Source organism: Theropithecus gelada, chromosome 8, assembly GCF_003255815.1.
Source record: "Theropithecus gelada isolate Dixy chromosome 8, Tgel_1.0, whole genome shotgun sequence".
Lineage (NCBI taxonomy): Eukaryota > Metazoa > Chordata > Mammalia > Primates > Cercopithecidae > Theropithecus > Theropithecus gelada.
This window is the reverse complement of record NC_037676.1, coordinates 125,933,819-126,038,751: the sequence shown is the minus strand read 5'-3', so window position 1 is coordinate 126,038,751 and position 104,933 is coordinate 125,933,819. Positions and strand designations below refer to the sequence as shown.

The window sequence follows — 104,933 nt, the reverse complement described above, 5'->3', positions numbered from 1 at the left end:
ACCCATGACCATTATTCCTGGTAGCAACCAGAGACAAGTTCAGTGTTTCTGCAACTGTTTTTCAGTTTTTAACAATGGTTTTAAATAATGTTTTATTATACACTAGGAGATGTATACTTAGAACTTTTTGTAAGATACCTAGCTCACACCTCAACAGCTAGCAAGTCTGATGCTTAGCAGAAACCCCATTATGTCTGATGCAACAAAGGTGACAAGTACACACTAACGTTGTTTAGATGTTTTGGTCTCCTGTTATCCAACTATAATAGCCCAAAGATAAGTGCTTTGAATCTCATGTTTACAGACCCTCATCAGCATAGCTAAAGTTAACTGAACTCTAACCGCGAGACATTTATTCAACAAATATTGATTACCTGCCCGCCAGGTATTAAGCCCTTGACTTGGCAATGGATTGTTATTCCTCACAACCCTGATATTCCTACAACAGTAACCACTGTTACTATCCCAGTTTGATAGAGGAGGAGACTGAGGCTTGGCAGGGCTTCGTGACTTGCTCGCAAGATCACACAGGTAGTACTGACAGAGCCAAACTGGAGCCCAAGGCTATCCTTACTCCAGAGCCATCCTTTCAGTTCCCCAACTCAGGCTCTCACTCCCTGAACTCTTCTACCTCCTGTTCCAATTTAGACAATGTTCATTCAAAGTCAACAACATAAACGTCCTCTAAAATAACGCTTTACAGTTCTAAGTGTGGAAGAACCCATATTCTTCCGAAGTCTAACTTAGATCTAATGCAATATAAGTAACAATGAAAATTAAAGTCAACTTAGTTTAAAAAATCCCTGTAAACTATTATTTTAGCTAATGATAGCAGTTCAGCAGGTGAATGCCTGATAAACTCACTATATTGAGTTTAATGGATGCATTAAAAACTATAAAAGTGGACACGGGATAAGCAGAGGTGAACCTACACCCATTAAATTAATAAGGCAAACAGACCTTTGAAAATGCGACCCTGTAACTAGAAAAGGTTCTCACTCAGCAAGTAGCTGAGAAAAGCAGACACATGAAGGAGGAAATGGGAATGAGTCAAAGCTATGTGGATGGGAAGAATTCAAATAACAAGCCTTTATGAGTAGGAACCAATAATGGACTTTGGCTTAATACACAGTCTTATTAAAATACTGATCTGCCTCATTTCCCACCAAGGAACAGTCTTTGAGAGGATAGCAGTTCAAAGACGGTAAGTTAACCCACAGGGCTCCATGACCCGCTCTGCTGGGAAGTTCAGAAACAAGACTGCTTCCCCAAGCACCAGAAAGCTGAAAACAGCAGCTCACTGGACTGACTCTACGTGTAACACTCATCACAGCACCTCATCTTTTCATTTAGCAATAATGTCCTTCCCTTACGTCCCTGACTGAGGCTCCTACTAATGTTTACTTTACTAGACCTTTGGCTTTTCAAATTCTGCGGAGTTCAGAAACTGCAGAGTGTTAGAAGCTCCATTCCAGAAGCTGCCATTCGAATTAACACTGTGGGTTAAAGGAAAAAAAAAGTGTTCAAAAGCACAAACAAGTACAATGAAATTCAGTGGTATCTGGCTTTACCAGGTCAGATTGAGGAAAACTGTCCAACTAACTTAGGCAATTGGCCCTTTAGAAAGACTATAAAACTATTTCATTCCCCAAATTCCAACAGAAATAATGAGCAGAAACTACCTGAAAATAGAGAGCCATCTAGTAACCCCACTCATAGACTCAAGAATGTGTGGTAGGAATAATAATAGCCCCCAAAGATGTTCACATCCTAATTCCTAGAACTTGTGAATTTGCCCCTTATATGATAAAAAGGACTTTGCAGATGCAGTTAAGGATCGTGACATGGGAAGATAATCCTGAATTATCCAAGTGGGTTCAAGGTAATCACGAGGTCCTTATTAGGGGGAGGTAGGGGGTCAGAGTTAGAGAAGGTGATGTGACAGCAGAAGCAGAAATCAGAGTGATGCAGGGCCACAGGCCAAGGAATGTGAACAGCTTCTAGGAGCTGGAAGAAGAAATGGATTCTCCAAAAGGAGCACAGCCCTGCTGAGCCATTTTGAGCTTCTGATCTCCTGAAATGTAAGATAATAACTGTGTGTGATTTTAAGGCACTAAATTTGTAGTAATTTGTTACATCAGCAATAGGAAATTAATATACTCCCCAACAATAAAATATTCCAACACTCAAATAGCTGGTGCATCAAATGTTATAATTAAAGTCATTGTGATTCAAATGTAAATGCCCTTACGAGGAATAATTCCTTTTAAGCCTTATTACTTTTTAAGTATACATGAGCTGTCACATCCTTTTCTGAGAGCAAGTTTGAAAGAGATAGAGCTCAGGGATGAAATGAGGCTAGGGAAGCACCTGTAGGGGAGGAAATGGTGTCCAGAAAAAAGAAAGGAAAGGGAGTCACTGTAACATTTTTCTATTTCACAATTTTGCCTGAGTCCAACCTTAGTCGTGGGTTTCCATACCATATATGCTTTGCTCTGTTCCATGAACCATTTTATCTCCATGCCAGATGCCTTAGCCTCGCTTGTTCCCACCTCCCAGTTTTTACCCTTTTAATCCCCTTCACCTTGAATGCCTTTCCCCAGACCTTTGCACAGCACGTTCCTTTCAGTCCACCCGCTGTCACTTAGAGTGGCCTTCTCCAACTACCTTGTCCACCCTAGCCACTTCTCCCCCCAACCTCCCTCTAACCTCATTACCGCTGTCATTACCTTGTTAATGTCCTTCATTGCAAGGAATTACTGTCCAACATTATCCTGTTTGGTTCCTTGCCTGTTGTCTGTCTCTGCATGAAAGGAAGGACTTTTTCTTGTTCATCAGTATATCTCTAGGACCTAGAATCATGCATCGTATATAATAAGTGCTCAATAAATACCATTGATTGTATAGAATGAATGAACTAGTTATGTGATATCTGAGCTCCGAAGTGCTACTTCTCAGTTAAGCCTTTCCTGACCACCTTATTCAAAATCGTAACATATCTCCAACCCTTTGCATCCTCCTCCCCTGCGTTATTTTTCTCCATAAAATGGAGATGGCACTTATTACCATCTAATATAATCACTAAATGACTTAATCTTTAAAATTGTCTCTCCCATCAGACAGGAAGCTTCCAAACGATAGGGGCTTTTGCCTGTTTTGTTCTCTGCTGTGTCCTCAGGCTTAGGTCAGCACATAGTAGGCACTCAGTAATATCAAATAAACTATAAATGTTGCATAGGAGCAGATTTTCATAAAAGTCCAGATTTGGGAATTCTCTTGAAACTTTAGAAAGTCCTGCAGCATCGCCCTCCTTCATACCAGACAGTGAAGCTGAGAAGAGGCTGCCTTGCTTAGGACCCAGGCTTTCCCAAGGGCCATATTCCCCACTACTCCCTACTGCCTCCCTTTCATGGAAGCTGTCAGTTATGCTTTCTTTATTTTGGAGTGAAAAATAATTTTGTAGCCTTGTCTTCGTGGAAAGTAAAGAAAGCTTTTTAGCTAGGCTGGAAAGTTCAGGTATCCATTGTCTCTTGACTCACACACTTCAGAAAGACTAAGACATTTGCAATCGCCCTAAACATGCCCTACAGTTTAATCCCTTTGAATCTCTGCATATAGAATACCAGTTTCTGGAATGCTTACCCCTCCTTCTTTACCTGGAAAACTTTTCATCTGGACACTGAGTAGAATTCTGAAGAGTCGAGATGTGAGGACGCAGAGATTGGAAGGGGCAAGAAAATGCAGGGACATTTTTCTTTACACTAAAGAGTTTCTAGGACTTTATTTTGCAATTGATGGAAAACAACTGAAAAACTACAAGCTTGGTTTAGGGAGTCAGAGAGATGCCCTGCCACAGAGCCTTTTGAAAGATTAACATTCTGTATCCATGTATACTATAGAGAACGTTGTATTTCTGCCATTTGAAATCAGTTTGTGTTTAGGACATTTGTGCTCTGAGTTGGTGGAAATGAACATTCCAGTATCAAGCCCCACCACCTCTACACAAACGCCGAACAATTGTAATAGTTAAGGTGACCACCAGGGGTTGATCTCACACAACAATTCTATATTTAAAACCTGCAAATTCCACTGTCCCGTATCTAACTGTTGACTTTAACCCAAGCCATTCCCTCAGGCTTTAAAGTCCATGAAATTCATTTTCTAATTTGTCTACAGTATCTAATAATCCTTGTTGTACTTAGGCCCGCCCACTGTGAAGTGGTCCAATTGAGGTTTGTACAATCTCAAGGTCACCATTTGTGCCCCTTCGTAGCTCAGGTAGACGGGATAAGTTGGTCAACTACAAAGCATGATTTATCCTTAATTGAAAATATTGTCACAGTATCCATGACAAGGAGTAAAATCACATTTTTAGTGAATAGGGAGGTATTCCACATTGGTACTCTGTTTTATTTTATTTTTATTATCAATTTATTTATTTTTGAAACGGAGCCTCACCCCGTAGCCCACGCTGGAGTGCAATGGCGCGATCTTGGCTCACTGCAACCTCCGCCTCCCAGGTTCAAGTGATTCTCCTGCCTCAGCCTCCCAAGTAGCTGGGATTACAGGCGCCTGCCACCACGCCTGACTAATATTTTGTATTTTTAGTAGATACAGGGTTTCACCATGTTGGCCAGGCTAGTCTCAAACTCCTGACCTCGTGATCTGCCCGCAGCAGCCTCCCAAAGTGCTGGAATTACAGGAGTGAGCCCCCGCACCCGGCTCACGTCATTTTTTAGAAAAGGTTGGACTAGCTGGAAAAACAGAGGCAAAAGGCATAAGATGATGAAGCCCAGTGGAAGTGAATGCCTTCTGGAGAGTTCTCATATTTTTTTACATTTCTTCCTCAAATTAGTTAATGTAAGTATATGGGTAATCTTGAAGGGATAAGATACAGAATGAATAACTTGAATGCCAGTTTTTTTAAAGGGTGAAGGTAGTACTAGGAGCGTAAGAATTGCCTGAAAAGTTGTTTAAACTACAAATGTCTAGGTCTCAGAGAAGATCAACTATGTCAGAGTTTCTGGGGTTAAAGTCTAGGTGCTGCATTTTTTTGCTGGGGGGGATTGCAGAAATTTATTAAAATTGGAAGACATTGTTTAATTAGTCTTCTCTGCCATGAGACTCCATCAGGCTGTCTACAAAGACCACTGGGAGGCTGAGGTTCACTTGCGCTCAGGAGTTTGAGACTGTAATGAGCCTCAAAGGGCTCCAGTTCGGGTGACAGAGCGAAACCTTTCCAAGGGATGAGCTGGGTGCTGCATTTTAAAAAAATATCCCCAGGTAATTCCAATGTACAACAAAAGTTGACCAGCATTTATCAGGCCTCTTTGGGCCTCAGGTACTCAATAAGCATTTGCTAAAATGAATTTGTAAAATGAGGAGACTGAACAAGGATAACTTCTAATGTCTAATCCTAACTCTATGACTCAGTAATTCCATGATCGTATATAATAAGTTTTGCATATGCAAAACAATTACCCAGTCTAAGCTTTTAGTGTAAGAAATAAGCAGCCATCTATTCAACATTTATGTAGACCAAGGACATAATTTCTCTACCCCTTGATAACAATCAGGAAAACTGGGAGATAAATAAAGAATTACACACTATTGGACCAATATGGAAATTATCTGAGTATGTGTTACACAGATGGCACTGGGCCACCTTGGATCTTTTTAGCTTATTTGGGTATATTGTTACAATGCCTTGGAACTTGGCTAAAATGAAATTGTTTTTGTTTCCTTCTACATTACACCATTCAAACTTTACACCTTTAGTAACACGTAATCTCTTAACTGTCTAACAAGAAATACAAATTTGTCTACTAGCTTAAACTGTGATTAGGGATTAAGTTCAAGTAGAGTAGGATTGTTTCGTGGCCTCTATAAACAAGATGTGAGTGAGAGATAGGACACTTTCTTGGCTACAACTACAACTAATCCTGGAAAAATATAAATTGGCTATTTCTTGGCCAGGTCTACGTAAGCATTTGTTCTCTCTGAAGAACAGAAATGTTGACTTCTCTTTCTTTTAGATTTAACAAAGTTATTAATTACCACATGTTTTTAGAAATGATATAGCCTTAATGGACAATATTTTATTTCTCTTTTCTTTTTTTTTTTAGGGATATAGAAAGCTAGCTGAATTGTGTACCTGGTAAAAGTAGGCCCAGGAAAACAAAAGTCAGAAAAAGATTAATGAAGAAGCCAGAGACATCTATTTGCCTTTGAGAAAATAAGGCTTATTACAAAGAAAGCCCAAGAGAAAGTCAAAGTTCAGCTTTTGAAATACAACCTAGGATTTTTGAGTCTGAGCAAGACAGTAGTCTTAAAAACCAGGCTTTGTTGAGAAAGGGTTTTCTGAATTCTTTTAGCTCCCATTGGCATATCTTGGGGAGAAACAGGGTAGGAAGTTGAAATCTTCGAGAGAGCATCTCCCAGTAGAAACCATAGTCCCAGTGAGATGACTATATTTAAAAAGAAAGAGGCCAAATACGAGTCTTTCAATTGATAGATTTAAGCTTCCCCCAACTCCCACCACTAGCCAGTGGAGTGGGAGTGTAAGAATGATTAGGTCCACCTCAGGAAATAAAGCAACTGCATGTTCTTTGTGTATACGATTAGTCACATACGAACATTTTCAACGCAAAACAACTACCAGCTTTAGTCTGAAGCAAGACCTATTTTCTGCACATGGGAGATAAGGAGCAAGACTGAATTGGAGTGATAATCCCTCGCTATCTGCCTGCTAAGATAGCATCAGTATCCACACATTATCATCCCTGGCTGTCACACAGCAGAGCCTGTCATGAGGTGAAGGAAAGCAGGCTTTCACGGATCACTCAGAAAGATAAAGAGCCAAGAAGACCAAAACTGTGACTTACTGAAGAGCCTATCTCTGATGGGAACTGTGAATCTTTTAAAGGATCAAAGTTTTGGTGGGATTATTTGAGGCAGATAATTCTGACCCAGGCTAAAAAGAGTATAGGGTTAAAGATTGCTTCATGGACTCCACCACTGAAATGAATACCAAAGATTGTGATTAATTCTCAAGTGTGAAGGAGACAGAAAGCAGTTCAATAAATATTTAGGGCTAAAGAAAAATCCCAGAGGAAAATCTCTTACTCTATAAATAAGGGAAGAGGATGGTGAGGTTGACACTGAGATCCCTCCATAACCCTGATTCTCAGAGTCCAACAACAGAAATAGTGTTTGCAACTGATTATGCCTTGCTGCCAAATATTGATTTCTGATTCTAGAAATCTGAAATCAATCTGAGAAGGATTAATTTAACAAAAGGATACCTTATTTCAGGACTGAATGGTTTCTATGTTCAAGGTGCTACATTAAGCATTTGGGAACACAGAGATGAACAAGGCATGATCTTTACCCTTTAATGTACAGTATAGTAGGGTTGAAAATCCAGGTATATAACCCAATGGAATATAAAGTAGAAAGCAATGACTGGTACAAGATGCTAGTAGAAGGAAAGGGAGCTTCTCATTAAGGATTCTGGAAGCAATTATGAAAGAGGTGGCTTTTATGCTGGGTTTTTAACATGGGATAGATCTGAAGGGACTGGAGGAAAAGGTGTTTTGGCTGCCAGAGACTATATGGGCAGTATAAGGGAACAAAAATGTACACTAAAATAAAAAGAATAAAGTGATGTTCTTGCTAGACTCTGGTGTTAATGACCAGAAAGCTCCACCTATGTGATAATTTATCCTTTTATTTTTTAGCTCTTCAGTGTTTTATGATATATTATTATATCATGACCATTGTTTTAATTTTTGTCTTTAAAATCCTGATGAACATATTTAAATATGGAGAGTGTACCAAGTTTATAATCTGTCCTATGTTTACATAGAACAAAAAAAAATTCCAAATATGACAAAACACCAAGTCAGGGAAAGAAATGTGGACTGGCTTAGATATTTAAAGAGAGTTTCTTGCTCTGTGTGGCCACTGTATTCAAGGGAAGTAAGAAGCTTATTGTTCCATTGATAAGCAAGCCATAAAGTTAAAGATTCACCACACATTGCATGGAAAACCAATAGTTGGTACAAGCTGGTACTATATATTTATTTCTGATATGAGAAGCTAAGCACACCTGCTGTTAACAGATAATGGCATGATACTGTGAGAGAATACACAAACATACCAGAGCAACTTAGTCACACCATTGCATCATGCTGACGATTGTTAGTGGACTCTTCACTAAGACACTTCAGTACTCCCTAAACCAGTAGTTCTCAACTTGGGGCAGTTTTGTCCCCAGGGGACATTTGGCTATGTCCAGAGACATGTTTGGTTGTTACAACTGGAGAAGGTGCTACTGGCATCTGATGGATAGGGGTCAGGGATGCTCTGCTACAGTGCATAGGACAGTCCCCAAAATGTCAATAGAGCTAAGGATGAGAGCCCTACTCTAGATGACAAACCACTTGGCATGAAAATGTACCATAAAAGCATTCACTTTATGCTTCTGCGCCCTAATCCCAATTGGTGCTGAAGATATTAGGTGCAATAATTGTGCAGGAACCCATGTCCAATCTATTCATGTCGTCGTCAGGTAGAAAGTAGTGGCCTGAATTCACCTCCCCATTTGACTGTGTACTGAGCAACTTCTGGTTAATTGTTTTGTGCCTCAGGTTCCTCATTTGTAAAGTGGGGATAATAATAGTAACTATCTCATAAGATTGGTGTGATGTTAAAAAAAAAAAAAAAAAAAAAAAAAAAAAAAAAACCTCATGTAAACTGCTTAGAAGAAAATCTGGCCCACAATGCTAAAAAGTATAAACTTTTGTTATCACTGTTATCATCATCAGTATTACTATTACTTGGCACAAAAAGGAATTTAGAGATTCGCATTTACCTAGACCAGTTTCCAAAACCTCAGTCATTTGAAGAATAATATGATTTTTTTAGTATCATCTAAACTATCATTAAGACTCTTCTTTAAATTATCACACTTTGTACAAATCTTTTGTGTCATTCACAAGTTTGATATCTTAATTGTATTTTCCTAAAATACATGAAATAATGCAGTGCTATCAAAGTAAAGTTTTTTGTATGTTCCAACTAAAATCATCACATGTGATCCATTGGCAGACATGCAGCAATTATTGAAAATCAGTGGCATGCACAGCCTCAGATTTAGAAAGGAACCTAGATATCCAACCCCTTTCTATTGGATTTTTGCCATTCATTTGGCTGAGCCCACCGCCCTATAAATGCCAAATATTCTCACTCCCAGCTGCCTTTGCACCTTACACCTAAGCATGTGACCTCAGCTGCATTGATCAGACATGCTCATACTGGAGTCTGAATCTGAAGCTGGTGCTGAAAAGAAGCAGGGACTGTGTGAATCTTCTCAGTGCCAATAAGATGAGCTTCTGGAGCTGCAGGGACATCCAGCCCTGAGCAGCTGAGGTGGCAGTGATTTTCTCACTTGTCCAATTTTGGTGTATGGTTTTTGGTGGTGTTCCTGACTCTGAAGTTCCAGACCTAGTTCTTTAGCCTTCTCAGAAGTTTGTTGAGAGATCCTATATTGCTTAATAAATCTTTTTCCAAAAATCCTTAATTCAGCCAGCACCAGTTCCTATTGTTTACAAATAAAACCCTGGCAGATATACTCTTACTTTATAGATGAGGAAACTGAGACCCACAAAAGTTGTGTTCTGCACAACACAGCCATGGTTAGGTCAAGATTAGAACCCAGGCCAGTGCCTTTTTGACTTTAGCATACTGTATTTCTAGCTCATTTATGCTGGGTCAAATCTTGACAAAGTTGAGTCTGAAAAAAAAGTTGGCTCTTCAAAAAAATTTTTTCAATTAACACATAATTGTACATATTTATAGGGTACAATGTGATGTTTCAATACATGTATATATTCTGTAATGATCAAATCAGGGTAATTAGCATATCCATCACCTCAAACATTTATCATTTCTTTGTGTTAAGAATATTCGAAATCCTCTTCTAGCTATTTTGAAATATGCATCATTGTTTGCTATAATCACCATAGTGTGCAATAGAACAGCAGAACTTATTCCTTCTATCTAGCTGGACCAACCTCTCCCATCTCCCTCTCCTCTCTCCAGCCTCAGATAACCACTGTTCTACTCTTTACCTCTACAGGATGAACTTCTTTAGATTCATATGTGGATATGTCTGAGGTCATCCAGTATTTGTCCTTCTGTTCATAGCTTATTTCACTTAACATAATGTCCTCTAGGTCCATTCATGTTATTGCAAATGACAGGATCTCATTCTTTTTTATGGCTGAATAGGGTTCCATTGTGTATATTTTTAAGATTAATTTTTCCATTGATATGGTTTGGCCATGTCCCCACCCAAATCTCAAATTGTAGCTTCCATAATTCCCGTGTGTTGTGGGAGAGACCTGGTAGGAAGTCATGGAATCATGAGGGCAAGTCTTTCCCATGCTGTTCTTGTGATAGTGAATAAGTCTCACAAGATCAGATGGTTTTATAAAGAGGAGCTCCCCTGCACAAGCTCTCTCTTGCCTGCCACCGTGTAAGATGTGCCTTTCACCTTCTGCCATGATTGTGAGTCCTCCCCAGCCACGTGGAACTATGAGTCCATTAAACCTCTATTTCTTTATAAATTACCCAGTCCTGGGTATGTCTTTATTAGCAGTGTGAGAACAGACTAATACATCCATTGATGGACACTTAGGTTGATTTTACATCTTGGCTATTATGAATAGTGCTGTAATAAGCATGAGAGTGCAGTTAGCTCTTTGTCATACTGACTTTATTACCTTTGGATATGTATCCACTAGTGGGATTGTTGGATTATATGGTAGTTCTATTTTTAACTTTTTGATGAACCTCCGTGCTGTTTTCTATAGTAGCTGTACTAATTGACATTCCCACCAACAGTGTATAAGACTTCTCCTTTCTCCACATCCTTGCCAGCATTTATTTTTTGTCTTTTGGTAATAGCTATTCTGACTGAGATAAGGTTGTATCTTATTGTGATTTTGACTTGCATTTCCCCGATGATGAATTATGTTGAGCAGTTTTTCATATACCTGTTGGCCATTTGTGTATCTTCCTTTGAGATATGTCTAGTCAGATCTTTTGCCCATTTTTTAATCTGATTGTTTTTGTTTTTTGTTTTGCTATTGAGTTGAGCTTGTTATGTATTCTAGATATTAACCATTCTGTAGGTTGTCTCTTTACTATGTTGATTATTTCCTTGCTGTGCAGAAGCTTCTTAGCTTGATGTAATCTCATACATCTGTTTTTGCTTTTGTTCCCTGTGCTTTTGAGGTCTTACCCAAAAAAATTCTTCCCCAGACCAATGTCATAAAGCATTTCCCCTATGTTTTCTTCTAATAGTTTATTAGTTTCTGGTCTTACATTTAGGTCTTTAATCCATTTGAAGTTGATTTTTTCAGCAGTGAGAGATAGCAATCTAGTTTCATTCTCCTGCATATGGCTAATTCAGTTTTCCCAGCACTGTTTATTAAAGAGACTGTCCTTTCCCCATGTGTGCACTTGGCAGTGTGTGTGTTGGCTATAAAAATGTGGATTTATTTCTGTTTAATTTTAATTTTAAATTTTTATTGATAATAACTGAACCTCTTTATAAGGTACATGTGATATTTTGATACATACATTTATTGTGTCATGATTAAATCAGAGTAGTAAGGGATATCCATTGCCTCAAACATTTATCGCTTCTTTGTGTTGGAAACATTTCAAATCTTCTCTTCCAGCTATTTTGAAGTATACAATGAATTATTGTTAACTATTGTCACCCTAACATGAACTTATTCCCATTATCTGACTGTATTTTTGTACCCATTAGCCAACCTCTCTTGTGTGAATTTACTTCTGGGTTATCTATTCTGTCCTATTGGTCCATGTGACTGATTTTATGCCAGTGATGGTGGCAGTGGCCTGTCTGGAACAGCAGCTGTGAGGATGCCAGCTGCAGCAGGGGAGGCATGGCAGGGGCTGTGCACAGAGCTCTGTGGAGCCAGTAGGGGCAAAACAGGTGGGAGCCCACCCCCTAATGAGTTAAAGGGATGGAAATCCCATGTTCCCTGTCACAGCTGAAGCCATCCACGTGCAGCTTCGGACTTTGGTATCCCTGCTCTCTCAGGGGCCTGGTAAGCCCCGCTTCCCCCACAGCCTTAGAAATGCCTGCTTCCTTTCCCTGGCCTCTCGTGGCTTCCTGCACCCACTCTGATTTCAGAGCAAAGTTGTGGCCCAGCCTGGGCACTGTCACAATCTGGCCAAGTGTGCACGCACTCAGGGTGGTGCTGACACGCCAGCCTCTTGCTGCCTCAGCCCCCTCTGGACTTTGGGCACTGACCAGCACAGGACAGAGACTGAGGGGGGCTGAGGGCAGCTTGGCGTGGGGCTACAGGTGCCCCTATGCACGAACAGCCTGGGTACCATGGACAACCTGTCAATGGCAGCAGGAGGGAGACAGGCTCCTAGGTGGAAAGGAGTGGGTCCCTGGTGAAGCTCCACTTTCAAGCCAGGGCCAGCCTGCAGCCTGGGTGCCAGGCTGTCAGTTCCAGGTGGAGTCCATGGCCTGGAGTGAGAACTTATGGTGCTTTTTCCAGGCCTGCCCATGTCCACCCAAGGCCCAATAAGCATGCACTTCCTCCCTTCTGAGCCCATAAAAACCCCAGAACCAGTCAGACTCACACAGACATTGGGATAACCTGCCTGCAGAAAGGAGCTACCCACTGCAGGTCTCCTCTCCACTAATAGCTGGACACTCATGGGGACAACCTGCCTGTGGAAAGGAGCTACCAACGTTGGGTCTCCTGAGAGCTGTTCTGTCACTCAACGAAGCTCCTCTCTGCCTTGCTCACCCTGTAGTTGTTTGCATACCTTATTCTTCCTGGACATGAGACAACAATTCGGGACCCACTGAATGGTGGGACTGAAAGAGCTGTAACACAAATAGGGCTGAAACAGATCCCTGGTTTGCCACGTTGTGGGCAACAAGAAGGAGAGAATAGCTGCAGCCCTTTGGGGAGCCCAGGCCTAGAGGCTTCCAAGCCAGGGCTGCGAAACCCTCTTGGGGCTCTGCGGTTCCTGGCATCTCCAAACTTCCCTTCTGGGCACCACCACATTTCCTGGTGCCCACAGTGGAACCCTTTTGCTGTACACCTGGTCCAGCCACAGCCTAGCACAAAGCCAGTGCTTGTGCCAGAACCTGGAGCTGCCTGCTCTGCCGCAGCAAACACACCTGGCTGTACGCAGTGGCCAGACCCTGCACTCACTCAGACACCCCTTACTACTCCATACCTGGCCCACCCTTTGCAAGCATGGGATCTGGCCCAGCAGCACTCCTGAGCGTAGCCTGCCTGGCCTAGTGGGTAAAATGAGCCCAGTGGGCCCAAGCAAAACTCAGGCAAAGGTTCCACCAGCCACAGAGGTGTACAGGTGGAAAAGTGACACCCTACAGATCCTGTAATACCATGCCATGCTATTTTGGTTACTATTGCTTTGTAGTATATTTTAAAGCCAGATAGTTTGAGGGCTCCCAACCTGGTTCTTTTTGTTCAAGATTACTTTGGCTATTCAGGATATTTTGTGGTTCCTTATGAATTTCAGGATTGTTTTTTCTATTTCTGTGAAAAATGTCATTTGGTAGTTTGATAGGATTTGCATTGAAGCTGTAGGTCACTTTGGGTAGTATATACATTTTACTATATTAACATAATTAATTAACATATTCATGACCACAGGATATCTTTCCATTTATTAGTGTCCTCTTCAATTTCTTTCATCAATGTTTTATAAGTTTTCATTGTAGAGAACAAATTGTCTTATTGGCCAAGTAAACTGAATACAGTGGTTTGCAGTATTGTATTGTATATATTTGGGATATCATTGTATCCACCCTCATCTTTGTATTGTATGTCTTTGGGATATGTAGACATGTTTCCTGTAGCTCTTCAAAAGTACCCAATATTGAGTGAATTCCCAGAATTGCAAACTCTGATGCTTGAGAGGCCAGGCAGGTCATGTAATGTGAATGAGTAACAGGAGCCAGATCAGGGAGTGGTGGGGACTGCATGGAATTGAGCACTCATGCTTCATCCACGTGGGCATCTTTCAACATGGGGATTCCAACATACAGCAAAGTTTGAGAACCGCTGTTCTTTTATTATATTACTATTATTATTATACTTTAAGTTCTAGGGTGCATGTGCACAACATGCAGGTTTGTTACATATGTATACATGTGCCGTGTTGGTATGCTGCACCCATTAGCTCATCATTTACATTAGGTATATCTCCTAATGCTATCCCTCCCCCCTCCCCCTTCCCTGCACCCCACAACAGGTCCCGGTGTGTGATGTTCCCCTTCCTGTGTCCAAGTGTTCTCATTGTTCAATTCCCACCTATGAGTGAGAACATGCAGTGTTTGGTTTTCTGTTCTTGCGATAGTTCGCTGAGAATGATGGTTTCCAACTGCATCCATGTCCCTACAAAGGACACAAACTCATCCTTTTTTATGGCTGCACAGTATTCCATGGTGTATATTTCTTAATGTGCCACATTTTCTTAATCCAGTCTGTCACTGATGGACATTTGGGTTGATTCCAAGTCTTTGCTATTGTGAATAGTGCCGCAATAAACATATGTGTGCATGTGTCTTTATAGCAGCATGATTTGTAATCCTTTGAGTATATACCCAGTAATGGGATGGCTGGGTCAAATGGTATTTGTAGTTCTAGATCCTTGAGGAATCGCCACACTGTCATCCACAATGGTTGAACTAGCTTACAGTCCCACCAACAGTGTAAAAGTGTTTCTGTTTCTCCACATCCTCTCCAGAACCTGTTGTTTCCTGACTTTGTAATGATTGCCATTCTAACTGGCATGAGATGGTATCTCATTGTGGTTTTGATTTGCATTTCTCTGATGGCCAGTGATGATGAGCATTTTTTCATGTGTCTGTTGGCTGTATAAATGTCTTCTTTTGAGAAGTGTTTGTTCATATCCTTTGCCCACTTTTTGATGGGGTTTTTTTTTCTTGTAAATTTGTTTGAGTTTTTGAACCAACAATAAATTAATATCATTAATGTATTTATGTAGAAAAGGAGTCCCCGAGGTTTATCTACATTGTCACAAATAGCAGGATCTCCTTCTTTTTTAAGGCTAAATAATGTCCTATTTTTTTATATATGTATATGTATGCCACGATTTCTTTATCCACACATCCATCAATGGGCGCTTCAGTTGTTTCCATACCCTGGCTATTGGGAATAGTGCTGCAGTAAACATGGGAGTGCAGATATCACAAAGGGAAATAAGCCAGACAGAGACAGCAAAATACTACATGATCTCACTTATGTGTAGAATCTTTTTAAAAGTCAAATACATAGAAACAGAGAGTAGAGCGTGGTTACCGGAGGTGAAGGGAATGAGGAGACAGAGGTCAAATTGTACAAAGTTGCAGCCATGTAGGATGAATAAGTCTGGAGATCTAATGTACAACAGAAAGGCCACAATTAATAATAATATTTTATGTACTGGAAATTTGCTAAGAAAGTAGATTTTAGGTGTTCTTACTCCCCCCACCCCACACACACACACAAAGGTAACTGTGTGAGATGAGATGATCATCACTGTAGTAATCATGTTGCCAGTATATGCAATTCAAAACATAATGTTGTGTACCTTACATATATACAATTAAAAAAACTTTAAAAAAAAGAAAAGGAGGCCAGGCATGGTGGCTCACAACTGTAATCCCAGCATTTTGGTAGGCATAGGTGGGTGGATCACTTGAGGTCAGGAGTTCGGAACCAGCTTGGCTAATATGGTGAAACTCTGTCTCTACAAAAATGCAAAAATTAGCCAGATGTGGGGGCGCATGCCTGTAATCCCAGCTACTTGGGAGGCTGAGGCAGGAGAATTGCTTGAACCTGGGAGGCAGAGGTTGCTGTGAGCCAAGATCATGCCACTGCACTCCACCTAGGCAACAGAGAAGACTTCGTGCCCCTCCGCCCCCTGCAAAAAAAAGAAAAAGAAAAAGAAAAGGAGTCCTCATTTATGTGGGGATTTTTATATTTGCTAGGAGGAAAACGGTACCTTTTCAATTTTTTTTTATTAACCCAGTTGTAGACACCATGCCTTTTCAATTTTTATCCCTGTTCATTTTTTACGTCCACTGAGCACATGATTCCTCTTTGTGTATGCATTTGTTTTCTACTCAACACCTACTGGGACATGGCAACCAGTTAGGTATCTTTCACTCACTGATGGTTTAAGAGGCTTCGTGTTTTCTAACGACTTAACACACGCCTCAAAGGTAAGCTGGAAAGTCTTTAACTTTCTTTTCTCAGGGGGCTGACAAGCCTATGACTGGAATGAAAAAAAAGGAGAATTTCAAAAAATAAATTCAGGGAAAAAAACTAAGTCAATGGATCTAAATTACTTGGTTTGTGCAAAAGTAATTGCAGTCTTTGCCATTATTTTCAAAGACAAAAATCACAATTACTTTTCCATCAACCTAATAATTCTATTTTCTAGTAATGCTTGATTCCATTTGTTACTTTAAGAATTCCATCCCTAAAATAGTCTTGACTACCAGGAAAGGTTAGGAAGTCTTAGTTATCTGTTAAAAAGTGATGGCGACCTTTATCGCTTCTGCCTTCGGCAACTACATTTCCCCAGGGCATAGTCAGCTGGTCGTTCGTTAGCTTCCTGTACTATTAATCGTTTATCTCGTATGACTACACATGACTTAAGCTATTAATACAGTTTTCTACAATTTTTACTATCTATTTAAAAGATAGTGTGGAAGTACTCATGAGGGCTGAAGCAGACTGAAAAAAAGATTGTTCTGGAACTGCATTTCGCGGTCTTTAGCTTTGCCATGTGTAGATCATCAAAGTTTGATCAGACTTCTGAGTGTGGCCCACATGGCCTGGTGACAAATCACTTTCAACATGTACCTTCTTGATAGAAAGTTCAGATCTTGGAGTTCGCCAGTACCGTAGAGCCAAAATATGGGGAAGTTCAAAAGACAAGGAAGTCTTATCTTAGGTGTCTTGGTCACAATGTACCCTCATAAAGTAAAACTTAATTTATAACATAGAACAGGCTTTAAGATGCCATGGAAAAATAGCAGTCTGAAAATAGGGATCTTGCATCTTGCTACTGACACTGCTTTGCTTGGAATCATGAAAAGTCAGAAATGAAATTGTTTTCTTTTTTCTTTTTTTCTTTTTTTGCACATTAAGGCAGGGAACACTGATCTTAAGCAAATTTTTGGAACCAAAACCAAGTTTTTTTAAATTAATGTTAATAAATTTTAATAAGAAAAGACTGGATAAATGCTTCTAGCTGGGATCATAGAATCAGAGTAGCCTTAAGAAGGAAGGGAATTTACAAGCTGTCTGATCTACCCCTCTGCTTTAGAGTCATAAAAATGGAAGCCTGTAAAAAGGAAAGGGCTTGCCCACAGTCATCCAGCTAATTACAGAGAAGAAGAGTCATGTGGTGAGGTGGCCACGGAGGCCTAGAGGTCCCTGAGTGACAGCCATCTGCTCTTCCTCATCCCAATTAGGCCGACTCTTATTCTAATTGAATGTCTTTGCACACATTTTTTTTTTTTTTCTTTTGAGACAGAGTCACTCTGTCACCCAGGCTGGAGTGCAGTGGCGCGATCTTGGCTCACTGCAACCTCCACCTCCCGGGTTCAAGCGATTCTCATGCCTGAGCCTTCCAAGTAACTGGGATTACAGGCACGCGCCAGGCACCATGCCTGGCTAATTTTTTGTCTTTTTAGTAGAGACGGGGTTTCGCCATGTTGGCCAGGCTGGTCTTGAATTCCTGACCTCAGGTGATCCGCCCACCTCCACCTCCCAAAGTGCTGGGATTACAGGCATGAGCCATGGTGCCCAGCCCTTTGCACATATTTAATTAAAGTTTAAGTTAATTAAATTGGTATTCATATTAATTAATTATAAATAAAATTATCTGAGAAAATATTGTACTGTTCATGTAATACTTTGTTCCTGAAAACCTGTGAGGGTAATTTTTTAAAACAAAATATATTTTGGACACTTTGCGCTCTTCCTATTACTGTTGGGACTACTGAAGAGAGCTAACGACTTTCCTTCTCGAAAAACTCTCATCTTACCTTTCTAGAAACCACATTCTTCTTATTTTCCTCTGCTCTTACTCACACTCCTTCTCTGCCTCCTTTGCTGCCTTCTTCACATCCTCTATGCAACAAGTAAGTGTGACACACCTGAGTCTCACTCCAGGGCCCCTTTCCCTCCCCTCCACTCCTCTCCCCTCTCTTCCCCTCCTATTCCCTCCCCTCTCCTGTCCCCTTTCCCTCCTCTCTCCTTCCCCCCATTTCCCTCCCCTCTCCTTCCCTCCCCTGTTTTCTCTTCCCACCTTCCAGCAGTAATGTCCACCTGGCTCATGACTTGCACACACTCTAATGACTCCCAAATATGTCTCTAACGCACACATCATTCATCCCAAACTGTCAGCTTGACATCTCCACCTGGGTGTCTAATAAGTCTCAAACTTAACATGATCAAAGCCCTGCTGCACCATTTCTTCCCTCCACCAAGTCTTCCTTGCCTCCATTAGTAGCCCCACCCACCCAGGTGCTTGGGCCCAAAATCTGGAAGAAATGTTCTTGACTTTTCTTTCCACTCCATCCCTATGTCCAACCCATCAGCAAGTCTTCTTGGTCCCACTTCCAAACCTGTCCCCATCTCTAAACCCCACCTCGGCAGTCCAAGCCCCCTGCACCTCTCACCTGGTCTGCAGTGAACGCCTCTTGACCTGTCTCTTCTGCTCTGCCCCACTGACATCCTCACCTATTTATAGCTGGGGCAACCTTTCAAACACTAACTCAGATCATGTCACTCTCTTATCTAAAACACCTGGATGAGTTCTTCTTTCTATACAAATAAACTCCAGCCCTCTCGCCATAACCTACACATGAGGCCTGGCTTGGTCTTTTTCCTGTCACTCTCCTTCACCTTCTGACCACATTGACATCTTTTCTGTTCAGCACATGTTCCAAAGGCTTTCAGCCTCAGGACCTATTTCTCCCTGCCTGAAATCATTCCCCTAGTTCTTCAAATAACTGTGCCATTCTTGTTCTTCAGGTCTGGCTCCCCTCACACACACACACACACTCACACAGGCCTTTCTTTTCTGCCTTGGCTATTGGCCTCCCCAGTTGCTTGCTGCCATATCACCCTGTTTATATCTGTCACAGCATTGCATGTCCCACAACCTGTAATTGTGCTGTTTGTACCTTTGTGTCCTCCTTTATATTTCCCCTTACAGAATATAAGCTCCACCAGGGCCTAGATGTTGTCACCACCAAATCCCCAATGCCTAGCAGAGCTCCTGACACATAGTAGGCCCTCAAGATATTACTGTTTAATTAATGAAGTAGTGGATTTGAATGGCTTATGAATCTCCTTTAAAAGAATGCTAATGGGAAACAATTGAAGAATAACGGAATCACTCACACATATTCATCTTTGAGGGTGTGTGTGACAATTTCAGTCTTCCTGCTCTGCATTGATGAGAAAAACACATGTGCTTTCCAGCCATACTATCCATTTATTTATAGAATATTTGCATGAATCAAATTCCTGCCCGAGAAACTTGTATATCCCTTGGGGTTTGTCATAACAAAATCTGGCCTACAACAGACAGATTTTTAAAGAAGTTGTTCCTGCCAGTCCCTCATTCAACAAAGACATCTTGCACATCTGGGGCCATTATTTCCATGTGACAAGTGCTATACAAGGCTCCAGAGAGAGAAAGGTGAGGAGGATATAGTCACTGCCCTTGGGGAATCCACTCCGTGTGGACATGTGTAAACTGGAGAACAAGAAAGGCAATACAGAGAGGTCAGGGCTGATGCGAGGGAGACGGCTCGTATCCCACGAGGCTAGTATTTGGTGGTGATTTTGTTTCGTCTTGTGTTTATTTCATCACTTTCTCTGATGAACTTTCTGACTTCTTTGAAGGCCTCTTTCCCTTATGACCTCCAAATGCGCGTTCCTACGCCCCACTCCCAGCCTTCTATTCTCTTTCAAAATGTTCCATGCCACCACATCCACCCCTTTAAGACTCTGACACCCACCGTGTGATGACCCCAATCAGGCTCTTGTCCCAAACTTCTCAGCCAAGGCTCATCCCTCTTCCTCCACCTGCCTCTCAACTCTTCCTTTGGGGCTCTCTGGGCACCTCAGCTTCCATGTATCCCACCTAGAGCAGCTCCTTCTCTGATTTTCCTGTCCCTGAAGATGCCTACACAAAAATCCCAGTCACTCTTTGACAGCTCCCCCTTGGCCACCATCCTAGTCCAGGCGTTCTCATCAATATTAACTTCTCAACCTCATTTCCAAGTCTCTTCGACTCCCCTTGTCCCCTAAACACTCCACACTCCTGATCACCTCCTCATCATTCCCCTAGGGCATTCACCACTTCCTGTGCTGTCTCCGTGATGCCTTCCTTGCCCCCCTTTCCAATTCTTGCCACTCCATACATCCCAGGGTAAAGTCCATGCGCCTATGAAGCCTTCCTTATTCCCTTTGGCCACCATTTCTTCTTTTACAACTTCTATGAATTACCTTGTTTATAACAGTCATTTGGTACTCAACTACATCTTGGCTTCCAATTGCACTTTTTAATATCTTACTCCTCACACATAAACTTGAAGTTCTTGGAGGGCAAGCTTTCGTTTTTTACCTGTCTGTCTTCTGTCTCATGGTGTCTAGCACAGTGCTGTAACACCCCATGTTACGGGAAGTCAGGGATCCCAAACGAGGGACTGGCTGAAGCTGCAGCAGAAGAACATAAATTGTGAAGATTTCATGGACGTTTATTAGTTCCCCAAATTAATACTTTTATAATTTCTTACGCCTGTATTTACTGCAATCTCTGAACATAAATTGTGAAGATTTCATGGACACTTACCACTTCCCCAATCAATATCCTTGTGATTTCCTACACCTGTCTTTAATCTCTTAATCTCTTAATCCCATCATCTTCAGCTGAGGAGGATGAATGTTGCCTCAGGACCCTGTGATGATTGTGTCAACTGCACAAATTGTTTGTGGAGCATGTGTGTTTGAACAATATGAAATCTGGGCATCTTAAAAAAAGGACAGGATAACAGCAATGTTCAGGGAACAAGGGAGGTAACTTTGAACTGGCTGCCGGTGAGCTGGGTGGAACAGAGCTATATTTCTCCTCTTTCAAAAGCAAATAGGAGAAATATCGTTGAATTCTTTTTCTCAGCAAGGAACATCCCTGAGAAAGAGAATGCGCCCTGAGGGTAGTCCTATGAATGGCCCCCTCATGGCGTGCAGTCTTTTATGGTCCAAGCCGAAGGGATGAAATAAGCCCCGGTCTCCTGTAGTGCTCCCAGGCTTATTAGGACGAGGAAATTCCCTCCTAATAAATTTTGGTCAGACCGGTTGTCTGCTCTCAAACCCTGTTTCCCGATACGATGTTATCAATGACAATGCCTGCCGAAACTTCATTAGCAATTTTAATTTCACCCCATCCTGTGGTCCTGTGATCTCGCCCTGCCTCCATTTGCTTTATGATATTTTATTACCTTGTGAAGTATGTGATCTCTGTGACCCACACCCTATTTGTGCACTTCGTCCCCTTTTGAAAATTGCTAATAAAAACTTGCTGGTTTTATGGCTTGGGGAACATCACGGATCCTGCCGACATGTGATATCTCCCCCGGACACCCAGCTTTAAATTTCTCTCTCTTGTGCTCTTTCTCTTTATTTCTCAAACCAGCCGAGACACCTAGGAAATAGAAAAGAACTCACGTAACCATCGGGAGCGGGTTCTCCAGATAATCCCACACTTAGCGACCAATACCTGTGCATTAATGAATGAGTGCTGGGTTCTGAAATTCTGCAGTGTGGGCCCTAAGCAGTGGTTCATCTCCCCAGAGGCATTGACAGTGGAGCCCACCCGCTCCACAAACCAGCAAAGCTCACGATGACAAAGTCCACAGATGGAGCAAGTCAGAAGTGGACATTGCGTGAGTGCGCGAGCAGATGTTGAATGTTGGGTACCGGCAGGTCAGCCCAAGAAGATTCACAGAAGGCTGCCCTGGACGTGGAAGCTCCAAAGGGAAGGACACTTTACTCACCTTTTAGTATCTCTAATGTCAGGTCTTAGCCTCTGGGGTACCATTTTCACCTTCTTCTCCCATCCTCATGAACTCTCTTTCTCTCTTTTCTTTCTCTTTTGCCCTTCTGTAGTAGACATCTCTTTTTTGGCCAGCCTACAATTACATTCACCTTTCTTTTATTAAAAGCACCCCAATTTTCTCTGGTGACAATCCTTCCCCTACTCTCAGTCCACATGATTTGGGTATGATTGACTTCTCACACAGTTCTAGAGGAGGACATGAAATCTGGTCCTCACAACCTGCCCCCACCCCAGCTATGGTGACAAGTTCAGAGATGGGAATGAATCCCAACGTGAGCCAGAGAATCACACCAGGTTGTGTATTCAAACTTATGGGGAAAAGAAGCTCTCATTCCTTTTCACTAGTTTTGGAATTTTTAAGGATGAATACATTGATCCACTGGCCAACATCTTGCCTTTGAAATGTGGAATCTCTTTGAGAGGGGAGAAACAGCACTGAGAGATGGAGAGAGACAGTGGGTCTCTAGGATATATTTTGAGTAACTGGATCCAGTTATGCCTGAAGCTAGCACATTTTCCAGTTATGTGAGCCAGAAATTCAATTGTTTGCTTAAGTTGTTGTGAGTCAAGATTTCAGTCACTTGCAACTTACCTTCCTAAACCCAAAGCATTCATAGTAAATGTAGAGATGAAGCCCAGCTGCTCTGTTTACATAGTAGAAAGCCAAGAACTGGACAGAGCAAGTGACTCTGATGTAATCACACACGTAAGTTGTAGCAGAGATCACCCTAAACCCAGGGGGCTTTGCTCTCCCAGGGCTGTGGTTTTTCTGCCACAAAACGCAACATTAAATTAAGATGTGGTTTTGCTTATATGGATGTTTCATTTCCCCAACTAGAGCGTAGCATCTAAGAGGGTGGGGTGAGAGTTGTGTCCTGTGTTTTTCCTATTCCCTGTAACTCTACATAGTGTCTTGTACATGGGAAATATACAGTCAGTATTTGCTAATACACCCATGAGTTTCAGGTGGCATTTTGTTCTATGTTATTTTTATTTTTATACATGCAAGATGAAATGTGTGACTTTCAGCGTTTTTACTACTGGAAAAGTACAGGAGTATACTTTCAGCAACTCTAATCTAATTTCCTGCAGATTTCAGTCTTTTCATCTTAGTCAAGCAACAACTTTTATAAAGCAGGCATTATATGAAGACACTGTGGGAATTTGTTAAGCAATAGTCGTGTTTCTGCTCTTAGAAATGTATTAACTAATGGGGTGGGGGGAGACTATGCACAAACATGACAGAAATCCTAACATTTTTGCTTTTTCTATGTGGAAGAAAGTATCTGTCCAAAAATCAACTATAATTTTGGGGTTGTAGCTAAATTACACTACGTAAATAAAATACTATGAATTCTTCCTGCAGAAAGAAAGATCAGGCAAGTGTTCAGCATTTAGAAAATAAACATTTATGTGCTTTTGTTATTTTAATTAATATTGTATAACTATAAGGGAATCTGAAATACTTGTAGTCTTAATATCATATACTATTTTCCCCAAAGTATTTCTAAATGGAAATTTTATTAAATGCAAGTTATGCAGCATAATGCAGTTGCTGTGATTCTCACAGCAATCAATGAGCTTTTTGCTTTCTGTTTAAGGTGTTTTGGTTTCCTACGGCTGTCATAACAAAGTGTCACAAACTGGTGGCTTAAGACAACAGAAATTTATTGTCTTACAGTTCTGGAGGAGAGAAGTTGAAAATCAAGGACCAGCCTGAGCAACATAGCAAGACCCCAGTCTTGAACTCCTGACCTCCAATGATCTGCCCGCCTCAGCCTCCCAAAGTGCTGGGATTACAGGTGTGAGCCACCACGCCCAGCCAAGACCCCAGTCTCTACAAAGAAAATGATTTGGAAAATTAGCCAGGTGTGGTGATACACGCCTGTAGTCCCAGCTACTTGTGTGGCAGAGGGTGGAGGATCACCTGAGCCCAAGAGTTCAAGGCTGCAGTGAGCTATGACTGTATCACTGCACTCCAGCCTGGATGACCGTGAGACTCTGTCTCAAAAAAAAAAAAAAAAAAAAAAGTCCAAAATCAAACTGTTGGCAGGACTGTGCTCCCTCTGAAACCTGCAGGGGAAAATTCTTTCTCTCCTCTTCCTGGCTTCTTGTGGTTGCTGGCAGTCCTTGGCATTCCCTGGCTTGCAGCTGTAGCATGCCCATCTCTGACTCCATTGCCACATGGCCTTCTCCCTGTGTGCCTGTGTCTTCATATCGCATTTCTCCCTTCTTCTAAGGACATCCATGCAACCATTCTGTTTTTCACTTTCAGTACAGTATTCAATAAATTGCATGAGATATTCAACACTTCATTATAAAATAGGCTTTGTGTTAGATGATTTTGCCCATCTATACACTAATATAAGTGTTCTGAGCACATTTAAGGTAGGTTAGGCTAAGTGAAGATGTTCAGTAAATTAGGTATGTTCAATGCATTTCCAACTTAATGATATTTTCAATTTGTGATGAGTTTATCAGATGGAACCCCATTATATTGTAAGTTGAGGAGCATCCTGCAGTATAGAATCTTATCCCACCATTCTTTCTACTAACTAGCAGGCTGATGTTGATTGAGATATGGTCACTTTCCAGGACCAGAATTTTCTAATCTGTAGAATGAAGGAGTTGGTCCAAGTGATTTGTCTCTTCGGTCCCACTTGTCCATTTGCACATTCTCCATCTTTCATACTTTTCCAGTTGCCACAATTAAGCTTGTAGCATTGTAACTTCAGATTTTACAGACTTTAAGAGCTGGGAGCACCACAAAAGTTCGTAAACTCTTGGTCTGCCGATAGAACCCATCAAAGAAGGAAGGTGGGAGAGGCAGAAGGTCTCCCACCTTTCAAGGGGAGTGGGGCACCATTGGCTTGAGGACTGGACAATTCTTTGTTGTGTGGGACTGTCCCATGCAGTGCAGGATTTTTATTATCCCTGGGCTGGGCTCCAATCCCCACTCCACCACTCATTATGGCCACCCAAATACTCCCACACACATTGCCAACTGCCCTGTCAGTGGGCAACGTCGTGACTTTGAGAACCAAAATCCGAGAGATGTAAAAAGTAGATGTAGCCCAGTTGGCTAGAGGAACCTATTACACAGCACCTGTTATAATTTATAATCACTGAATATTTACAACAATACAAAAAGCCCTCCCACCTGTCTTGTGCCTTCTTTTCACCCAGATCGTGTCTTCTCACTCTTCCTTCCCAGATAGCTTCCCTCCTTCTCCCCTCTGGGCCTCCAAGCATCGCATCCTTCCAGAAATGGCCTGAGGTCATAGGAAGTTCCTTCCTTCCCCACTGCTGCTGTTGCTGGTAATTATCCCAGCCAGCTTCCTAAGTACCCATCCACCTGAGGAAGGAGAAAAGGAGGGACACTAGGGATAGCGCCATCTATGTCAAATCAAAATCTGACTATGGCCAAATCTAAATAATCAATAGGTGTCCATGCTGCTAGTGATGTCGAAAAGTAAAAAGACACTTCTGCCTCTCAGCTGTCTGTCTTTCACCTGGAGCCATAAACTGCATTGCTTCCTTAACTAGGCATTTCCTGTGCTCAGTAACTCAGCACTCTTCAACAGTGCTTATCTCTACAACCAGCATTGCACATCAAATTGCCCTGCCCCTCGTGACCTCTGAGACATCACTAATCAGGGGTCCCTGGGGGATGTGGTTAGTGACACAGAGTTGGGGCAGAGAGGAAGTGGCCCTGAGAAGTCTGGGCTGGCAAAAGGAGACAGTGGACAATAAAACAAAAACTCAACACTAAAGAAAAAATAATAGTAAGTGTTCGAGGCAGTGGTCATTAACCTACGTCTTCTTGTCTTCTCCCTCATTCTGCTGTCAATTCCTGGAGGAGAGTTTGTCTTGCCCACCACTGTATTTCCATACCCAGCACCCTGTGTGGTACCCAATAGTCTCCAGTCTCATTGACATCTTTTATTTTCTCCAATTCACAACGCTCTTTCCTATTTTGAGCCTTAGCACAAGTTAAGAACATCCCACACTTGGAGCACTTTCTCTTTTTAAATGATGAACTCCTTTTAATTCACAGCTTCAATGTGAGCTCCTTGAAGAGCCCTATCTCCATGTAAAGCAAAGTACACACACACACACACACACACGTGTGCACACACACGGGTTAGTCTTTATTCTAGCATCCTGCTTCTCCATAGACCATATGACAATTTATAATTATTTATTTGGGTTTTTTTTGTACAGAAACTTGACTGCAAGTTCTAGAAAGGGAAAAACCATATCCATCCTGTCTGTCTTTCTTTCCAACAATTAGCGATTCCAAGGCACTCAACAGATAATAGTTAAAAGAACAAAATAATAAATATATAAAATCAGAATTTAATAAACCTATACAAAATTTTAATTCTATGTTACATGGGAAATTAGCTTTAAATAAAAGTGGCATCTTAGACCAACACTGAAAAAGTGCATTATCTAATAACTGTCTAGGATTGACTGAATAACAAAAACTAAGCTGACTCCCTTTGATATAGTTTGGATGTTTTTCCCCTCCCTATTTCCTGTTGAAATGTAGTTCTCAATACTGGATGTTGGGCCTGGCAGGAGGTGTTGAATCATAGGGGTGGATCCCTCATGAATGGCTTGGTGCCATCCCTTTGGTGATAAGAGAGCTCTTGCTCTGCATTCCCACATTATCTGGTTGTTGAGAAATGTGTGGCACCTCCGCACTTCCTCTCTTGCTCCTGCTCTTGCCATGTGACATACTGGTTCTCCATTGCTTTCCACCATAATTGTAAGCTCCCTGAGGCCCTCCAGAAGGAGATGCCAGCACCATGCTTCCTGTACAGCCTGCAGAACCATATGACAAAATAAAACCCCTTTTCCTTATAAATTACCCAGCCTCTGGTTCTTTCTTTATAGCCATGAAAGAACAGCCTAACACACCCTTCCTTCCTTAATCTATATCAAAATCAATTCCAAATGAATCAAAGATATAAGCCTTAAAAAATTAAGCCATTAAAAGAACTTGGAGGAACACGTATACAAGAAGATTTAAGCAACTTAATGCAGAAATGGTTTTTCTAAGCAAGTCAAAGAATAAAAGATTGATATATTTGAATACATCAGAGCTAATACTTTCTTCACATATATACCCTCAAAACAAACAAAGACAAAAGATAACAAACTGGGGAAAAATAATTGTTACACTTCACAAAGGCCTAGGTTTTATTATAAAGTGTTTTACAAAGAAATAATGAAGATACTAATAACTCAAAAGAAAAATAAAGACCACAAACAAGCAAACCACAGAAAAAAATTACGCAAATGGCTTTAAATAAATGGGATATACAATTGCAAGGATATCAAATGAAAGAAATGTAAATGTAATAAAACACCATATTTTTATCTTTGCAGTTGGCAGAAATGAAACAGTTTGACAATATTTAGCGTTAGCCAATATGTAGGAAAAATCACACTGGTATATTCATATAGTGGGAGTGAAATTTTCATTTTTTGAAAGTAAGCCTCATGGATCAGCTGGTCTTTGAGAGTGGTCCAGCATTTTATGTCAGTGTGGAGGACCACTTGGCAACAGCTATTGGACTCTTCAGTGCGCATAGTCTTTAGCCAGCAATTCTATTCTAAGATTTTATTCTACAGATAAGAAAGCATAGCAAAGATGTGTATGAGATATTCATGCAAAAGACCAAAAACAATCCAAACGACCTTCAATGGTGGACTGATGAAATAAGGTTTGGTTCATATCCATAACAGGTTACTACATAGCCACTTAAAAAGAAATGTGCCAATGTCATGTATCTCTTTAGTATATGAAATATACAACCCATGAGACCACTCTATTAAGTGAAATAAGCCAGGCACAGAGAGACCAATATCACATGTTCTCCCTTGTGTGTGGGAGCTAAAAAATTTGATCACATGAAGGTACAGAGTGGATAGCTGGAGAACAGAGACTGGGAAGGGTGAGTTGTGGGGGTGTGGAGAAAGAGGAGAAGTGGGTTAAAGGGTACAAGCACACACTAAGATGGAAGTAATAAATTCAACGTTGGATAGTAGAGTACGGTGCCTGTACTCAACAGAAATCTATGGTACTCCGGCGAACACCCTCAATATCCTGACTTGATCACTACTCATTATATACATGTAACAAAATGTCTTATGTACCTCAAAAATTTGTACACATAATAAAAGAAACATGTTGCCGGGCGTGGTGGCTCACGCCTGTAATCCCAGCACTTTGGGAGACTGAGGCAGGTAGATCATGAGGTCAGGAGATCAAGACCATCCTGGCTAACACGGTGAAACCCCATCTCTACTAAAAATACAAAAAACTAGCCGGGCATGGTGGTGGGCGCCTGTAGTCCCAGCTACTCGGGAGGCTGAGGCAGGAGAATGGCGTGAACCCGGGAGGCAGAGCTTGCAGTGAGCTGAGATCGCGCCACTGCACTCCAGCCTGGGCGACAGAGCAAGACTCCATCTCAAAACAAAAAAAAAAAAAAAAAAAGAAAACAAAAAAGAAACATGATGTAATAACCTTCTCAGAAAAAAAAAGGAAAGAAAAGAAACATGCAAGGCATGGAACAGAATACATTGTACAAACACATTTGGCGAGGGAGAAAAGACAAGTTGGATAAAGATAAACAGAGAAGTAGGTAACTAGACAGGCTGACAGACGGACATAGCTGAATATGCATGGACCACTTCCGCAAGGACTCACAGAAAACCTCTAGGGTCAGTAGGCTGACTTTTCACGGGACCTTTTTGTACTATTAAAAACAAATTTACTGTCTGCACATATTGCTTTTTAAATTCAAAGCTAAGTAAAATTTTTTAAATGATCTAGTGTAATGCAATGTGGCCTTCAAAAAATTCTCTGTAATAATAATAACAATGTTAGTAAAAATAGTAAGATTTTTCTATTTGGTTAATGTTTTCATTATTAAAAGGCATACTATTTAAAATGAACACCCAGAATATGAAAGAATAACTCAATGATTCAGAAGTGAGGTAGGTTTAGTCTTTTAGGTGGGAAGAAGCTACTCAACTTTAAAAGCCTAAACTTTATTTATTAAGAAGTACATTATTTTAAAAACATGGGTACCAAGGAAACTTGGGCAGTCTAAGTTCATCTGTAGCTAGAGCCACTCCCTACCCATCCCCAACAATGTATTCAAATTCAGTGCCAAAAGTTACTTATTAAACACAAGAGATATTATGCCCGGAGGAAAAACATTGTAAACTTTGTCTGTAGGAGGACTGATCTCTTAGTGAAATACAGAAAAACCATCTCGGAAAAAGGAAAATGGGCAATCATCATGTAAGTACTCATTGCCTTTGGGAATTGGTTTTAATTTTGGTTAGCATGTAGAGGAATTTAAACTACAAAATCATGACTGATACTTGTATACTTTATCACTGTGATTACCCTTTAATATTGGTTTTAGCAACAGCATACCATGCTTTTAAAATGTATTGAGGTGGTGGCTCACGCCTGTACTCCCAGCACTTTGGGAGGCCAAGGCGGGCGGATCACTTGAGGTCAGGAGTTTGAGAGCAGCCTGGCCAACATGGTGAAACACTCTCTCTACTAAAAAAAAAATTTTTAAATAAAAATTTAGCTAGGCGTGGTGGCATGTGCCTGTAGTCCCAGTTACTTAGGAGGAAGAGGCAGGAGAATCATTTGAACCTGGGAGGCGGAGGTTGCAATAAGCCGAGATTGTGCCCCGGCACTCCAGCCTGGACTACCAGAGCGAAACTCCATCTCAAAAAAAAAAAGCTTTGGGAATATATTTTTCCCTCATTGGCCAAAAATCTCTTAAGAGGGTCTAAAGAGAAGGAGGTATGTAAAATAAGGTGGTAAATAGTGCCTTGCAGAGAGCAAATGGTTAATATGTATCTGTAGAATGTATAACTAAAGCTGTTAGCTTGTAGCAAATTTGTATAAAACTTCATAAACTAAGCCCATTCAGAGTTATGTGGGAAAGATAGGTTCATGTTGCAAATACTAATAGACCAAGGTAAATACTCCTGTAAGTCCATACAACTTGGATTGAAAGGTGAAAATATTCCAATATTATTTCTAAACATGCAGATATATGGAAGGGACTTAATACTTTAAATTTCTTTTGAAATGTTTAGGCTCCTGAATAGTGTGTCTATAAATTGTTAATGACTAAAAACTGACTAAAACACTACCTTTTGGAACCAACTACACACAAGACAGATCAGAGTTGAATCTTGAATATTTTTTACACGGAAGTATATCTAAAGCTATTCCAATACAAATCTTAATAAGGTTTTATGTACCTGCTATAACTTCCCACAGCAAGAATGATCTATTTCATACACACTATGAGCAGAGAATAAAACTCCAAAACTTTCTGAACCCTGTTACTTTGTCTATAAGGTTTTTCCTTCGCTATATATTAAACCTGCACTCAGATGTTTACAAACTTACAAATATATTCTTAGGAAAGGCATTGTTTTTTATATCATCTACAAATAGCATTTTCATACCAGCAGAGATTATGAACGATCCATTCATTCAGTGTATCTTTCAGAGAAACTGAAGCCTACTTTTCAAATACTTCTGATAGATGCAGAGGACCCCAGGAATAATCGCTGGACCCTGCATTCACAGCTTAGGAGGAGAATTTTGTCTTTTGAAAGTCAACCGAGGGGGCAGCTGGCCTTTAGGAGTGGACCAGCATTTTTATGTATTTCTTTTAAATCCTAGAGCCAGTCGTACACCCTCTCAGAAGGCAGTCAACAGTTGCCCAAAGGGGACACCCAACCCTCAACTGTCGTGCAGCCTCTCAGCCACCCATCAGGGAATGGAAAGCCAGAGGTCCCACAGCCTGTAAGCACTTTATTTTCCCTCCAAATCATAGGTATGACCCCTGCTGTCTCTTGGGGCCAATATGAACCCCCAGTGACCTGTCATGTTGGACCCTCCACCAGCCACCAGCCATCATCAGGCGTGACTTCCAAGCAGGGAAATTTTTCCCTGCAAAAAGTTTGTTACTGTATTTACAGGTAACGTAAAAATGAACTCTTGTAGGGGCTTAGTTTCTGTTCCCGACAGTGTCTCATTAACAACCCCTTAAAATCAAGCGCATGAGACTACACCAGGACCACTATGACATTTCAGAAAATAGTAAAGGAACTTAACATGTGCACAAGGAATGAATATACGTAAAAAGGTAAATACAGAATCTTTTTAAAGAGCAAAAAATTATCCCAGTAATGGCTTAACTTATTTGCCTTAGAAAGTTACTTGAATATGTACAAACATAAAACTAGAATGCTGGTGGTTTTGAAACAACTACATAACCAAAACAAATACATAAATTAAATGATAATGTTATAAGTCAATGCTGTTTAAATGTATGTTATCAACATAGTGTAATAGACAATGTTATTTTGTTGAGATTAAATGGCTGTGCTCAACATGAAATGGTCCCAATGGCTATAATGCTGGGATTTTTTGAGTTATACTTGGATTTGGTTTGCTTTGGTTCATTTTCTGAGTGTCAGCAAATCTAAAATATGGTGTGGTATGTGACTTCTGAGTTCTTTTATCATATTTCTCTATTGAACCTACTGAGACACTTTCATTTGTAAGGCTCCTTGTAAGGCCATGGGACCTTCTCTCAGCTCACACACATGGTGTTTCTATTAAATCTCCCTCTGTTCACTCTTCTTTCTTCATTAGCCTGCAATAATTGAAGTATGACTATTTGGCATATAAACAATCATAAATACAAACACAAATGCAGACATTGAAATCATGAGCCAGAACTTGGTCACCTTGATGATCTAGTGTGCTTTATGTTAATTTTTAAGTTATTATCAGCATGAAATACAAAAGACTCCTAGAAAAGGTTTTATTCCCCCAAGAATATGTCCACAGACCAGGGGCCATAGATAATTGACATCTATTGTTGCAGAGCCGGTAGAATATTGGCCAGGAAATTGCATTTTTCAAGGTACTATCATCTGAAATCCTAACCAATCCTTAAATGAAAATTACTTTTGTGCTATCCTCAGTTCTTTTGCCACTATTACTGATTTTTTTGAACTGAAGACCTAGTGTTGCTAACTAACCTGTTTGGAGCAGCAGCAACCAAGACACTGGGTCATTATCATTCGCCAAATCACACAATGTTCAAAGAATTTCCTTATCCTGGAGGACATGTCCTTGTGTCCAGTGAGCTTTGTAGATAGAGTGTACACAGAGAAAAAGATCAGATCAGTGGAAAAATCTGCTTAGGTTTAGCTAGATGACTTTTCTATTGTCTGGGTTGTTTTCACAAGAATCACTATCTAGAGAAAAATACAGAAGTGAGATCAATATTAAGATTACTTTACCATGGGAGTGTGGCTAGAGGATATGGACAGACGACAGAGGGAGGGAGACCTCGTAGAGCCATTGATAAATGTGGAAATAATCACAAACTCAACTGGACTCATGATTTCTGGGAAATTACTTGCAAGGCTAATGAACAGGCACTAGAAAGGACCACAGCCCTGCTACTCAAAGTATGGTCCCTGGATTTGTAGCAGCATCCACATTGCCTGGGCACTTGTTAGAAATGCAGACGCTCAGCCCACTCGGATCTGTTCATTTTAACAGACTCTTCAAGTGATTTTCAGGCACATTAAAATCTTAGAAGCACTGGACTATGGAACGCGTTCTCAAACTTGCCTGCATTGAGATCACCTGAGGAGTTCTAAATGCCACCGATGCGTGGGTCCCAGCCCTAGAGTCTGAATTAATTGGTCTGGTGGTTGTCCTGGGCATCAGGGTTTGTAAGTGCTTCCTAGGTGGCTCTAATGTGCAGCAGAGTTTGAGAAACACTGAAGTGTAGAATATGACTAATCTTACAAGAAGAGCTCTGCACACTGGGGACAAAGGCAGATGGTCATTGCACATGCTCATAACTGAAAACCGATTTGTAAATGTTAGAACATCTGTTCAGCGGTCTGCCACGTTGTTTGTGAACATGCCAAGTTTATGACTTGCTTGTGCCAATGTTTAGCCAACATAAATATTGTCTCCAGTGGGGAACAGTTTGGGACTTGTGGCAGGTGAACACCAGGCGAGCTCAGATGAAGGTGGACCAAGAACACCCAAAAGCTGCATGACAAGTGGGGAAATAGGTCCAGATTCCTGAGAAAAGAAGAGAGGCTCTGGAGGCAGGTAAAATATGGCTGGGAATTTGAAATGAAAATAAGTATGGTCTTAACCAAGGGTTTGCATGAAACTGTGGTCCCAAATCCAGAAGACCCATAGTCAAACCCTAGCAGAAAGCAGTCTAAATCATTTCAAAAGATCTTCCTTCAAAATAAATAAGATCCTTATTTATTTATTTAAGATCCTCTTAAATAAATAAGATCAGGAAATATTATTTTTTTTTAAACAGGGTCTTGCTCTGTTGCCCAGGCTGGAGTGCGGTGGCACAATCATGGCTCACTGCAGCCTCGACCTCCCTGGCTCGAGCAATCCTTTCACCTCAGACCTCCAAGTAGGTGGGACTACAGGTGTGTGCCACCATGCCCAGCTAATTTTTTGTAAAGATAAGTCATCCTATGTTGCCCAGGCTGGTCCCAAACTCCTGGGCTCAAGTGATCCTCCCACCTCAGCCTCCCAAAGTTCTGGGATTACAGGTGTGAGCCACTGCACCTGACCTCAGGAAATCTTTTATCCCAGAAAGTTAGTCCTTCAGAACATCACTGCAAAAGTGTGGGAGGAAGTGAAAGGGCCTCTGATGTCAAAACATGACATGCACCAAAGCATACCTTCTTCATTTAAAGACAAGTCTCCGAAGGGTAGCTACATTTTAGGTATGATTATGGAATCTTAGCCTTTTGGATATTTTGTCTATGGTGGATTAAAAAAAAAAAAAAAAAAAAAAAAAGCAGCCATTGTAAGGAGGTGGTAAGAAGTCGGCAGAGGACAGATACACTGATAGAAGGAAGAACCTGCAAAATGAAACCTCAACACAAGAATTCTAGAGTCGTGGGAGTCTGGGGCCACTTGGTGCAGGGGAGAGAATCCTGCATGTCCCAGCAGTGCGAGCCCACCTCCCAGTGCTACAGCCACAGCAACAAGAACCAAAACTAAAACTCCCAGTGGTGATGGTTGTAACTGGAGGTTTAAATGAGACCTTCTGAAATGTTAATGATAATAACTGACATTTATAAAGTGCTTAGTAGACTGTGAGCTATTTTGAGGGTGTGAACAGTGACCCTGGAAGTTGGAGTCCTTCATGCCACCAAGCACTTCACATGTGTTATGTCATTTGGTCTTCATAACAATCCTATCAGGGAGATACTATCATTAGTCCCCCTCTTAAATATGGGGAAAGTAAGGCAAAAAGAGTTTAGGTAAATTGTCCCTAGTTGGACTGCTAGTAAGAGGTCAAGCATGGATTTGGATTTAGGCACAAATTTTTAACACTATGCCTTGGGTTCAATAAAGTTTCTTTTTATGCCAAATAGAAGCTTAACCTATTGGGATTTCTGAAACTGTTGAACTGAATCATCACCTTGTCATCTCTTCACCCCCTTCCCTGAGCTTTCTGCATTCCTTGCCCCCCAAGCTGGATTGAATGCTCTTCCTGAAGGCTTTCATAGTTCTGTCTGCATAACTATTACTCCACTCCCATGTGGTTTTTTGTCTTTGTTTTGTGTTTTGAGACAAGGTCTCACTCTGTTGCACAGGCTGGAGTGCAGTGGCACAATCACTGCTCACTGCAGCCTCTGCCTCTCGGGGTTCTCCTACCTCAGCACCTCCATACCCCCAAGTAGTTGGGACCACAGGCGAGCATGACAACACCCAGCTACTTTTTAATTTTTTGTAGAGATGGGAAGGGAGTCTTCCTATGTTGCTCAGGCTGGTCTACAACTCCTAGGCTCAAGCAATCCTCCAACCTCAACCTCCCAAAATGCTGGGATTACAGGTGCGAGTCACTGCGCCCAGCAGAACCACCTGTTTTGTACACCTGCCTCACACTGGACTGATGGTTTCCTGAAGGTAGACCTGTATTTTGTTCACCTTTATATCCCCATCACCAACACAATGCCTGCAGCATGGTAGACGCTTAACAAAATTTAGATAAATTCATCGATGCATTCATTACATTTTCTAAATAAATCTTAAACAAATGAGTGTTTTGCCCAGTTGGAGTTCAAATTCCTATATCTATTTGCATTCCCAGACCAATTCATGTGCAAGGCCCTGGCATCTGTATATTTTTAAACTCCCCAAATGATTCTAATGTATCCAAAGTTCAGAGCCATGAGTCTAATGTCAGGTATTCTAGTGCAGTAGTTTTCAAATGAGGTCTCCCAGGCCTGCATCATTGGTATAATCTAGGATCTTGTTAGGAATGCAAATTCTGGAGCCTCATCCAAGATCTACAGAATCAGAAACTCTGGAGGTGGGATCCAGCAATCTGCATCTGAACAAGCCTTCCATGTGAAACTGATGCATGCTCAAGTTTGAGAATGACAGTTGAAGCATAAGTCTTTCCCATGCCCAGGATGGGGCTATGCCTTAGCATTGACTATGGGGAACTCCCACCATTCAACCTGTAGAGATGCCCAGATGATGGCATTGAAACCCGGGTTAGCACCATGCCTTCCTCCCCAGGCTTCTCACCCTGAATGCAGCCTGGAGAACTCCCCCATTCTGCTCCTTTCCCCACCCCACCCAGGCTTCCCTCTCGCCCTGCTGCCATGTAAGATGTGACTTTGCTCCTCCTTCACCTTCTGCCATGACTGTGAAGCTTCCCCAACCATGTGGAACTGTGAATCCATTAAACCTCTTTCCTTTATAAATTACCCACTCTGGGGTATGTCTTTATTAGCAGCTTGAAAATGAGCTAATACAGACAGCAATCATTGGATTCAGGAAATACTCTAAATCCAGGATGATTTCATTTTGAGATCCTTAACTAATTACATCTACAAAGACTCTGTTTCCAAATAAGGTGAATTCTGCAGCTATGAGTAGACATGAGTTGGGTTGAGGAGGTATAGGCATAGGGAAGCCCAAGTCAGAATCAGGCAAGGGAGTAAAAACTTGAGTGCTGCTTTTAGCTAGACCATGCTGGAAGCTAATAGAGAAGGGCTTGGAGAGAAACATGGCCAGAGGCAAGTCAAGCACTTGGGAAGCAGTGGCCTTGGAGAGAAATGAAGACCCTCTGCCGCCCTCCGCCCTCATCAGCTAAAATAGCAACAATGGAATTGGGGACAAGAAGGCAGATCAGAGTCAAAGGAACATAACTTGCTAAGTGGATGCGGGAGGTGAGGGAAAGGAAGATGACAGAGTGACTCCAGGTGTCTTGTCTGGTTTGTGTGTGTGCACAGGTGGATGGTGGCACATCCCAGGGATGTAAGGCAGTGACAGATTGAATTTGGTTTGGGGATCTATAGAGTTTGAGATATCTTTGGGAAATATGAGTTCACAGTTGTTATTGTTTGTTTGTTGGACAACTAGTATGTGTTTGATCAAAAGTAGCACAGCACAGGACTCACTTTGACTCAAATAACAAAGACATTTAATTGTCAATTCTAACAGGAGCTCTGAATTAAGCTAATTCCAGTGTTGGTTCAGCAGTTCAGTACATCATTAGGGACCCAAGCTATGTCTGCCTTTCTGTCCTGCCACTCTGGATGTATTAGCAATGTCTCCCCGCCTAGGTGCAAGATAACGGTCATGTGTTCAAGTTAATGCTCTCTCAAGATAGTCACAAGCAAGAAGGAAGCAGATAGAGGGAAAAAATACCTTCTTCCTTATGTACCACTCCCCTATCAGGGAGGAGAATCTTTCTGCAAAGCTCCAAGCAGCAGACATCCCTTTCTATCTCATGGGCCAGAACTGGTCAAAAGCCCAACCCAAGACTGGCAGAGAAGAAGAGGAGACCCTTGAATCATAATTCATCCCTGAGGCTGAGCAAATCATCTTCTCAGTTCTCTCTCTCTTCTCTCTATGCATTGGCTTCTTTCTCTCCTACTGAAAATAAGTTTTTTCTTTTCCTGGTGTGGGAAGCAAAAGGGGTTGGTAAGAGGGAGGCATGGCCATAGATAGTTCAGGCACCAAGAGAGCTCCATGGCCTCCCATAGCTCCAGATTAGCAGCCTCAAGGAAAATCTCTTCTTCCTCTAAGTATCTGTAAGATGCCAGGGAAGAATTCTTGTTGACTTGGGTCATGTACCTACCCCATGAATAATCATAGTTGGTAAGGTTGGCTCTATCCTTGGGGATGGGGTATATTGCTTTATCATCAACTCTTTCTTATAACTATTATATTTAATAATATTACTACTGCTATTACTACTACCACTACTAATACTAATACTACTAGATGGACTGAAATAGAAAGAGGATGCAAACTTGAAGATCAGATAGAAAGGGAGAAAAATAATTCTCTTTCCAAACAATGGGGACTTGGATGGTAGTGGTAGGAATGAAAAGGAAGATAAAAATGTTTAAGAGAATTTTAAAGAAAGAATTAATAGATTAAAAAATTAATTAATTTACTAAAAGAATTAATTTTTTTGGATCCAATGTATAAACTCTTCTACCAGGGGAAAGAATAACACTCATTGTTTTGATACTGACTGAGACAGAAATTTGCTCACAGCAAATTTAGCTATTTCCCCTTGTTTCCTTTTCAGCAAATCAGAACTTGTCCACATACTGCTGATTGCATCCTGCCAGACAGCACATTTGATGCCATGAAGGCCCCGCTCAGCCCCCAATATTCTCACTTTTCATTTCCAATCTGCCCACTTATCATTAACTCTTGAGGATTCCAGAGTATACTTGCTACCCTTTTTCCTGCAAGTAATGAATCCCAAGTTCATACTCTCACTGAATTGGCAAAAGACGAAATTTGGCAATATAAGAAGGAAATGGATCATTCTTTTCTAGTGAGAAACGTGCTTCATTTTTCATAACTCCTGAAGGCATGTTTCCTTTCACAGTTGAGAAATAGCCATCATCTCCCCACAACCACTTTATCCTCCAAGTTCTCTTTTGTTGATGCAATACAGCAGTAATTGGATATCTGGAAGTTTAGCACTCTTCAGAGGTCTCCAACTCCCCAAACAATCTGTGGACAACCTCAAAGCAGACAGTCATTTTCCCCAGGACACAACATCTTGTTTCCAGATAATGAATGTTATTCCGCTTCTACTAGAAACTCCAAGTTCTCCAGCCCAACACAGCACTCAAGGGCCCCTAAGAATGAGTCAACAGAGAGATGTCACTTGGCCACATCACCCTGCCAGTGTAGGCTGGAATGTTCACAACAATCTTGATGCAGACAAGGAAGCAGGAGGTGACAACAGGTTTCTCACTTTGAACTGATCTCAGCTCATACTCTTCCTCCTAGTTACCTTATCCCAGCACTCATCTTTCAGATTTGTCATCTGGGTTACTTTGCAGAAAAATTAAAGAAAGTAAGACATCATGGTCCATTTCTATTCTTCCCTTTTAAGTTACCACAGCAATTTGCCCTTGGTGACTGGAGTCCTTGCTTTAGTCAGTACCTGTGTGCCATTTACCACCAGAGGCTTGGCCTTCTCCACACTTTTTAAAGAGATCCGTTGACAGAATTGTTACAACTATTTGACCAGGGTTGTAGACCCTTGGCACATTAGTCCTTGGCACTGCTGACATTTGGACCCAGGTAATTATTTGTGTGTGTGTGGCGGGGTGGTAGGGGAGACGGCGCTGTCTGTTCTGCGCATTATTGTAGGATGTTTAGCAGAATCCTGGCCTCTATCACTAGATATTCCAGTAATACTCCCCTACTCGTGCCAACTGAAAATGTCTCCAGACATTGCCAATTGTCTCCTGGGAGACAAAAATTGCTCCTGATTGATTGAGAACCACCGCTTAAATAGGAAAACAAGGCTCCAGGGCAAATGTCCTCAGAGTGTCTTTATGTCTCTGGATCTCTACCAGAAATCACCATTCCTGCCCTTCTGGCCCAGGCATGTCCCTACACTGATTTCTTCTCTTATAACAGGGAAAAGTCAGCTTCTCTTGAAGATTGACCCTTGTCCTCCTGTTGATGACAGCAGCAGCCAAGAGGCAGCAGTTTTCTCAAAACTGTTAGCCCATGAGTAACTTCTTCTTCTTCTTTTTAAAAGATTCTCTATTTCCGTGGGTTTTGGGGGAACAAGTGGTATTTGGTTACATGAGTAAGTTTTGGGGCAGCAGGTGGTATTTGGTTACATGAGTAAGTTCTTCAGTGGTCATTTGTGAGATTTCAGTTCACCCATCACCCAAGCAGTATATACTGAACCCTATTTGTAGTTTTTTATTCCTCACCCTCTCCCACCCTTTCCTCCAAGTCCCAAAAATCCACTGTACCATTCTTATGCCTTTGCATCTTCATAGCTTAGCTCCCACTTAAGAGTGAGAACATATGATGTTTGGTTTTCCATTCCTGAGTTACTTCACTTAAAATAGTATTCTCCAATCCCATCCAGGTTGCTGCAAATGCCATTAATTCATTCCTTTTTATGGCTAAGTAGTATTTTATTGTGTGTATATATATATATATACCACAGCTTCTTTTTTTTTTTTTTTTTTTTTTTTTTTTTTTTGAGACGGAGTCTCGCTGTGTCACCCAGGCTGGAGTGCAGTGGCGCGATCTCGGCTCACTGCAAGCTCCGCCTCCCGGGTTTACGCCATTCTCCTGCCTCAGCCTCCGAGTAGCTGGGACTACAGGCGCCCGCCACCACGCCCGGCTAGTTTTTTGTATTTTTTTTAGTAGAGACGGGGTTTCACCATGTTAGCCAGGATGGTCTCGCTCTCCTGACCTCGTGATCCACCCGCCTCGGCCTCCCAAAGTGCTGGGATTACAGGGTTGAGCCACCGCGCCCGGCCACCACAGCTTCTTTATCCACTCATTGATTGATGGGCATTTGGGTAGGTTCTGCATTTTTGCAATTGCAAATTGTGCTGCTATTAATATGTATGTGCAAGTATCTTTTTCGTATAATGACTCCTTTTCCTCTAGGTAGATAACCAGTAGTGAGATTGCTGGATCAAATAGTAGTTCTTATACCAGAGTGAGAAGGGTTTCACTGCAGAAACCCTCAGTAACAAGGCTGCTGGGCTGCTGGATTTCCTGTCTAGATGAGCAGTGCTCCTGTGGAAAGACGTGGGCTGGAACCATCAGGAGCTGATTAGCTCACCCCTCCTCTGGTTGGGTGTAGTACCCCGCTTGGACTCCTTATACCAGAGCTCAGTGCATGGCAGGATGACCACATTGTTTACACTCCTGAGTATACCATCAGTACCTTCGGGTACAATGGTGCCCACCACTTTAAGGCACAACATATTGAAGGGCCTTCAAGTCAGGTCTCCTACCTCCTACCCCGCCCGGCAGTCACCTTTGATAGGTAAATATCACATCAACACGTGTAACCCAGACGGCATAGCCTAAGGAAGCTTGTCTTTCTGTAAAATGACCTAACTATACCAATTTTCATTAAAAAGCATTGAAGTGCCAACATGGAAGCAACCCCAAATGTAAGAGAAAGGTCATATTTTAATCTAAAGAATTACACTCATTTTTCAGAACATACAGTCAACATATGTAAGCAAATCATGTTGAGCTGTGATCCAAATGGATGTTTTTCTAGTTTGAGTTTTATTTGTCAAATGATACAAGTATTTCTGCCCCTTTAGAGTGATAGCCAAACACTTAGTCATCATGCATGTCACTGTAACACTGCATCTTGGAAAGGAGGTATCAACAGCAGTGAACAATTCTGTAACATTCTAGCACCCTACTAAGGTGGGCAGAGCTCAAGTTTCCTAACACACTTTCCCAACAGCTCTCTGATCAACCCCCACAGACGAATAAACCTCTAATGTGGGAAGAGGTTCTAGGCATGAAGGAATTAGCTTGCTTTTAGTTGGTGTGAGATCATGGAGGATCCTAATGAAAACAGCAATAACTACATGATGAAATATCAAATATTCTTATTCAAACTGTGCTTAAATATACCCAACAGGTTATGCTGCCAAATATATATTTTTCTGTTGGGTAGTTTTACTTTTTGCTCTGGCAAGCAATTAAGTGGATTTTAATTTTTTTTTAAAAAAAGCAAGGCTTTTTAAAAATCAAATTTATTGTTCCAAGGAAATCATGCCCAAGAAGCTATCGACTTAATGAAAGCAATATGTCACTGATCACCCAAGATTCATGCTTCAGATGTGAATGGCCCCTCTATTTTGTTTCAAATTGCCCATCAATCTCTACTAACCATGTCTGTGGAAATGTTACCAGGATATTTTCTGGCTCTGAATTTATGAACGTTAAAAGTACAATAATTTGCATTCGTACTAACTGGCTTCAAAGTGCAAATGAGTAACCAGCTAGAGGTAAAAGAACATTGTTCTGAGTGAGAGAGGAGATGGGTGTTTCCATAAGGTGACCCTGGGCAGGTGACTTAACAACCAGGCTTCAGTTTCTTTATTTGTAAATGAGGGGATTGGATACATTAAATGTCTCCCAAACTTCAGATTTAAGTACAAACTTCATGATTGTTGCCAAATACGTGGGTCACCTCTTCTACTAATTACTCAGTTATTTTAAATACTCACTTTTTAATATAAATTAATTGATCTTAAAAGGAAATTTTATACTGATGCCATAAATGGAAAATTAATATCAATTGACATAAATGTAGATAACTAAATGAAAGCAAAAATAATGTATTAAATTCTAACTAAATTTGATATTGCCAGTTGAAGGGTAAGGTCCTATTCTCTGACTAAAAAAGGACCTGTCTACATGGTCTACATAGGATACAGTGGGAGTCCACAAAGTAAATAATGAGGCTTTGTGGGCCACAGAACCTCTGGTACAAGTAGGTAACTCTGCCATTGTAGTGCAAAGAAGCCATAGACCAAATGTAAATGAATGGGTTGGCTGTGTTCCAATAAAACTTTATTTACAAAAATAAGTAATGGGCCAGATATGGCGCTCAGTCTGCAGTTTGCCAACCCCTGGATTAGATGAGTGTGAAGACCCACTATCACTAAGCAAAGACTTAATCAGAAGAGTTGGGAGAGAATTTTAAAAGGAGTTCCTTTCCTATTTGGAGGTCCAATGGCTTTAATGCTTTCAGTGTTCCACGTCACCCATTTGGAAAAACCTGGGTTGAATTTTCACTTTAAGATTTCATCCTAAACCTCTTCCCTTTATCTTTAGCATCTTGGATAAGGTCAAGGATTTCTTACTTGTGTAAACCCTCAGCACGTTTCTAAGTTGTCTTCCTCCTTTACTGGGATGTCAATGGGGAAAGTTTCTAATTTTTCTCAGACTAATGGTTCTCAACCCTGGCTGTTTGTTAGAATTGTCTGGGGAGTTTTAGAAATACTTATACCTGATATACCACTATACCTCAGATTCTGATTTCATAGGATCAGACTGGGAGCCCAAATGATTTTGAGTGCAACCAGGGTTGAAAGGCTACTAATCCATATCTTGGCCAGGTCACCTTCCTCAGAGTCCATTATTTCCTCCATTTGGTATTGAATTCTAAGAGCCCCAAACATTATTCAGCTCAAACTGTTTCACACCCGAAGGTCTTAGGACTTCACTTTCATTTGTGATTCCCGTTATTTCTCCAGCTGAGGTATGATTGAGCCCTCCCACACACCTTGGTTAAATTTACTATTCCTCTTTTCATTCTCTCTGCTTCATCACCCTAGAAGGCTTGACACTATTCTCAGCTCAAGATTTCCAGCCAAATAAGTTTCCTGTTCCATTCTTCTGTCCCTACTACTGCCACTGACTCTGACATTAATACAAACTGGGTGCAAGACCAGGATGCAAAGGGAAAGGCATTCAGTGTATTCTGTAACATACAAAGGAAGAAGACTCCTCCTCCCATGGAAAGGAAGAGAACATTTACCAAGTACTTACAATGTGTCAGGCATTGTGCTAGGTGCTGGGGATATGAGAATGAACATGACATAGACCTAGCCTCCAAAAGGCTTACAGTCTAGGGAAGGAAATAGACTAATAAAAAAGCATGATAATGTACCTGTAAAAGGATCTGATTGAAGACTCCAGAACGGAGTGTAGCACAAAAGAGAAAGTCAGTGGTGTGCTAGAAAACGTCTCACCTCTAGCTCTCTAGGAGAAAACAGAAACCTAATTTGTGGTGCTTGCCAATTTCCATGGTGTAAATACTTTCACCGTGACTGATTTCAAGTTACTGGCATGATCTCACTGAGCAGAGTTGGGAAGCGATCACACACTTGGCTCTTGCCAGCTTGCAAAGTCAGCTCCAGCTAGCGTGGCCAACCATCCTGGTTTACCTGGAACTGTCCCAGTTTTAGCACTTAAAGACCCACATTCCAGGGAACCCCTCTGTCCTGGGCAATCAAACAGTTTAGCTTCAGCACACCACTGGAAGAATTCGGTTCTTCCCGAGAGGATCAGGAATGGTTTCAGAAAGCGGAGGCTCCAGCTTATTTGCTTAAGTAGAAACATTCTCCACTGTTGCCAATGGAATCAATGGAAACCAAGTGTTTAATAAAAAAGGAGGGTCATGAGGCTCTGTGCTGTCAATCTCAAGTTTCTTTGGTCCTCCGAGGACTCGGGAAGTCGCAGGGAGGAATCTACTTGCAGCATCCCCCCTTTTTCCTCCCCTGCCTCACACTGATGGACCTGTTGGGAATCAAACAACTCAGCAATCCTTTTGCATAGATTCTGTCAAGCAAGGAGAAGTGATATTTTACCTATAAATATATTTGGCAATTTATCCAGCCGGAAAGCAGGCACCCATAAGAAGTAAGCGTATTGGAAACCTTGGCCATCTCACTGGCTTCATGTCTTTTCAGTCTCCAAAATATGTCTGCTAAAATTCAGCCCCCTGGCACACTGTAGTCCTTCAGCTATGATCCCTCCTCTACTTGAAGGGAAAGATACTTTAGGAAAGGGAGAACTGGAAGATTGGGTGTGAAATGAGGAGGAGAGGAGAAGGAAGAAGCTTCCTAAGGGCAAAAGGGCCACTTCCTCCCCTGCAAGCCCTGACTCATCATAATGAAACCTCCCTGTCCAGCACTCTGACGTTGTCTTATTTAATCTTCCTGAGATTCTTCAGGGTGGGCAGGTATTAGTCCCAGTTTACAAATGAGAGGCAGAAAACATGATTCCATTAGCATAGGAAGGAATATTGGGAGCAGAATTTGACAATAGTACCTCTCCTGCATACACACTTTGCTCACTGGGAGATGGCTGGCTGTTTTGCCTTGCAAATAGTTGTGACTTTGTTTTCATTTTACTTTCTATTTTCTCATCATCAAGAATATTTATTGATCTGACAGTCATGGAAGAGGTTCTTGGCTTCCCTGGTCACTGGACAAGTCTCAGGTCTCAACTAGTGTTTCTGTAAAAGACTATCATTCTAAGAGTTGAACTGAGCTTTTCTTTCTTTCTTTCTCTTTCTTCCTTTCTTCCTTTCTTCCTTCCTTCCTTCCTCCCTCCCTTCCTCCCTTCCCCCTTCCCTTCCCTTCTTCCCTTCCCTTCCTTTCCCTTCCCTTCCTTTCTTCCCTTCCCTCCCCTTCTTCCCTTCCCTTCCCTTCTTCCCTTCCCTTCTTCCCTTCCCTTCCATTCTTCCCTTCCCTTTCCTTCCTTCCTTCCTTCCTTCCTTCCTTCCTTCCTTCCTTCCTCTCTCTCTCTCTCTTTCTTTCTTTCTTTCTTTCTGGGACAGGGTCTCGCTCTGTCACCCAGGCTGGAGTGCAGTAGTGCAACCATGGCTCACTGCAACCTCCACTTCCTGGCCTCAATTATTCTCCTGCTTCAGCCTCAGCCTCCCAAGTAGCTGGGACTACAGGCACATGCCACCATGCCAAGTTAAATTTTTAAAATTTTTGTAGAGACAGGGTCTCATTATGTTGCCCAGGCTGGTCTTAAGCTCCTGGTCTCAAGCAATCCTCCTACCTTGGCTTCCCAAAGTGCTGGAATTACGGGCATGAGCCACCCTACCTGGCCCAGCTTTTCTATTATTAAATTTTTTAAAAAATAATTATTTAGACAATAACCCCCAAAATCGATTAATGAGAAGTCAATAGTAGAGTTTCTGAATCCAGACTGCATGGGTTTGAATCCCTATCTCATCACACTTGTGTGCCTTGGTTTTTCTCATCTGCAAAATAGGAGATAATAATACCTACCCCATAGGGTTGCTGGGAGAATTAAATGTGTTGTTATTTGTAAACTGTCTGGACCCATATTAAGTGCTCTATATTTTGCTGTCATTCTCAATTTGGAGTTTTCCTCCCATACATCTCTCTTCGACCTTTAGCCCCTGCTACTCTTTATCTATGAGTACAAAGTGATTTCTAATTTAGGACAAGCTTATGTAAACAGACGTGTTGAGCTTCCTATAGTAAACTTCCAGTTTTAAAGGAACTACACAAAGCACCATGCAAAGGACTCACTCAACACTCAACAGGAATCAGGTCAAGATGGAAGAAAGGAATAAAAATAACACTCAGCACTCGCCACGTGTTGAATATCCTGCCAAACGCTTTTGATCCATATTCTCCTAACACCCCATACGAGGTGGGTACTATTATTACCATCTTTCAGATGGGAAAACAGCCTTGGAAAAGATATGGAGGGAAAAATAGCCTCATGCCTGGTTCAAAGGTAGACGTCTGTGAGAGAGGAGGTAGCACTTGTGTGACCTCAAAGAAGACCCTTCCCCAAACTGGACTCAGTTTCCCTAACTCTGTAGAGTTCTTAAGATCTATACAAGGCAAGTTTACAACGAAATATTATTCGGCCTCAAAAAAGAAGGAAATTCTGCCATTTGTGACAACTTGAACAAACCTGGAGAACAGTATGCTACGTGAAATAAGCCAGAAAAATAAATAGTGCATGATTCGACTGACATGAGGTACCTAAAATAGTCAAACTCATAGAAGTAAAGAATAGAACTGTACTTACCGGGGGCCAGAGGGAGGGGAAACGAAGCACTCTTCAACTGGTACAAAGTTTTGGTTATGCAAGATGAATTCACTCTAGAGATCTGGGGTACAGCAAATTGTACCCTATACTTTATTATGCACTTAAAAAATTGTTAAGGTCAAGTGCAGTGGCTCATGCCTGTAATCCTAACACTTACGGAGGCCAAGACTGAGGATTGCATGAGACAGGAGGATTGCTTGAGGTCAGGAGTTCAAGCTTATGTAAACAGACATGTTGAGCTTCCTGTAGTAAACTTCCAATTTTAAAGGAACTACACAAAGCACCATGCAAAGGACTCACTCAACACTCAACAGGAATCAGGTCAAGATGGGAGAAAGGAATAAAAATAACACTGACAGGGCAACATAGTGAGTCCCTCTTGCTACAAAAGTTTTTAGATACAAAGTATTATTTGTTTAATGGGTTGATGTCAAGTTAAATGTTCTTAACACACACACACAAGGGGACAGAAGGAAATTTTCATAGCTGATGAAATATTTATTACCTTGATGGTGGTGATGGTGTTGTGAGTGTATGCCTATGTCCAAATTCACCAAATTGTATAATTAAATATACAATATCTTTTACAGCAATTATACCTCAGTAAAGATGTTTAAAATATTTTTCAGGGATTTTGAAAAAAAAAAACTATAGGCAAGTTTAATCAGAATCTAAAAATTCTAATAAAATTTTTTATTTTATTAAAATAAAATTTAAAAATTCTAATAAAAAAATTAAAGGCAAGCTTAATCAGAATCACCAATATTGGTGCAAGGTGGCATTAACCAACAGTGGCAATGGTAACAGCTTAAACTGAGGAGAGTCAGGTGTGCTCTCTCCAGCACCCCCTTCACCTACCTCCATTTTGCTCGTGCTTAACAAGCCCAGGCCACTACCTGATTCTAATCTTGGCCCTGGTATTTAATCTCATTTCATGCCAGCTCAAACAGCAGCTCTCTGTAGATCAGTGTACAGCGAGCCCTCTGCCCTCTGCTCCCTGGCTCTTCCCAGGGGCCCTCCTGGCTCACAGCCCAGATACCAAGTAACCATTGTCAAATATTTACTGAGCAGAGTGCAGCCAGCCAAGGCTTCTGAGGAACTGCACTGGAAATATTAAACAGTCCAAATGCCACTCCCATTGCATTTTGATAGTACTTTCAGAGTTTACAAATGACCCTTACATCCTATGTCACCCACCATCCCACCTCCTACGTGCTACCACCTGAGTGCTTACTGTAATCCAGCACTGTGCTACTACATCCCAAACACGAATGCATCTACACCTCATACCACCCCATGGGCAGGCACATCTCCACTTTAAAGATGAGACAACTAAGGCTCAGAGACGTGAATCAGCTTACCCAAGGTGGTACAACCAGCAAAGGGCAAAACAGCAATTGAACAGAGTAGGTCTGACTCCCAAGTCCACACTATGTGGACTATTATGTCATGATTAGATGCAATCATGTTAGCACATTGATAGGTCATAGTAAGCACACAAGTACACAGACTCCCAAAGCATCAGGCTGTCGTCTCTCCCTGGCACGTCTTCCTTCCACCTCCACCTCTGTCTTTATTTAATTGCTTGCCCTACTGCCCTTTGAGAACCAGCACTAATGTCAACTCCTCCATAAAAATTCCTTTCTCCTCTCAGCTATTTGCACGCAGAAGTGCTTACTGTATCATAATGCAATTGTCATGTGTCATTTAAACGTTTATTTCCCTGGAACAGGGACTATGCTTCATAGATCATAGAGTCCACCTCAACTGGGGTAGTGCTTAGCATACAATAGATTTTAATACTTGTTTGTTCAAGGAAGATAAGGGAGGAAAGAAGAGGAGAAGAAGGAAGAAGAAAAAGAGAGAGAAAAATAATTCAGAGTCTAATTTGCCTGCAACATATTTCTTCTTAATTAATTCACATGCCTCTCATGAGACAATCTATTCCTACTGTCCAGCCTTGAAGCTATTGAAGTAGAAAATCAGGACACAAGGACTGACAAGTATGAATGTACTTAAATGAGTGTATTTCTGGCTGTGTTCTGGAAGATGCTGGTTACTATATAATACACAGAGCAACCAATTTGCAAATCATATCCCTCAGCAAACTCCTTCACACATTCCATCCCCAGCGTTTGCTGCAACCTGGAAGATGTTCCTAGAATGTTCCATTTCTATTATAAGAGTTAAGACTTCCTTGAATTGGACTGGGACAGAAGGCATTTGATGAGGCGTCGGTTTTTCCATTCTGGCTCTTCTGGCTGCGGGTACCAGAATCTTGATTCAGAAGAGCTGACCTCCCTCCTGGGCAATCTGGTCTGTTGCAGCAGGAACATCCCTGAGTCATTTCTCCGCGTGGGTGTTTTCTGCATTCTTTCTGCCAAGGTGACACCGCTTCCTAGGATCAGAGCATCTCAGTTTATTTTCTATGCTTCCTCCTTTGAGAAAAATGGATCATTCACGTCCTTGTTTTAGAGGAGGGAACACAGGAATGTAGATACACAGAGAAGGACATGTAGACCTACTAGAAGGAAGAAAAAACCAGAGGAAGTCCGCCCAGCACCAGCCTTACTCACGCACCAGGCAGTGCCTTTCATAGAGCTGACAGCACTTGCTTCCATTTTGGACCTGAGGTCCAGGCATGATGGCCAGCACCTCACCAGAGTGGTATCCCACGGAGAGTCTCACACCCAATGAGGTGTGAATTATCACACTCGTCAAATGAGACAGCTAACAAGGTGTGATGCTGGGACATCATGCCAGGCCACCTGGACTCCACAGCGTGACTGCCTGGTGTAAAATATATGTCTGGAACTTCAGATCCAAGCTGCAGGTGACCAATGAGAAATTGATCTTTAGAGTGCCATTTACAAGGTGAAAACTCCTCAGGCAGGAAAGGGGTTTGAAATATTCTGGAAAGTTTATTGCTGATTTGTCTTCAACAAATATCAATTGTTTGCATTTACTAAGACCGTGCTGTCAGCCGGGCTTGTTTTTGATGCTTGGCACGAATAACTTTAATTCTTCCAGGAACCTTACGTGGTAGGCACTATTATTATCCCCATTTACCATTGTTAGGTTCTAACTGAGATCCGAAAAAAGTCAGTGGGGTGGCATATAGCTGGAAAAACACTGGAGGAATCGCAGGGAGTTTCAACGTGGCTTCTTTCACGGGGTGCAAGCGAGCCTGGGTGTGAGCCTGGGCGTGAGCCCCAAGCCATAGGTACAGCGTTAGCAGCGTAATTGTACCTTTTACAGACAATAATGGCTCCGAGCCAAGCACGAGCGCATGTGAGTGGTTACTTAACGCGCCTCACGTGGCGTGGTTACATAACGTGCCGAGTTGTGCGTCTGCACTCCAAACCCGCGGAGACACGCAGCGTCGGAAAGTCGCCTTGGCCTACTGCCGACTAGAGCGCAGCCATCTCCCTTACAACCATGAAGAAAGTATGGCACAGAGAGGTTCTGTAACATGCCCAAAGTCACACAGCTAATAAGCAGTTGTGCTGGGTCTCAAATTTACTTGACAATAAAGCCACATTCTTCAACTTTACTATTATTATATTTTCAATGGCCACCTATTATAAATATGATGTTGCTGGGGCATTATAAGATAAATATTTGACAAGTTTGGGAGATATCTATCCATCTGAGATCAACATATATGAATTAGAAAACTATATATCTACATATGGTACGTGTGTGTGTATATATCTTCACATACATACCTTCCAAACCTGTTAAATCTAAATATGTAGAATTGAAATCTGCATGAATATCACTTTTATGAAATCTTATAAATATCACAAGGCAAAAAGCCAAGAAATGACCCAAAGAGGCAGGGAATGGGCTAACATTTCTCTAGCTCCCTGTTTTCTGGCATTTGAAAAGTTATTTCACGTAAGCCTCAAGCCTTGCAACGCAGAGACTGCTCCCATTTTACAGATGAGGAGATGGTGGCTTAGAGGTTAATGGCCCAAGTTCACACAGCTGCTAAGAGGCAGCTCTGCATTCAAACCAGGCTTCCTGTGGGCTCAAAGCCCAGACCTCTAAAATCATTTTTATTGACGTTTAGTATCTTTTGCTGTTTTTATCTGTCTCCTGAGTGTCAGTGCAAGCACTGTCAAAATAGGAACAAATTAAAAGAAAACAAAATAAGGAATGTTGCCCTGGCTCTACAATGTCTCATCGTTGAAAACAAGTGGAATATCCATGTGGTCTCCTAAAGCCTCATAAGTAGGTCTGACCCCATCCTGGAGTCCCCTGCAGCCCATTCTGGATCTGACTTGCATTCTCGCTGTATGCAGAAGTTCTGCTTAGTTGCTTCGGGTTTCAAAAACTAAATCTCCGGATACGGATAAGCAAACAGGCCTGAGGCCCCATCATCAGCTGTCTATCCCATTAACAATGAACAATGGACGTGGAATGTCCATTCTATATACATTCCCGAGAAGAAGCTCGGTACCGGCTCCTGGGAACAAGCCATAGGACACCCGTTCCTTCAGCACTGAGCCTCGCTGATGAATACAGCCATTGTGGAGGCAGCCCCCACCACAATGAGGGGACAACGCCAAACAGACTGTTTGCTTTTTCTCTCTCTTTCTTTTAAAATCACATCACATGATTCTTTCACTTCGACATCAAATATCCTGCTGTTACAAGGAACAAGCCTGAATTATCTTCTCAAGCAGATTAAGAAAGATAACCAACATGGCTAACAGTGGTTCCTGCAGGGATTCTGGGCACTGGGACCTCAACCTGCCCTGCTGATGGTGGTACCTCTGACAGAGAGTCCTACCCCACATTATTTGTTAAGAAAAAAAAAAGAAGGCTGGTGGTTGCAGTGGCTCATGCCGGTAATCCTAGCACATTGGGAGGCCGAGGTGGGTGGATCGCTTGAGCTCAGGAGTTTGAGACCAGCCTGGGCAACATGGTGAAACCCCATCTCTACCAAAAATACAAAAATTAGCCAGGTGTGATGGCACATGCCTGTAATCCCAGCTGCTTGGGTGGCTGAGGCAGGAGAATCACCTGAACCTGGGAGGCAGAAGCTGCAGGGAACAGAAATTGCAACACTACACTCCAGCTTGGGCAACAGAGTGAGACCCTGTCTCAAAAAATTTTTTAAAAAAAAGGAAAAAAGGAAAAATTAAGTCCCAGTGTTATCGTCAGTCATAACACATGACTCAACACTCTCCTGCTGCACCTCCCAGATATCAGTTATTTGGGTTTTTTGGTCTTGGGCATGTTGAGAACATTCATTTGTCTTACCCCTCAGCTCCTACAACTCTATGATATTTGTATCATGGAACGGCCTCCCTAAAACAGAAAGGGGATCAGGGGCAGGCATGTCATTTAGATCTGCCAGAATCAGAAAATCTGGTTCTAGCCTTGGCTGCCACTCAACCATTGCCTGGCCAGGTGATCTTAGACAAGTCTCCACACGGTCTCTGCAAGCCCTCACAGGTTCTTTGTGCAAATGAAAAAAGGTGACCATTGAGGGGAAGCAGTCCTGCCAGCATCAGGCTCGGCAAGCGTGCCCCCAACTCAGTCCTGCCCCAGCCCCTCAACCAGGGCCTCAGGCAGGGCATAACATGCACAGCCATTTGCAGAGCCCTGCATCTCTGTTTCAGCGCATTAGTTGTGAAGTGGGACAGATCCTTTGTCCCACAAAATTCTCTGCACTGATGAGGCTAACAGGACATAGAGAACAGCTTATGAATTAGCCGAGTGATAAGAGATTTCTGTTGCCCTGATTCAATTCTACCTCACTTCCTGGGCACTCCATAATACTTTGGATGAAAAGCAAAGAAGCCATTACTATTTTGAAGTTACTTCTTCCACACTCAGAGGACCAGCTCCTTCAGAACTTGATCAAAAGTAGGGTGGCCCTTATAAGTGTACGGCCTCTGCAACTGCATAGGGCCCCATGCTCAGAAGGGCCCTGTGCTTGGCTTAATACTCTGATGTTACCATATTGAAATTCTTGGTAATTTTTGAGCAAGGAACCCTGCACTTTCATTTTGTACTAAGCCCAGCAAATTATGGAACTGGTCCTGCCAACAAGCCTTCAAAAGCACCAAATAGCTTTCTTATATCTCACAAAATATTTGAATAAGGAAAACAGGAGGTATCATTCTGCAACTCCAGCGTCATCCGACCCCTCTGTCGGATCATGGAAGCTCTAGTCATAGAATGTGAGGCAGTATTGTGCGCTGCACAGAGCACAGGCTTTAGGAGGCAAATTGAGCTGGGTTCAGTCCTGCATCCTGCCAGACCTTAAACAAATGATCTAACCTGCCTGAACCCAGGTTTCCTTACCTGGAAGGCAGAGCAGTAATGCCCACTCTTCCCTATGCATAATAAAGAAAGGTTTATAAACTGCCTGGCACACAGCAGGTGTACAACAGTATCAGTCCCCTTCCTGGCTTGTTTCAGGAACAGATGCTGCAAGATGGGGCATGCCCTCATGTTCCAAAAGGCAGGGAGGTGATACGTGGCCCCGAAGATCCTTTCAGCTCTAGGAATCTGTTATGCTCCATTAACCAAAGCCTCAAGCCAGCTCGCCTTCAGTCCACAGATTATTAGCCAGGACACTGGGTCACAAGGATGGAAACCCAACTCATATTAACTTAGACCAAGGAAGTTTGCTAGTTAATGAAACAGAAACCCAAGGACACAGGCGCTGCTGTGTCTGAGGATTTGTACAATGTGTTTCTTTCTCTCTCTTCCTTTATGTAGTGGACAAAATGGCCACTAAGAGCCCTAGACTCACGCGCTTTCACTCTAGCAGATCCAGTAGGAGGCAGACGTGTATCTCTCTCAGTATCTATGTATCAACCAAGGGAAAGACTCCAATTGACTCTAATCCTGCTTGGATTACATCTTCACTCCTGAACCAATCCTGATTGCCAGAGTCACAAAGCATGTGCCCACATTGGTGACCAAGGGCAGGACAAAGGGGCTCGAGCCTCATGACCAACAGCCCCAATGAGGCCACACAATGGGGGAAGGGGAAATAAGGAAAATAAGGATGCCATGCAGAGAAAGGCAACATACCCAGTGAGCTGCGTGTGGTTTACTGTTCACTTCCACTGGGTGCCAAAGGAAATGAAAGCGGGGAGAACTGAACCGTGGTGGTACTGCCAGTAGCACTTAAACCAGCCTTCACTGAAGGATGGAAAATATATGGACATGCCAGCTGTGGTGGCTCACGCCTGTAATCCCAGCACTTTGGGAGGCCAAGGCAGGCAGATTGCCTGAGCTCAGGAGTTCGAGACCAGCCTAGGATACATGGCAAAACCCCGTCTCTACTAAAAATACCAAAAATTAGCCAGGTGTGGTGGTGTGCACCTATAATCCCAGCTACTGGGGAGGCTAAGGCATGAGAATCACTTGAACCCAGGAGGTGGAGGTTGCAGTGAGCTGAGATCGCACCACTTTACTCCAGGCTGGGCGACACAGTGAGACTCTGTCTCAAAAAAAAAAGAAAGAAAAAAAAAGAAAATATATGGACACATATCACTTAGGAGAAGCTCCGTGAGAAAAGGCAAAGACAGGAAGCTCAATGTGTTCCTAGCTACCAGCTGCATAACTACAATGAACCTCACAGGTTAATTGCAGTTTTTAATAGTTATGTGTTTATATTTGTGGTTACCTTCCATTTATGCAAGCAATACTGGGTTTCCATTTTTGTGCTAACATAGATTTCCTTTTTAAGATAACTTTAGTAAAAACAAATGTCAATTGAAAGGAAAATAAGCAAATAATAATTATAAGCAAATAGTAATTTGCTTATTATTTAGACATAGGTAACTGTGGATGCAATACTGCATGTGTTGTGCCAATGACTGAAGTATGGGAAACAGCTCAGTACAATATATAAACAGGACTTTACCTTTCCAAGGAGCACTAAAACCAGAACTGTGCTTTTACTGGTTCCTATAAGTGTCTCCAACAAACCAAATACGTGTCTCTCATTGTATGGATGGCAAAGATCCAAGTCACCAAATGAACCTGTAATAAGGTCCTAGAACCCTCAGCTTCTGACCTATTCCTCAGACATAACTGTGTCTCCTGGCAAAGGGGGAGAACCAGCACTCCAGTACACTGGCCCAGAGTATTATTCTTTGTTTCAGAGGCAGACACACAAAGGTGGGGTTGATATGAAAATCGCTCATTGCAGAGCTGGCCAGGATGATTGTCCTTGAGGACAGAGGGACCCATTCTCCTGGTCATCCAAGGCCAGCTGGCCCCAAGGAGTGCCAGCCACCTCTCTGGGGCCAGAGTCTCCCCAGCCGATGTCCGCATGTACCAGTGTGTGAAGTGACAGCTGGTCCCTGGTTAGGATGACTGTTTGGTCCTCCAGTTTGCTACTGATTTTAGCCAGAGATCATTAAGGAATGTCTATATTGTCATCTCACCTTTTCAATTATTCTCTCCAGGCTAAAGCGAGCAGTCCTCAGGGTTTTGATGTGGATCGAGATGCCAAAAAGCTGAACAAAGCCTGCAAAGGAATGGGTATGAGAGACATTTTGTTGCTAATTTACTTCTGAAGTTGATTAAACTTGGTCTCATGTCCAACTTTCCCATGATGTTAGGAAGCTGACATCTCACTATCTTGTGTATTCCAAGCTAACGCAAGTCAATCACTTCCACTGACCTCTTTATTAAAGTTCGCAAAATTATAGTAGGATCCTATGACTTTTCAGGATTCTATATAACAGCTAGGAGTTGGATATTGTGACATTTAATTTGACCTTGAGGTGAGAGAAACTTCATGAGAAGCGCAGTTCATGCAATCGTGGTGTATTAGTCTGTTCTCATGCTGCTAATAAAGACTTACCTGAGATGGGGTAATTTATAAAGAAAAAGAGTTTAACGGACTCCCAGTTCCACATGGCTGAGAAGGCCTCACAAGCATGGCAGAAAACGAAGGAAGAGCGAGGGACTTCTTACATGGCAGCAGGAAAGAGAGGATTAGACCCAAGTGGAAAGAGTTTCCCCTTATAAAACCATCTGATCTCGTGAGACTTACTACTGTGAGAACAGCATGAGGGAAACCGCCCCCATGATTCAATTGTCTCCCACCAGGTCCCTCTCACAACATGTGGGAATTATAGGAGCTATGATTCAAGATGAGATTTGGGTGAGGACACAGCCAAACCATATCACCTGGTATGATCTAAACCCCTCTGATCCTTTCCCTAGGAGATGGTGGGGAATTGAGTCTGATGAGAGCTGGATAAGGGACCTGGAAGCAACAAGTAAAAGTAGATCGGTTGGGTGCGGTGGCTCACACCTGTAATCCCAGTACTTTGGGAGGCCGAGGTGGGCAGATCATGAGGTCAGGAGATCAAGACCATCCTGACCAACATGGTGAAACCCCATCTCTACTAAAAATACAAAAATTAGCTGGGGGTGGTGGCAGGTGCCGGTAATCCCCAGCTACTCGGGAGGCTGAGGCAGGAGAATCACTTGAACCAGGGAGTCGGAGGTTGCAGTGAGCCGAGATTGCGCCACTGCACTCCAGCCTGGGAGACAGAGAGAGACTCCACCTCAAAAAAAAAAAAAAAAGAAAAAGAAAAAGAAAAAAGAACTAGATCAAGTAACTGGCCAAGATCAACCATCAAGGGTTGAAAATGGAGAAGCTGTTTACATCCTAAGGGTCAGAGTTGGGGACTCCACAAGAAGTCAAAACTAAGGTAGACCAGGGACCTGAGTGGGATGAGGGGGAGAGCATCTAGGTCTAGGGCCATGAAGAGAGGCCCTGAGATCCAAGAAAGCCACTCATGACACAAGGTCTAGTCCCAGAAGCCTGGAAGAGGGTGAGATCCAAAGCACAGATGGAAGGATTTCCCTTAAACAGGACAAGAAGGGAAGGCGCTGAGACTGACAGCTGGAGTAGATGCCTTCATAGGTGTTGTCAGGGCAGAAATTGAAGGCACCCATGCCTGGTAACCTGACATTGCTCAGTGAGGGGGAGGTGAGTTTGTCTGCTGAAGAGAAGGGTTTGACAATGGAATATGGCACTTGAGTGGTGGCTTGGAATAGCCCTTGAGTAGTAGAGAAGGGGGAGACAACCAAGAGAAGACTGCTGATATGCACTGAGGGCCCCACTGAGTAGGGAGATCATGGTTTCTCATGGCTCCAGCCCACACGGTTGTGTGATTTTTCCCTGTATCCTTGAAGGTAGGACTGGAGAAATTGATTGACCCCAGGTTTGCTGATCAGGAGTTCCAGAACAACAAGCAAGTGAAATCATTGAAGGGGACAGAGGGGTCAAGGGGTAAAGTGAATTAATTTCCCAGATTTTCTTTTTTACATTTATTGAGAAACTGTTAAACTTTCAGGCATTGGGCTAATCACTTTATATACAAAATCTCATCAAATTCTTACAAAAATCCATTCTCCAGCTGAGGAAACTGAGGACCTGACATTTTAAGTAAGACAGACAAAGTCACCAAGCCATTAAGTGGGGAACACGGAGATTGAACCTGTTCTTGTCACTCACTCCAAATGTCACCAATTTAGAGACATCTTAGCTAGGGCACCTCAGCTACATGGCTGCAGTCCTGGAGGGGGTGGGGACAGACTGAGAAGACATTGCTCAGTGTCATTAACAACAGGTAGGAACCATCTCAGTCCACAGAATGTTTTATTAAATTAATTTTTTGCTTATTGAGATATAATTTGAATACCATAAAATGCACCCTTTTGCAGCATGCAATTCAGAGTTTTAGTATATTCACAGGATTTTGTGACCATCCCCACTAATTCCAGAACATTTCACCCCTGAGAAAGAAACCTCACACCTATTAGCAGCCCCTCCCTCTCTTCAGCTCCGGGCAATCACTAATCGGTTTCCTGTCTCCACTGATTTGCCTATTCTAGACATTTCACATAAATAGAATCATACATTATGTGGCTTCTTTTACTTGGCATAATGTTTTACAAAAACAAGTGATAGATTTTTTACATAGAAGTAGATTAGTAGAGATTTACTTTCCTAGAATGGGTGTCATGGTAGAATAAATATGGGCACAAATTTATTGTATGGCTCCAGAGGAATAAAACTTGGATCTATGGTAGAAGTTCCAAGGAGACATATTTTGCTTTAATATAAGAAACTTGGCTGGGCGCAGTGGCTCACACCTGTAATTACACACCTGTAATCTCAGTACTTTGGGAGGCCAAGGTAGGCGGATCACCTGAGATCAGGAGTTTGAGACCAGCCTGGCCAACATGGTGAAACCCTGTCTCTACTAAAAGTATAAAAATTGGCAAGGTATGGTGGTGCACACCTGTAGTCCCAGCTACTTGGGAGGCTGAAGCAGGAGAATCGCTTGAACCTGGGAGGGGGAGATTGCAATGAGCTGAGATGGCACCACTGTACTCTAGCCTGGGTGACAAGGTGAGACACAATCTCAAATATACACACACACACACACACACACACATATATATGTATATACACACACACATACATATATGAAACTTATCTAGCCATAGAATAGTTGCCTTGCCCGAGAAATGTTGAGAAGTCTGCAGGAGTTGGGATTGGGAAGATCTGGTAGGAAAGTAGTACAAGGGATGGCTACTTATTAAAACCCTACATATTATGTCTAGTGTTCCATTATTGGAACACTAAGCATATGGGAGTTATTTATATCCTACTGCTCAAGGTCATTGCCGAGGTCTGATTGCAAAAATTCAAAAAACTGCAACCTCAGGCATAAATAGGTTAAGAATTCTTGAATAAATCAGAGCTAGAGAATGGGGGGAGGAAGAGAAAGAAGGAGGGAGAAAAAGAAAGAAGATAGGGAGAGAGGAGAGAGAGAGAAGAGAGAGGGAGGGAGAGAGTGAAGGAGAGAAAGAAGAGAAGGAGGAAGAGAGAGAAAGAAGAAAGAAGAGAGAGGAAGAGAGGAAGGGAGGGAGAGTGAATGTGCAACCTGTGTTCTCATCTACAAAATGAGGCTAACAATGTCTCCTCACATGGAGACGGATAAAGGAGGCATTGCAGAGCCCAGCACCTCATTGGCCCTCATTGTATGTGGATAGCCTCCTTTGGAACAATATGCTGGGATCCAAAATCTGCACAAAGCCAGTAAGATCAGTATGAGCGTTGAGTAGTCACGTCCTTGTTCTCCATCACCGAGGGTGAACTGGGTTGAATGGGGGCTCCCCAAAAATATATGCCCCCAGAACCTGTAAACATGACTGTTTGGAAAAAGGGTCTTTGCAGATAGAATTAAGTTAAGGATCCTGAGATGAGATTATCCTGAATTACCTGGGTGAGCTCTAAATCTAATGACAAGTGTCCTTAGGAGAGACAGAGGAGGAGACACACAGAGAAGGCCATGGGCAGATGGAGACAGAGACTAGAGAGATACGGCCACAAACCCGAGAATGCTAAGGGTTCCTGGCAGAAGCCAGGAGGGGCAAAATCAGACTCTGCCCCAGGGCTGCTGGAGGGACTGTGGGCCTGCCGATGCCAGAATTTCAGACCTCCCCCCTCCAGAGCTGTGCGGGAATAGGCTGCTGTTGTTTTAAGCCACCAAGTTTGTGGTCATTGAATCAGCAGCCTCCCCTCTGGACACTGAGACAGTGGACAAGTGGGAAGCAGTGACTTGCTCAGGCAGGCAGGACTGTGCCCATTCATTACTTCGTCTGTCTTCCCTGCACTCCCATTTCCAAAGGAGAAATGAGGGACCGTGCGGCCCAGCAGAGCTAGCAGAAGAGGGTGACCCTCCAGCACCAGAGTGGGGGCTGCAGCCTCCTGGGCCCAGCGAGGCAGGCTGGGCTGGCACTGGAGCCCAAGGGAAAGCTGAGCCTCCACCACAGCCCTGATCACTGTTCTGCCACACGGGCCCGGGGCCTTCCCACCCTGTCTGGAGCCCCCTTCCTGCTGAAATGTGACTCGGTATCTTCCCAGAAAATTTCTGGGAAAAGCAAAACCAAGGAGGCCCGGAGGCACTTCCTGAGGCTGATTATTGCCCCGGCTTTGACCTCTGCTGTGAAATTACAGTGTCCAGTGTGTGGCTCCTTCTTTTCTCATTTTTAAAAAAGCCTTTCCCAGAACCACTGGGGACTGGCCCTGGTGCCTCAAACCATTGTAAGTATTTACAGGAAATCATTCAGCAGCACTGCTTATATGATACACATATTGTGAAATGTAAAGTGAGGTCATTGCTCAGTGACTGGGTAGTAGAAACACCCCCCGGATCAACCTGAGACCGGACTCAAAGGACTCGGGGGAAATCCAGTGTTGTTTTCATGGCCTTCCCCGACCTCCAGGTTGTTGCTGGGCCATCTCAGGACTGTTTTGCAATCTGGTTTCTCGCCTTTTTTTTTTTTTTTAACTTTAAAATTTCATAGACTTTTATTAGTTTTTTTAATTATTATTATACTTTAAGTTCTGGGATACATGTGCAGAACGTTTAGGTTTGTTATGTTAGTATACATGTGCCATAGTGGTTTGCTGCACCCATCAACCCGTCATCTATATTAGGTATTTCTCCTAATGCTCTCCCTCCCCTAGACCCCGACCCCCTGACAGGCCCTGGTGTATGATGTTCCCCTCCTGGTGTCCATGTGTTCTCATTGTTCAACTCCCACTTATGAGTGAGAACATGCAGTGTTTGATTTTCTGTTCATGTGTTAGTTTTCTGAGAATGATGGCTTCCAGCTTCATCTATGTCCCTGCAAAGGACATGAACTCATTCTTTTTTATGGCTGCATAGTATTTCATGGTGTATATGTGCCACATTTTCTTTATCCAGTCTATCATTGATGGGCATTTGGGTTGGTCTGTCTTTTTTTTTAAACCTTTCCCAGAAAGAACAGCTAAAAAACACTATTATTATTATTATTATTATTATTATTATTTTCCGAGACAGAGTCTCGCTCTGTCGCCTAGGCTGGAGTGTGGCACAGTCTCGGCTCACTGCAAGTTCTACCTCCCAGGTTCACACCATTCTTCTGTCTCAGCCTCCCAAGTAGCTGGGACTACAGGTGTGGGCCACCAAGCCTGGCTAATTTTTTGTATTTTTAGTAGAGACAGGGTTTCACTGTGTTAGCCAGGATGGTCTCGATCTCCTGACCTCGTGATCCACCCGCCTCGGCCTCCCAAAGTGCTGGGATTACAGGCGTGAGCCCCTGCGCCCGGCACTATTATTTTTAATATTAATTTCATTTTCCTGATTATCCAGATGTGGGCTGCATGTGGCATCAGAGTATGGAGGATTTCTATTGGTCCTCACTATGCAGACCCATCTGAGTATCACATACAACTTACACCACTTCAGAGACAAGGTTCTGTCGTGATGACATGCAAACTTCCTCATTCATCCATTCATTCATTCATTCGCATGTGCACACGTTTAAGCATCCGTTCATTCAGCAAGTCATCTGATAAATACTGACAGCCTTCTGTGGGAATACCGTGGTGAACAAAACACTCTGCTCCCGTGGAACTTGCAGTGTGTCCTGGCAGAGACAGGAAGAGCAGGCAGCATGAGAGACACAGAGGGCGAGATGCCTCATCTGTCCAGGAGTGTGCAGGGAGCTGAGACCTGAAGGCGAAGTGGGAGCAGAGGTGAGGATCGGCATGTTCCCGATGGGGGAAAGAGCCCATGCAAAGACCCAGAGGCGAGAAAGGAAGTGTTGTTTGTTCCAGGAGCTGCAAATCATCTACGAGGTGGGTGGAAAGTAGCCTGGGGGAGGACAGGTAGGAGGACGAGACTTTGAGCGGCCAAAAGGCCCCCATAGGCCCCACTGCAGAGTTGAAGCCTCATTCTGCATTTGAGAGGCCTATACTGAAGGGTTTGAAGCAGAGGGGTGAGCAGGCCAATGTACACTTCAGAACGGTTGTTCTAGGGGCAGTGAATGCCAACTGGAAAAAGTGAGAGCAACAGAGGAACCTGCATGTGGGCGGTATCCGTAGTTGTGCTGAGCGATGGGGTGGAGATGAGGATGGAGAGAAACGGGTGCATCTGAGAGGCACTAAGGAGGTGGAATGGAGAGACCTTAGTCTGATTGAATGTGGGGTGAGGGAAAAGGGAGAGCCAGACATGAGCCCCAGCTTCCTGGCAGGCCCAGTACAGTGACTGGGCCTCCTGTGGCCAGAAAGGCTCCTTCTGGGCTTGGCACCTGCCAGGATCCAGGCCTGAGAGGCCGAGGCCCTCGTCTGGGACAGGGGTGGCCTGAATAGAAAGAAAGGGGTAGGTTCGAGAGATATTTACAAGAAAAAGAAATCCCTTTTGAAGTGAGATTTCTGACACTCAAAGGTTTTTTTTTAAAAAAAAAAAAAAAAAAAAAAAGATAATGTCATAGAATGAGCAATTGGATACCCATGATGGAGGCGAAGCTCTGAAGCTCTGGGAGGAAGTGAAGGAGGACAACGTGAATCCCAGTGTTGAAACCAAGCCAGCACCAGGCAGGTAACTCACTCCTGCTATTTTTGCAAGTGAGCTCCTCCTAGAATTCTGTTTCTCCAATAGGAATGAAACAGCTAAATGTTCCCCGAGCTGTGGAGGTGAAAATACTCTTTGAGGTTAAGTGAATGATCCAAGGACCCAAAGGTTTGGAACACAGTTGTCACATCAGACCCCTGCTCAGGCCTGTCTTTCTAAGTCCCCTCTCTGTCTTTCCAAAGTGGACTCTGAGGGCTGGTGCTGGCGCGGAGGGAGGATTAAACAGCTCACATTATTTTTTGCCAGGGCTCCCTTTTGTTCTCTTCCCCATCTCCAGCTAGGTTCCCTCCATTCATTTCCCATCCTCATGGCCTAGATTTTTCCTACTCTCAAGCCTTCCATCAAAATGCATCAAAATGCATTTGCACGATCTTGTTCCTTCAGGATCCTGATGGCTCAGCTGGGTGGCAGCCATCATCTAGGTCCACCCACCAACCAGAGCAAGACAGCAGTGAGTGGCACCATAACAGCACACACTGCCATTTAGTGGCCACTCCCTAGAGCCCAGGTGTTGGGCTCAGAATGTCAGTACTGCAGTCTTAGATAATCACTGCAATGATCCTGGAAATATACATGTAAATAGCGTGCTGTGCCAAAACAGAGGAAGCAGAAACTTAACAAGTGTGGCTGAGATTAGGTGAGTAAGCCTTGGGCTGCTGTGTGCAGAGATGGGTCTAGAAGAGAAGCATGACACCCAACTGCAGGAAGTCTCAACGCCACCGTAAGGGATTCTGATGTCATTATAGGAGTCAAGAGGAATCATTAAAGGTATTTAAAGCATGGTGTGAAATGAATACATGCGAGCTTCCCAGGGTGGACTGCAGAGATCAGAGCCTGGTGTCGGGGTGGGGGCTAAAAACACTTAGGGCCTATTAGGCAGTGACAGTAGGAATGAAGAAAAGGAACAGGTGAAAGAGTTGTCTCATAGGTGAGACAGGCAGGACTTGGTAATATTTGAGAGTAAAAAAGACAGGTGGGCCCTCAAAGGTGACTTTGGATTTTCTCTAATCCAGGTGATGCCATGTGCTGAGACAAAGGAACAGGATGGGGAATGGATTTAAGGATAGACAAAATGAGTTCAGTTTAAGCTACAGCGGAAGTTGAAATGCCTTGGGAGATCTGTACGAAGCTGGCTACAGGCAGCTGGAAATAAGATCTGAACTCAGAGGAGAGATTAGGGCTAGAGGCGCTGATCTTGGAGTCATCAGTAAAAGGGCGAGAGTCGCCTGGGAAAGGAGTGACTCCATTAGAGAGGAGAACTGAAAACCGAGTTTAAAAAGCCAGCAGAAGAATAAAAGTCAATCAAGAACGCTGAGAGGAAGGTGATGGAGAGGAGAAAGGAAGGACTGGGAAAGGAGGTACAAAGTCATCTAGGAAGGTGTTTTACTCAAAGAATTGTCAACCGCAGGCCAGGTGCGGCAACTCATGCCTGTGATCCTAGCACTTTGAGAGGCTGAGGCAGGTGGATCACCAGAGGCCAGGAGTTTGAGACCAGCCTGATCAACTTGGTGAAACCCCGTCTCTACTAATAATACAAAAATTAGTCGGGCGTGGTGGTGGGTGCCTATAATCCCAGTTACACAGGAGGCTGAGGCAAGAGAATTATTTGAACCCAGGAGGTGCAGGTTGCAGTGATCATGCCACTGCGCTCTAGTCTGGGTGACATAGCCAGACCCTGTCTCAAAAAAAAAAAAAAAAAAAAGAACTCCCAACTGCAGAATTCAAATGCTGCAGAACAGTCAGGTACACGCAGGAACCGAGAAGAGGCACTGTGTTGTGCATCAGCTTCCTCATCTGTAAGAGCTTGGACTAGGTAGTCTCTGACGTTTCCTCCAGCTCCCATAATTGCTGACGGCTGTGCCTTGATCCCAGTGAGCTTGATCCCTGGGGTGAGCAATTCATGGAGTCTGGTCCCTGTGCACACCCTGCATGGATGTGAGGCAGTGCCAGGCGCGTGGTCATTTACATCCCCTGGTGTCCCGGGTTTCCCACGTGCACTCTCAGGACCACCACAGACTGGACCCACACTTGGATTCTCGCGTTTCATTCTATTGTATATTCTATTTCTATTCTATTGTATACTATTACCCCCATCTTACAGGTGGGAAAACTGAGACTTAGCAAGACAAATCACTTGCCCAATGTCATGCAGTCAGTACAGGGTGGAGCCATGATTTGAATCCAGCCTGAATAAATCTAATGTGGGGCTTGGTGATAAAACAGTCTTTCTCATTCCCACAGTGGAAATACCTGGGTCATCTTTCTGATCCTGGTTTCTGGTTCAAACATGGATATTCCCCCCTTCTTTCTTATTCACTATAGTTTTCAGTACTGATCAAATTGCTGCCATAAGCTTATATTACTTTGAGCATCAGGGGGAAAAAAGCTTTTTAAAAAAAGCATAATTTAAAGGTAATAGGAGTTAAAAGGGGCAACCTCCCTTCATAGTTTCAATCAAGACTTCTCTCCTGAGATTAACAACTGTACGGGTGGGGTTAATATTGTAACAGTTTGAGCCTATATCTTAATCTTGTTCATGCAATTGTAAGCACCCAGAGGCCAAGGAACAGGCCGTCTTTTTCCTCGTTGTTTTTAAACACATTTTTATTGAGATATAATTCATGCACCATATGATTCACCCATTTAAAGTGTTTAATTCAATAGTTTTTATTATACTCACAGATACATGCAACTGCCACCGTAGTCGATTTTAGAACATTTTCATCACTTCAAAAAGTAGCCCTGGACTCCAGCTACCATCCCCCTAGGCAGCCCACCCACCCCAGCCACTAGTATACTTCCAGCCTCTGTATATTCTACTATTCCGGACTTTCATATGAATGGAATTATATAACATGTGATCTGCTATGACTGACTTCTTTCACTTAGCATAACGTTCTCAAGGTTCATCCGTGTTGTAACATCTACCCGTAATTTATTCCTTTTTCTGACCAAATAGCATTCCGTTGTGTGGATACTCCACATTTTCTTTATTCATATTCAGGTGATGAACACTGGGGCTGTTCCGTGTTTGAGCTATTATGAGTAATGCTGCTATGAACATTCACATACAAGCGTTGGGTGGATAAATGTTTTCATTTCCCTAGGAATAAAATCAAGGAACTGGCCATACTCGTTCCTCTTTCCACCACAATGCCTAGCACTGTGTGCCATGCACTGTGAGGCCTCAATGGCTATTTGACTAAGTGAGTGAAAAGAATACAGTTTTCAGCACAAGGCATCAAAGCTAAGGGTCCATTGGGTTCATAGATGCCTCTGCCCACCTTTAAACTCTGAGTCCTGGCTTCCTCACCCTGGACTAAAATAAACTTCCATCTTGTTTCTTGTTCACTGTGGCTTTGTTTGTTTCTCCTGCATTTTAGGAACCAATGAAGCAGCCATCATTGAAATCTTATCGGGCAGGACATCAGATGAGAGGCAACAAATCAAGCAAAAGTACAAGACAACGTACGGCAAGGTGATTCCAGGGGTAGTCAGCAAGCGCGCACCCAGCCGTGGCCTCAGCCGTGTCGGCTTCCTCATGTCCCCATGGCCATGCAGATTATCTTTATAGCTTTACTGAGTCAGCCCAGGAGGAAAACTGAAATCACCACTTAAAAGCATTAATGGAGTTCAGAAAAACTGAAATTGCTTTGTTAGCTCAATAGCCTGTAAAATCAGTACTCTTAAACTCATTATTTCTTAAATTGACTTCACTTTTCTGTTAAGAGCCTAGTGTTTTTTTCACTTAATCTGAACTAACTGTACATATGTAGATAGATCAGTAATTTGAAAATCAGTTTCCACAAGTGAGTCTTTATACAGGAATTTTTCATAAGTGATTGTTACAGAAAACTACAAAAAAAAAAAAAACCCTCCATTTCATTAAGCTATCAACACCTTTTTTCTTTACATTTTCTCTTTTCTTTCATTCTTTTTATTGTTGAAAATAATGTTATATAGAGAAGTCTTCAAGTATGCATTAGGCTTTCTTATTTCTTTATTAATATATAATGAACACAACCTTTTCTTAATGTCATTAGAATTATCATTATGCAAAATGAATATCAATTATTATGCTGTATTCTCATTTGTATTTATCAGACTTTTACCATTTCAATCACTGTATGTATAAATAGATACATAGAAAGATGAAGATGGGTTTTCCTATTTATTTGATATTGAGCAGGTAACAATTGCTTCAGGCCTTGGTCTTTTCATGGATAGAAAGAAGATGACAACTTAGCTCCCTTCTCAGGTTTCTGGGAGAACCAGTCAGGATAAGGCCAGTATGTACCAATACAGGAAAGCTATGATAACTATGATTGTTTCCATTTTACAACAACACACATCTAAAAAAAAAAAGAGAGAGAGAACCAGGACCCACATCCAAGTCTCACATCCAAGTCTTCTGACTTCAAAAACAGTATCCATTCCTGGAGGACCCAGTGCCATAAGTAGAGCTATTTGCTCATACACTAGATGGCCCAAATGGCTGTGCTTTTGTGCTTTTTCTGCTTCTCTCCTTACTCTTAGGCTCATCAATGTAATTTTTGATGAAAATAAGTGCATCTTCAGTTCAATTGCATTTAATTGAATGCATGAAGCTGGTTTTGTTTTGTTTTGTTTTGTTTTGTTTTTTTGAGATGGCGTCTCACTCTGTTGCCCAGGCTGGAGTGTAGTGGCGTAATCTTGGTTCACTGCAACCTCTGCCTCCCAGGTTCAAGCGATTCTCCTGCTTCAGCCTCCTGAGTAGCTGGGATTACAGGCACGTGCCACCACACCTGGCTAAGTTTTGTGTTTTTAGTAAAATTTTTCTGTTTTAATTTTGGTTACGCTAGTCTCAAATTCCTGAGACCTCGTGATCTGCCCACATCAGCCTCCCAAAGTGCTAGGATTACAGGCATGAGCCACCGTGCCCGGTCTGAAGGTGAATTTTTATCCCTGTCAACATCCCTAATTCCAGTACCCTCCCAAGACACATTCACCCTACCAATATGAAAAGTCAGGCCAGGCAAGGTGGCTCACACCTGTAATCCCAACACTTTGGGAGGCCAAGGCAGGAGGATCGCTTGAGCCCAGGAGTTTGAGACGAGTTGAGACCTTCATCTCTACCAAAAGTAAAAAATTAGCTGGGTATGGTGGTACGTGCCTGTAGTCCCTGCTACTCAGGAGGCTGAGGCTGGAGGGTTACGTAAGCCCAAGAAGTTGAGGCCTCAGTGAGCTGTGATTGCACCACTGCACTCCAGCCTGGGTGATAGAGTGAGACCCTGTGGAAAGGAAAGAAAGAAAAGAAAAGAAAAGAAGAGAAAGGGAGGAGGGGAGGAAGGGAAAGAAGGGAAGGAAGGAAAGAAAAAGAAAGAACAGGCCGGGCGCGGTGGCTCAAGCCTGTAATCCCAGCACTTTGGGAGGCCGAGACGGGCGGATCACGAGGTCAGGAGATCGAGACCATCCTGGCTAACACGGTGAAACCCCGTCTCTATTAAGAAATACAAAAAACTAGCCGGGCGAGGTGGCGGGCGCCTGTAGTCCCAGCTACTCGGGAGGCTGAGGCCGGAGAATGGCGTGAACCCGGGAGGCGGAGCTTGCAGTGAGCTGAGATCCGGCCACTGCACTCCAGCCTGGGTGACAGAGTGAGACTCCGTCTCAAAAAAAAAAAAAAAAGAAAGAAGAAAAAGAAAGAACAAAAGAAAGAGAGAGAGAGAGAAAGAGAGAGAGAGAGGAAGAAGGAAAGAAAGAAAGAAAACTCGGATACAATGCTTCTTAATCTTTAGTCTAAAGAAGAGTAAATGGGTTCAAAGTGAAAGCCTAGGGATCCTGTTAAAACTTAAATGGGCATGTTCTAGCACAAAACTTTGTGATACTTCATTTGCCAATTATTTGCTTACTTTCTGGTTCTCAGCTGTGTTTCAGAGAGCTGAGACTGCCAAAGAGGTGATCTAGAATCCCAACATCACGAAGCTAGAAGATGTTAGATATGATCCAATCTCAGCCCCGTGTCAGTTGACCTCCAAAGAGAATAACCATCCCATGGTAACACAGAGTTAGCAGGAAAACCAGGAGTAGAGCTGAGCTATCCCGAGCCTACTACTCTGTCCAGACAGAATGTAAACACACAAGGATTTGTTGTAATGCCTGTGGCTTGTAAGAGTGGGAAGCTGGGATTTCTCTTCTCTGCAGCTGTATATCATGCCTACCTGGCCTGAAAATATATTTCCAATATTTAGGTGACTCCACACCATAGAGTACTGACCACAGACCTGCCTTCACAAGATGCAGTGTTGGCTGGAGCAGCCACTGTGGGGCAGAGGCATAATATTACAACCCCCTTGTAGGACTGCAGATCCCAGGGCTTTGGACAAAAATATTCCGGGTTTTTCTCCCAGGCCAAAAGCTCAGAGCTTCATTTGAGAAATAGTCTATTTCCCTCCTCTTAGAAAATTTTTTTCAGCATGGGAGATTAATGATAATAAGCGTTTGTTGACTATTTAAAATGTGTCAAGCACTATGCTCAGTATTGACGAGGATTGTCATATTTAATTATCCGAATAACCCTGCGAGGTCAGTCTTGTACTGACTCCATTTTCTAGAGCTGAAAACTGACAGCTGGTGGAATTAAGTACATTTCCAAGGTCACAAAGCTGCTGTGGCTGTATTCCTTGCCACCATACCACACTGCTGGGGAGCTGCCCACCCTATGCTATAGTTCGTGTCCTTGAAATGCCAGCTGGCCTATGGGCCTATGGGCCTCCAATGTGAGCTATCTTAGGCTGTCGCTCCACGTGAAAGTCTTTGGTTTAAGTTGGGGCATTAACTACTCTAGGTAGGCTAATGCCCATCCTTGACCATTTATCCTGTTAAACCACATTGTCAGAGGGAGGCAGGGAGAAGGTAGTTAGTTCTCTTGTGAAAAGAAGGTGCTCAAAGAAAAGAGGAAGACAAGTGCTTGTCAGAATAGCTGCCAGGCTGGGGGTCGTGGTGGCTCATGCCTATAATCCCAGCACTTTGGGAGGCTGAGATGGGAGGATCACTTGAGCCTAGGAGTGTGAGATTAGCCTGGGCAACATAGCAAAACCCCATCTCTACACAAAAAGTTTTAAAAATTAGCCAAGCATGGCAGTGTGTACCTATAGTCCCAGCTACTTGGGAGGCTGAGATGGGAGGATCATCTGAGCCTGGGAGGTCGAGGCTGCAGTGAGCCATGATTGCACCACTGCACTCCAGCCTGGGTGACAGAGTGAGACCCTGTCTCAAAAAAAAAACAAAACAAAAAAGATGCCAGTAAGAATTCCATGTACTTCCCCTTCTACACACCTGCGTTCTTCCTCATGTGTGTCCCTTCCAGGATTTAGCGCGATAACTGAAGTGACGATATAGGCCGTCAGTCTTCCCATGATAATCCTCTTTATCCCTGTTGTCCTCTGCAATTGCTAATAGTGCCCCCTTCCAAACTGAAAAGCATCCCGATTTGGATGACAAATTCTCCGGTCCTAGAGATAACAGCCCTGTATTTCAGTCCTTCCTAGCTGAATATGTGGGGAAAATGCTTCATCTTCTCAGGTTCAAGAGGTCTTGAGGGTTTTTCAGCGATCTTGAGAACTGGCTGAAAAAGCTCTCTGAGCCCTCAAATGTTCTGCAGATACTGTTGTTATTGTGATGCATCAGCGAGGTCTCCAGCCCTGAGCAGGGAGCTCCTCTTTGCCCGCCCTGGGGGAAGGTGGTTGGGCAGCTGAGAGCAGGTTGCATGTTCTCAGCAGGGTGCAGGTTCTCAGCAGGTTGCAGGTTCTCAGCAGGTTGCATGTTCTCAGCAGGGTGCATGTTCTCAGCAGGTTGCATGTTCTCAGCAGGATGCATGTTCTCAGCAGGTTGCAGGTTCTCAGCAGGATGCATGTTCTCAGCAGGATGCATGTTCTCAGCAGGTTGCAGGTTCTCAGCAGGATGCATGTTCTCAGCAGGGTGCATGTTCTCAGCAGGTTGCAGGTTGGCAGAATTCATGTCCACAGCACCTTTCTTGTCAACCATGAGCACTTGCAATGGTGCAAGCAGACACCTGCCCCTCTCCTCCTGGGCCATTCCCAGCAGGTCTCTCACTGTCTTCCACCAGGAGCTGGAGGAAGTACTCGAGAGTGAGCTGAGTGGAAACTTCAAGAAGACAGCGTTGGCCCTTCTGGACCGCCCCAGCGAGTATGCCGCCCGGCAGCTGCAGAAGGCTATGAAGGGTCTGGGGACAGATGAGTCTGTGCTCATTGAGGTCCTGTGCACGAGGACCAATAAGGTCAGTCCCAGCTGAGCCCACGAGGGAGCATCACACACCCGGTAGAGATGGTTGCAGACCCCAGAAGGGACCCTACGTCCCAGCAAGCTATCCATGGAGTGAGCAGGTGTTTGGGGAGACATATGTGTGCTTGGTCCATGTGGGAGGACATCTCTTCCAGTCTTCCAGAGGTCAGTCTTGGTGTTGCTGCCCCTTGACAGAATAGATCTTTCCAGAAGAGCTGTGTCCAGCGAGTTTCTTCTTTTCTAAACGGATGCTTTTATATGCAGGAGGCACAATTCTACTTTCCCCCACCCAGCCTGACTTTGTGGCTCTTCCGACATGAAAAATCAACAAGCAGCACAAGCATGTCTGTGCCGCTGCCTGGGCCATGGCGGTCAGCTAGCATAGGGTACAAAAGAGACTATAATGAGGAAGAGAGGTGAGCGGTGCTGGGGGATGCCAGTGAACACCTCAGTGGCTGCCAGCACTACCCTTAAGGGTTGTGTGTCCTTCTGTCATCAGACAGAGGGATGTCCCTCGGGCACATGCCACCTTTGCAGGGGCTGAAGAGAGCGTTTGTTGAGGCACAGGGAAGAACTATGTGTCTCTGGCTCCAGAAGCCAGGAGAACCAAGGGACTCATCAAGAGTCAAGAGGGTTCACAAATAATTCATAGGAGAGACCCCTCCCTCTTCAGTAACCATGCATGACAGCAGAATGCGGCAGCCCAGGAAGGAAAATGCCAGAGAAGCCCAACATTCTTGAGGCCTCTCAGCAGGAAATAGAAGCAGAGGTTGGAGCAGACAGCAGGCAAAATGCAAACAATGCCCTGACACAAAAATGGCTGGAGAAGGCCTGGGTGCTGGGCCCCGTTCACGCTGCTCAGCCGCTTTTCCCGAAGTGCCACCAGGGTCCAGGCTACCGCTGCAAACCTTTTCCGGAGCATCCCTGGATTTCTTTTCTCCCCACAAGATAATAAAAATCCTCCATTTCAAGGAGTCAGGTTGCGATGGTGCTTTTGAGGAGGGTTAGCACAGGCTCCCCCAGGAGTGTGAGTTGAGGCCAAGAGGCACACAACTTCCCTCACTCAGCATCTACCCTTCCCAGAAGCACCAAGGTCCCAGCAGGGAGGCAGCCAACGCTAGGGCAGTCAGCACCTGCCTTTGTGAAAAGGTTAATTTTAATAGTATTTTTCAGGCCAGGTACAGTGGCTCATGCCTGTAACCTCAGCACTTTGGGAGGCCAAGGCAGGCGGATCACTTGAGGTCAGGCGGAGTTTGAGACCAGTCTGGTCAACATGATGAAATCTCGTCTCTACTGAAAATACAAAAATTAGCCAGATGTGGTGCCGTGCATCTGTAGTCCCAGCTACTTGAGAGGCTGAGGCAGGAGGATCGCTTGAACCCGGGAGGCAGAGGTTGCAGTGAGCCGAGATTGTGCCACTGCACTCCAGCCTGAGCGACAGAGGGAGACTTCGTCTCAAAAATACATTCATATATATTTTTCTAATCTTATGTGACCATAGCTTTTTCTAAGGTCCTGGCTTCAACCAATAAGCAAGACCTATCTATCAGTCAAATAGATCTGATGGGATGAGAAGAAAAACCTGCGGAGAGCAGGTGCCAGGTTCAGGCAGCTCCTGGTCGTGGATTGGAAGGAGAAAAGGGAGGGAGCTGCACAAGCACAAGTGATCAGCCTCCCCCAGCACCTGGCCTGCCCCTCCCTCCCGCCCAGGAGTGCAGCAGCGAGGCTCCCCACCGCTTTCTCCCCATCACCACCTTCTCCCAATCACCACCCACTGACTTTCATTTTAACCAGCTTGGTCGGGGCTGGGGGTGGGGGCGGGGACGGGGCAGGAAGCCTGCTCTTACATGCTGCTGGTTCAAGTGTAAACTGAGGCAGCTCCTGAGGTGCACCCCTTGGCACTAGACATTGAAATATAAAGCAGTTCCTCCAAGAACACACCCTTGAGAGAAACTAGCACTCCTGCACGCAGCCAGTTTGTTACTGAATGAAGCCTTGTTTGAAGAAGAGAAAACTTGGAAATGACCTAAGCATCGGTCAATATGAGGTTGGCTGAGTAAACCACAGCTTATTGCAGCATGGAATATTGTGTGTCCCTTTAAAAAACTCTAGGTGACTATCTACGTACAAGTATAGCTGGATCTCCAGGATATTATTATTGAGAGAAAAACTAAGTCAAAGAATCATAGGTACAGTATTCCACCTGCTAAACACACGACACCTATACAATTCTATCTGTTTTCAGTAGCGCATATATATATAAATGCAAAAAAAAAAAAATTTGTGTATCTTTCTGATACGCACTGAACTTCTAACATGGGTTACCTGAGTGGGGGAGAGAGAGTGAGACCAGGTGAGGAGGTGGTGAAAGACAGTGTTAGCCTAGCTGTAAACTTCTCACGTTGAAAGGAGAATGTATGCATTTGTTACTTGTGTGTTTGAGATGTTTGCAGAGAGAGAGGGGCCCGTCACATCCCCAGAGACTCGCTCCAGGCATACGCCCTGGACCTGCAGGGATGACCATCTTAAGAGGAAGTCTTGAAGGCACCCTGTGTCCAGACATGGTCTCACGCCTCTTCTCTCTGTATCTCTGTGTCTTTTATTGATTAATCCCTCCTTGGAGTATTGATTTTTTTAAAATTACCTTTCCTAGGAAATCGTCGCCATCAAAGAGGACTACCAAAGGCGTAAGTGACATTTCATCCTGGCTTTGAATAAAGTACGTTTCTTTCAAAATACCTCTGGGAAACTAAATCATCTGCTTTCTTCCCACCTTTTTTACTTCTGTCGAAGTATTTGACAGGAGCCTCGAATCCGATGTCAAAGGTGATACAAGTGGAAACCTAAAAAAAATCCTGGTGTCCCTGCTACAGGTGAGAGTAAAGAGGTATCACCTGTTTTATCATCTTAGGAAAGAATCCTTGGCAACATGGCACCATGACGAAAAAGGGTAACGTAGATAAACATTTCTTTCTTATATTAAAAATGTTATCGAGGGATTATCAACACATGCTCCATCAGCCCAGCTCTGGTGAAATTATATTCAATTGGGATTACTTCCATGTAAACAATCTGCCTAGTCATTGGCAGTTTACAATCCCTCTTTGTAAATGAATCAGCTCATTAAGCATCACTTTGTCATTTTGCCAATGAGGAAATGTAGGCCATGAGAGGGTGGGTAACCCGCCCAGGTTCGTGCAGCCAGTAGCAAGAACCAGACCATCTGACCCCAAGCAGGGCCACTTCCACAACACAACTCTGCAATTACTCCCAGCATCCACTGGATCCTGGGCCAGTAAGAACTACCACAAGAAACTCAGCCAGGACATCAGGGCTTTCAGAATTGGCCCTGCTGGGACACAGTCCCCCCAGGACCTCTACACAGACACATCTGTATTCTCATGGACACACCCATCTTTACGAGCTCTGTGCATTTTCTGTTTCGTTTCTCCCAATGGGATACACTGACAGCAGAGAACAGGAGAGAGAGGCTTCCACCGCAGCAGGAAGGCTGCTTACGTTTTCTCTTGCTGCAGAACAAATCGCCACAAACTTAGCACCTCAAAACAACATAGATCTATCATCTCACAGTTTCCATGCGTTAGGAGTCCAAGTAGTACCTTGGAGATCCAGCTGGGGAATATTTGGGTTCGCTTTGGTCAAGTTCTCAACAGGCTGAAATCAAGGTGTCGCCCACGGCTGCCGTCTCATCTGAGGCTCAGAGTCTTCTTCCAAACTCATTAATTGTTGGCAGAATTCATTTCCTTATGGTTGTGTTTGATGTCCCCATTTTCTTGCTGTTCAGCAGAAGCTACTATCAGCTCCTAGAGACCGCCAGCAGCTCCCTTCCACACGGTCCCCCAGGGCAGTGTACCACATGGCTGTTGGTTTCTTTCAGTCCAGCAGCAGCTCATCTCTCTGACTTCTTCCATCTCTGACCTTTTAAGAAGAGCTCACTTGATTGGATCAGGCTGACCAAGGATAATCTCCTTTTTGGTGAACTCAACTGATTGGAGACCTGAATTATATCTGCAAAATTCCCCTTTGCCATTGAATATAACACAATCACAGGAGCGACATCTCCTCACATTCATAGCTCTCACCCACACTCAAGGGAAGGGGATTATACAAGGATGTGGACCACTGGGTCATCTTAGAATTCTGCCCACCACAAAGGGCTCAAGTTAGACTTCCTTGACCAACTCTCGGGGTTCTTTAGCACTGGTACCTTGAGTGGGGAAATCTGATCTTTTGAAACGAAGAGGACTTGCTTTCCAATGGACTCACTCTAGGGAAAATCAGAGATCGCTCTCAGTCTGCTCAGAGGTCAATGGGGTTTGTGGGTGAGTCTGGTTTCTACAAAAAAAAAAAAAAAAAAAAAAAGGCAAAACCAAGTGTTACCACAGGAGCTACTCGGTTTATCCATTGTGCCCAAAAGATGGCAGCAAAGAGCGGGTGTTGCCTCCTTGCCAGGCTGACCTGAGCCGAGCTGAGAAAGAACTCACCTCTTTCTCCAGTACTTTGTCTTTTTCTTTTCTGTGGTCAAGCAGGAATGCAAGTTAATAACAAGGTGTCCATTTTTCTAGGCTAATCGCAATGAAGGAGATGACGTGGACAAAGATCTAGCTGGTCAGGACGCCAAAGATCTGTATGATGTATGTGTGCAGACATGCCAGTCTCTGCAAATTCTTTTTCTTTAATTTATTAGCATTATTTTCAACAAATGTTTATTTCATGCAAAGAGGAGTTACTTGGGAAATAAGTATGACCTTTAAGAAACAAAGACATGCTTATCTCTTTATAGATCACATATCTAGTGTCCATGAATCTAAATGAATGCTTCCTATTCTTATACTCTGGGGTTGACCACATCAGATCCGTTTTGGAACAAAGAATGGCATAAACAATATAAATAAGTATGTGAAATACATTTGTGGGTTAGAAGCTGAAAGTGCTTAGTCCATTTGACTTCTATTCAATGCATAGTTTATAATTTCCTGTAAGTGAGGCCTGGTCACGGCACTGTATAATCAGTCTTTTCACAAAAGCCTTTTTCAAAGTGTTTGTATTTGACCCTTGAGGCAGGGGAAGGCCGCTGGGGCACTGATGAGCTTGCCTTCAATGAAGTCTTGGCCAAGAGGAGCTACAAGCAGTTACGAGCCACCTTTCAAGCCTATCAAATTGTAAGTCATAAAGTATTAGGGCAAAAGAGTTCACTCTGAAAGTGTCTTAAGTTATTTCCAAAAGAAGCCAAAATCTGCAGTAAGGAATTGGGGATCTTTTACAACAGTGGTTCTCAATTGGAGGCGATTTTCCTACCCAGGGAATATTTGGTAATGTCTAGAATTATTTGGAGTTGTCACAGTTGGGGGTGGTGGTCCTGGCATCGAGTGAACAGAGGCCTGGGATGCTGCTAAACAGCCTGCAGTGCACAAGACAGCCCACCACAAAGAATCGTCCAGACCCAGATGTAGTACCCAGGCTGGAAACTGGCTGCACAACAGAGCCCAGGGAAGCAAGTGTCCCATTCAGCGGCAAAGCTTCAGAGTCCAAGAGCCCAGGTGCAAATCCTGGGGCTACCACTGGCAAGTGACCAAATCTCTCCATCCTCTTTTGTAGAACAGGGACCATGAACATCATCTTCACACCCCCAGAGTGATTTTAAGGTTAAATAAGATAAAGACTCAGAATAGTAGCTGGCATGTGGCAAGCATACTAACGTTTGCTATTATTACTCCAGTTTACAGTTGGCTAACAGTGCCCACCATTCTCAAGACAGATATGATGTACCTCAAAGATAGGCTCCTGAAAAGATGCACATACATTGTATTTTAACCCCAGGATAAATTTAAGCCCACAAGGTGAGTTAGTTATTTCAAGGCCCCTTAGCAGTAAGTCCTTCCCTGAAAAGCAGTCTTTACTTGCAAAATGCCTGGAGTGGAATATCAGAATTTTTTTTTTTTTTTTGGCATCCTATTTTATATGTGTAGAGGCCTTTTACCTATTCAAAGCACTTCTATGTTCTGTGTCTCACTCAATTTCACAACAACACCATAACTATAATGTAGGCTGAACAGCTATTGTGACCCACAACTGCTGGACAAGGAAAGTCTGTTGAGTGAGGCACCATCTGTAACTTATCAGGACCACACAGCAAGTCGGTAGCAGAGAGTGGATGAGAACTCCAAGATTCCCCGACCTGAGCTCCTACCTCAGCTGAAGCTGGCTGCTCCTCATTCCAAATAGCATTTCCTATGTGTTGCCAGCAGATAAAAAGACAATAAAGCTTTGGAATTTTATCATGACTGTATATAAACCTTTAGGGCCTGCTCCTTTCAAAACGTGCCCAGAGTCATGATCAAAGACAGCCGACCCTGCACTCCCCGGGTCTCTGTTCCTGAAGCTGTGTAGCCTCTAAGCTGGAGGACTTCTCTGTGTCTGTGACCGAGATCCTCTTCCCACACTACGGGGTCCACAGATGGAGTTTCTGGGTACATGCATGTATGTGTGTGTGTGTGTGTGTGTGTGTGTGTATGACTCTCTACCTGAAAGTACAGTCTCCAGGCTATATCTCAAAGTTGATCCTGAAACAGCAGCATCAGCATCACTTGAGAATTTGTTTTAATTGAGAATTCTCAGTCCCCACCAGACCTACTGAATCAGCTTTCCCGGGGCTGGGGTCTGACCATCTGTGTTACAGCAGGTGTTCCAGGTGATTTGTTTGAATGTATACAGTTTAAGAAGTCAGCTTTAGGCTACAGCCGTATGTCCTTGTGCAAGTTATTAAGGGTTCTGTGCCTCGGTTTCCCAAACTGTAAAATAGGGATAATAGTACCTACTTCATCGGGTTAATAAGGATTAAATGAGTTAACGGAAATAGGCACTTAGTACCTGGCATGCAGTAGGCGTTCAATGAACATTAGCAATTGTCAGGAGTCTCCCTGGGTGAACAAACGGTGCCAAAAATCAGAGCTAAAGCTTACATGTACAATAAGGTAATCTATGGATTTGATGATTATTTACATGAAACCAGCTCTAAAATGCTATCTATTCATCCATTTCAAAAGCCTTGCTCAAGCATCATTCTTGATATTTATTGCTGATGCTTTTAGAGTTCAGCCTGCTCTTAGACCCTGGTTCTATGAGTTTTCTGATGGCTTCTGACCAAAAGCACAGAGATGCTAGTCTGAGATCACTGGGGTTTCTTATGTAGCATGAGTCATCCTGGCTTAGGGTTGAATTTTAATTTTCAGCACAAAAACTCAAGGTTTTGCCATTTATTTATGCTGTAAGCCTGAGTCTTAACTTCTGACACTCCCAGCAATCCCAGGCCAAGCAACAGAGTTTCCCAAACTGCTGCATCATGCAGGATTACATTACAGTCTCCAATGTTACCAAATATGAAAGACTTATATAGCTATAAAGCCAAAGGAAAGTCCCGAAACAGGGCTCAGCATAAATGGCAGGTACGCATACCCATATCCCACTTTGCTGCCTCCCCACTGTGTGCCTCATGCTTTGCCCCTCCCCTGTACATGTTCCCCATTCCACGCCAGAGGCTTCAGCCCTCTAACTCTATCGTCAGTGCCGGAGCGCAGAGGGCTCTGCTGTCAGCTGCTGTCCATTTGGGGAAACCGATTTTCAAAGAAAGAAATGTCTCCACTGCTCCTCTAATAACCTCCCTGCAGGCATTGCTGCCTGTTTAACTAGAGTCTTAGAGACTTGTTTGGAATCTACCCTCATAATGTACTTTTTCTATTGAGATCAGAAAACCTGCTCTGTACAAAGAGCCCCTAAGAATCATGTTGCAGTAACTGAAATGAGAAGTATCCAAAGTACAGTCCCAACAGCTTGGGTCAGACCATTGTTTCAGATTGTGTCCCACGGAGATGCCTCAGCAGCTACTAGGAGTGGGGTGGGGCAGGAAGGAGACAGGGCAGTACCTTCTTGTTGTAGTGTGTGAATAGTGCCTCCTGGAGTTGTGCAAGGAAAAAACCTGAGCGGGCAAAACCGTGGTATTGATGCCAATGGCTAGGGAAAGAAGCCCCCCTCCCGCCTCCCAGCACAGCTTTGCTTTCTGCTTTCATCTGTTTTGTAGGTTGAGATTCTACCGAAAATTTAAAATCCTTGTTCTAGCCTGGTATTAACAATAGAAATGGAAAATGGTTTAATGTGAGGATTTTTTAAAGTAAACAAGACCTGTGTGAACAAAATGTTCTCTTGAAGTATGATCTCAGTCTACAGAACAAGAACCTTGTTTCTGGGAAAGGGATACCAGTCCCTTCCAAAATAATGACTCCCACATCAAACCCAAGAAAGACTGGGGGCAGCTAAGGAAGGGACAGTTCCCCTACTCTTCTAATCTGCTTTCTATTGCCACACACCAAGGCCTCCAGATACGCAAACAATGACTAGGAGATCAAGCAACAGGGCTTCATTCAATCTGGACACAGTTCCTCCCCCGACCTATATTGTGCTTACATCACAAAGAACATTTTGTTTACCTGTGTTTTCAAAATAAACCACATAAACTCCACTGATGCATACTCAAAGTCCCCAATTATTTATAGAATCAATTGTGTCATATCCTCAAAAGATAATTTCTAAGGAAGAAGTTTCAGTATTTGTAATGCGTAATTGCATCTCCCCAAACCCAGCAAAGCATTCTCCTTTCTCTTTATGTGCCTGCCCTGAGCTTGGCCCGGGCAGTATTTGTGTTAAGGATAGTCACAATTTACTCTGAACTTCAGCTTCTGTAAATATTTAGAAAGAAACCTAATGTGTAATGCTGTGCAGAGCGATATGTGAGCCAGTGGTGAATATAGGATTATTTGGAATCACCCCAGAGTGAAGACAAGTGGCATTTTGATGTGGTCAGCCGCTCCCCCCCCACCCCACCCCCCCACCGTTGGCTTCCAGCTCTTGCAGACCCACCCTCTTAGGAACTTTAGATCAAGTTGTTATCATGAACTTCACCATCCCTACTTATTTCACTCAAACTGTGACTAAGTCCCTGGTGCCAAGACAAGGGAGAGGATGGAGGTGCGTGTCAGATGATCATAACCACAGCCTCCTGGGAAATTGAAACTGGAAAGGGTGAAGAACACATGGGAACTAAACTACACATCAATGTTAAAAAAAAAATCTATGATTATAGTATACATTAATTGTTTCTCCACTCCCAAATTTTACAGATGAGGAAATTGAGATTGAGGGAGTGGCACTAACTAAGGTCAAATCCATTAGGGGTCAAATCCATTAGGGGTCAAATCCAGACTGACTCCTCAGCAATGAGAGCCCCCTCTCAAATGGATGGCAAACACCCCGATCCTACAAGGCAAGAGTCGGGATAGGAGTTCCCTAAAGCCACAGGACTAAATCTGGAAAAATTTAGTGCTTTTTGTAGAGGAACAACCCCAAGAGTACCAAGGTCAAAGGCAAACCTGGAATAACAGCTGATTTTGGTTTTCTCTGCAGCTCATTGGCAAAGACATAGAAGAAGCCATTGAAGAAGAAACATCAGGCGATTTGCAGAAGGCCTATTTAACTCTCGGTAAAGTAAAGTTCGGAGAGTTCCCGTCTTAGGTTGGGCTGCCTGGGACCAGACTCAGACAGAGGTTTGTGTGTAGGAAGATTTGAGGGAATAGCTTTTGGGGGTCAACACATCTAAGCAGCACCGAGCAAGAGAGAGAGTGACTGTGATGTAGTTGCAACAGGGGCACTGCTGATCCCACAGAAAGCTCGGAAGCTGGGATGTCCAAAGTGGAGCAAGGGGGCCAGGCTTTTGCACCCCACATCAGCCAGTCATCTAACACTGGCTGTACCAGGGGAGCATGCGCAACTTTGGGCAAGCCAGCTCTCTCCCTTGGAGGGAGATTCCTGGGGAGGGACTCAGCTGTGAATGACTGCCTTGATCCTGAATAGACATCTGAGTGGCACACCACAGCATCCATTGCAGTCCTGCTGTATTAGTCCGTTTTCATGCTGCTGATAAAGACATACCCAAGACGGGGTAATTTATAAACAAAAAGAAGTTTAATGGACTCACATTAAACTTCCACGTGCCTGGGGAGGCCTCACAATCATGGTGGAAGATGGAAGGCACATCTTACAAGGTGGCAGACAAGGCAGAGTAAGACCCAAGTGAAAGGGGAAACCCCTTATAAAGTCATCAAATCTCGTGAAACTTATTCACTAACGTGAGAACAGTATGAGGGGAAACCACCCGCATGATTGAATTATCTCCCACTGGGTCCCTCCCACAATGTGCAGGAATTGTGGGAGCTATAATTCAAGATGAGATTTGGGTGGGGACACAGCCACAACGTATCACCCACTAACACCAGGGGTCCCTGAGTGCACCTGTCAACAACCTAGGACCGTTATCCAGTTTCAGGCAGCCTGATGGCTCACAGGTTTCCTTTTCCATTTGGTTCCTTTCAGTGTTTTCAAAGAATGAAGTTTGTTTGGAAAGAGAGGGGAGGGAGATCAGATCTTGATCGTGCCAACCAAACCCCAGGACCTCCTCTCCAGATGTTGCCCAAAGGCAGGAAATAGCAGAGAGATGGGCATGAAGCTGTGTCTGGCAGGCTCCTTCTTTCTTTCTGCAAGCCCTGGAATGAAGGCATTGTCCATTGTCCACACTCCTGTGGTGAGGAATCCAGGGCCCCAACCCAAATGGCAGGAGCAATGGAGAGACCTGTCCTCCGAAGAGGAAGAACCAAATAAGCAGCCCTGGAAGTTAAAAAATGTGCTCCAGTTGCCAAACTCTTTTGTTTGGTTTCTTTGGGGTTTTTTTGAACAATGTCAGCAATTGATTTTTTTTAATCCATCCTTATTTTGCATTCAATGAGCAAGACCTCTGCTGTGATATCCGGAGGCCTAAAAATCCTTGGTGTTACTCATGACCCAGGCTGGGTATATACACGAGCCCTGGTATAAGTGACTGTGCTTAGGGCCTTAAGCCATTTATGCCGGAGGTTGCAATTTTTTGAATTGCAGACATGTGTGAAAAATTCAGACCTTGGCGATGACCTTGAGCAGTAGGATATAAATAACTCCCACATGCTTAGTATTCCAATAATGGAACATTAGGCATAATTAAGAAGAGGCTTGAGTAGATAATGGGATCTACTCACGGCCCAGTTCTGAGGCTCTGCGTCCTTGCTTGTTGTACTTGCAGTATGAAAATCGGGAAAACAACAGAGTGTAGTCAGAAGATGGTATTACAATTATTCAATGATTTAACATTTACTCAACACAGGCCGGGGCCCAGGGTTTGCGCTGGGTGTGGGGATAAGAGGTAAATAAGGCCAGTTCTTGCTCTTAAGGAGCCTAAACTCATGGTGGATTTTAAGCTGGTGGGTACAAATCCACAGATTAAGCTAAAAATGAAGATAAAAACGAAGAGCAAAGAGGGTACGGATGAAGGAAAAGCCAAGTCTCTGGGGTGGGGACCACATACTCTAAGAGTGGGCTGTACTCCAGTGGTAGCAAAGGCCAAAGTGATTAGAAGAGACCTTGAGAATAAGCACACAAATACCAGAATATGGCTTCATGACTATTTTCTAGACACTTCCCACCCCACTCCCACCTAACTGATAGCGATGCCAGTTTATGACTAACATCTAGGAGCAGGGAGCTGAGGTCAAATGGCTCCCACCACATGTAGCCTCTGGAGCAGCATTTCTCAAAGTGAGGTCCATGGACCCCCTGCCTCAGAATCACCTGTTACAATGCAGGTTCCTGGGCCCCACTCCAGGTTCCCATTGAGAACCTCCAGGAAGGGAGCCCGGGAAGCCACACTTTTACAAACTGTCCAAGTGACTGAGTTATACTCACTGAAGTTCAGGAACTTGCTCTGAAGGCAAAGGGGAGCAAGATACAGAGCACCGGACTGGCTGTCCTTTCTGCCACTTGCTGTGAAGAGTCTGTCTTTCTTTCTTTCTTCCTTCCTTCCTTTCTTTCTCTCTCTCTCTCTTTCTTTCTTTCTTTCTTTCTTTCTTTCTTTCTTTCTTTCTTTCTTTTCTTTCTTTCTTTCTTTTTTTTTTTTTTTTCTTTCCTTCCCTCCTTTCTTCCTTCCTTCCTTCCTTCCTTCCTTCCTTCCTTCCTTCCTTCCTTCTTTCAAGACATAGTTTCACCCTGTCACCCAGGCTAGAGTGCAGTGGCGTAATCTTAGCTTACTGCAACCTCTGTCTCCTGGGTTCAAGGGATTCTCGTGCCTCAGCCTCCACACCTGGCTAATTTTTGTGTTATTAGTAGAGACAGAGTTCCACCATGTTGGCCAGGCTGGTCTCGAACTCCTGACCTCAAGTGATCCACCGGCCTTGGCCTCCCAAAGTGCTGGGATTACAGGTGTGAGCCACCGTGCCTGGCTGCAGTGAAGAATTTTATTCCACATCTTCTGGGGCTATCCCTGCCCAGCCTCTTGAGGGATTCCTGCTGCTGCTAACAACAGAGGTTTTTCCCCAAGCATAGATTATAGACAGGAGAAATGTTGAGAGTTTTCTTCCCAAAAAGCAGGTAGAAGGAATGTCAAGGGAGAAGACCCCTGTGCACGAGTGGAACACAGTGACGTCAGGCAGACAATGATCCCCGCATCAAATCGCACTGTACGGAAGAGGATTTTCAGGAAAGCTTTGTGGTGCTCGCTAGCTCAAATTGTCTGGGGACCACAGTGAGTCTCGAATATGCTACTCCCCAAAGTAGCGTGCAAGTTTCCCCTGAACCACCAATCCAGCAGCTTTTGGGTTGTTCTCAGGAGAAAGAGGCCAGACGTTGTTTCTTTTTCAGTGTGATTTTCTTTTCCATTGAAACTGTGGCAGCTGCCACATGGCCTGTAAAAGGAGACTGGTTCCCAACCCAGACTCTGCTTCCCGAACTCTGCTCCTCTCCCTTGCTTACAAGCATCAATCACACAGACGGTCCCCTAGACAACAACAGTCCCATTACGGGACACAGTAAGGTTGCACATTCCACATTTATGCCAATCACTTACTGTTAATCACTAACATCATCAAGTGTTCTAGAGAAATGTTAACAGCCTAAAGGGCAATTTTTTTTTCCCTCTAACGTGTTAGTCATGATGGATCCATGTGAGCCTGGGAGGAGGGGAAGGAATGATTTATTCCCAGGAGAAGAGATGCACCCTATCACCTGCTTGATGAATAGAGACCATGCTTCATTAAGCTGTGGACAGATCAAAGCTGGAAGGCAAGGGGAGGCCAGGAAAGAGCAAATAGCAGCATCGTAGGAAAGTGATCTTTAAAAAGGATCAAACATTTCATCAAGTCCACATCCCAGACTGCAAACCAAAAGTTCGTGGGGAACCTGGAAAAGGTTCAGAGATGAGGCTTACAAAACAAACCCAGTGAGGAAAAACAAAGGGTAGGGAGGTTGTTGAGCATAGGAGAGCGGGCGGCTGTCCAACTGGATACATTGTCAAGATGATGAAGTTTTATTCCAGAAGGTTGCTGGCCAATCTGTTTCCCTTCAGAACCCTATGACAGCACCAGAGATTTCACTTCGATAGGAAAAGTTATTTCTGCTGGGAAATAATGAGAATAATGGACATGGGCGGGAGGGCCTGAGGATGCCACAGCTCTCCTCTAGAGGGTCTTCAGGGGACAGGAGAGGAGCTCTGCCTGAAGTTTCCAGGTGCTCTGACCAGGGAATCTTCCGAATCTCATTTCACAACAGTGTCAAGTCAGCTCCTTTCAAACCTCTGCCTCACCATCCAGTCAGTTCAAAGGGCAGCCAGGTGACACTTAGGGGGGTCCCCAGGTCATTCCACAAAATATGAAAGCCTCACACTCTCTTTTCCTTCGTCCTGCCCAGTGAGATGTGCCCAGGACTGCGAGGGCTATTTTGCTGAACGTCTGTACAAGTCGATGAAGGGTGCGGGGACAGATGAGGAGACGTTGATTCGCATAATCGTGACCAGGGCCGAGGTAAGACACTCTCCGACTCCAAAGAGGCGGCTGCAACTTCTCTTTTTTCCACCACTGATGTCATCAACAAATAGTTTCTATTAAGGGCCTATTTACAGAAAAAGTAAAACAGAGACAGCCCTTGCCTTCCCAGAATTTGCAGAAGACATCGTGCTCTGCTTCAATCTGTTTCTTTTTATAAAAATACAATAATGGTCGTTGCTTCTTTTTTTGTCCTCTGTGGCTCCAGAGTGCTCACGGAGGGGTGCAGAGGCAACCCTGTTGAGCAGTTCTCAGGGACTGCAGCTATGCACGGCTCCATGTTAAGGAAGACAAAACAAAGACACTTGAAAGAGGTCAGCCAGCAGCAGGGACAAAAAGAGAATGATTTCCGAATTCCTGAGCGAGGCCTTTCCTTAACTGAACACACTGCAGAAGCAAGCACATCAGTGTAAGGCAATGGTTCTCCATCTTGTTAAAAACTATTGCTCCTCTAAGGAGCCTTTTTAGACACATGTGTGTCTTCATTGCCATCCCTTCCCCCCAAGAAATGTTAACACCAGAGATAACACTACAAATCTGTTTATATACCACGTGGATATCAGTGCTTCATACATAAAAAGATTAAGGGTTTTTTCACCCCCTAAAAGTCAATTTGTGCTTGCTCTCAGAAAATGTGTGTGTATAAGGAAGAGAAGGGAGAGGAGGAGCCAACCGCTTGGGAGCAGCCGTCAAGACCACAGCTGGCCGGGCGCGGTGGCTCCCGCCTGTAATCCCAGCACTGTGGGAGGCCGAGGTGGGTGGATCACCTGAGGTCAGGAGTTCGAGACCAGCCTGGCCAACATGGTGAAACCCCGTCACTACTAAAAACACGAAAATTAGCTGGGCATGGTGGCACACACTTGTAGTCCCAGCTACTCAAGAGGCTGAGGCATGAGAATTGCTTGAACCCAGAAGGTGGAGGTTGCAGTGAGCCGAGACGGCGCCACTGCACTCCAGTCTGAGTCACAGAGCGAGACTCAGTCTCAAAAAAAAAAAAAAGTCACAGCTAACACTTTGAGATATGGGGCCACAGACACAAGGAGGTACAAAGTAAAGGGGAAGTGGCATTGCATCGGCAGCAGGAGAAGCCTTGGGGAATGAAGTGGAACTAAGCACTTGAAAACCACAGACATCTGCCCTCAAAAAAAAAAAAAAAAAAAAAGTTCTTAAATGAAGGGGGAGGTGAAGGGGGAGGGACACCAACCCAAATTCTGATCCATGGCTTCTTAACACATAATACTTAACATCTGACTCTGTTTTTAAATATTACTTTGCAATAAGACAGTTCTTGCGTTTTTATTTCTATTCCTGGAATTTCTTCTCCCCTCCTTTCTCCTCCTCCACAACTCGTCTTTTTCTATTGAAGGCCACGTCTCTCTCTCTCTCCCCTCTTCCTCTTTGCCAGTCTCTCTGCTCTGCTCCTGCCATGGCTCTGCCTCTCTCCTCCATGGCGCCAAACCCCTCTCCCTCCTTCCTCTCCAGATCTTCTGCCTTGTCTGTACCTCTGTCTCTGAGCAACTCAACCTCCAGCCAAAGTCACTGAGAGATGAGAGATCTTGAGGGACTCAAAGGGGGCAGGTTGAACACAACGAAGACCCGGGATTCCAAAAGACCCCCAGAGAGACTGGATCCATCCAAAGGGCTTGTGAGGGTTCCATGATCACTCCGGCGTGGCCCACAGAGTGTTTTATTCCAAGAAGCTCTGTCGCATCTCAGAATCAGCCACATGTCCTGGGCCACCTCAACATGTGGGCAGTTCCCTCAGAAGGCTTCAGACCTAGCTAGATATAGTAGTTTGACCAGATTTCCTAATCTCCCAAAGCCACATGGCACTAGAACAGAGCCCTGTACACCCCATCCCACCCACCCTCCACCTTCCTGCCCCTGCCCCAGCCCCAGCACGGGGCAAGAAACCAAGCAGTGGGGCAGGGGGACACACAGGCTGGGGGAGAGACAGATGCCACCTGTCTCCTGTAGCGTCGGCCACCTGCTCAGCATCCACTGCAAACCCTCCCTCACTCCCCTACATACTCCCATCCTGATCATTTCTCTCACTGTCTCAGCTCAGCCCTCTCACTGGGGCAGGAGAAGAAAGAGTCAGATCCCTGAGCCACACTTTTTGGGCCTGGAGTACAAGGAAGGGTCTAAGCCAAAAAAGAAAAGAAAAGAAAGACTCCTGGTTAAACAGAGTTCTCTGCTTCTTTTATGAGATCCATTGTGTTCTACCTGGAATTACTTTTTTTCTGATACAAGTATCATGCATGTCCTTTGCTAGGCTGTAAACATCCATTGGCAGAGCAATGTTTGAATTTATTTTTCTCCTGCGTCCTACCATCACTTCCAGCACCTAGGCTGTTCAAGCTTCCGGTGAATTACACTCACAAGAAATCCTACAAGTTGATAGTGATTTGGATTGTGTTGACTGGTACTAATATCCTTGCTAATCAGGGTATGAGGGAAAAACTGCTTAATTGCTTAATTCCACATCTCTGTGTTGACAATTTTCTTAACTTTATACCAGGTGTCAAGCAACTACAGCCTGCAGGCCAAGTCGGGCTCACGGCCGGGTTGTGTACAGTCCTGCTAGCTTAGGGCGATTCATTTTCAAATAACTCTTAAAACTCAAAAGAAAAACAACACTTTGTAACGTGTAAAAACTGTATGAATTTCAAGAGTTTTAGGGCCGGGCACGGTGGCTCATGCCTGTAATCCCAGCACTTTGGGAGCTGAGGCGGGTGGATCACCTGAGGTCACGAGTTCGAGACCAGTCTGGCCAACATGATGAAACCACGTCTCTACCAAAAATATTAAAAAAAAAAAAAAAAAAAAATTAGCCAGGCAGTGGTTGACTGTAATCCCAGCTACTTGGGAGGCTGAGGCAGGAGAATTGCTTGAACCTGGGAGGCGGAGGTTGCAGTGAGCCGAGACCACACCATTGCACTCCAGCCTGTGCAACAAGAATGAAACTCCATTTCAAAAAAAAAAGAAAGAAAAGAAATTTGAGAGTTTTAGTGGAACACACACACACACACACGGACACCTCTGCAACCTTTGGGGAACTGACCTCTGCCTTCCCTTTCCTCATCACAAAATTGAAATAATGTGATAAAGGAAATAATGATAGGAAATAAAGCCCTATCTCAAAGGGCTGTTTTAAGGCATGAATGAGCAAATGAATATAACGTGTGGAGAAGAGTGCCCACTGTTTGTGAACACACCACAAATGTTCCTGTCTCCACTGCTGTTATTTTTTCTACAGGTGGACCTTCAGGGGATCAAAGCAAAGTTCCAAGAGAAGTATCAGAAGTCTCTGTCTGACATGGTTCACTCAGACACTTCCGGGGACTTCCGGAAACTGCTGGTAGCCCTCTTGCACTGAGCCAAGCCAGGGCAATAGGAACACAGGATGTAACCGCCTTTGTCAAGAGCACATTCCAAATCAAACTTGCAAATGAGACTCCTGCACAAAAACCCTCAAGAGTCCCAGATTACTTTCTCGGCAGCTTAAGCGGCGCAGCCAGGCCAAGCTGTTTAAGTTAAGGGCAGCAACGTTAAGATGCGTGGGCAGGGCACCTTGAACTCTGGCTTAGCAAGCATCTGGGCTGCCTCTTCACTTTCTTTTAGCATGGTAACTGGATGCTTTCTAAACACTAATGAAATCAGCAGTTGATGAAAAAAACATGCATTTGTAATGGCACATTTAGAAGAATATGCATCACACAAGTAAGGTACAGGAAAGACAAAATTAAACAATTCATTAATTTTCCTTCTATGTGTTCAATTTGAAAGCCTCATTGTTAATTAAAGTTGTGGATTATGCCTCCATTAACTGCTTTTCCAAAGATTGTCTTGATAAGTTTGGGCTCTTGTCTTGGAAATATGAGACTTGTGAAATTCAAACATACATTTTTTAGTGGTCACTAATCAAGGCTAGTCATAAGGAAACAATTCACTTGCTTTTGTAAAATGTAACTAAGGGTAAAATCCCCTAATCTGCTACCTTGTTTAACTGGGTTTTATTCTCCAGACATTTGACCCACTTGAGTCTTTCGTCTGATCTTCAAATACAATTAAGCTGAGCAAAGTGCCAACAAGATCAAGATCGACGGTCTACCTCTGAAGTGAATTGGTTCCACACCAATAGATTTTGTGTTCCAAAACTTTAGTCTCATAGCCACGTGTTGCTAGACATAGAGGGATCTGTCAAGAGAACCTGGACACCTTGGCCCAATAATCATAGTTGTCATTCATTGGCTGATTATTTGTGCCTGACACTGAGTAGCCCAATTTCATTCTTAATCCTCCCCACAGCTCTGTGAGGTTAATATTACTCCCAATTATCAGTTGAGGAAACTGACACATTAAGTAACCTATCTAAATTCATTTACAAGTGCCGTTTTCACACTACTATAAAGACATACCCGAGACTGGGTAATTTATAAAGAAAAGAGGTTTAAGTGACTCACAGTTCCACAGGACTGGTGAGGCCTCAGCTAACTCACAATCATGGTGGAAGGGGAAGAGGCACACCTTACGTGGCAGCAGGAAAGAAAGAGTGGTGAGCAAAGGGGGAAGAGCCCCTTATAAAACCAGCAGATCTCATGAGAACTCCCTCACTATGACGACAACAGCATAGGGGACACCGACCCCATGATCCAATCGCCTCCCACCAGGTCTTTCCTGGGGATTACAATTGGCACATGAGGATTACAATTCGTGATGAGATTTGGGTGGTGACACAGAGCCAAACCATATCAACTAGCATTTCAATCCAGGGCTGGATGACACCAGGAATCATGCTACTAACTGCCTTTATTGGAAAAATCACTTGAAGTACATGAGAATGGGTCTGTAATCATTCACCTGCTTAATTCCTTACTATCTGCCAATCACTGCGCTGTGGTCTGAGGATACAAAGATAAGTAGAACACTGATTGCCCTTGGGGCAGTTCATTCCCAGGTCAATAATGTCTCTTTTATTCAATAGAATGCTGTAAGTGCATTAAAAAGAGCAGTATATTTGTTCATTTTCACACTGCTATAAAGAACTACCTGAGACTGGGTAATTTATAAAGGAAATGGATTTAATTGACTCACGGTTCCACCTGGCTGGGGAGGTCTCAGGAAACTTACAATCATGGCAGAAGGTAAAGGGGAAGCAGAGCACGTGTTACATGATGGCAGGAGAGATGGGGGAGGGGAAGTGCCACACTTTTAAACCATCAGATCTTGTGAGAACTCAGTCACTATCATAAGAACAGCATGGGGGGAACTCTTCCCACGATCTAATCACCTCCCAGCAGCTCCCTCCCTCGACACATGGAGATTACAATTCAAGATGAGATTTGGATGGGGACACAGAGCCAAACCATATCAAACAGGTATAGGGCTCTACCCATGAGTAAGAAAAGAGAACACACAGCTCTGCATGGGGAACTGGGGAACATTTCCCAGAGATGTGTTTGTGCTGGTTTTAAAGAACGCGTAGAAGCTCTCCAGGAAAATTAAGGAAGAAGGGCACAAGTAGAGACTGGAGAAGCATGAGTGGGCAGGGTGTGTTCAGGAAGAGATGAAATCCATTCTCCTGGGGCACAGATGTGTGGAAAGGAAGGAATGGCCCTGTCAGGCAGGCAGGCAAAGCAGCTGTGAAAATAGGTTTGAACCGCATCAGCCATGGTTCTGCCTGCCGAGCATGAGTTTGGTCCTTTGGGCAACAGCAGCCATTGGAGATGTTTAAGCAAAGAACATGGTCACATTTGGGCTTTGGGAAATCACTTTAGTGGCTGCTAGACATAGAGGGATCTGTCAAGAGAACCTGGACACCTTGGTCCAATAATCATAGTTATCATTCATTGGCTGATTATTTGTGCCTGACACTACTAAGTAGCACAATCTCATTCACACCATTTGGGGTGTGATCAACATATAACAAACAGCCCAATCAGTTAGGGATAGATGTCATAACTGTCTTTTTAGTGGCTGCAAAACAGTGATGGACATATTAAGAAGTTATGTTAACGTCAGTGTCTTCAACATCCTGGTTTATCTACTTAGTAGTCATTGCCGTCATTATAAGCTTTAATACATAAAAAACTTATTTCCTAGAACCACGCTCAGTGACAAAACATATTTGTATTTACCTATTTGTTGCCAAAGCTGGTCTTTGCTTTTATAACCAGAAACAAAACAACCAGTTCTTGGGATCTGAGCTCATGGTAAGGCCAGAAAAACAAATCAATAGACTGAAAAGAGATCTATTAAAAAACAGACACAGTTTGAGATTGTTGATGGCCATCATTCACACAGAGACAAACAAGAAGATATTTTACAGGTGGAGAAACTGAGGCTGATAAGATGGAGAAGCCAGGTAATTTACTCAAGATCACCCACATAAAGTACCAGGGCCAGAATTCAACCCAAGTCCTTCTGCCTCTAATGCCTGTGCTCTTCGCCAGAACTAGCTCATGGTCCATGAGTGCTTTTGTCTAAAATTTCGCTGAGCGAGACATCAAGGCTCCTTTCTGTGGCTGCTCAATATTGCTCACCACTTGCAAGCTGGAGCCAGTTTCTAGGTACTGGCCTGGGGTCTGGTCCGTCCCAGGTATGCCCCACCCTTCCTCTGCCAACCACGGAGGCAGCTCAGGAACGCCTTCTTTTTTCCCTTCCACACACCCATGCCCTGCCCAGGTCCCTCTGACTTCTCCGAGGTGCCCCCAGCCCGCCTGTCTGTGGAGAGAGGGAATGGGGAGGATTAAAACAGAAAGAAGGGAGAGAGGAGAGCAACACTATCTTGGCATCTCCCCACTGCACATCCCTGTTCCTCATACTTGCCCCTTCCTCTAGGGCCACTAAAGGAATGCCAGCTCCTGCCACCCAGATGCTTAGATAGGTAGGGGGCTCCAAACCCCACCTCCAGGGCTGCACAGAGGAGAGCATATCCTGCCAAGGCATGCCGTTCCCCATGGAATTCTGTGCCAGGCCCTGACCGGGCTCCACACTATTGCTCACTCACAGTGAGTCACCTGGGTTTTGTGGGCAAATAGATTCTGGGGAGCTGGTCTGGGTGAACCACAGAAGAAGCTGAAAGTCCTCCCACCCCACCCCAGGAGCCAATGGCGTCCCATGACTTTCTGTGGGAGCTTCATCCCTCCACAGATCCCGCTCAGCAGTGCCAGGGCTTCCACGTGACTCCCCCATGCAGGCCCACCCCTCAAATGTGTGGGTACAGCCCATCTCTTCAGCTTCTGCCTCTGTCCTGAACTGGGAGGGACTATGAGGACAACTGGGCCCAGCCGGCCAACTTCTTTCCACAACCTGCTATGGACCCTGGGAAGAGACCCTCAGCAACCCTGGAAGCCAGCTCAGGGCTCAGGGCAGGGCATTTTGAAGTCTCAGGTGCTAGGCCAAGAAAAGGGTGTCCAAGCCACAAGTGGGTGTGTCTCCTGGACCCCAAGGACTTCCCAGCCCATGGGGAGGGGCACAGCAGAGGAAGGCAGGGAGGCATCCTCCAGAGTGGGCCAGGGCAGGACGCCAGGGTCCAGAGTGGGACATTGCTCCCGTGAGCCCTTGGAGTGGCACTGGCCACTCATGTTCTTAGTCTTCTCTGGCCTCTAACTCTCCTATTTCTTCTGCTCAGGTGCTAGGACCCTACATGGGCCTCAGTCACATCGAAGAGGCAAAATGCCCTCCTGCGTGCATGCACACACACGTGCATGTGTGCACGCGCACACACACACACACACACCCCACTTCCTTCTGCTGCACAGGTGGCTAACCTGGACTTCTGGGGCCTGATGGAGATTGGAGGCAATAGCCCTTTGTCATTTCTTTTCAGCCCCGCCCCTCTCCAGGACTCAGGCTCTCAAGTCCAAAGAGCTGGAGGGCAACTGGCCGGTCCCTATTCCAATCATGTAATGAGCCTGAACCGCAAGCCATGCCCCGGGCACTGTGCTGGGTGCTTAGGGTTCCTGGGCGAGCCCCTCACACCTCATTCTGCCCTTATGGTGCTTCTTCTGGTTTGCAGGGAGACACACTATTGTCAAGTAAACAAACCCAATCAGAAATTGAGCATGGCTTATAAAGCCAGCCATGAAAGAAAGAAACTGGAGCCTGTGGTGGGTGGTGATGGGGGCTGGGCTGGAAGGGAGGGAGCAGGGAACCTCTTTACGTGGGCAGCCAAGAAGCCTCTCTGAGGAGAGACTGAGGGGTGGGAAGAGCCACCCATACATTAGGCAGGGGGAATCTGGGTCACAGAGCACGTGGGGATGACATATGAAAGAACAGGGGTGGCCGAGGGATGCCTGGACAGCCAGTGGTTGATGCTGTGTGAGGGAGGACAGAGCGAGAGGTGGTCAAAGGCCAGATGGAGCAGCACTCCGCAGGCCACAGTAAGGTGTTTGGGTTTTACTCTAAACGTACTTTTGAGGTCCCACCCCATCCTTGGGGGTGTCCCACACTCAGGCCCCAAGGTTCCACCCTTTTTGGTTCAAGCTCCACATTCCCTATGGTTCCCAGTGTGACTGGGCCCAGGGACCATGTGGTATCGCCCAGCCTTCCCTGAAGCCCTAAACCTTGTGCTGAGCCTGGGTTCCCATTCCAGTGTTCCCTCCCTCTCCTCATGGTGAATTCTTCTTTGAGGATTTTGGTGTCATTTCCCACAAGATGACCTCAGTCAGGACCATGTGTCAGAGAGTTTCTGGAAACACTGGGTCCCACTGGGTCATAGTCAGGGGCTGTGGGGTGTTGGTTGATGTTTAACAATCAGCGGTGGTTGGTGGGAAAGACGGATGCATAGCGTTTGTCCATTTCCATGGTATAAATCCTCTCACCATGCCAATTTCAAGAAAGTGCCATGATGACACAGAGCACTGGCTTAGAAAAGCAGAGCAGTAGCACACGGACATACAGTGTTCCCACCAAACACATGCAAGAGACTTCAATGACTTGAAAAGCATAGTCAATAGTAAAATGAAGTCAATAATGAGGAATGAATTTTGAGTATTTATTACATCTGTTATCAATATATTTTCATTGTATGTTTATATAACTTAATTTTTTTTAATGTTTAGCAACCAGCTTCTACAAGTGTTGAAAAATTAGCAGTTGGCTCTTATGAACCAATAGGAACTGATGCCGGCATTATCCTTGGTCTAGGTCTTAATCTCATTTCTCCCAGGGGACTCCAAAGACAATCTTCACCCTGTCCTCAGGTACCAGCATGAGAAAAAATAATTATCCTGAATGCTCTTTTCCTGGAAAAAGCAGCTGCTACTCACTGTACATTTTAGGGTCACAGTGAATCATTGTATAGGCTGTCTACTGTGCAAAGCTGCCTGGCTGAGGGGATATCTGGGGTCTGAAATTGAGCCCTCGTTCTCCCCACACCAAGACTTTGCTGCAGGTCTGCAGCTGCCTAGAGAGGGTGCTTTCTGCTAATTTGCACAGAGGGAGCATCTGGGCTGGTTCTGGCATTGCACACAATCTATTTTACCTAAGAGGGGCTGAGCCATTCAAGAGACTCCTCCCTGGACAAAACGCCTTGTTGCCAGTTTCTTATTTTAAAAATTTTAAGTTCTGATGTTCGAGGCATCCCGTATAACCACATCATCAATCCCTGTAAATCTCTCCTTAGGAGAGTGTTGAAAAGGGAAGATTAAGAAGAAAAGGGAGATGAAAATAATGGTCTAAATGAGACAGGTTTTACCACATAAAGGAGTGAGGTAGAGAAGAAGCGAAGGAAGCAGACCGTGACAAGGGACAAATGGCTGCTTTTCGGTGGATGTCGGCCCACTGAGAGTCAGATGTGACAGCCCCCGGAAGACCCCACCATCCTCAGCCACAGGCAACGTGTTCCTGGCCAAAGGTGTGCAGCCTGACTCCTTCAGTAGCAAGAGACGAATGCACAGAACTCCTCCAGATTCCAAACAATGTCTCAAGCCATGTTAGAACCAATCAAAATGCCTCAGATAAGCCCCCAGAAACTAGATAAGCTGAGAAATAAGAGTGCCAGAAAACCAGAAATGGTATTCAGCTCCCTGTGCCAATGAGTAAGGGTCCCCAGAAGAGACATCAAGTCAACCTGTCTGTATTGAGGCGATTTCTCTCATGATCAGGGCATAGAGTGCAGACCAGTACATTGGGAGACATAGGATCAGGAGAAAGAAAAGAAATGGCCAGGGGTGTGGGAAGATTATTCAAAATAAACTCTTCATTTTATTTTATTTCTGTAAATTTTAGATTTACAGAGAAGTTGTAATAACATTAGCAAGAGTTTCTATATACCCACTGCCAATTTCCCATATCACTGACACTAATACGGTACATTTGTCATAACTTACAAATGAGGATTGATGCATCATAGCTGAGTAAAGCCCGGACTTCCTTTGCTTCTCCTTAGTTTCTACCTAATGTTGCTTTTCTGTTCCGGGTTCCATCCAGGACGCCACGTTACATTTGTTCATCGTGTCTCTTTAGGCACCATCTGGCTGTGACAGTTCCATAGATATTCCTTGTTTTTTATGACCTTGACGGCTTTGAGGAGTATCAGTCAGGAATTTTGTAGAATGTCCTTCAGTATGGGTTTATCTAACGTTTTTCCCATGGCTAGACTGGGATTATGGGCTTGAGGAATATCATAGAGGTAAAGTACATTCTTATCACATCAGATCAAGGGTACGTGCTATTAACATGTTACCGATACAACATACCACTGTTGAGGTTGACTTTGAACACCTGGCTCAGATAGTGTTGGTCAGGTCTCTCCACTAAAAAGTTACTCTTCTGGTCCCCTCTTTCTGTACTGTACTCATTAAAAGGAGGTCCCCAGGTGCAGCCCATGCTCAAGGGATGTGGAGTTAGGTCCCACCTCCTTGAGGGGGAGTATCTACATAAATTATTTAATATTCTTCTAAACAGGATATTTGTCTGTTCTTCCCCATTTATTGACTTTTTAAAATCAGTATAGACTTAAGATAATTTATTGTATACTTTGCGTTATAACCCAATAGTACATTATTTATTTTGTTGCTCAAATAGTTCCAGCTTTTTCTGTTGGGAACTCTTGCAGTTGGCTTCTGTGTCCCTTTGATGTACCCTCTCATTTTGCTTTTTCAGTATTTCTTTAGTTTCTGGAATGGAAAACCAAATACCATATGTTCTCACTTATAAGCAGAAGTTAAGCTATGGATAGGCAAAGCCATACAGGGTGATATACTTTGGTGGTATACTTTGGTTTTCCATTTCTGAGTTACTTCCTATGAGATGCTCCAGGCTCATCTTGCATATTCCCTTTCCCAGCCCTAGAATCAGTCATTTCTTCAAGGAGTCCTGACTCTTGTTATTGGAAAATGGGGTTGGATACTAAGATGTGGACCCTGGTTCTGCTCCTGCAGTGTCATTGCTACTGGGGTGTCATCACTTCTGAGCCAACTCAGCGGTCAGAAGTGGGAAATGTAAGTATGCATACTAACCCATGTGATATGGTTTGGCTGTGTCCCCACCCAAATCTCATCTTGAATTCCCAAGTGTTGTGGGAGGGGCCCGGTGGGAGGTAATTGAATCATGGGGGCAGGTCTTTCTTATGCTGTTCTCATGATAGTGAATAAGTCTCACAAGATCTGATGATTCTGTAAGGGGGAGTTTCCCTACACGAGCTCTCTTTTTCCACCTGCTGCCATCCATGTAAGATGTGACTTGCTCCTCCTTGCCTTCCACCAAGATTGTGAGGCCTGTCCAGCCACGTGGAACTGTAAGTGCATTAAATTCTTTTTCCTGTATAAATTACCCAGTCTCAGGTATGTCTTTATCAACAACATGAAAATGGACAAATACACCATGTGTACACATATATCTTTTTTTAGTTTCAATAGCTTTTGGGGTACAAGTAGTTTTTGCTTACATGGATGAATTGTATAGTGGTGGAGTTTGAGATTTTAGTGCAACTGTTACCCAAATAGTGTACACTATAAGAAATATGTAGTTTTTGTCCCTCACCCCCTTGCCCATCCCCACCTTTTAGTCTCCAAAGTTCATTATACCACCCTGTATGTCTTTGCCTACCCATAGCTTAGCTCCTGCTTATAAGTGAGAACATATGGTATTTAGTTTTCCATTCCTGAGTTACTTCATTCAGAATAATGGCCTCCAATTTATCTATAATTATTTATACATATATGTAGGTAGATGATATAGACATAGACATAAATAGAGATATAGACATAGATATAGATCCATCTGGATCTATATTAAACTAAACATGAGTTCATACAATGTCTTCAACATTCATCCAATACCATATGGTTCATGCTACAAGTGTATCTTGAAAACAGCACCGCTAAGCAAGATAGAAGGAAGGAAGCGCCTAAAAAGGGGCCATGAGCCAGGCAGAGGGGCTTATGTCTGTAATCCCAACACTTTGGGAGTCCAAGGCAGGAGGATCACTTGAGTCTAGGAGTTTGAGACCAGCCTGGGAAACATAGCAAGACACTGTCTCTATAAAAAAAAAAATGACAACTAGCTGGGCATGGTGATATGAACCTGTAGTCCCAGCTACTTGGGAGACTGAGGCAGGAGAATTGCTTGAGCCCAGAAGTTTAAGGCTGCAGTGAACCATGATTGTGCTAGTGCACTCCAGCCTGGGCAACAGAGCAAGACTCTGTCTCTAAAAAAAGTGGAAAGGCAGGGAGGCCATGAGAAGAATCAAAGCAAATCATGTAATGCCCTACATGTGGACTGATTGTACTTCCATTTTGGATGGCAGAATTTGTGCCCAAGGCAGGCTGTCACCGAGTGCTCCTTGGATCTCTGCTGCCTGGTACCCAAGGAATTGCCCCAAGGTTCTGAAGAGAATGTCCCATGACTTCTTTGTGAATAACCAGAAATACTGATGTCTTTTGTTCATAATGTAAACAACATTAAACAAGCTCAAAATGTGTACAGCCAATGTTAATACCACGCAAGGGAAGGGAAAAGATAGAACATCCGAGAAATATGAGTAAAAAATGGGGAAACTAAGGAAGCTAGCTTTTCACCAGTCCCAGGGAAGTCTGCAGGGCTTTCATGATGGGATTTGGCCTCTTCCTGGAAAACAGGCCTGCAGCTGGGAGGGCCAGTCTGCTCAGTGAGCATTTGAGTGAGAGGAGTTAGTGGTTTCCACGGGGGCTGCCTACTCCATAGTGTGATGACCGTCTTCAGCATCAGGACAAGTGGGGTTTTATGTCAGTCTCCTTCTGTTCATGATTTTTGGTCTCCAATAAGTGTCATTTTAGGATTGCTTAGAACAGGAACAGTTCAGAACAAAAGAGACCTAAGGCATTTTTAGACTCTGAGCCAGAAGGAAAAGGCACTGGTTTTGAATCATTCCTTGCTATGAGTAATGTGGACCAGGAGAATATGACTCATAAACCAAAATGGACTGCACTAATTGTCTGAACTCTGAACCCAACCCAAGCAATTTTTTTTTTTTACTGCTCCGAAAACAAAATCAGCTGTTTTTAAAATCCTACTGAACCAGTTCAAATTAGAACCAGTCTTTAGAAAAGATTGAGCCAGAAGGGAAAAAGAACCAGAAAAGCAAAATCATTTCCACACAAGTATTTCATTCATTCATTCATTTCGAGTGTCTGGCATACACAAATATATACTGTGTGTGTATTTCTATCAGTAGGGGCTCTTTTTTTTTTTTTTTTTGAGATAGAGTCTTGCTCTGTTGCCCAGGCTGGAGTGCAGTGGCACAATCTTGGCTCACTGCAACCTCCGCCTCCTGGGTCCAAGCGATTCTCCTGCCTTAGCCTCCCGTGTAGCTGGCACTACAGGCATGTGCCACCATGCCCGGCTAATTTTTGTATTTTTAGTAGAGACAGGGTTTTGCCATGTTGGCCAGGCTTGTCTCGAACTCCTGACCTCAGATGATCCATTCACCTCGGCCTCCCAAAGTGCTAGGATTACAGGCATGAGCCACCACACCCCACCAATAGGGGCTTTTTGTATCAGTCTCACTTAACTTATATGCCAGATTAACCAGCACTCTCCATTTACTCTGCAAAGTCTACTGGGGCATGCCCTGGGGTTCTGCAGGCTGTTAGCTGCTGGGGACTGAGTAGGAGCTCTTCTTTCTTCTGGTGGATCCTTCACTTTGCAATAGTAAGTTGGATTTATTCCCAAACCTGTTCTATCTGTTGTACTTACTATTGTAATTACCCAATTTAATTAAATATTAAATACACCAATCAATTGTAAGTAAAAGAAAGACTTCCTGTTTCTATGAAAGCTAAATTGGACGCTTTGGAAAGACTAGCTAAAGCTGTGTTGCAAAGGAGGAGGAGGAGGAGGTGGTGGAGAAGGAGGAGGAGGGGGAAGAGGAGGAGGAGGGGGAGGAGGAGGCAGAGGAAGAGGAGGGGGAGGAGGAAGGGGAGGGAGAGGAGGAGGAGAGGGAGGAGGAGGAGGGGGAGGATGAGGAGGAGAAGGAGGAAATGACACTGAATGCCCATCCATGGCTTACTCTTAAAGAAAAGTTCACAGTAAATCAATATACATTGAATGTTTCCTAGAAAAAGTTAAATAATATATGTTGTCTTTTAATGATTCCCAGCTTTAGGCTTAAGTATAAATGGCCAATTGTCTTTCTCAAGTGTGTTAGATCAGAGGGTTTTTACTGTATACATAACTTTTCTTCCTTCTGAAACGTTAGTCTGTCTATTACTATTAATTACACTGGCTTTTCTTCTGGTCAAAGACCTGCATGGTCCTGCCACCGCCCTTGTCTCCCTACACCTAACCCTCCATGCAGGAAGTAAGACCAGGGACTCCACTCACAGGCTGTCACTTTGGGAAGCCACCTTGTCCATCTGAAACTCAGTTTCCTCATCTGTAAAATGGGGGTGATGATAATTCCGAGGCTCCCCTACTTAAGGATCAAAAACAAAAGAACGTTTACAGAAAGATGAGAACAAAACTACTTCCAGGACCAACATGGCAACACTGCCTGCTAAGGAGAAACGTCTTTAGAGCCCACTTATTTAGTGTTATTTTCAGCTTACCAAAAACAACAGCAAGAACAATGGCATCTATGCCTTAGCGGAGGAGTGGTGCCTGCCTTGTAGGATCTTTGTGTGGATGAAATGAGATAAAGTATCAGAAGCCCTTAGCACAGGGATGGACCCTTGCCAAGAGCTCCCTCTATGTGGGCTGTATTGTTGTCTAAGCAAGTCACTCCATGCTCTGTGCTGGGTGGCTGGCCCTGAAATGAAATCATGAAGCAGTCTATTGAGCATGGAGGCCACTCTGAGGTGCAGGTGCCAGATGGATTCAGGTCATCATCCTTTCCCATCTAGACTAACACAGCGGACCAGGGTGGTCCCCCAAGCTCCAGGCACCTCCCTCCTCCAGTCTATTCCCACCCCATGTCCAGCCCTGCCTTTCCAACTGCAGCTCTCTCCTGCACTGTCCTCAGGCATCCTGCCTCCGCAGAAGAATTTGGCAGTCGTATCTCAAGCCTCTATGAGAGCTGCTTCCTCTCCACCAGGACGCTCAATTAGCATCTCATACTAAACACATCCAAAGCAAAAATCTTGATTCCCCCACAAAACCAGCTCCATTCCCAGTCTTCCCCCTCTCAGTAACCACCCCCATCTATCCAGCCAAATGCTTAGGAGTCATCTTGGATTCCTCCCATCCCTCAATCCTCAGGGATCAGGGATCAGAAGTCCTATCAGTTCTATTTCTCCAAGTATCTTCAACTTTCTGTGTTTTACCACCTCTATAGCTACCACCCTAAGCCAAGCCTCTGACCTTTCTAGCCCAGATCCCTGCAATGCCTTCATCACTGAGCTTCCTGTGTCCCCAGCTGCTTTGTCTCTGACTCCTTCTGGAACACCCACTTTCCCCCTCACTCTTCAGGCACCAGCCACCCTGGGCTTTTTTGCTGTTGTTCCTCAAATTTGTCAGGCTTATTCCTGCCTCGGGACTTCTGAGCTTGTAGTTACTTTTATCTAAAACTCCTCTCCCAAACAGCCCCAGGAGCTAATATCAGCACGCACGTCACCTCTCCAGAGGCTCACCCTGGCCACCCTGTCAGGTCTCATCCCCATCAGTGCCCTCAGAACACACCCAAATTCTCTCCATAACATTATCCTGCATTGATTTCACAGAGGTTGTCACCAGCCAATATTATCTTATTTACTTACTGACTCATTGTCTACCCTGCTCCACTATTAGAAAGTTCACCACTGACACTACAGCACCTAAAACAATGCCTGGCACATAATAGATGCTCAATAAAAGATGATCGAAAAGATGAATGCCTAACACGATGTCCTTCCTCCCTTTCTCCAGCCAAATTTATCCCTTGACTTCCACATTTCCTTTCAGTGGTAGCTCAAGCCTCACCACCTCTTACAAGGCAAGACTTGCCTGCCCCCTCTCCCATGCAGTTAGTCACCCCCTCTGTGTGCTCCTTTCACACAATCCCATCACAGCACTTACCGTATCTTTCTTTGTCATTCTCTATATCCATATCCCTAATGAGACCAGGAGCTCTGTGAGGCCAAGAACCACGTCTTATGCATGGTTCCAGTCACAACACACACAGCAATTTGAAACCAGCCCAATTGTCCCCTAGAACTGATGTTTATGGTTTCTTTTGAATACACATAAAAATTGATCCCCCCTCCAACGTCTTAAAATCTGAGAAAGTTACAGTTGTCTTATCTGAGTTCTTTTCTCAGGAACCCAGTCATCACCTCCTCTCCCAAGATAGTATAGAGGAGCTGAAACTTACAAGACCACCACATCTGGGCAATGAGACACCAGACCTCTCACCCATCATGATTCCCTGTCTGACCACCTGCTTCCTGTTGACCAACTCCTCTTCCTCATTCCTTCCTAATTTCTGTTTTCCCATACATGGTTACATTTCTGCTGTGCTATACAAACCCCTAATTTTAGTTGCTTGAGTAGACGGATTCGAGACTCTATCTCCCACCTCCTCAGCTGCAGCATCCGATCAAAGCCTTCTTCCCTGGCAACAGCCGTCTTCTCAGTGATTGGCTTTCTGCATGTCAAGCAACAGGACTTAGGCAAAATTCTTGGTGTTTTGGTAACAAATTCTCTATGTCTCTGACCTCCTTGCCCACTAGCTATAAACTGGTCATTTCCTCCCACCCCTTCTCCGTCACAGGCTGTCTTTTCATCTCTTATCATCATCTCAAATCACATCATCTCCATTGATTTGTTCTGCTTATCTATTGTCTGCCTCTCCCACTGTCAGTGCCTAGAACAGTGGCTGAGGCACAGCATGTACTCAGTCAACATGTGTTTACAAATGGCTCACTCAACATGTTTGTTAAATGAAGGAATCATAAATTAATTAGCAACCACAGCACTATAAATCTCAGGGTCCCCAAAGAGCAGGGAGATCCAATGCCATGTTTACAATAGTTACTCGTGTGTGCCAAAGACAAACAAGACACAGGGACATGCTTCGTGAAAATCACATCTGAAACAAATGTTAGGGGAGGGTGAGGGCAGGAGGAGGTTTGGCTAATGAACAAAATGCATCTTGAATGGCTCCAAGGCATCCCCCACCTGAATTACCGACACGTTGCTTCTTTTGTTTGGCGCTAAGAGCCCAGCTAGGAGCAACAGGTCTCTCTGCAGTTCTACTAATCCTATTCCAATTATTTCATTAGAAACAGGTCCACAGATAATTACCCAGATGTTCAATTTCATCCGAGGTCACACTGCATATGCAGCCCAAGATTAACATCAATGTTGGCTGCAAGGGGTGACATGCAGCAAAACATGTTTCAAATGGAAATTTTAAGAAGAGTAAAGGAGGTTGGACAGCCCCTTTCCAAGAGGGGGCCTTAGGGTCACCTGCCTTCTTTAGGGCCCTCAAACCAGGCCAGCTGGAGAGTGGAGACATGAGATCTGCTGGCGATGCTGGCATCTTCTTTGTGACATGTAATATCAACATTAAATCACTCTAGGCCCACAGCACTGCTGAAGACGCGATAAATCAAAGCTGGGCAATATGGCAGCCACAAGGGTAGCGAAAGGTGAGCCTGGGACTGAGCCAGCCTATGGGGCCAGCAGAACAGAAGCCAGTTCAGGGCTGCCAGCCCCTAAAATAATGTTTCATCAGGATGGCATGTGCGGCCTGGCTAAAGCAGGTCAACCCCATTTCCCAGTGGATGGAAATGTATGGCTGATTCCAAACAGGTTCTCAAATCCAGAAATGCACCCAAGAACTTAGCTGACTGCACTTCACCTTTGGGCAGAGTCTCTGTGAAGAAGACAAGAAGAAAAATTACTCCGTTTTACTTTCTCTCTTACAGTGAGTAAGAGAGGCCAGTGAACTGTGCCTCCAGTCCCTGGGAGATGGGCACAGTGCCTGGCACAGCAGTTCCCAACCTTGGCTGCACAGTGAAATCTCCTGGGAAGCTCATAGAATGCTGATGTCTGGGCACCACCCCCAGAGATTTGCCTTTTACTGGACTTGGACTGTGGTGTAGCCTGAAAATCGGGAATTTTCAAATCTCTCCAGGGACCTTCTTGTGAAGACAGAATGAGAACCACGGCCCTAACACAGCCTCAGGTTGAGGAGGCCCCAAAACCCAGGTTCCATCTTCATCCATGGATACCCCTAGTCATTTCAACCCTCCAGACTCATTTTAAAGCAAAGAGAAAAGAACCACTCACCAACTCCTATCTCCAGAAGGTCCTTCTGAAACATACAATATTCTTCTATATGGGTTTTATTGAAACCTTAGAATTTTCTATAAAACCTTAACTCCTTAGACTAGCCTTCTGAGGCCTCCATCTACCTGTTCATATACTCATCCAACAAATAGTAATTGGGCACCGACTGTGGCCCAATGCTCTTGTTCTCATGGAGCTTTTATTCTAAAACAAACAATGAAATTATACAAATAGAATCATTTCAAAATCTGAAAAGTACAATGAAACAAAACAGGGTGATACAACAGAGAGAGACAAATGGCAGGGGTGGAAAGGGGCTACATGCTTCTTTAGGTGCTCAGGGAAGGGTCTATTTGATGAAACAATAGCCGAGCTGAGTCCTGAACATTCGGGAGCCAGCCGCGTGAATCCCTGAGGGAAAAGCACTCCAGCAGAGAGAAGAGGCCGTGGGAAGGTCTCAGTGCCCGTCTCCTTGTAGCCCCACTTCAGCCCCTCCACTACCATGCTGGGTGTTACCAGCTCCCCACCTTGGCACTTTGGATTTGCACCATCAGAGGTGCCACCTTCCAACCCAAATCTATTATTTCTTCAAGAAACCCCTCCTCCAAGAAACCTCCAATGAGCAGCTCCTCCTCATTCTGACCACTCCTTGCTTCACCTCTAACGTCTGTGCATGACCTTGGTAAGCTGCATGGGTATAAAAGCATGAGACATGATTGCCACTATTCATGCCTCTTTAGCATCATGCCTGAGTTTACAGTGAATCATCACGCCCTTGATTTTATTGTCTTGTTGTTTCACCTGGGTACAATTAGTCTCCTCCTATGGGATCATTGGTCCATCAGGGCATAGATCAGATTTTCTGCTCCCTTGGTATCCCCAGTTTCTCCTAGAACAGAGCTAGGCATTCATTCACAGCCCCTGAACATTTGTAGGAGGGGTTGACCAGGTTTTCAATAAGTGCTTAATCGAGTGAAAGAATTAATTAGTAAGCCTTGCCTCAACACCACGCAGCCTTCATTCTATTTTGCACTATCATTATCTCTGTTTTATAGGTGAGGAAACCAAGGCACAGAGAGATTAGGTATCTTGCCCCAGGTCACACAGCTGGTAAGGAGTAGAGCTGAGATTGAAACCCAGGTCTGTCTGGTATCAAATGCTGCACCAAGGTGCATAACATGGCCCCAGTGAAGAATGGAGGTCAGTATTCCCATCCTTGATTTTCAATAAAGAAGATGAAACTCATAAAAGAATTAATAGAGGCGACTTGGTTCATGGATTGAGTTGATACCAGAGCCAGAGCCAGCATTCACAGCTGTGAGAGCCAAGGCCTTTGGCTCTCCACTTTGCCATGTCCCTTTCAGAAAGGTCAAAATTCTGGTTGGGATTCAACCAAAGGATCTGATCACCACTGTGCCCTCTACTGATTTTAAGTGTCGCCAGGACACTCCTGACAATAGGTGAAAATGTCTAATGAAATGGCAAACGGGCTGAAGGACAGAACTTGTGCGTTCACTTTAAATAATGTTGTCTTTCTCTCCCTCTTTCTCTCTTTTGACCATCTGAATGGTGGAGACAGGGAAGAACAGGAGCAAGAAGCTAACATTTATCAAGCACCCTAAGCAAGTCACTTAACCTCATTTGTAGTATGGGCTTCATGGAAGGCCGCCAGGTTTTGCAAACAAAGACACAGGATACGCACTTAAATTTGAGATGATGAGACAATTTTAACATAAGTGTGTCCAGTGCAATATTTGAGACATACTTATACTAAAAACCTGAATATAACCTACCCCATAATAATGATAAGAGAGAAAAAAATATTATTACCCGTAAAAACCATAAGAATAATCATGAAGACTGTGAGTTCACAGAAGACTGTGAATAACACAGAGAATGTAAAGTGCTCATAGGTACCTGATGAGTAAGTGGCAACACTTTGTTCAACCTAGGTTTGTTCAAAGATCACTTTTCTTCCTTTACACAGACTAGAAAATTGGCTATCATGGATTATTGACTTACAGTTTAATAAGTAAATTCACTTGAAAAACACCTGCTCCCTCAGCATGTGGGGCTCTCTGCTCTTGCCTTGCCCCTAGAGAACTGGTTCTGTCCATCGAGTGTCCATTGGTTCTTCGGTGAGATGTCTTGCCTTGGCCAGAGGAGCTTCTATGCAGGAACTGTACCTAGAGAAATGGCCCTTTCCATAAAGCCGCCCCCACCTGCGAGCAGTTGGATGTGCCCACA

General features: G+C 43.8%; 1 protein-coding gene across 2 annotated transcripts; it reads left to right on the top strand.

The window, feature by feature from the left end:
* Positions 1-29,457: 29,457 nt before the first annotated feature.
* On the top strand, positions 29,458-87,813 carry ANXA13 (annexin A13). 2 transcript variants are annotated; one of them, XM_025394558.1, is made up of 12 exons: positions 29,458-29,563; positions 30,983-31,105; positions 54,712-54,787; positions 65,124-65,218; positions 69,845-70,015; positions 72,674-72,707; positions 72,814-72,893; positions 74,607-74,675; positions 75,102-75,203; positions 79,498-79,573; positions 83,857-83,969; positions 87,250-87,813. In XM_025394558.1, exons 1-12 carry the CDS (start codon positions 29,549-29,551, stop codon positions 87,367-87,369), a joined length of 1,074 nt encoding a protein of 357 aa, XP_025250343.1. In that variant the 5' UTR covers positions 29,458-29,548; the 3' UTR covers positions 87,370-87,813. The 2 variants fall into 2 exon arrangements, with proteins under 2 accessions (XP_025250343.1, XP_025250344.1); XM_025394559.1 differs by lacking the exon at positions 30,983-31,105.
* Positions 87,814-104,933: the final 17,120 nt, after the last annotated feature.

Coding starts and splice junctions, on each gene's coding strand:
- ANXA13 (XM_025394558.1), top strand. Junction 54,788..65,123: donor CAAAGCCTGCAAAGGAATGG/GTATGAGAGACA, acceptor CCTGCATTTTAG/GAACCAATGAAGCAGCCATC. Junction 75,204..79,497: donor CCTTTCAAGCCTATCAAATT/GTAAGTCATAAA, acceptor TTTTCTCTGCAG/CTCATTGGCAAAGACATAGA.